This window comes from Cannabis sativa, chromosome 3, assembly GCF_029168945.1.
Source record: "Cannabis sativa cultivar Pink pepper isolate KNU-18-1 chromosome 3, ASM2916894v1, whole genome shotgun sequence".
NCBI classification, from domain to species: Eukaryota; Viridiplantae; Streptophyta; class Magnoliopsida; order Rosales; family Cannabaceae; genus Cannabis; species Cannabis sativa.
Window position 1 is genome coordinate 40,561,806 of NC_083603.1, and position 114,789 is coordinate 40,676,594.

Here is a 114,789-nt window from a genome sequence, read left to right on the forward strand (position 1 = left end):
AAGAGACAGTTTTTTTACATGATAGAAATATGTCCATGATTATAGCATTTTATTTCTCTTATGTAATATCTAATCTATCATTTTCATCTATGTCGATTTATAATTGGTTTTAACATTTAATTTTAAGCTTATTTGAATTATATAATATTTTCAAGTGCAACTTATTTTTTTTTTTTTTAAAAAAAAAAGAAAATCTTACTTGTGTTCAAATTTTGATTCATTTTCATTTTCATGCTTTTAAGCATATTTTCACAATCACCTTAGTTCTCTCCCATCATCATCTCACTTTCTATCTTTGCTCTTTGTTTTGTCATTTGATCACTTTTCTTAATAATGTTTTGAAGTAGGGCGAGCAACCAGAGACATTTTTGGAGAGGTAGCGCGATGGCATTGAAGTTGGGTGTGACCGCGCCACTCTCTTTAAAAGTTGATTTTTAAGCGGTTGAAGGAATGTTAGTTTCATAGTTTCATGTTTCAATACACAAACGTCAGTTTTAACACGATTTTGTAGTGTTTATAATCACTCTTCAAAGCCTAAACTTGGATAGGAAGATTGGAGCACTTAAAGAAAATCAATGATGGGCGCACAATGTACCTCGAGTAGTGTTGGGCGGAGGATACCTGGGGTTGGGCGTTGTTGGCCAATAGGAACAGCTGGTTAGGAGGTGATGTTGACCAAGGGAGTAGCTGGTAGCCAAAAAGAGTAGTTGGTCATGAGGTGCTTAGCGTTGGGTACCTTGAGCAACAATCCATTTTATTCCCTTTGTTGTACTTTGAAGAATTGATTGCTTGAACTATTGTGAAGAGAAGTCAAAATTGAAGATCGTGGAAAGAGAAATGCTAAAAGGTATTAGTAGTGGTTAGCACTCTCCTACGTGTCAATATCTTGATGCAATTAAGTATCGAGTTTCATATAATTTAGTGTAATAATTTTTAGACAGTATCGTTAACCAATTGAAAGGTAACACATCTAAAGGATGTTAGACACCACTGATACCCAATAACAATAATTTCAAAAAAAAGTCTTATCAAGGCCCAATAGGGATCATCTCCTGGTGGGTCTTGCCTAGAAAGTTTTTTGGATCCAACGTCTTCTTAGCGTAATTCCATACCACATTTCGAAAATATTCCTCATCTCATCTTGTCAATTTTAGAGATAACATCTATTGAATTGAATTCTCATTACTTAATTTGCTCTTATATTTTGTTCTAGTATTTGTTATCTTTAAGATTTGAGAAAATAAAAAAGTGTTCACCCTCAAATCTCAACTACTACCCAAGAAGGTTAGAAATCATCTACGAATTATAATGACTACATATTTAAAATTGTGTTAGAATTTTAATATGAATATGTAATGTTAATTTTGAGTGTTTATAATTGTAACAGATTGCATATATATAATTTTTGATCGATGTGGGTAAAGATTAATACATGAAATAAATTTTTGGCTCTGAAAAAATATATTTAATTGCATTTTTAATTTATTGATCATTATACATACAATTATTTAAAAATAAATAGAAAGACAAAAGAAAACTAGTACATGTATAATTTGTACTTCAACTGGATATATTGTTCTATATCTCAATAATTGAGTACAATGCAGTGAAAATAATTAATCTATTAATTAACATGCCTAAATATATATATAATTTAATCTAGCTAGTTTTTTTAGAGCAATAATAATTAATATATAGAATTACATTGTTATATTGATCAGTTATTTTTCTTTTTTTTTTTTCTTTTTCTTCTCAATGATTCTTCTCTATCTTAACTAGCTTTCAATTCTTCTGTTTTTCTTGTTTCTTTCTTCCATAGTATTTTTTTTCTCCATGAAACTGCATAATTGAAATCATGACATGTTAGTGTCAATAAATTAATTAAAAAAATATAACTTAAATTTGTATATAGTAGGCATTATGTTTGAAATTTCAAATAATTTACAGTATCAAAAATAATATATAAATAGTTAGTTTCATGCATACAGGTATTTTTTAAAATACCAATGTAGTTTATTATTTTCAACTTTATTTTTAATAATTAAAAAATTATAACTTAAATTTGTATATAGTAGGCATTATGTTTGAAATTTCAAATAATTTACAGTATCAAAAATAATATATAAATAGTTAGTTTCATGCATACAGGTATTTTTTTAAATACCAATGTAGTTTATTATTTTCAACTTTATTTTTAATAATAATACAATATACAAATGTCGTTTTAATGCTCTAAATTATTTGAGATTTTTCGGAAAAACAAGTGAATATTATAATCTACAATAAATATACAATGTCATGTGTAAATAAAATTTGGATAAAAAATATGCAAGTAGTAGATTAAAAAAAAAACAAACAAACAAAAAAATCTATTTAGTAAAAATAAAAGTAATTTCTATACCCTAATATTAAAAAAAAATGAATACATAAGAATAATATTATTAATTAATATACCTAATTAATTTGCGACCACAACCATACTTTTTATGATATATTATTATTTTGCTCTAATTTAAGTCTCCTCATCTCATCTTCCATAGATTTCTGCAACACATAATTAAAACATTATAACACATATTATTAATTTAATTTTTTGAAATTATGATCCTCCTTTAACCTTACAATTAATTTAGGATCCACAACACTATATAGTAATTATTATATAAGTATTTCATGTTTTTGATATTTAGAACGTTTTAATCTTAATGTTTTATATAGTGGTATATACTGTAGTTATTTAAAATATTTTATAATTTTTTTTAGAAAAATTAAAATAATTTAATATACTGAAAATAATGTTCAAACAATTTGTTAGAACTATATTGTAAATTATTCAGATATCAAAAACACAAACAAAATACATCAGTGTATCAATTTTTAGGGACACCGAAACACCTTATTATATATATTATTTGTAATGAAAAATAATAAATTAATAAATTCTTACTAGTCTGTGTGTTAAGAGAAGTGGTGTGCAACGACGTCGACGAGCCTTACACGCAAGAACCGAAGAGAATTTATCGAGAAAACTATCATCGAGTGGCGGTAGTGAACAAGTTGACTTACTCGAGTACGAGTTAATTTTAATATTAAAGTCTGATGAGAATGAGTTGAACATGGTTACTACTTTACTACTACTTGTAGTACTCATTTGTGATGAGCTTACAAAACTCACATCTGACTCTGCTACTGATACAATCTCATCATGTGAATTAATATCACCACTAGATCTCCTCACCAACCTACATACATTGTATATAAAATGTTAATTTTGGAAAATTAGGAGTCATTTTTGTATGGGTCGGGTTCATTAAGTGGGGGTCTTAGGTACAGGCCTGTGCACGCCTATACAGGTTACAAGCCCGTCGCAAGCCAATTGAGAGGGGGCATTCATGGGAGTAGTAACAGGTCCCATATATCTCAATTTAAATTTTTTAAATTTAATACATGTGATTTAATATTAATTATTTATACTAATAACGATGTATAATGTTGGACATTATTGAAATAGAATAAGATAGGGCTTACATGTCATGAGGAAGATGACCGAGACAAGGATGATGAGTTTGACGATGATGGCCTTGATTATGTCTCGGAATAATTGGAAGAGGACAACGCGCGTTTCTTACGCCGCTCAACTTTCCTTGTCTAGAGATTATGTACACATTACAGAAATCAGGTACCCATTTTAGCACTGTGTTTGGAGTACAACAACTACTCTTCTTGAATAGCCTGCACATAAAAATTTATTAAGTCATTGTATAGTTGTGTCCCCTATTTTCATTATAAATTGAATTGTAATTACCACCAAATTACACTCTCTAATTTCAAACAACAAATCTGATAGTAATAATATGGTTCAAAAAAGATAATATATCGATTTGGTATTAGGGATGACAATTTTACCCGAAAACTTGTTTACTTGCATGGATAAGATATTACCAAATTAGTATGTAGTAACAATAGTTTTGAATAAAAATTGTATTGTGATTAATGTATAGGCTAATTTGAATTAATAACATATATCAAATCATGCCCTTAAATTTTTTTAGCTTTTAAATTTTTTCTCTAAATTATTAAGATTATTAGATTCGAGAACTTTTGTCAATTTCATTCATATTAGATTTCTGTTAGTAAATTTAGAAAAAAAAATCCTTGAATCTAACAATTTTAATAGTTCTGAGAGAATGTTTAATGGCATGAAAAGTTTAAGAGATATGATTTGATACATATCAAATTTCGAGAATCAAAAATCTTAAATTAGCCTAATATATATATTACATGACGAGTGTTAATTATAACCTCTTAATTAACTTTTACACCCGAAATCACATGTTAGAATATTTTTTTTCAATTTTTTTTGTTAGCAATATAATATCATCCCTATAAATTTATAAAAAATTTCGAATAGTTTACAATACTAAAAATAGAGTTTCTGATATTCCAGTCGACCACTTGTGCTCAAAAAATTTCAAATCTATAAACTATTCGAAAATTTTAAAAAAAATTATAAGAATCATGTTATAAGTATAACGAACACTCTCGTAAAAATAATTTTAAAAAATATTTCTATTTTCAAATACAAAAATTAACTAAGATATTATAATAAGACATTCATAGTACTCCTCATATTACATTTTACAAGTATAGATTTTATTACCTAGAGAAGCCATTGGATGATGATGAGGTGGCACCAAGAAACAAATTCTCAACTCGATGGTGTATGGTATAATCAATCAATGCTTGTGCCACATCAAAATCCTCTACTACAACTATCTCAAATTTTATCTGCATTAATTATAATACAAATTAATTATCTAAAGCTAGCTATAATTAATTAAATTAATTAATGATGAGATTAATGAATAATTACATACTTGTCTACGGGCACAAAAGTATCTAAATGGACTTAACATTTCCAACTCCCAATCATTTGCTTCTCTTTCAACAAAATTGCTTGAAGTGCTCTCCCCTAATCATCATCATCACCCCAATTAATTTATATATAAAATATTTTTTATTATATGAATATTATTAACTATACATAATTTTGTTTTGAACATATAAATCAATTATATTGCTCATGGATATATAAATAATAATTATTATCTGTATAAATGAAAAAGAATAATATTTCAAATCACATGAATTATAAGATTGGTCGAGAGAGCTGCATAGCTGCTGACTTGACCAATCTCATAGTGTCATGTGATTTGTTAAAATCCCTCCATGATCGGACTAGGCACAAGCCTAAGGTCCACCATGCCCAAAGGTCTAAAACAAGTCACTTTAAAAATATATATTTTTTTTTAATAATTTTTTAAAATACTATATTTTTTGTTTGAAAATAACTAAACAATTTTGTTACTACATTATAGGCCCAATTAATCTCAGGATCGACTCTGGATCCTTGAGAGAGTATAATATCATAATACATAATATATATTATGTATTCTGATAGTACTCTTTCGAGTCACATGACATCACAGAATTAGTTAGAGGTTTTACAAAGTTGCTAACTAATCTTGTGGTATCACATGACTAGAAAAGATTTTTTCGAAAATATTTTTTCGCAATTTATATTATGTATTGTTTATAAAGCAAATTACAAATTTTATGAATTTTTAAATGTAATTAGATATTCTTATGGTAACTAAAAGAGTAACTAGTTATCATAAAAGGGTAATCAGGTAATTTATGCTATTTGTTCAATATTTTTTAACTTTTTTTTTTTAAGTTTTCTCGTACAATATTTTTTGTTTGAACAAAAAAAAAAACTATAAATTTTTGTAAGCTTATACTTTAAAAATCATAAAAAAGAGAATTCTCCATGCTTATACATTTATAAATGAATGAAAGAGAATGAAAGATGTATACTTACTTGATGATAGATCATGAAAATGAGATAGAGGAAAGGTTGGATTGTGAAGACGAACATGGAGAAGAATGAGACTAATATCATCATCATTATTATTATTATTTATAGTATTATTAATATTTCTTCTGATTTTTCTATTTGTTGAGATTAAAAAACGATCAATAGCAAATTTCAAAGCATGTCGACTTGCCTTATTGTCTTTCTCAACACCAACTACTAACACCTTCTTCTTCTCATTATAATTATTACTATCACATCCTTCATCAACATAATCATAATTATTAGTATTATTTCCTAATTGCAACCCTTTCTTCTTAATCACCACATAATCATCATCTTCATTACTATTAACATTAACATTAATAATGTTGTAATCATCATCAGATGACATTATTATTAATATTATATAATATGTGTCTATATACACTCAAATCTGAGAAAGATCTTTCTCTTGACTTAATTAACTTTTAAATACTAATTAATGATTTTGATTATGATTATGAAGAGAGAAGAGTATTAAATTATTAGTTAAGTTGTTTGGAAGATGTGCATGAGTGTGACCATTCAACTCAAACAAAAATACTTGTAATTAGTAATTATTATTATTAGAATATTGGTTATGATAATATTTTACTAATTATGTAGATAAATCTAGCTTGTTATGTACATTATCTAACTATTTTTTAACAAAGTTTTAATTCTTAATTAATTATTACCTTACTTTCAACATATATATTCATAAAATTTCTATTCTTAATTATTATTAATGATCATTTAATTGATATGATTGAATAAAAAGTTCTCATATGCATTAATTAGACTAATTAAAAAATTTTCCATCTGAAAGTTTAAGGAGTACGATTTAGTACTGATAATTAGTTACAATCATCGTGTTAGTGAAATTGAATGGGCATAGACAAAAAATTTTAAATCTAATAATTTCAAAAGTTTCTAGAGGAATTTTTTAACAAATCAATGCAAAAATTATAATTTCTTATCCAAGATTGTCTTCATGCTATATAATATAAGTGAAGTAATATATAAAGAATGAAATTCATTTAAAATTTTATTAAAAAAAATGAACTTTAGACATGGAAATCAAAAGTAAAAACTGAGCAATAAAAATGAAATTCACAATTACATATAGTTTTTAATAGCTAACCCTAAAAACTTTTTATGTAATCAACTTTGTAAATTTTTTTGTTTTGTAACTTTTCGTTTATTTCTTGTTGTTGTAATTTTGCTGTCTATAATGTGGCTAGACGGGCTTTCGCCCAAAACATTTCAGGTCTTGAGCCCTCCTCGATACCCTTTGTAAGGATCGAAAAGTCTAATTTTCCTATTTATAAAACACTTTATTTTCAAAAAAAAATTAATAGCTAACCCTAACAACAAGACAAAATTATTCTTTAATAGAATCATATACAAAACATAACTTTTATCCAATTAAAATTATTATATGAATTATAAAGTACTCTACATATCGCTCACATATGAGTAATATGAAACAAAACACGCACACAAATTTTTCATTTTTTCGTTGATAAAAACTTGAAAATTCACTTCAAATTATGTTCCATTTTTCCTCTAGCGACTGGCAAATCATATTTGTACAGCGTGCAGCGCTCAACGAGTAATTAGAAACTAAAAACAAATAACAAAAACAAAATTAGTTAAAAGAAAAATAATAAAAAGAAATTAATAATTTATGTTTAAAAAAAGATTAAGACGAAATTAGAGTTTAATTAATTACCAGATACAAAATCATCAATATGGTAATCTGGTTCAATTTTCCCATGAGCCATTACACCAACCTGATCAAAATCCATGCATAATTATATGAATCAAATAACAATTTTTAATAATATTTAGGGATATGATTTTGTCCCATGATGTACTTTTACAGAATGTATTCCGTGGTACATTAAATGGGTCTCAGGGTACGTTTTTACTTTTTAACCCTGATTACCTCTAGATTAATCTCAGCCGTCAGATCAAATAACTCCCTCATCTGACGACTGCCGTACATCACGGATTACAATCCGTGAAAGTACAATAACAGGACAAAATCATATCCCATAATATTTATACTAAAATTAAATTAAAATATATATATATAATACATTTTATAACATACCACAAAAACTATGTCTCTATCACTTTCAAAGTTATGGACATAATCATTCATTTTTATCAACTTGTTTGAGCTAGAAGAGAATCCTGTCATTCAAACATAAAATAAATAGGGGTTAATTATTATGATTCTTATAGAATTTTGCTCTTCATTTTTTCTTTCCAAAAATTCTTTATAAATATTTCCTTCACTTACTTTCTGTTAACCTTTTTTTCAAAAAAAAATTACTTTATGTGGCCATAATTTAAAGGTATCATTACAGAACAAGTCTATTTATTAACAACTCTAAACTATTCACAAATTTTTTTCATTCTCAAACATATATGTTTATATTAATTAAAAAAATCTAGTTAATGTAAATACTATATGATAATACCTATTAAAAAAAACAAGAGTTGAAAAGCTCACCAATTCTATGAGAATTAACAGGCAAATACTGAGTTACAGGATTTTTGATTACTCGCAAAAGTTTCGTGTGAGTTTTTTCATCCTTTATACTTAGCTTTTGTAGCAATTGCGCTGCAAAAATAAAAATAAAATAAACTGTGAATATATTTATAAACACAAAAATAAAGAAGTCTATAAATAAGGCAACTAATTATTTGGCTCGTGCTGCTTGTTCTTTTTCAGATAATCGATTCAATTGAGAGTTTGTCCTGACCGATCTTCATACTATTTTGTTAGCAGGTTAACAAAGAAATAAGTAACACTAAATTAAAGAAAAGTGAAGTTATATGATAGTGAATTAGTAGTTAATTAATGATTACTTACAAATGAGACCATAAAAACGTTTGGATGTTCTTGGCAAATGAGTTTGAGGTTTGAGTTGAATTAGAACCCTTTTCTCAGTTCTTATGTATAATCCTTTTACTCTTCCTGCTTTGTTAAGTGTACTATCTAATATGGCCAAAAGAGCCTATACATATACACACACATTTTCCAAATTAATCAATTAACTACAATAATAATCATAATAATTAATCTCAATTAATTAATATATATATATACATATGAAAGAATAAACAAACCTGATGGACAATATCAGGTCGATAATCACTTTCACTTTTTTTATGTTTGTTTAAGAAATCTTTGTGATCTGAGGTTAAAAGCTGGTAGCTCTGTTGTCAAAAATATAGAAAGACAATTTGTTAAATATATATATATATAAAAAAAAAAAAAAGTGTTAATTTCAATCTCTCGTTACGATCTCTTAGTCAACTTCTACGATCAAAAATCACATGTTAGAATATTTTTAATTTTTTTTCATAACTGTATTCAGTTGTATATTATAGTCTATTAAGTGTGTTCAAAAAACTCCTGTAAATGATATAACTATTTAAATAAAATATTCCAGTATTAGATTATAATAAGAAGTTGACTGTAACCGTTCTTATATTAAAAATGTATATATATATATATATATACTAGCAGAACTAATAAAATACACATACATAAGAACAACATTAGAATTAAAAAATAATGAAGAGTGCTACTGTTAACCTCTTATTAATTAAAACCTTTTAATTAATTTTCGTGTTTGAAACTACAAGCTGAAGATTTTTTTCATGGTGTTGTTCACTATGCTTATAAGTTATAATATCATACTGTAAATTTTTAAAAATTTTCGAATAATTTACTGTGTTAAAAATACGTTTGAAATTTTTCGAACACATGTTTATTTTTTGTATTGTAAACCATTTAGAATTTTTCATCAAAAATTTACAAGGATGGTACACTAACTATAACAAATATATACCATTATAAAAAAAAATATTTCTGCATATGATTTCGAGTATGGAGGTTAATTAAGAAATTGTAATAGAAGGTTATAATTGGCACTCCTAAAAAAAATAGTAAAAAAATTATAAACCTAATTTTCCAATCTAACAAAAACAGAGAGTTTACAATATATAATCAAATAATATATATATATATGTATACCTTTCCAACTTTGGCAACTTCCAAAGAAGCTTTTTCAAGAACAAATATAACACCAGGTTGTGATGATTTGAGGGTTGTTGTTGTTTGTAATTGATGATGAGGATTACTAATTGGAATTCCATCATAGTCAACTTCTTCTTCTTCTTCTTCTTCTTTCTCATCATCATGAGATTTCTTCATCTTATAACCCTTCATAGCATAATAAGTTCGTACCATATTCTAATTTTTGATTTGATTCTCTGTTTAAATTTTAATCGATTACAGATACAAAATATTGGAGAAGAGAAAGATCTATAGATGATATTTTAAATGATATAAAAGAAACCCTAGATTACTATACCTATTTTTCCTTTTTTATATATATATAAATATATAATGTACCGAAATACTCGTATTAAAATAATTTTTTTTATAAAGATTAATTCCACCTAATTATAATTATTAATTTTAAAAGGGAAACCGATCGAGTATGTTTAAATATATACCATTTTATCTTATTTTATTGCCTTATTTATAGATTATGCCTTTATTTCAAAAAGTCTCTATTTTTTGTCCCCAAAAAAAATCTCTGTTTTCATTTTTCATAATTATATTAAAAGGCTTCATAAGAAGGGAAAAAAAAACATCTAAGCTACATAATCACTCTTATGTTCTCGTATTTTTTGATACAATTGTGTAATTTTTATTGTGAATTACAACTAACAATGTTGTATTATTTACTCCATCTTATTGATTTTTTTTTTATATTGCCTTACATTACGCAACAATATTTAACTCGAAACTAATTGGCAATCAAACAGAATGATTTTAGATAATGAGTGGAGATTTGATATGATTCAAAGGGTAAAGAAGAGAATGTGACATTTGGACAGTTAGAATGAATATCAAAAGATTAGAGCATTATTACACTTTATGGTACTCAACACTATATTGGTATAGTGCGTTATGAGTGGTGAACGGTTTTCTATATTAATTGTTAAATCAAAATGTGTGAGATCTAATATTAATTTGTATCAATAGTAGGCATGGCAAAAAGATCCATTCATTCGGATCGGATTAGTGATCCGATCCAACGGATCATTACTGATCCGAAACATTCGGATAGTTATTGGATCTTGGATCAGATCCGACCCGCCCCGCTTAATTTTTTTACGGATCGGATCTGACCCGATCCGTTTTAAATATATATTTTTTTAAAAAAAAAATTTACTTTGTAATATATTTTTTTAAGGTGTAAGGCCAGTTTTATACCACCATTAGACATATATGATCTGCCCATAGACCACATTATATATTATTATTTTAATTAATTACTCTCTCAACTTAATTCTCATATATATGAGTACATATATATAGATAAAAATAAAAATATATATACATACTGGCCACTCTATATTTTAATTATTTGATTATAATAATTATTATTATTTGTAAAATTCCCTACCTTCTGCTTTAAGAAAAATCTTAAATATAAGGTTATAATAAGAAAGTAAAGTAACAAATGTTATACACAATAGATCGATTTTATGTATAGGCACTATTTAATTTGTACAATAATTTACACTTTTATATTATAGCACTTTTATATATGTATGCAACAATAATTTACATTTAATATAAACATATTATTAATTAATAAGAATAATATTTAATTTTTGTTTATCAAATAAAAATACTAATTAATTAAATATTATAATAATGAGTAATTAATACTATTATTTGACTCTTAAATATTTGATTATTTAAGGGCATTTGCTAATATTTTTAATTTTTTTAATTTTTTTAATTTTTTAATCATAAAAATAAAAGTAATTTTTTGTTTTTAAAAAATATGTGTTCTATAACCATTTTTTTTAAAAAAATTTTTTTTAAAGATTGATAAGAAAAATATCACTACAAAAAGTCTTATTTTTAATCACAACAAAATTTGTGACTAAAAGTAAAAAAGTTGTAACTAATTATAAATCATCATTCTTATGTTGTGACTAAAATAGGTCCATCACTAAAAGTATTAGTTACAAAAATTACAATTTGTTGTGACCCAGTATAAAAAATCTTACTTTTATTATTAACATATTTATCAGTAAACCTTGAAGACTAGAAGAACAACATATAAAAAGTTTATAGTTAATTTCATGTATTTTTTTAGAGGAGATTTATTTCATGTAATCATCATACTACATTATTATTGATGATTATATTAGTGGAATTTCTAAAATTTGGTAAATTAATTTTTCAATAGTAAAATTACATTTTTATGTGATAAGAATTTGATATATTTTTTTTTATTGATTTTGACAAATAAAATAAAAATATATAAGAAAAAAATAATGCATTATTAGTTCTTAAACAAATAAATTTTGGAAAAAAAATATAAATTTAGAGATAAAATATATTTTTTTATTTTTAAAAAAAAAAGTTGGGTCGGATCAGATCCGATCCGTATAAGGCGGGTCGGATCAGATCCGATCCGAGTATCTGATCCAGCGGGGCGGGGCGGGGCAGATCCGTATATGATCTGGATCAGGTCGGATCAGAGTCGGATCAGATCCGACCCGCCCCATTGACATTACTGATCAATAGTAATATATCATCTCATTCAGTGCTTACTGCTTAGCACCATAAGGTGCCTCTTAGCATTTTTTCATAAGATTATCACATTAGTTCATGATTTTAGTTCTGTTCATTGAAAAAATTACATTTTAGTTGAATCCATTATCTTACTTTTTTGTTGTTTTAATTGGTATAGGTTATTGGTACTAGTGCCAGAGTATCAAGGCCCTTACTAAATTCCAATAATACTCCTAAAGTTTCAAAGCAAATTTCAAGTTCTTACTCATCTAAGGTGTCAAAGCCAATACAACAACACAAAGTTCCAAGTTCAACTACACCTAATAAGGTGTCAATGCCAACACCATATTCAAGAATCTCTAAGATATCAAAGGCTACTGAGTGAGTGGTCTAGTGGCAAAGTACTCACTTCCAAGTGGTTTCCCGCGCTAGAGGTCATCTAGGTAACTCCTTTAGGAATCTTAAATTCGAGGACAATATTTGCCAGTCTAGCCACCCTTGATATCCATCTCAAGGGCATTCATGCACCTAGTGTTTTAGCAAGAGCAACCCGCCTCAAAGAGTCTTGGCGAATATTCGTGAGTGGGGTTGGAGCTCTATTGGTTACACCCAGAGAGAAGAGCCACACCCCAACTCCCCTCTTATCCAAAAAAATATAATAAAATAAAAAAGTTATCTAAGGCCACAATAAGTTCCATCATTGCATAACACAATGGGGAATAAGGATTTACCTATCATGATCTTTGTTTGAATTCATAAACTAGTATAATTACTTAATTTGGATCTTCTCTTTAATATGTTTACTATAATAATCAGAGTGCACTTTTTTGACTTCAAGAAAAGAGAATGGAAGGAATGGCAACCATAAAACTCAAAGTTTATCCCAAATGATATTATGTGTTGAGAATCATGGGGTTCCATCTCAAAACCAATTGACAATGAGTGGAGTAGCCCATGTTCTTATATATGACTCAATTCTCTACCATTTATTCCATGTGGGACATTGTCCACAATATTATGTATTGACAATTTCAATTAGACATTATCACATTCATTTGCCCTTAATATTATTGTGTACGAAAGTAATAAATACGTAACAACTAATTTACTTCACACGAGACAACTGATATTATTAAATTGAGTAAGAAATATACAAAATGCATATACAAATATTTCTCACTAATAATATCTCTCAATGTATTTTCCCGAAGTGTTTCTCTAAACTCACTAAAACACTCACTCAGTGAGTATTTTCTCCCTAAAGTTCGTCTATGCAAATGCTCTTACTCACTGAATTTTTCTCTGCCTAAACTGATGCTCTTCGCTGGACTGATGAATTTTTCTTGACTAATGTGGCAAAGAAAATGTTCCATATTACAAGAATTTTGAGGCATATTATCTCACAATTGTTTGAATTATTTCAAACCAAATTAGGGGCTTGACTTTTGAGTTTTGAGCCAAAACTAACAAATATATCACATAAAGTAAAACAAAATAACTTTAGTTCTAGAATTGAATTGATTGTCTTTGAATAATCATTTTGTATAAGTCATCAGTCAGTCAGTCACTGCTACCAATTAAGAATTTGATAATATATGGTTTCCTTTTCATCTTTACGAAATTTTTATAAATATTTTATTATCTTATCACTAAATTTGATAATATATAAATGCATTTGAAATGATTTTTTTCTATTTTAAAATGAAATAGAAATAATACATTAAATATAACTAAACAAAAGAATAAAATAAAAATTTAATTCATTATTTTATTTGACTACTTTCAACCAAACACAACTTAAGTGGTTCAGTTCTAATTCAAGAGCCTAATCCATAGTAGGAACGACCAACAAAAGCTTCGATCAATCGCCTTACAATGATTTTCAGCACTCTAATACAGAAACAAAAACAATCTCTAAATCGAGTTCTCGCACAAGATTCTCTCCAAGAATGCCTATTCTAATTTTTGGTATCCAAACTATGTAGGACTTGGAGTAATAGAAATAACAGAATGTTGGGTAGGAACCAATCATGAGTTGCCATTTGTCAATCGAGATTAAGTGACTGGACAACTTCATAACATAACCTTCCTATAATTTTGATGAAATAAAATGAAGTCCCTTAATATGCTTTTGTTTGGATTCAAAAAACTGTAACAAAAACTTTATATCTAAGTTTGGAAGAATTAAAATGATCACAAAATGCTTGACAGAGTAAAAAGTTTCAAAGAATTTTCTATAAATAGAAAAATATTTGTGTATAAAATCCATAATTCAAACATACTCTAAAAGTGCGTCTAAAAGATGTTGTGTAATTATTAGAGTAGTAATTACATATGAGAATAAATATATTATTTTAAAATACCATATGTATTTAGGTATAAAATCATAATTGCATATGAGTTATTAATATCATGTTTGACAAATAAGTTAGTAATTAAACAGTTTAAGAATATTATAATTTAAAAATAGTAATATTATGTAATTACACTCAATTTTCATAGAACTATGAGAAGAATTGAAAAGTGTAACTGAGACCACTGAATTACCTCCAATTACGTAACTACTGTGTAATTACTTGGTTGAACAAACATGCCAGCCAAATCCCGTAATTACTCTAAATTACACTCAATTTCAATCACACAGTGACTTTCAAAGCGTGCCTTAAAAGTAAATCCTTAATCTAATCCAATTTTAGCTTATAATTATTGTTATGGATTGTAATTAAGTCTTTTTACTCATGTGTAAACTATATATGATAGTGATTTGCAACATTGATGAGGAAGAAAAAAGTCAACCAAGAATTAATTGATTGCTTTGTTGATATGTGTAAATCATTGACAAGCTAGAGATATGATTTTACACCTGGAATCTGTGTTCAATGGCCAATAAAAAAACAGGGCACATCCTTGGACAGTTGGTCTTCTTGTGTTGATTTTTCCTTTCTAGTGGGGAAACAAAAGTGTTGTGTATAAGTAAGTAGTTGGTGTGACTTGTGTGATCTTTTAATTAATGCTATTCATATTTGCATCTTTCACATAGTGTGATATTCTTGGTGAGAACTCCTTCAATTTTGGTAAAATGCATGTTTTTATTATTGGGAAAAAATAAAAAATAAAAGAGTCAATGGATTAGGAATGATTCCACAACTCAAAGAAAACTTTTAACAAAATTTAAATTTACTTTGTACATAAAAAAGTTGAGCATGATAAAATATAGTATTTGGTTTAGGGGGCCAAAAGAAGTAAAGGTGTATTCTAGCATAGTCATTAGTAGTGTTGTTTAATTTATAGGTGATGTATTTTATAATTAGATAGCGATATTCTATAATAGCTACTAAATTAAATTAGAAAATGTTGTACATTACGAAAATTTATCATGAATAATATAGCATGATTTTATTAATTTATGTTTCATTTTTTTGGATTATTTTTTAATATTGCCACATTACTCAATATGCTAATTCATGACAATTTGTTAAGACATGTAGTATTGCTCAATTAAATTATGTAGTGTTCGATACTTAATTATACCAATAATTTACACTAAACACTACTTTGTTATATTTTCTTATTATTTAATATTTTATTTATAGACTGATATTTTTTTCATAATTTCGAAGCCCTGAGCATGCGGGGGCTTGAGGGGTATGCCTCGCCTCATCTCAGGGTCGATCATGTAATAGTGATATCACACCTTAAATAATGCTAAGAAACTACATGTGCCTTTTGCATTTTTCTTCTTCTTTGTATTGCATTGATTGTGTCATAGGTTGGATTGGAGTTGTTGGCTTTGACTAAGGACGTACTCAACTACTTTTGATAATTTGAAGTTGGGACAATCCTCAACCATTTTATGTTGAACCCAACAAAGTCAATTAAAGCTTTAGTAATATTATATAATTTGATTTTATGAAATGGACTTGGTTTGAATTTGAAGCATCAAATGAGATTAAGCTCAATGGAAGATACAATTAGTTAGTTGTTACAATGTCTAATTGGCCTAAAATTGGTAACCATCCAATTGGCTGTGAAATTGTCAATGCCATCATTTTCTTTCTTATGATTTTTGTATTGTTAATTTGTTATTAAGGCTTTAACAAAATTTTATTGTACATCAATGCCAGTGGTTAATAACAACTACATTACATTAATTTTTTTTTAAAAAAAATAGTCTCACTAAAATCTCAAGAGTAAATTCAAAAAAAAAAAAAAAAAAAAATCTCAACAAGGAAAAAGAATATTAGGAGAATTTCATTAATCAATAATAGTGTGACCGAGATATAATCTGAGTAGCGAGACCGCTAAACATAATGATCAGACATAGACAAAGTTAATTTTGCCATTAATTAATAACTACATTTAATTAATTAATTGTAAAAACAACTTGTGAGTACTATATAAGGATTATGAAAGACTTGTTGTGACAACAAAAATAAAATGAACTCATTTCTTCTTAAAACGATGATCAATATAAAACATAACAAATTAATGGATAATTTGGTATCAAAACAAAGAAAAAGATTGAAACAATGTATAGTAATAATAATAATGAAAAAAAGAAGAAAAAAATCACCCTCATTATCAACTCTTTTCCTCTTTTTTTTTTTCACTCTTTTTTGCCTTATCCTAGTCTAATCATCCTACATATTTCTTTTGATTTTCTATGTACAAGAAATGAAGAAAAAAAAAATGAAAACTTATATACTCGAAAAAAATTAATCATCATCTGAATCACTAGACTTGTCAGACATGAAATTGTCTGGCAAGTTAGGGAACTTTACCGTCGGCCTATTGACATGAGCCGACGGAGATGTAGTAGTACTAATCATGCTCGAAAGTTGTGTCGATCGTGGACTTTCAGCCGCCACTCTCTTCTTCTTCTTTTGCAAATCCCTGGCAATTTCAACACAAACAAGATCAACCATGACCAAGAAATCCTTTACAATAACAAAGAGCTGAAATGGGTGAGCTCCTTTCTCCTTCGAAGTTCCCGCTTGATAATACTCCGTCGTCTTCCTCACGAGCTCCATTACCCTCAATTGTTCTCTCTCAACAACCTTAACTTCCTCTTCTGCAGCGTCGAGAAATGTCTCCATCTCTCTCGCGAATCCACCTTTAATGGATTGTGACACGATAAGTTTTCGAACATCCTCTGCTCTTTTCAAGACAGCAGAGGATGTCGTTGAAAAAGTGTCGTAATCTATGGCTGCGGCTTTTTTTACATTAGAGAATTCGGAACTTAGACCTCCCACTACCGGTAACCCCAACATTACATATTCCTTCTCTTTTTCGTGACTTGCTAAACTCGTCGTCTTACTTGAGCTACTGCTGCTGCTGCTATTACTACTCTGTCGCGAGTATGAGCGACTCGTGCTGCGATTTCTATTCAAAACACACCGTTTTCCCTCAGACCGAACGACTTCTTCCACCACGAAATGAAGAAGAGTCGTCTTTCCATCGGTGCTTCTAACATCAGAAAGTTTCCTTAATGAATTGAGGTTAAAAGCTTGTGCATTCCCTCTAGAAGTGCCAGCATTCATACGATTCCCGGCCTTGAGAATCGCCTCCAATAGTTTCATGAACAGCCCGCGAGTCCTCAGCTCCTTGCAGGCCGAATCAAGCGTTCGAATAGACTCCTTTAGCTGCAAAATCTCGAAACTGTAGTTCGACCTGAACGACATGGCGTCAATGCGAGTAAAAGCCGACGGAACAACTTTCAAAATGTGGAACAGAAAGCTCTCGGCGTCTGCTAGCCTAGTGGGGTCTCCATGGAATTCGAGGATCTTCGATTGTTCTTCTTCGGTGGGAGCGATTCTCGAGAGCTTTTCGAGTGTCTCGGCATTCAAACCATGACCATCCATGAGAGAATCAATGATTTCTCTTCTGGAAATGTAGAGTGACTTGAGAATTATGGCTATGTTCTGTGATTTTCTGTTGTCTAGTATGAAAACTTGAGGTGGGGGAGCATTTATAGCTTTTGGTGCTTCGTTTCCTTTTGGGGATTTTCTATTTGTTGCAACACATCCAAAAAGAGCTTCCATTAAATCTCCATCAAACCTGTAAATAAACCAAACAAAAAGCCATTTTAGTACAAAAAAAATAGGTAATAGTGAAGCCAAAATACATCAAACCGAAGCCATTTTAGTACATAAAAAGTTAGTCCATTTTTAAGGTAGTCTTAAAAAGGGAAAATTTGCAAAAATAATAATGTAAAATACTAAAATTTGTAAAATAATCTTACTTATGCAACTACAATGATCATACAATACAACGTAAATTTATAGTCGTTTTGCGATCATAATAGTTGTTTATAGTTACAAAACCCTTTATACTAAAATGTTTAGTGTTTATGTTAAACTAACTATTGAATCAAATTAGAGTACATTTTATAATAAATCAAGAAATATAAATTTATTGATTAAACTTACCTAAATGAGCCATTGTCATTGACTTTATCCCAAACCATGGAATGTTCAGCATTCGTATTCACCTTATCCCAATGCAACGGCTTCAATTTCACCGGTGCTGTTGTAGACATTGTTGCCTCCTCCTTACCTCCTTTTGATCCCAATGGCGGTTTCGGAACCGAATGCAAATTATGCCTCTTAGGCGGCGGAGGAGGCGGAGGAGCAGGAGCAGAAGTATTTTTCGGGGGTGGTGGCGGTGGAGGTGGAGGCGTAGGAGGAGCCGAAGGCGGTGGAGCCGACGAAGACGACGACGACGATCGAGTTTCGGGTTCTTCTTCTTCTACCGGAACAACAACTTTAACTACATGAGAACTTGATGATCTTCCCCTGAGTAAAGGAATCTCTTGAACAGCTTCATTCCTTCTCCGGCGACGATTATCATCATTACCATTTTCTTTTGAATTATTATTATTATTATTATTATTATTTTTCATCTCAAGTTTTCTCCAATACAAAACATCAAGACCATTTTCATCAACAATGAAACCCTTAAAACCACCATCATACCTCACAAACTCACTCCGACCAATCGTCTGCACAACCGGCCCTCCGCCGCCGCCGCCGCCAGCGGCGGCGCCGGCGACCGCGACGGCACCATTCTCTCTCTTTCTTTTAGCGACCATATATCGTTGAACGAAAAAGAGAGCTGCGGCAGTAACCACCACAGTACTAACCGCCGTAGCGGCTACCACCTTAGCTATCTTCCCTTTTGATGACGTGGAAGGACCCGTCGTCGCCGCTGGTTCGACCGGCGTCGGAAGTTGAGTGGGTGAATTTGAAGATGGGGGTTTTGATGGAAGGGGAGAAGAGGTTGGTGGAGATGGGTTTGGGTATGGGTAGGTGGTTTCTATGTTTTGAGGAGAGAAAGAGAGAACTGGGAGAGTGAGATTGATGGTGATCATGATGAAGGTGAAGGTGAGAATCCATGGCGGAAATTGTTGTGCCATGGATGAATTTTGAGTAGAGAATTTAGAGAAGAAGAAAGTAATTAGTGAAATGTAAGGAAAATCTGTTTTGGGAATATTTGTTGTTAGGCATATTATTATGGGGAGGTTTTTTTGGTTACATAATTAACAAAGTTCAAATTGTTGAAATGGTACAATATTAGAATTTTTTATATATATATATAATATAGTATTTGTGATTGTGGACCTTGTAAATGATAATTATAATAATATTTTTATGATACATATTAATTAATATGTAGTGTCATTAAAAAAAAATTATGTACTTAGGTTGTATTGACACAAAAATATATTGGAGGGATGTAATTCATTTTAAAATATAAGTTGATAAAATTATGGTTTTATTTTTTTAATTTGGGAAATTTTTAAAAAAATGTTTAAAAAATATATAAAAAATCACCCTAGAGTACTTAGTTATGTTTATTTAGTTTTTTATATTTTTTTAAACTTTTACACAAAATAGTATAATGGTCATTATATTGTGGAAGAACTATAATGTTGTTTTGAATAAAAATTTATTGTATAATTAATTAAGCAAATTATCTAACAAAATAAATACCCTACTAAACCGATGAATTGAAAAAAAAAAAATATATATATATAAATGTACGAAATAATTGATCGTCTTATTAGTAGATCGTTTAATAAATTTGTAAAACTAAATAATATTTTACTACAATATTTTTAAAACTAAATTTAACAACAAAATTTAATAGTATCTCAAAAAAAAAAAAAACAACAAAATTTAATAGTGATGCCCTATTAATTTTAATCTAATAAATAATATAAAAAAATTATTAAGTAAATGTGCATTTAAGTATAATATTAAATACTTTAAAGTGTTAAATAAGAATGCGGTTATAATTGGAATTGTTAATTAATACGTACTAGTGTCATATTAAAAAAAAAATATTGGTATTAAGTATTTATAGTGTTTAGTACTATTTAGAAGTGACATCTCACAATTGGTAAACGACACTCTACATAATTTAATAAAATTTGATATTTAATTGTACCAACAACAATAACACATGTTAAAAAATATTACTCATATCTTAACATTTCTAAAAAAAAAATGTGTACTTACCCTATATTGAAATTTGAAAGAAACAAAAACAAAGTCAAAATGGGACCTCATCAACAAAAAAAAAAAATGATTTTAATTAATCATTTGGAGATGTTGAAAGTTTCCTCCTTTAATGCAAAATCATAAGACTTTTTAAAAACATTAGTGTTGAAATGGACAACACAACAAATTAATGGGTCAACGACCTTCTTCTCTCTTTGGAAATTTTTTAATTAAAAAAACAAAATGGATAGAAGAAATAATCATAAATTAACCAATTTGGCAACAAAAATGGAATTAATTAATCCAACACGTAGTTTGTGGATTTCAAAGAAGAGTGGCTCACCAAATTAATTTTGGGGACAAGTTTAGGCATAAATAATGATGATGATGATGATGATGATGAGTTAAGCTATTTGCAATTTGTGTGTGTGTGTGTGTTTATGCAGTGGTTGAAGAAATCTCAAAATTTGGTTTAAATCTAATTAAGTTTGTCACCTAAGGATTTGGTAATTAACCACACTCTCTCATTAGGGTCCTACTATTTGTTTGGTTTGATCCAACTTTCTATTTTATTTTATTTTTCTTGATTCATTTTTGTTAGTTTGGAAAAAATGTTAAAACCCTTTTCTTTTGAACCAATTGAATTACAACCTTTTAATTTATATTATATTATTTTGGGTTAATAGAATTTTAGACCTTGTATTGTATAAAAATTATTAATCGAATTTTTTGTTTTGTTTTGTTAAATAATAAAATAAATTATATATATTTTAAAATAGTACTATAATCTTACATTTCAACAACTTTTTAGAATAATTTACGGTGTAAATACTTAAATTTAATCCCGAATACTTTAATTTTTAGCGGTAATAATAACTAAGTTATATTTTTGGAAGTGTCAAGTCAATATCCATCTGTTATTTTTTTATTGATATATTTAAATGAATTTATAAATAAAAAATAAAAAATTAATGACATGCACTAATCACTTGATACTTAAACTTTTAGAAATATATTTTAAGTATTATTACTATTAAAAATTAAAATTATGCATTTATTTAGTATTTTATACCGCTTTGAATATTGTAGGATCTAATTTATAATTTAACAAAATAAAAATTCAGTGAATAACCTTTGCAAAATATAAAATCTAAAATAGTAGTTAATCTTGACTAATTAGGATTTTTCCTCCCGAACTTTGACATGTATCAAATCATGCCCCTGAATTTTTAAGGTCGTTAAAAATAACCCCTGAACTATTGAGATTGTTGAATTTAAGAACTTTTGTCCAATTTTAGTAAAAAAATTCTAACATAGATGAAAGTTCAAGGAGCATGATTTAGTACATATCAAAGTTCGAAAGATATGATTTGGTAGATATGAAAATCTAAGGATCATGGTTTAGTACATAAACAATCACTGAAACAGTAAAATTGAATGAAATTAGACAAAAGTCCTTAAATCTAACAATCTCAATAGTTCATGGGGAATTTTTAACAGCTAAAAAAGTTTCGGAAGCATAATTTGGTACATGTCAAAGTTCGGGAGAAAAAAAATACTAATTAACCTTTAATCTTTGATTTCTTTAGCTTTTGAGAAAATTGAATCTCTCTTAGTAACCTTTGGGACTAAGTAAATGCCCTTTTAATAGATGGAGAGTAAAAGAAAAACATACATTTCTCAAAGCAATAAATATTTGTTTTTGTAAATAAAGGAGACAGCTTCAACATTGTATTGTGTATGAAAAGGGAAAGAGTGTTGGAAAAGTAATTGTTAGTATTATCTTATTTTATTAAAATGCTAACTCTAATGCTTAATTTGTCAATGCATTAATTTGTTAATGAATGATTCTCTTAATTGTGCTATTAAACTAATATTGAAGCAATAAGAAAAGAAAAACTTGCGGATCTTCTAACACATAATCACACCTTATTGGGCTTTTACACTCAATAAGCCCAAGATAAAGTTGTAATTCAAATATTAATTAGGGTTATTTACAAAATATCTTAGAGCATGGATATGTAAATAAGTGGTGAAAAGTTAAATATAGTTCATTTGATAAAAAGTGTACTCTGGTGTGCCAAAAGGTGATGTAAATTTGGCACATAATAAATTTTGTGCTAAATTTGGCACAATATTTGTTATGATGTAAAATTTACACCACAATTAATGCACTACTTTTTCATTTACATTTATGTTATTTCTATTATTTTATTAGTATATTTAACTATCACATTAAATTATGAAACATTTATATTTTTTTTTATTGTCTTACATATTAAAATAATAATAAAATTGATTATAAAGTTATTAGGTTTTATTTTTTTAATAAAACATTAATTAGATATTAAATTTTGCATCAAAATTTTGTAATTATGCATTGGAACACAAAACTAAAATTTGGTGTACATTTACCACAAAACTATTTTTTATGCTAAATATAGCACAATTTTTATATCTCTCATTATAAATGGTCTTATCTACTGTCTATCTTTAATAGTGTGATATTTTTTGTCACTATTTTTAGTGGCTCATTCATGTGATAAATGTTGATACCCACCATGCTTACTATTAAGAATACAAAATGTATGTTGTTTGACCCTTTGGTTATTAAAGTTTTTACCTCTTCATCAATGAAATTATTCTTCTTATTTTCAAAAAAAAAATGATCAAAAGGTAATGTGTTTAGAAAAATCGGATACTTGTTGAGCTTTTCTTGCTATTGTACTTCTAGAAAGTCATCTTCATCTTGTCCTCTAAAAACAAAAACAAAATTGTTTTTTTGGTTCTTGTAGGAAATTTAGACAACAACTTATATGAAACAAAAACAAATGAAGACTTAAGCATTTCTATTATCTAAAAGAAACGTTTGTTGGCACATATATATAGTGTTACTTATAAATACATGTCATGTGTGTACAATGTGAGTAATGTATATGAGGAAAAATTCAACCTTTGAAGTTGATATTGATAAATTCATCAGACATTGCTCTTGAAGATCTCATATCAACATCACTAGCACAAGATGAGTAAAAATCTTCATCATTTAAATCATGCATAGCTGTACTATTTCTAGCACTAGTAGTAGTAATCTCATGGTGATTTTGATGATCACTACTTGTACTAACAACTTCTTTCAATTCTTCAATTTTCTCGCTTGCTTCTTTGATATCCAATCTCTTCTCCAAATCGCCGGCGCAACACTTCATTCCTATCTTCAATAGCTTCACCATCTCTTCTTCCTCCCAACCTTCATGCTTTTCGATCACTAACTCGTCCGGTGGGATATTTGAGCTCTTCACCAATTCCTCTACTTCTTCTCTTCCGGTCACTATTTGGAGTATCAATATGCCGAGGCTCCACACGTCTGTTTTCTTGGTGATTCGCCCGTGTTGGAGGTACTCTGGCGATTTGTAAGCCGACATTAATTGATGGGCGTCTTCTTGATTCATCAATGGGATTAGGCCATAGTCACAAAGTATTGGCTCAAAATCTTCTTTGAGAAGAATGTTTGAGGTGTTGAGGTGTCCGTGACTCGAGATTAGGCTTGGAAGCTCGTTGTGGAGATGTAAAATGCCTCTAGCTATCCCTTTTACAATCTTTAACCGCGTTTTCCAATCAAGTGGACGATGATCAACTGTTGTTACAATCATATCAGTATATAGAATGGAATGGAATAAAATAACTAAAATTTATGGTAAGACGACATGTTTACTTCTTATGTGCATTGTTTCAATATTTACCATGTAATGAAATTTCTCTTCTCTTAATGTCATTTTGTCAAAAGATTTTAACTTTACCAACAAACTCAATACTAGTAGTTGGTAAAAAAAAAATGATCAATTGTGTGTACATTGAATGAATTTCTCTTCTTCTAATGTCATTTTGTCAAAAGATTCAAACTTTCCCAACAAACTCAATATTAATTGGTAAAAAAATTAATGATCAATTGTTGTGTGTACCTTGAAGGTGAAAAGCCAAGGTTGTAGTATTGTCAATGTAGTCAAAAAGCAAGAGCTTTTCATCCTTGTTATAGTAATAAGCCACAAGAGGAAGCAAATTAGGGTGTCTCAACCTTCCTAATCTCCTCATATGTTGTTGAAACTCCTCTCTTCCTACATTGTTCATTTGCTTAAACCTCTTCACAACCATAACAGGACCACTCAACAGAGCAGCCTTATAGGCAGAACCGAATTGCCCGCCACCCAACATCTCCGCCGAAGCTCTAAGCAAGTCTTGCATGTCAAACTTCTCCCTATCATCTCTCACAAATGTCACCTTAAACTTGTCTGCTACTTTCTTCTTGCTACTCGCGCTACTTCCAAGCGGCGATGAACTCTGATGCAGTTCATCGCCGCCTGCTTGATCTTCCACACAAGCATTTAAACTATTACTAGGCCCTGCTTTCGCCTGCACTGATATTGGTGCAGGCGAAGGCGGGGCCTCTATAGAGGTAGCTGGCTCACGACGGCTGATGCTGTTGCTGCGCCGGCTTAGGATGATAATGACAAGAACTATTGCAGCTAGTGCAATTACAACCACTACAATTACCACCACTATGCTTAGTAATGATGGTTTTCCAAAACCACATGGTTTCAAAGGTTGCCCACATAAATCATCATTCCCTATTCATCATCATCAAAATCATATACATCAAAAAATAGGATTATACATAAAATAATAGACAAAAAAGAAATGCTCTTTTTGTGTATAAAGCTCTTACCTTGAAATGAGGATGGATCCAAATTACTAAGTGTTGGTGGGATTTCACCACTCAATTCATTATTAGAGACATTAAAAGAAGCCCATTTGATGTTTGGGAAAAGTGGTATTTGGCCTTGAAAATGATTACCCTCAAGCCTAAGCAAAACAAGCTTAGGCAAAAGTGTCAATCCAGAAGGAATAACACCCACAAAATGATTGTTAGAAAGATCTGCTTTTTTCAAAGAAAGCATTTTTGAGAACATAACAGAGTCAATCTCACCAAAGAAATGATTATTAGATAAGTAAACTGATTTAAGAGCACTAAGTTCACCAAGATTAGGCATTGGTCCATCAAAACCATTGTTCATAAAACTAATGGTTCTCAAATCAACCAATTGTTTAAGAGCATTAACATCAATAACACCCTTTAGTCCCATATTCTCAAGCTTCAAACCCCATACATTACCATGTTGGCTACAAAGAATGCCTTCCCAATTAGCATCGCGCCCCGAGCAGGGCGCGGTTGAGGCACTCCAAGTGGCCAAAAATTTGGAATTGTTCTCTAAATGTAAAGATTCCTTGAATGTTAAAAGAGGGTCGATTTCCGAATAGGCGAAAACAACAAGGAAAAAGAAATGTAAGAAAAACATTAGCCTAATCATATGATAATGTTGATGAGGTTGTGCCATTGCCATTGCCATTGCCATTGGCAATGGTTGTAGTGGTAGTGGCCGTACACTGTTGCTTATGGTGCTGAAACTGAGGAGAGAAATGAGTGAAAAAAAAAAAACAAAAGCTTTGAAGAAAAGAGAAGAAGAAGGGTTGTGATGATGGTGATGAACAAAAGTTTTGATGGCATTGGAAAAAACAAAGAAAAAAAAAAAAAACAAGCCTAACTGCCAAAACATTCTATGTTGTAACTGTTATAGCTAATAATAGTAACATTGAAAGCTGTTTTACAAAAAAGTAACACCAAAAGAAAAAAAAATGAACCCTTTTCTTACGTTTTGACATGGTCCATTTATTTCTTTTGCATCAGATATTTAAGCCAAGCCTTTCATTTTTTTCACTTCCCCACTTGTCCATTTTTATATATATATTATGTAAATATATCTTTATATATATTAAAAGCTACTTATCTAACTAAGATTTTCGGTTTAACAGAATATACTTAAAAAATAAAAGAATATTCTGTTAAATTTAACGATTACGTTTGATCTCCTGTTAATAAATAAACCCAATAATTAAACCCAAAAAATTAAACAATCTTTTAAATATTAATAATCTCTTTTTAAATTAAAAAAATCATCTTACCACATCTCTCTCTAACAAACCTATCTTGGGAGAATATTAATAATTTTTTTTATTTATCTTTTAAAAAAGAAAAATATAGATAAAAAATCTAGAAAAGATAATATAAATATGAGACTGTATATGAGTATTTACCTTATATGTTTGTGCTTATTTTTAGTTTTATTTTTAATTTTACCACCAAGAAGAGAAGGTTGAAAAATATTAGAATATGAAAATATTATTGGTGCTTATTAGTAATTTGCAAAGAATGTGAAAGTCTATAAATATATAGTTGTGTAGCTATTATTAGATATGAAATGAGATAATAGAACTTTTTTCAATTAGAAGATTAATGTACATTTTACTATTAATAACATACATTATTATAACAGAACTATGTTTTACTTACTAAATATACTGACACATATTTTATTTTTATAAAACAAATTGTTCAAATAATTATACTATTTTAATTATTAATTAAAATAAAAAACTAAAATATTAAATAAAACTAACACTACGTGGCTTGGCACGTAACAATCACCTAGTATATATATATATACCTTACAATTATGTTCTTTTCCTTTTTGATTTCTTGTTAGTTGTTGTCATTTCTCTCTGTTTTTACTCCATAAAAAAAATGAATATATAAATAAAATAAAATAAATCAGTTTCTCTTGTTTATAGTGTTTTGGATTATGGGCTATAGCTGCCATGAGGGATGAGGCTTTGTTTATATATTTTTTGAGAAATCTCAAAAGAAACCAGTGGTGTCTAGTATTTTTTTTTGGTGTCATACTGTAATTGATGAAATTAAGTATCGAGTCTCGATTTATGAAAATAATTTTTTTTAAAATATCATTAAATAATCGTAAAGCGCCACCTATAAAAGGTACTAGACACTATTGGTCTCCGATAGCAGTGCTCATATTTTTAGATAGAAAATTTCAGCATAATCTCCAACTATATAGAACGAATTCCATAACAATATGAAACATTGGTGCTGAAACAATTTGAAATTTGAAATTTGTTGATTTGCTTTGTAGATGTTATAATAAAGATGAGACATAATTTTATAGTTTTAAAGTAATGCAATGGTTTGAAAAGCTGTCATTTAGTTTTTATAATATTATATTAGTATATATTGTTTCAATTGTTTTACTAAATGGATATATTGGTTTTTAGTTTAAAAATATGAGTTGAGAAGTTAACAGAATATACTAAATTTAATTATTTCAAAAAAAAAAAAATTGTTTAAAACACAATAAAATCTATTAAATAAGCATTTATATAATAAGTAAGATAATATATACATTTATATCAAGTTATTTAGTTTGGATGATTTATAAAAATATATGTACAGCTGAAGATAGCATGAAGTTTTCAATTATATTGATTTTTTCATTAAATTGGATTTTTTTTTTTCTAAAAAAATACAACCTGTTAGGTTTCGTAAAAATATAAATAAAAAAAATTATAAAAATGTGAAACAAAGTCCGTAAAAATATTAGTATTTGTTTTGTTAGACGATCAGCTAACCGAGTCGCCCGTTTCGTTGCTAGGCGTGCTCAATTTTTCTCTGATCGTAGCATTCATTGGGGTGTTGTCCCTAATGATCTTCAAACTCTTTTGTATGATGAATGCTAAATTTCAATGAAGTAGACATTTCATTTTCAAAAAAAAAAAAAAGTCCGTAAAAATGTAAAAAAATAAATAAATAAATACAACAATGTTAAGTACTGTGTAAAATTGCAAGATTTTTACATTCCTGAAAGTGAAACAATGGATTTGTGGGAACAATCTCACTCACTAAACTAATTCACTCATTTTTTTTCTTTCCTGAACAAGACAAATTCGAGAATCGAACTCGGTATACCCTACATCCACAAGACTCAAGCCATCAGGGGGTGCTGGAGGAGCAGTGGCGCGTCTGCATGTGGCATCCATAAGCTTTATCAACGCGTCTTCTTCTGCGCCTGCTGCAGCTTCTCTTATCGACGTTGCCACAAGAACCCGAACCATCTGTTAAACAACACTATTTTAGATTGTCATGTCACCCCCCCAAGTTACTCAAATTCTGAATAACCGAAAAGTATTGTAGAACCACCAACCTTCCTTAAGAACCGATTAGCTACCAATTCGATACACATAACTCTTGTTCCTTCTGTGCAATCCTATAAAATATGAATCATGTTAGGTTCTTGCATTATATAACATGAAATTGCAATGAAGAACATCACTCAATGGTGAGAAAATATTAACTGAAGATGGCAATCTGGTTTCGGTGGCTCTAGCATGGTAGAGAAAACACTCCGTCGGTGGACCTCTGGCATACATACATAGGCAGATTTAGCATCTACAAGATCAAATCAAAGCATAGGAAATCGCATAGAAAAATGACGTTTTTGTATGTTCTTACTCATTTCGAGAAGCTTTTGTATCACGGGCAAACATCCTATATGATAGTAACTTTCCTTCTAGTTGCTGTAAAAGCTGGTTCACCCGGTTCACACTAAACGTCTGTGGTTTCTTCCCACTTTCTAACTCTTCCTTCTCATCATTACCTGCCCCGTCGCTGCAATTTTCATTGCTTCCATGATCTTCGACGATCTCTCCATTCCCGTTACTTAATTGACTCTCGTCCTCATTGCTTAAGGGGAAAATATATAGGTACCGCCTCCATTTGGCAGAGAAATTTGGATGGAAGGCACGAGATACCTGCATTGAGTTTGATTAAGCAAAGTATAGATAGAAAGGCAAGTAAAGAATATCAGAAGATCTACACTACCTCAGAAACAGATTTGACTTTGAGTTTTCCTGGTGCCATACTATTGATTGCGTCTTCAATATCTTTACATTTATTATCCTTTCTCCAAGTATCTAGAGACATGAAAAAAGATGAGGTTAGATCAAATATTTCTTGATGTCTGAATAATAGGAAGCTTTATTGACAAAAGAAAAATGTAAACACATGAAACTTGTTCCGAGAAAATGAATTGCACAAAGCGAAATTCCCAATGAATTTTAGGCTTTTGTACAAGACTTTAACATACAAAAAGAACAAACTTGTTGAAGGGCTGTGACTCCTTTGTCAGTGCGTCCGGCAACAGTGACACAGCCTTCTACTGGTAAAGATTTGTCTCTGAGCAGCTGCGCTTTATCCTCATCGATAAAATTTCCAATAGATTTTTCTACCAAACTGTCAAAAGTGAATAGATTCAAGTACAAATCAGATGTTATTTAACAGATAAAATAAGTTAATGCTTCAGTTATACAAGTGAGTCATGAACATAAGGACTGTTTAATGATTACTTCTTAGAACTAGAATATAAGCAAAAATCACACAAGTGAAGAGGTTCAAGTACCTAAATTCAACTAGGCCTATGTTTCACAACTATACCAAAGTTGATAGCTTCAGTCAAGTAAGTGAACAAATATTGAGCATTGCTATTGGGCACCAGTGGTACTTAGCACCACTTAAGAGGTTACGTCTTGCAATTAGTTAAGGATACTCCCAAAAAATTATCACAATATGGGACCCGATGCTTAATTGCGCCTATAGCGATATAAGAATTAAGAGTGTGCTTAGCATTAATCAAACACATAAGTGGGGGAAATTTTGGAAAAATGAGGATGCTTGTTATTGATCACTTCTGAGAAATTAACACCTACAAGGAACTTGATCTTAAGGCCAATAATAAATGACAAAATCTGAAGCACCAATCCCTTTACTACTACAAATGAAAATGCATGTACTCCAAATTAACCAATAAAATCCCAGCTCTCTTAATATTATATTTGACATAAAGTAAAAGAGACACAAGAACTTGCAACAATGCCTTTAGTACTATTAATGAAAATCATCCCAAATCTCATAATATTATCTATGACATCAAGTAAAAGAGACATGTTTCAATCACTCTTGGCTTGATCAAATTCAAACAATAGAACTCAATCAACAGGTACCAACAACTTACCCCTGAACTGTGTTTAATCCTGGTTGCTTTTGCCACCCATCAAATGAAGCACCATGATAAGCAACATCAACTTTGAATGTTACTCTTGCCCACCTACTAGACTTTTTAGCAAGCAAAACACGTTCTAATTCGGTTTTATTCGAAAAATCAGGAATCTCAGCATCAATGCCATCATCAACAACATCACATTTCTGCCAAACCAATAAAACAACAGCAATAAGAAAACATCAATACAATACAAAGTATTTAATTTCAGAAAAAAAGAAAAACCCACTTGTGTCCCAAACAATACTGATAAAGACACAGTTCCATTGACAAGTTGGGAATAAAAATCAAGAACTTGGTTCCATGGTCGATTGTACATGAACTCATGGCTTTCCCTACAAAAAACCCACGTTTCAATTACAATAAAGATTGAAACTTTAGAGCATTAGCTTTGATGGGTCAGCTCAAAAATAAAAGAGAAAGAGTAAAAACCTAGCATTCCATCGCAAAAATCTGCAGGGGTCAGTGTGGTCGTAATGAGCATATTCCTTCTTGGGTGGCTTGAGTTCCATTTTAAATTTGCGAATGAGTTGTTTGGGTGAGACCATGAGATTGGGATTGAGCTTCAGCTCATTATTTTGATGATGATGAGCTTGGGATTTAGAGATGAAAAGTGGTCTTTTCTGTGAGTGTGGACTCAGATTCCACAACTTATGATTTGAGCTCTGAAACATCGTCGTTATACTTTGTTCTATCGTTACAGATTCAACAGTTCTAAATCTGCTGGGTTGAAACGATATGTCGTATACAAACAACTACTGGTTTAGAAAACGACATGCCGTTTACATATGACTATTAGAAAACTAAGGGTGTGATTGGTTTAGGATTTGAAAACTATTTTATGTTTTTGAAAATTAAAATGGTGGGGGTCCACATAAGAATTCTTGATTGGTTGAGTGTTTTTAAAAACAAAATTTGAATACTATTTTGAGTTTTAGGCTAAAAAATGAAAACACTATTTTTATGTTTTTTGTGTTTTCAAATCATTGAATCCAAAAACTCTCTAATTATTCTCTTACTTTTTTATTTTGAGATTCCTAACCAATCACATATTCACTTTTTTAAAACTCAAAAACATTAAATCACACTACAACCAATCACATATTTAAAAACAAATTTTCACTTACAAAATTTAAATTTTTGTTTCCAAAACACATTTTTAAAAAACACAATTTTTGAATCACAAACCAATCAAACCCTAAATTACAACTAAATACTATTTTGGATCATGTTGTAAAAAGTTATAGGTTAGACGTTCTGTTTTCTTAAATAATAAATTAGACCTTGTGTTTTTCAAAATGGTATAAAATAGATTCTGAACTCAATTTTCGTTAATTTTTTTTACTATAACTAACTTAAAGGCTGAAAATAGTTTTTAGCACGAACAAATATAAAAAGAAATATAAATATTCTTGTCATAATACTTTTAAATCAGCCTATTATTAAATTTTAATTTGACAAAATTTAAACTCAGAATCTATTTTGTGCTATTTTGAAAAACATAGGATTTAAAATAATATATACTTTCCATGCAGAGCATTCATGTTGTATACCAATTTTTGTTTTGCATTAGACTAGACTAAAATTGTAGAATAATTTTATTATAGTTTTGAGCATTACAATAACTTGCATACATTTCTGATACTATAAGATAGTATCTTATAAATTGTCACTAAATTTTTTATAACATTAAATTAAAATAAGGTGAAACTCGATACTTATATACTAATAATAATGTGATACCTTAAAATAAAAATAGTAATTTGGGTCACGACATGTAGGTCGACATAATCACGGTGTATAATTTTGTAAGTTCGACACAAAATTATCAGAGTCATATTCGTGTTCATGTATGTGTTTTATCAATTTTTTGTGCTACGAATTGTGTTCATCGACAATTTTTTCAATAAATTTAAGAGCTTAAAGTACACTAACACTTACCACTCGTAAGTGTTGGGCACTAAAAGTGTCATTTAGCATAAATTGCTGAAGAAATTAGACACTTTACTTTTTTTATATTGTTCTCTTTTATTTTTACCCTTTTTTTTAAAGCCTATCATTTTTACTTCTTTTTTAAAATACTTTACCAATTTTACCCATATTACCTCAATATACTCTCCATGTGACTTCCTTATTTCAGAGTATTTTGGGTTCAATACATATAAAAAGAAAAGGTATGTTTCAACTAAATATAAAATTAGAGGTAGATTTAGTTAATTGATAAATAAAAGAGGTATTTTTCAATACACCCCTAAATTGCTCTTATCTAAATTGTAATTTGTTATGTTTAAAGCCCAAGCCCAAGCCCAAGCCCAAGCCCATTTGGTGGTTGCCTAAGATCTCAAAACGCCACCGTTTAGTAGATCAAAATGACAAAACCCTAAACCCTTGTCTTTCTGAATTGAAAGTTCAATGCTTTGCATAACAAACTCACAGAAGCTTTTAGCTTAGGAAAGAAGAAGACGAAGAAGAAGAACAGTGAAGTAAAATGGGAATCTTTGAGCCCTTTAGGGCTATTGGATACATTACCAGCGGTGTTCCTTTCTCTATTCAGCGATTAGGCACCGAAACCTTCGTCACCGTCAGTGTTGGCAAGGCTTTTCAGATTTACAATGTAATTTCATTCTCTACTTCTTCATTTTCTACGTTTGATTTATTTCTCAATATTAGTTACTGAGTAATTTTTCTTCTTCTTAATTTTCAGTGCGCAAAGCTCGCTTTGGTGCTTGTTGGTGAGTTAGTTTAGTTTTGTAAAAATGATTTTTTTTTTTTTTTGTTAAAAATCATATTTTGATGTAAACCCAGATTTCAAGTTTTCTCATTTGATGATGAAAAGTGAGTAATTTTCAATGGTGTTATGTTAGTTTAAGAAGCTGTGTTAGTAGTTTCAATTGGTAATTTTCTTCTACAAAGTGTTTGAGATTATTTTGATGTGCAACATATTCATGTAAATGAATTTCTGTTTAGGTCCACAACTGCCAAAGAAGATCAGAGCTCTTGCTTCACATAGAGAACTTACATTTGTTGCTTATGGGAATGAGATAGCTGTATTTAATCGTGCTCATCAGGTTTTTCATTTCCTCATTCTCTTTGTTGTTTCCCTATGCCTATATGGTTTTCACTGAATTTGGTTTCCTTTGTAAACTATATGGATGCGTTTGGTTAGCGGTAATTGAATGGAATGGAATAGAAAATAATCAATTTTCATTCCGGTTGCATTTTAAAGTATTAGAATGACTTTTTTATCATTTCAGGGGAATGTTCTACCATTTTGGTAGAATTACTATTCTATTTTGAAATAGAAGTAAAGATTATTCCAATGCAAGAATTTTTTTATTGTTTTTGTTTATGCATTTTAAATTTTACTTCATTCATATTCCCATTTCCTTCCTGTGTTTTCATTCCTTTCAACCAAACGTATCCTATATGTTTAGTTGCTCTGCTCCTCCTCCAAGTGTTATATTTGGTTACTTGAAGATCAATAAGTTTTTATTTTATTTAACAGATATCAACTTGGAGTAGGCATCCAGCAAAGATCAATTCTTTGCTATTGTTTGGAGACCACATTCTAAGTATTGATGTTGAAGGTAATATTTTCATATGGGCATTTAAGGAAATTGATCAGAATCCTGCACCAGTTGGACATATCGTCCTAGATGACAATTTTACTCCTAGCTGTATGATGCATCCTGATACTTACTTAAATAAGGTACTCTTTCTGTTCATATAGAAGTTTTGGTGCAATTCAGCAAGTATGGGAATCATTTTTCTGAGGGCAATGGTTTGTTTATCTATTTCATGAAAAAGAAATCATAATACAATCCTTTAAACAGATTCTTATTGGGAGTCAAGAAGGTTCTCTACAGCTTTGGAACATCAGTACGAAGAAAAAATTATTCGAGTTTAAGGGATGGAATTCTGCAATTACAAGTTGTGTTTCGTCTCCTGCTTTAGATGTAGTTGCTATTGGTTGTGCTGATGGAACTATTCATGTTTACAATATTCGTTATGATGAAGAATTAGTTATGTTTACTCATTCTACCCGAGGTGCTGTGACCACATTATCTTTTAGCACAGGTAAAAAAAATTGCCAATATTGGGGCACAATAAATTAACATGAAAAATCAAGTCTACTTGAAATTTTATGTGTTGTACTAGGGGGAGAAGTTCATGTGATGATTTGCTTTTCCACCAGTTATCTTAGTATTTAATTATGTAGGGCTGATGAAATAAAGTAGTTGCTGATTTCTGCTTTGTTTCATTTCTGATATTTTAGATGGACAGCCTCTTCTGGCATCCGGTGGTTCATCTGGTGTCATATCTGTATGGAATCTTGAGAAAAGAAGGCTCCAATCAGTTATAAGAGATGCTCATGATAGTTCAATTCTTTCACTCCACTTCTTCGCCAATGAGCCCGTATTAATGAGTTCATCAACTGACAATTCCATTAAAGTAAGATTTTTATTAATGATTCAGTGTGCTTAGTTAATTCTTTTACAGGTCTATTTATGGAACTTCTTTTTCCCTTTATAGACTCCAAGTTATAACCAATAGTGTGATATCTACTGGGTACTTAGCCCATTATGATTAAACAGTTAAATTTGTTCATTTTTCTGAAAATTTTACCTTAACTTGATGAGTTGAATTGTTCTTGTGACAATGCAATTGATATACTGATCACTTTTTTTTTCTTTCTTCTGCAGATGTGGATTTTCGACACAAGTGATGGAGATCCTCGTCTTCTACGTTTTAGAAGTGGCCACAGTGCTCCTCCAAAATGCATAAAGTAATACCACTTTTCCTTTTATTTGGCTTCTATATTGTTTAGGTTCTGTTTGTTTGTTTTTGCATTTTTCCTTTTTTGTACTAAATAAAATTCCACGTAGGTTGTACATTGTTCTCTCATTTCTCGGGTGCCTTTCTACCTTAAGTTGCACTCTCTTCTGTTGTTTCTTCTAATCATTTTTTCCTCACAATTTGTGCTATGAACTTTTGTTAGTCTAGTTGCATTCCACTTGGCATCCTTTTGTTAGTATATAAATGTTCTCTTCGTCTATTATAGGTTCTATTCCAATGGAAGACACATTTTATCTGCCGGACAGGATCGCGCCTTTCGCCTTTTCTCTGTGATCCAGGTTTGTCATCATACATGATATGTCAACAAAAAAAATTCCTTCTTATTATTTGATAAGAAACAGAAACTACTATTTCTTGAAAGTCTTACAAAACTACATAATTGGACATAACTTCTTAATCAAATGTAAACTTGGGAGACTAAAAGAATTTTATGATAAAAATAAAATGTTATATTTATTATGTATTGTAGCTATGTTGTCCTAGGAAATGTATCTTATCAAGAAAATATTGTAGTAATTTTTTGTTTTCTGCCAAAAGTTGCCTGGACTTTTTGTGTATTTTGGCTATAAATATAAGATCAGCCACCTCGAAAAAGAGTTGATTGAAAATTTACATAATGGAATTTTTCATTTTTTGGAACTTTGGTTCTATGAACTCAAATCTTTTCTTAGCTTATTAATAAAATTATGTGTTTTATGTTTTGGTAAATCATATATATTTGGAATTTATGATACATTCAGGATCAACAAAGTAGAGAGCTCTCCCAACGCCATGTGGCGAAACGGGCCAAGAAACTGAAGATGAAGGTATGAATGTGGCAACAGCAGTATATGTTTATGGTTTTTTTTTTTTTCCTTTCCAATGTTAAAGATTACCGATTGATTTCTTCGGCTAATAAAAGACATTTCTATGTTTTATTTACTTACTTTCAGGTAGAAGAGATTAAACTGAAGCCTGTTATCGGGTTTGACTGTGGTAGGCTTCTTATCTTACTTTCTTATTGTCTTTTATGAACTAAAGAAAGGAAAAAGAAAAACTATTTGGATTTTGGTCCATGAATTTTAATTGTGTCTTCCCATGTATTTGATGAAAACCATATAGCTGAAATTAGAGAGCGAGATTGGTGTAATGTGGTTACATGTCACATGGATACTCCACAGGCCTATGTGTGGAGACTTCAAAACTTTGTTCTCGGTGAGCATATTCTAAAACCTAGCGCCGAAAGTCCAACACCGGTTAAGGTTAGAATTTTGATCTATTTCAATGCCCATTTGATTTTGAAATAGATGAGGAACTTTTCTTCTGATTAGCAGCAAACCCGAAAAAAAGTTTCTTCCTTTTAGATTTGATTTAGTGTCTAATATTTTCTTATTACAAGTCCTTTCGCCAAACCACCATGGTTTATTATTTTGGCGATCGTTACCTTATGGTGAAGTTTATTTGTTGTAATTAGAATGTGGAAAGCATGTAAACTTATAAGATGCAGCGATTTCTTGATTATTTTTAATCATTTATGTGCATATTTCTCTTGCAACAGGCCTGTGCCATTAGTGCATGTGGAAATTTCGCGGTACTAGGAACTGCAGGTGGTTGGATTGAACGATTTAACCTTCAGTCAGGAATCAGCCGAGGCAGTTACCGTGATACTTCAGAGAAAAGAAGCTGTGCCCACGATGGGGAAGTGGTTGGAATCGCTTGTGATTCAACAAATACTTTAATGATAAGTGCTGGATATCAAGGAGACATAAAGGTTCGAATTTCCAACTTAGAAGTTGTATTCATTTGTTTACTTTTACCTTTGGATGACACATGATAATTTTGCAGGCTACATTGAGCTCAAAGTTTCACTTTCTAACAATGCTTTTGTATGCAGGTCTGGGATTTCAAACGATATGAACTAAAATCCCGATGGGAAGTTGGTTGTTCTGTTGTTAAAATAGTTTTCAATCGTCTCAATGGTAAGTTGTGTTTCAATTTATTCTAATAGTTATTTGATATTACTTTTAGGACATTGTTATTCATTCAAACTAAATTTCAGGTCTTTTGGCTACCGTATCCGATGATCTAGTCATTCGATTATTTGATGTTGTGGCATTGAGATTAGTTCGTAAGTTTGAAGGCCATACAGACCGTATCACCGATATGTGTTTTAGTGAGGATGGGAAATGGCTTTTATCGTCGAGTATGGATGGAACTCTTCGAATTTGGGACGTTGTTTTGGCTCGACAAATAGACGCAATACATGTTGATGTGGCTATCACAGCATTGGCTCTATCACCAAATATGGATATTTTTGCAACAACCCATGTTGATCAAAATGGGGTTTATCTATGGTAAGCTTTTTGCCTGTGTCTAGTAACAAAAACAATATTGTTAATTATAGTTCAATTTCTTATAGTTTATTTTTCTGAGAATTTTTTTCAGGGTAAATCAATCAATGTTCTCTGGTGCTACCAATGTTGATTCCTATGCCAGTGGGAAGGAGATTGTGAGAGTTAAGTTACCATCTGTCTCTTCAGCAAAAGAATCTGAAGATGATGATGATTCTGAAAAGCCAACAGTGAATGCCCCGCAAACTAAGGATTCGATCGCCCCCTTTCGGATTCTCGATCATCAAATCCCAGATCTTGTTACTCTTTCTCTTTTGCCTAAAAGTCAGTGGCAGAGTTTGATTAATTTAGACATTATTAAGGTAGTTACTCACATCATTCAACATTGTCACATATTTCGAATATTGAATTCATCAAGTTTGGTTTCTTATTTTTTTCCTTCTATAATTTTCAGGTGAGAAACAAACCAATCGAACCACCAAAGAAACCCGAAAAGGCTCCGTTCTTTATGCCTTCAATTCCATCTCTTTCTGGAGAAATATTGTTTAAACCTAGTGACTTATCAAACGAGGAGACGAAGAACAACGAACAAGTGGAAAAACACGGTGGAAAATCTGACATGCCTTTATCCGAATTCTTGCGAGCTCTACACTCAGCTGCCAAAAATAAAGATTGTAAGTACAGTTGTAACATTTCATCATCATTTGTCAAAACAAGTTAGAAGAAGTTTGAAGCGAGTTCTTACATTGTTGTTTCCATGCACAGTTTCAACATTCACTGATCATATTAAAAGCCTATCTCCTTCAACCTTGGATATGGAGCTTCGAATGCTTGAGATCATAGACGAAGTTGATGATGCTGACGACGACAACAATGATGAGGAAAGACCCGAGTTGTTATCGATCGAAATGCTTTTGGATTATTTTATAGAGGAGATCTCATGCAGGAACAATTTTGAGTTTGTACAAGCTGTGATGAGATTGTTTCTAAAGGTAAATGTTAAATATGCACAAGTATTAATATATAATTATCGATTGAATCTTCCGTTTTATTAAATGATAAAAAGGACCTTGTATTTTTTAAAACAATACAAATAGGACTCTGAATTTAATTTTTGATAATTTATTTTTTGATATAACCGACTTGAAGATCATTTTTAGTACCAGAACGTAAACAGTTTTGTTATAACACCTGTATATTAGTTCAAGGTACTATTTAGTACTATTTTGGAAAGATAAGGTCCAATTTGTAGGTTCAATAGTAATTTTTGCACAGAGTTTAAAATGGTATTTATCATGTATATTGTAAGTGAGGATTGAGATGTTGATTTTGATATTGGTGTTTGACAGATTCATGGGGAGACAATAAGGTGCAAATCAGGATTACAAGAGAAGGCAAAGAAGCTTTTGGAGATACAAAGCAAAGTATGGGAAGGAGTTGACAAATTGTTCCAAAGTAGTAGATGTGTTTTAAGTTTCCTAACCAACTCACATATCATCATCTAATCAAATCAAATCAAATCCACACTACACTATTCAATATCCCATTTTTGCCAAACCCCTCCTTTTACATTGTAACATACTCTACTTGTTATTATTCATTATATTACAAATTTTGAGAATTTTTTCTTTATTCAAAAATATTGCATAGTACAATTGGTAAATAAAGCCCAACAATTAGTCAAACTTTGAATTAGAAGGCCTAAAAAGAGCACATGAAAAAGCAAATTTTAAATCAAGTACTTTAAGATGTTGGGAATGATGCTTCTCATATATATTGCAAACAAAATCAAGTGGTTCATAGAAATTTATCAAATTAACCATTTTAAATACTAAAATTTATAAAATAATTTAGACAAATGAAAATCTATAATCATTTTGGAACCATAATAATCGTTTATAGTTACAGTACAGTATATTTATGATCATTTTTGCTGACTATAAAAATTTATTTTACTAATAAATTTTTTTGTAAATACGATTTCAATTACAAAACATTTCAATTTCTTACTATTTTTAATGGCATAACTCTATAAGACATACAATATAAAAAAGATAACTTCAAATGACTATAATAACACTACCCAAAGAAAAAAAACTTATTTTCTATTAACCCAAAAAAAAGTATAATAAACTAACACTATTTCTCAATTTACAATCATCAAAACCCAAAAGCCCAAGCCCAAGCCCAAACACAACAACAACTTTAATGGGCCTTCAAGCCCATTCTACAAATCTTCTCCGGCAAAGGAGCATCCCAAACCACAGTCCGATTAATCATCACCTCAAAATCATCGACACACTTTTTCAAACTCAAACCCTCAACTCTCTTCCTTTCACCACTAAATTTCTCCCCAACAACACCATCAAAAACCTTCTCCCAACCTTTCTCCCACTCCTCACTAGCATTACAAAGCTCAAGTGTCCCATTCCCCCACTCAGTCCAACTCCACCCTTTATAAAGTCTCCCCATAACCTCCGCCACACAACCGCCGCGGCACGCCGCCGTACACGGCCGACACTTGGCTCCACTAAGTGGACCACGACTCGACAGCGCCGCCACCGGCACACCGAACCCCACCGGAGGAAAATCGTACTTACGATCCGATACGACACAGAAAGGGAGTCGTTTTGTTAAGAAGGGAACTCGTTGGGTTGTGAGTTGGGCTTTGAATGAAGTTTCCGAGTTGAGTTGGTGTAACCCGGCCGAGTCGAGTTTTGGGATGAGTGAGAGACGTGAGAGAGCTATAACGGAAGTGTTTAGGTCTCCTAATCCGAAACGGTCGTTAAGTCCGCCGTAACTTGACCCGGGTGGGACCGTGTAATGACCCGGTATGAAGTTTTTTGGGTGGAGCGGACCGTTCCAGTACCCGTCAACTCGGGTTCGGATTATCCAATCGTATGTGAAGTTTTGTTGGTTTTGGTAGTTTTGGATGAGTGTTAAACATCCTTCTACCAAGTTGAAATACTGTAAGAGACCCTGTTTGGATTTTTCGAAATTTCAAATTAGGAAAATGACAAAATTCAAATCATTTTAAAAATTTAACCAAACAAGATAAGAATTAAATAAATTTTGAGTACTTAATAGATGGAATAATAATTCAAGTAAACTCGTATTAAAAGAGTAATGATAGGTTAACATATAATTTCAACTAATAAATTATTTGTAGTTAAGATAATATATTTGTGTGTAAATTATGTATGCAGAGTAATTAAGTTGAAATTTGAAATTTTCAATCATAAATTAAATGGTGTATTTTAAAATTGTATAAAATAATTTAATTTAAAGGTGTGATGACAAGATTATATTTTTTTATCTGTTTGTATTAAAAATTATATTTAAATTAATTATATTAAAAAAAATTATCATAAAATTAAACTAAGAGTGTTATTTTATACTAATTTAAAAAAAAAAAATTAATTTATTATTTAATAAAATAGCTGATCTAATAGTAGCTTTTAACAATAATAACAATAATGTAATTTAAGAATAAAAAAATTAAAATAAGAGTAAATACCATTTTTGGACCTTGTATTTTTGCAAAGTTACGATTGACCTTGTGTTTTGCTAAATGACAAATGGGACTTGTATTTTCTAAAATAGTAAAAATAGGGCCTTCAGCCTTAATTTTTTGACAACTTTTTTTTAATACAACCAACTTGAAGACAATGCTTAATACGAACGAGATACAAAAAATGTAAACGGTTTGTCATAAAGACTTTTAGATCGGATTATAATTAAACTTTATTTTGACAAAAAATCAATTCAGGGTCCTATTTGTACTATTTTAGAAAATACAGGATCCATTTTGTCATTTAACAAAACACAGAATTCAATTGGTATCTTTTGTAAAATCTAAAATGATATTTACCCTTAAAATAATAATAAAGAAGAACAATAACATGTGGTGAACATTCAAATATTTCATTTAAAATCAAATCCTCGTGTATTTTATGAGCCAACAGCCTTACGGAACATGAATATTATATTTTAGAATACACAAACAAAGACTTTTGACTTTTCTAATATTAAATGAACTGTCCAAATATGACCATTTTTTTTTTTTTTGCTTAAAATTTATTTATTTATAAACCAGTCACTAACCTTATAATAGTGTTTTATGATGTGGTCCATGTGGATTAGAAACTAAAAAATATAAATAAAAAAAAAAAACAACTAGTGCACTCTCGAATGCATATAATTTATATTATACTTTTTAATATTAAGAAATTAAATTATATAAAATATAAAAAAAATTAAATAATCTAATTTACACACATATAAAATAAAATTTACAAAATATAAATAACTATAGTTAGAAAACTATTTTTTTTATGTTTTAATTTTTTACACTTTATTATTATTTTTTTGAAAAAACCATTTTTTTTTATATAAATTTAAAATATTAGCTAAATATCAATGTCTTTAAATACTAACTGATTTTTTAAGGTAAATACTATTTTAGACTCTGTATTTTGCAAAAGTTACAGATTGGACCTTGTATTTTGTTAAATGACAAAATGGACCCTGTATTTTTTAAAATAGTAAAAATAGGATTCTGAGCTTAACTTTTAACAATTTTTTTTTAAAAAAGACAATGCTTAATACGAATAGATACAAAAAATGTAAACAGTTTTGTCATAGCACTTTTAGATCGGATTATAATTAAACTTTATTTTGACAAAAAATCAATTCAGGGTACTATTTGTACTATTTTAGAAAATAGAGGGTTCATTTTGTCATTTAACAAAACACAGGGTCCAATTAGTAACTTTTGTAAAACAAAGGGTCTAAAATAGTATTTATCCTTTTTTTTTTTATAATTTCACTCCCAAATATGTAAACTGAACAAATATATGAAGATGTACGGGTGTACCTAATTTTAGAGTTCACTTTTAATTTTTTATTTTCTCAGGAGAAAAAAAAATAAATTTATTTAAGAGTTTTTTTCTACCAAACAAAACATTTATTTTAGAGTGAATAGGCCAACAAGAAATAGCATATAGGGGCAGTTCAAAAGTTGGTAAAAAGGTCACTTTCAGTTTTGCCTAAAATTATTTATTTCAAATAAAAATAAAATTAAATTAATAAATCGAAGAACAGAAGACATAAAACAAATTTCTTTGACTATAATCAAAAGACTCACCCCAAAACGGCAATATACTACGAATAAAACGACAGTAAATTAAGACACAGATAGAGATAGTTCAAACAAAATTAATTAACTAATTAATTAATTAATAATTAAATTAATTAACCTGGATTCCATTAGGCGAGTTATGAGCGGTGAGAACTCGAGCTTCGGTCTCAGTCTCCGGTATGGGTTTCGGTTCGAAGATTCGAACGGAAGCGAGCTTCGGCGCGGTTTTGAGGAGAGAGAATTTGAATGCGTTCTTATCCAATGGACTGTGAAGAAACAGATCGGAATTTGGATACTGTTTCAGAATATTTTCTACAATAGAAGGTCCGGTTAGCTCGAATCTTCTAGCGCCGCCGACTAAACAAACCGCTATTCTCGATCTAAGCAACTCATCTTTTTTCATCCTAGTCCTGCTTCGCCGCCGAATCTCAACCGTTTCGTTTCGCATCGGTAGAAAGATTGTTGCGTTGGCGGTGGAAGAGACATTGTTGTTTAGGATTGAGTTTGAGCGACCGAGAAGGAAGGATCGAATTGGAGCGAAAGAGGAGAATGGATTTGTTGATGGTGAAAAAAAAGAGATGGAGATGAAGATGAGAATGGAAAGTGGTGGAATTAGAATGAGAAAGTTACGACGGTCGAGATTAGAAAGCTTTTTGGTGAAATTCATGGCTAGATTATGATGAAAAACACTTGTTCATCAGATTCAACTTCATCTTCTTCTTCGATTCGTCTCGGATCTTGAATTTTCAGTTTGATAATTGAATTTAATAAAAAGCAGAGTTGAGAAAAGTAAAATAAAATGAAAATGAAAATGAAAAATATGATTTTTTTATTTTTTATTTTTTTAATTAAGGAATATTAGCTAAAAGTTTGGGCGAGAATATAGTTTGTATGATTATAAATTAAGCTATCTTAGTTGGTTGGATGGTAATTATGAGCTTTTCTTAGGGGTATTTAAGTAAAAAGAGTATATAAAAGGGAAGCTTTATTTAAAACTTATAAATGCACTTTACTTTAGTAATTTTATATAGATGATTTTACAATACACCTCTTAAAATAAAAAAGTCATCTGTATAAATAATTTAAATTATGTGTTTAGTATGTTAAATTTTTTTGAATTTTATAAAAATTAAGATGTCTTAAATAACTACAACGTATACAATCATAATAAAAATTAGACTAAAAATTTACTTTGGATGATAAAAAGATAGCGATATACCGATGCACCTATTTTAAAATAGTACATCACTATATTGTAGAATTTTTCATTTTTATTTTACATTAATATATAAGGGTTTTTTAAAAGTAGATTTCTTTTTCATTTATACAAAAATACATGGAACAACTAACGGAGAAACTTAAATTGTATTTTTTATTTATGTATGTGTTTACCGAAATTTTTAGAAACTAAATACTTGAAAGCTTAAGAAATTAAATAATAATTAAGTAAACGAGATGGAAAATTTTAATGTAGTTCGGGCGTTATCTATCCCTAATCCACAAGTTCGTATATTGGTCTCTTAGACTTTAGAAATGTGATACAAAATAACTTTTTCAATAATAATCATAACTCTAGCTATATGGTAAACTCTCTAGGTTTCCCCAAAAGAAGATGAAAGCTTATAAAGTATTTTATGTCCCAGTTTTTTTTAGGTTTTTTCCCATAATTCCCTTATGTGAAGGGGTTAAGAGGTTTATATAGGCTATAATTCAGGTCCGAACATACCTGTGACCCGTTTAGATTTTATGTAAAAGCTGATCCACTATTAGGGCAAAAATACACAATATACTTGACCATAGGGCCCATTCAAAGGTTTTTCCTTGTGGTTTGACAGTTCCGTATAGTAGTACCACTTTTAGCGTAGAGCACATGTCGAGCAAAAATCACGCCTAGCAAACAAAGTGGTTAGAGGGGTCGTGGGACAAAATGAGTGTATGCAGAGGAGGTGCACGCAGTACCATGCTCTGACATAGGGAAGAGAGTCTGATCCTATGTCTAAGGAGCAAGCACGTCAGGGGTGACATCTGGCTCTTATTCTTCGTTAAGCTTCCGCATGCCCGTTGGTATGCCTGGAGGGCTCCGTCCCTTATGAGATCCAAAAGGCTTAGTAGGCTTTCGACCCTTTGAATATCGTTTTAAATCGAAGTAAGGCTCTGATCTCTTATTGGGCTTCTACCCATTTCAGATCTAGTTTGGCCTTTCGTGACTAGGAAAGCTTGGTCCCACATTAATACAATAATTGCATTCAACTTTGTGCCACGTGTCCTCCTTCCACAGATGTGAATAATAGTACTATGTATAATAGAAAAAAAAAATCAAAAATAGGTCTTTTCTTAAAAACTTAGAAAATGAGGAACCTTGTACAATGGCACAAGCTGCCCAATACTAGGTAGGCCTTGCCTTGAGCTGGGTAGACCGTGCTGACTTAGTCCGTTTCAACCCAAAATTGATCCTGCTTTCAACAAAAAAAACTCAAGCATTGTTGCCCAAGAAAAGCAACTTTCCAACCTATTTTTTTTCTTTTGAGATTTCATTTAAAACATGAAAAGTAGAGTCAGACAAACAATGTTCAAGCACTCTCTTTTGGTGCTTGTTAGACCTTACAAATTACTTTTTACTCAAATAAAAAAAAATGATTTGCCACAAGTGTCAATAGTGGATATTTTTTCTTTTATGAGTATTTTTTTAACCTCATTCATTATTGTTAGAGAGTCTTACATTGCTAGTGTGTGGAAATATTAGAACATATATAAGATTCATATGCTACTTCTCTCATAGCCAATTGGTTTCGAGATGGAACTCTATTCATCTTAGCTTCTTTCATCCCAAATTCTAAGGTATCAGAGCCAAATTAAAACTCTATCGAATAACCGATCCAAATCTAAAAATCGATCCAAAAAAATGAGCCAAAATGAACTGCTTGTGATTCGAGAATACTGAGCAAAAGAGCCACTGTGATTCTGTGAACCAAAAAGAGCCACTTAAGACTGAGTCGTGCAAGATTGGTGAGAAAAAAAATAGCCACCATCTTGAGGAGAATGTTAGAAAGTCTCACATTGTTAATGTGTGTGAATAGTAAAACATATATAAGATCCATGAGTTACTCCTCTCATTGTCAATTAGTTTTGAGATGAAATTCCATTCATCTTATCCCAAATTCTAACTATCTTATCCCAAATTTTAATAACTATCAAACATTAATATAGACACCTCCATTCTAGTTGGCATTATCCACTAATAGATGAGTAGTCATCGTCATGATACTATTTGATTGCATTAATTAGATTTAGTTACTTAACTTAAAGGGTATTTATATTTATGTGGATATGAAACAAAACGATGAGTACTAGTTATGAATAGTTAATATCTTCTATTGAGTACTGCATTAATTAAGATACTCAAAAGACTATTCCCAATATAATAAATTGCTCTGTTTTCAATAAATGTGTAAATTATGCTAACTCGATTTATTGGCTACTTTTTGAAAATTTATAGTCTAATTAATTTTGAAGTATAAATTGAAAACATGCAGAAGCTAAGAGTAAATAGAGAATGTTGTTAATGCATTTTCTAATTATGATCTCTAAACATATTTTTTAGTTAAAATACTAAGTGAGATTTAAAAAAGTAAGTTCCAACCATAAAAAAAAAAAAAAAAAAAAAAAAAAAAAAAATGACTCTCTATAATAGAAAATAGATACTCTAAAACATATCCAATCATGCATGTTCTAAACGAATTTTTTAACTAAAATAGAGAGTGAGACTTAAAAAAATAAGCTTCAACCATATAAAAAATGACTCTCTATATTAGCGAAAAAATAGGAAACTTTATAAATATAAATATAAAGAGCTTCTTACTTTTTTACTAAATTTTTTTAATAGTATTTTAATCAAAATTATTATTATTTTTTTCATTATTGTATAAAATTAATTTATTTTTAACAAATTTAAATTATAAAATATTATTAAAATAATTAAATACTAATTAAAATAGGGAGCATAATTGGAACAATAATAATAAAAGTAACTCTCTATTTTAACTTTCTAGCTATTTTAGCTAAAAAAAACAAGAAAGAGAGAGTATCATTGTAGATGCTTTAAATATAGGGAGCTCCTTAATCTTTTGCTATATTTTTTTAATAGTATTTTAATTAAAAGTATTATTTTTTTTTTATTATTTTATAAAGTTAATATATATTTGACAAATTTAAATTATAAAATATTATTAAAATAATTATATATAAACTAAAGTAGGGAGCCTGATTAAAGTAACAACAATAAAAATGACTCTCTATTTTAATTTTTTAGCTAAAATATAAATTAATTTTATAAAATAATGAATTTGTCAAATATAAATTATTTGGAGATGCTCACTTCAATCATTCTTCCCACTTTAGTTAGTAATTGATTATTTTAATAATATTAATTTGAATTTGTCAAGTATAAATTAATTTTATAAAATAATGAAAAAATAATAGTATTTTTTATTAAAATGCTATTAAAAAAGTTTAGAAAAAAAGTAGAGAGTTCTCTATCAATTCTCACTCTTTATTTTAGTTAAGAATTATGCTTAAAGAGCATAGTTAGAGATGCTCTAATAATTTTAAGAGCATTGTTATAAAATACCAATTGTATCTAACACTACTTAGAGGTAGAGTTTTGTAATTAATTAACGATATTTCATAAAAATTAATACATTAAATTATATAAAACTTAATATTTAATTATATCAATAATAATATAACGCAAATACTAAATATTATTGGTACCATTTAGCATCTCTTAATTTTAAGTGCCAGCCCACTAAGTTATATTTAATTTGATTATCAATTCTTTGGAAGGCTTAAACAAATGAATAAAATTCAGTTTGATTGAAACAAAAGGTCAAATTCGCACAACTTTTTGTGCAATAAAAGAGTAGTTTGAATGGTAGGATAAAGAAGTCATTTTATATATAAATGTACTTTTCTTTATTTATTGTAGTCAATCATCAATTTCATTATCTTTCTTAATTATTGTCCCATGAAGGCATGTTGAATATTTTTTTAAGAGTAATTTATGATATAAATATTTAAGTTTAATTTTTAGTTACTAATAAATATTTAAGTTTAATTTTTAGTGTTAATAATACTTAAGTTATAATTTTAAAATTTTTATAAGTACTTAATTATTAAATGTTAAGTAAGTTGCCACGTGGCGATTCCTAATTGGTCCAAGTCACTAAATTTATATTTTTTTTAGAAAAAGTTAATTTAAATATACTAATAAAAAAATAATATGTAGATAATAACTTAACATTTAACGGTCTGATACCTACAGAGTTCTAAAAATATAACTTAGATACTATTACTGCCAAAAATTAAACTTATATATTTATTTACAATTGAGAGTTACTTAAATATTTATACCGTAAATTATTTATCTTTTAATGGAGATTTATATTGTAGTTACAATCTATATTGTAAATTTTTAAGGAATTATAATTAATTTATAGTAATAACAACAAAAATTTTAATATTTTAATTTATTATAGGTGTTCAAAAAAAATTCAAACTTAACTTTATCACAATAAATTATTAAAAAACTTACATAAAATATGTTATAACTACAACAAACATTCAAATAAGAAGATGTAGGTATCACTCATTTGTATAGTGCAGATTTGTGATTCAAGCCACATGACTAGATAGATATACAATTAATGGCCCCATAACAAGTCACAACCAATTATAGGGAGTGTCATGTAGTGGGGAACTGTCAAAATGATTCAAGTCTACCTACTTGAATTTGCTCCAAATTTTAGCCCCATCTCACTACATTATGGGCTACACTACACCATTGGTAAGAAGAAATGAAATTTGAACTTTTGAAGGGATGGAGAAATTTAGAAGGAAAGAAAAGAAAATAATTTTCTTTTATGTTGTTTGTGGTAAACTAGAATGAGAGAAAAGTTGACTATTTGTTTAATTTTAATATTTGGAGAAATTTTATTTGTACTCCTATTAAATTATAAGTACACTCTAATATTTAAAAATAAGGTAATTACTAGGGTTGTACATAAATTTTTTTTAACCGCCCAACTCCAACAATCTGCCCAAACCAAATCGAGATAACCCGATAAAAAATGCAAACTGAAAAATCCGACGAAAATATAACCGACCCAATCTGTATATTGGGCGGGTTGAAAATAATATCAACCCGCCCAATCAACCCGAACTAACCCGACCAACTTGATTAAGAGAGTTTTTATATATAGATATATGTGTGTTTTTATTATATATAATTTATATACATATTTATAAAAATTGAAAATTCAAACTACTATTTTTTTTATGAAGATGATTTAAACTTGAAATTCAATCTTTATATCTATCTCATTATTACAATAACTAAAATATAAAAATTGAATATGAAAAAAAAAATATTAGTGTTCGGTTTGGACGGATTAACTCGACTAAACTGACCAATTTATTGGGCGGGTTGAAACTTTTTTTTCTTAATTGGACGGGTTACACTTAAATTTTTGTAACCCGATCTTTACATTGAGTTAAATAAATGTAACGTAAACCGATCAAACCGACCGATGGACACCCCTAGTAATTACCCCGTGTACTTTAAGTGACACTTTTTTCTTTTTTAATTTTACATTTTTTTTAACTTGGGTTACGATTTGGGTTGTTATGTGGGTTGCAATGTGAATTGTGAATTGAGTTGGATTGTTGCGTGTATAAATGAACAAAATTTTAAAAAATAATTAACTTAAATTAATTTTGATATTTTTTAGATTTCTTTTTCACATCATTTTATTTTAATATCAATATTTAGTTTTATTTTATTATCACATTTTTTGTAAAATCATATATATATATTTATTTTTCTAATAAAATTTCATATAATTTTTTATTTTATTTTTTAATCTTAATATTTAACATATATTTTATTTTTATTTTATAAGTATATTTTTTGAGAATATCACAAGGAAGAAAAAAATTAAAAAAAAAATAGTAAAAATTAAAGATATATATTTTAAATAAAACAAAAATTATTAAAATTTAGTGTAATTATAACCTTATGAAGTGTAAATAAAACTATATTTGTCTTCTTTCATTTTCTCTCCATTTTTTTTTATAGATAAATTTTGGTAGGTGCCATTCCTATCTTTTCAATCTATTTTTTTTTTCTACATATTTTTCTCTCATTCTAAGCACACACTCATTTTTATCTTCTCCACTTTTCTTTTCTTCCCATTTTATCACCATACCAAACAAGCTCTTGCAGATTGTGATGGAAAAAATGAGAAAATACTATCATATTTTGATTAATTTATAAGGACAAGTTTAAAAGGGTGGCTAGCCAAGATTGCTTGTGAGGTTGTACAAATTACAAGGAGCAATGGTGCCAAACTAAGCAAATAAAAACAAATAAGAAAATTACTTTATATACTATTTTTTAATTTACGGTTTGGATTGCTTTGGTGGTTTCTCCAATAGTTTCTATGTGAGTTGCTATACAGATTTTTGTTGCGATTTAGGTTGCTCTGTTAGTTGCTATATGAATTTCTGCGTATAATTCTATAAAAATGAAGAAAAAAAATTGTTTTAAAGTGTAAAAATAAAAAAATCCAAACAAATATTTAGTTTAAATTAAGCCTTGATTGGGTCTTCTATTGCAATTGTTAAAGAAACCCTAATTGAGTCACATATTTTATATATTGTTTAAAGTTAAAATTATATATTTTTTGAGCTTTTATGTAATTTGTGTAAAAATATTGTTTTTCTTAAAAAAAAAAAAAGTTATTTTCTGTAAAAATTTAATTAAAAATATGAATAAAATAATATAAATAACTAATTACCCAAAAGAGGTAATTGGTTACCTAATCTAAAGTGATTATTTATATATATATATATATATATATTTAGTTTTCTCATAAAATGATATATTTTTTTTAAAGGAAAATTATATTTTTGTAACTTTACCAAAAACAAACATTAAAAATGAAAATATTCTTTTTTTTTTAATTAATATAGGTAAATACCATTTTAAACTCTGTGTTTTGCAAAAATTACTGATTGAACCCTCTGTTTTAATAAATGACAAATTGGACTATTTCGAGTCGTGTTTATACTATTTTAAAAAATACATAGTTTATTTTGTCATTTAACAAAATAAAGAGTAATCAATAATTTTTACAAAATACAAAGTCTGAAATGGTATTAATCCTTATATAGGGTGTCTATATATTTGGTACTTTATGTTTTATCTAAATACAAATTCGGTACACTGTATTTTTAATAATGCTTATTTGACATCCTGTATTTTAAAATCATACATATTTAATACTTTAAATTTAAATTTATTTAATAAAATTGTATCAATATAATTTAACTGTCTTTAATTTTATGAATTTAAATTTAATTATTTAATTACTTAAAAATGAAATTATTTGGTCAAATTAATAAAATTGCATTGATCAAATTTTATTTTAAGGTACTATGTATAATTTCAAAATATAAAATAGCAAATAAGTGTTATTAAAAATACAATATACTAAATATATTTTTTTGAAAAAAATATAAGGTATTATATAAGTATATTCTCTAAAATATATAAGTCTTTTTGTAAAATTCTATCAATATTGCTCCATCATGTTTCATGGGGATTTCGTTGGACTTTTTACTCATAGTCATAGAGAAAGACAAGACACATCTTCTAGAAGATGCATGCTTCACTTTTTTTTATGATCAAATACCTTTCTCATTTATTTTGTACATTAATTTTGTCATAAGATTTTGTCTTAATTAACTTTATTTTTTTTATTTAAATGTTTATATATTATAATACATAATTTGTGATTCAAATTTAAAACCTTTTACGAGCACTTGAGCTAAATTCAAAAAAATTACACTTTAAATATTTTTTCTTAATTTTAAAGATTAGTGAAATATAAGATTTTTAATAAATTATTAGTAATTTTATACTTTAAAATATGTCTACGATTATATTTTACCCCAAACTTATACTATTACTAAATGTATTTGTTTTGATAAAAATTACAATTTGGTTTGTTAAAAAAAAAATTACAATTTGGTAGTAATTAAAATTGAGAAGGTAAAATTAATAACGGTAATAGTTTATAAAGGATATTTAATATTGATAATAATTTAGAAGATATGGTTCTTTTCAGCTAAAATTTAAAGGAAAAATACCTTTTTATATTCTCAAATAAAACATGTAAATTAATGATAAAAACAATTTGGGTTACTATGCACATTTAACTACAATACTAAAGATTTTTTTTTTTTTTTTTTGTAATTTAAAAAATATATAACATAATTCGTGTATTGTATAGTCCGCCCATGCTTTATATAGTCTCAATTGTATTGTTATTTATATCACCCATATTTGTCTTCATTATTCCACGTGTCTCTTATACTCGTAATAATTAATAGTCGCAATTAATAACAAGATAAGATGAATGATAGCCATGTAATATTTAATAGCATTGTTATGGTTATTATAGTGTTTAAGATTTTTTTCTCCTTGGTTAGCGATATTTTTTAAAAATTATTTTATTAAGTTATATAAAATTCAGATTGATTCCCATTATTAAATTTTAGAATAGGAAAAACTTGTGGGGTCCATACAAATGGAGAAAACAAAGAAAAAATAAATAGAAAAATTTACATGGTATACTAACTTTTATTATTTTTTTACAAAAATACTGCCAGGCAGTATTTTTTACTTTTTTACTGTGTTTTTTTATAAGTTTCATACTGCAGTATACTGTGTTAAGTTTTCACTGATGTTCTACTGGTGTTCTACTGTTGTTTTGAGCTATTCTGCTTTGTGTTTTACCGGTGTCTTATAAAAACACAGTATTTTTGTAAAAATTTCCCTGTGACAGTATTTTTGTAAAAGTTAACCTAAATTCCAGTATTTTTGTAAGTTTTCCAAATAAATATATGCCCTCATTTTTATAACGAATACTTTTCTCTTTCCTTAACTTACTCTATATTAGTTATATTTTTATTAATTAAAAACAAAAAGACAAATACACCTTTCAAAAATATATAAATAAAAAATAATTACATGTTCTAACAATAGCAATTCAATCAAATTAAATCATTCCGATTACCTTTCGTGATTATGTAAATAAAATAAAATGATTTTGATTTTCTTTTCGGTCAATTTAGTAAACAACAAAATAAAATATTGTTTTCGATTATTTTATATTTTAACCCAATTTATTTCTTCTATTAATTATTCGGAATTTAATTATAGTTTAGTAAACGTACCATAATAGCTGTATGATACCGAGAAGAATGCTAGATATTAATAATTTTTTTTAATAATTCTCAATTTAGCAGTCCATGGCTTGGCAAAGCATGCTCTGCAGTTAGACGATGAGTTATCCTGATTCGAGGAGGATCTAGCGCTGGTGGCGAACGTTTGCGTCGTAAATTCATGAGTGATTCCAATCACTTTGTCAAAAAAATAAATAAATAAATAAATAATAAGAGTAAATTACAGCAAAATCTTTAATAGCTTTAGTTTGCTAACAAAATTTAAATTTTAACGCTAAAACTCCATTATTTGCCCGAGATAGACCAAGTGTTAGGGCAACCCTTTATTGCCATCTCACTTAAAATGTAATTATGTGGTATTTTCAAAACTAGAATATGAGTAAAAAAATTTTGTTTAGTTAAAATTTTTTAAAACAAAATAAAAATTAAAAGGCCTCATTAAATATTTCTTCTTCTCTCTCACCTAACCCTAACTCCCTCTAGCACCACACGAAAAGAGCCAAAGCCAACTCATTGTCCAAATTCAAATATTAATAAATGAAAAGAAAAAAGCTTCAAACTCAAATAGAATAATGTACACGGAATCTACTAAAATTCAAATACTCACTCTGATATAATTAATATAAAATTCTTAAAGTCTTATGTAGGCACTTCATTTAATATTATTTTTCTATATAAAATGTATATATATATTTTAAATTTTACATTTTATATACTTTAATTTTAAGACAAAGAAATACAAAAAACTTTAAGGACAGCTTAGATTAGTATATGATTTAGAATTGTTTTATTATATTTTAAACTTATAATATTGGGGTGAGGTAAATTTTAGCGGTAAAACTTTCTAAATTATTGAACTCTTAACAAATTTAATGTGTCATCTCTAACATAGACGGCTTATGTACACTTTTATACAAGTGACATGTTTATATTAATACATCTAATATTATTATTTCAAAACTTATTTTAAAATAAAAGAAAAGTATAAAAATAAAAAAAATATTTTAAAAAATAAAAAAATATTATAAATTTTAAAATAATTTTTTATAATTTTTAAATAATATTATTAGGTGTATCAATATAAACGTCTCACGTGTACAAGAATGTACACATAATCAGTGTTAACTGTAAAAAATAGATGATACCTTAAATTTGTTAACAATTTAATAATTTTGAGAGTTTTACTACCAAAATTTAAAATTAGAAGGTTAAGTGCAAATAGAATGATATTTGAGAGGGTTTAATAGCAAAAAAAAAAAAAAAAAAAAAAAAAAAAAAAAAAACTCTTTTATTAATAGCAATCAGCTAAAATAATAACATACAACTCAAGGACAAATATCATTTTAGACCCTGTGTTTTGCAAAAGTTACCAATTGGACCTTCTGTTTTGTTAAATGATAAAATGGACCATGTATTTTACAAAATTGTACAAATAGGACCATGAACTAATTTCTTGTTAAAATAAAATTTAATAATAATCTGATCTAAATGTGTTATGACAAAACTGTTTATATTTTTTGTATCTGTTCGTGTTAAGAATTATCTTTAAGTTTGTTATATTAGAAAAAAAATTATCGAAAATTAACCTTATGGTCATATTTTTACCATTTTAAAAAATACATGGTTCATTTTGTCATTTAACAAAATAGAGAGTCCAATTTGTAACTTTTATAAAACACATGGTCCAATATGGTATTTACCCACAATTCAATCGGGACATCCCCCATTAGAGGCACGACCAGGATTAAAATTAGAACAATAAGCCAAATAATCAGCTGCCTAATTCTCAAATTGTTTGACAAAAAAAACTAAAAATAAAATAAGATGAAAAAGACTGTAGCATCACAATTAATCTTAAGAACACCTATATTCAATTCCATCTACCACTTAGAAGACACAATAGTAGAAACTGTTGTAGTAGGTTCATTCAACCTCGTAGCTTGAGCACTCAACTATTGTGCAAGGTAAGTAACTGCACTACTAACAACCTCTTTAGTAGTAAAGAATTTGTTATTCTAAACCACTAGCAATAATTTGATGGCAAACCATCGAAGAATAAATAAGAATCAACAACAAAATAAAACAAAACTATGTCACAGAGGCAAGAATAAAACACTCAAAACCATGCTATAGAGACAAGATTAAAACACTCAAAACCATGTCACATAAACAAGACTAAAACACTCAAAATCATGTCATAGAGATAGGACTAATCACAGTAGCAAATATCGAAACGCAATAACAAAACACAATCCCGACCAAGTTCCACATGCCTAAGGAAAGTTGGCAGGCCTGACCGAAGAAAGAAGATAATCTTCTATAGCTATAAATTTAAGAACAAAAAACCCTAATTTTTTTTTTTATGTAGAGTTAATAGTTAACAAACTTATTTGATAATATTTTTTGGTAAAATATTTGATTAGTTGACTCTTCTTAAAAAAAAATCCAAATAAACTTAAGTTTTAACCTAAAATGAATTTATTATATCATCACAATTTTCAAATCTTTATTTCTAAAAGTTCCCTAAATATTTGCATACTCTTTCATTTAGAATTACCAACTAATTACAAATTCAATTATTTTGAAACTAATATGTGACAGTCAGTAGTCCCGTGATCCGTAAGGGGAAATACCGGGTAAGCTGTACAATCCCACACCGCCTGGGGAAGGTCAAGTGAGATGATTCAGAGACTGTGTAGGTATGGGACTACACAGTTGAAGAGAGCTTAAATGGATTGATTGGTACTACCTATATCAACAAGGTGCATCTTGTTTTTCGGTAGCCCATCTCGAAAGAACTCCACAGTTAAGCGTGCTTGGCCTGGAGCAATTTCAAGGATGGGTGACCTCCTGGGAAGTTTGCCCAGGAAGCGTGTGAGTAAGGACAAAGCACGCTGGAAACACTCGTGTTGGTCTGTAGGGTCAGTCATCAGTCCATGAAGCAGCCAGAGTGGCGTACTCGTGTATAAGAGCCATTCATTCCGTGGGTGTAAGGACCCAATGGAGGCTTGAAGCGGGGACGTTACATAATAAGAACAAATGACATTATAATTAATCACCTTTTGAAAAATTAATTTTCACAAATTATATTTAAATTTTTATTTCACATTCACTCTTTTACAAAATACAATTTTATAAGCACAAACCAATCAACCTCTAAAATTAAAAAGATATATTATTAAAAAAAATAATTAAACCTTATTTATTAAAAGAAAATAAAAATACCATTAAAATATTATTAATATAAAAGAGTAAATTAAAAAATTGGTGTGTATGAAATTCAATATCAAGTCGCACAACTATTTCTTTTTGTAAATCAAAAAGAGATTAATCTTAAATAATCTCAAAAATCCACTTCACTAAAAGATCCATAAATTGCCACTAGCCACAATAAGCTATTTTTCAATATATATTACAAAATTACATATAAAAACAACTTTAAAATTATCGTCCAATTAATATTTACACATATATATAATTTAAATTTTTTTTATTTATATTTTATAATTAACTTTTTATTCATGTATAAAAATAAAAACAATATAACTTCGAAGTAGAAACAACATAATAACTTCTAAATAGAAACAACATAATCTCAAAATAAAAATAATTAATATTGTAAAAAAATAATATAATCTCAAAATGAAAATAATTTTTATAAAATAAAAACAACATAACCTCGAAATAAAAACAACTATAGCGTACATGACAATTCACCTTTAAAATTTTTATAAAACAACTACAAGCGAAATGCCATATATTTACTATGTAACATACTGTTATTGGTGCAATTCAATATTAAATATAATGAATAATATTAAAAATCACTAATTACTCACGATATATTATTAGGCACCTTAATATACAAAATATTTAATCTAGAGTATAAATTTAAGAATAATTTGTGGCATTAAACTTAAGTTTAATTATCGGTTACGAATAAATACTTAAGTTTAATTTTTTACGATAATAATATCGAAGTTACATTTTTGGAACTTCCGTAGATACTTGACCATTAAGTATCAAATTAATAGTGACGCGTCAATTTCTAATTTGTTCATGTCATTAAATTTTTATTTTTATTCAAAAATTATTTTTAGATATACTAATAAGAAAATAATATGTGGATAATGACTTGCGACCTAACGACCGAGTACCTATGAAAATTTTAAAAATATAATTTAGATATTATTACCGTCAAAAATTGAACTTAAATATTTATCTGAGTTAAACTTAAATATTTTTGCCACAAATTACTCTAAATTTAAATAAAAGATAAATTATTTTAGGTAAATACCATTTTAGATCCTTTGTTTATTAAAAGTTACCGACTGGACCATCTATTTTGTAGAATGATAAATTGGACCATGTTATTTTCATAATAGTACAAAATAGTATTTGAGCTCAATTTTAATAATTTTTTTAATATAACCTACTTGAAGACAATTTTTAGCACCAATAAAAGCAAAAAATATACTCAATTTTATCATAACAACTCTAGACCCAATTATTATTAACTTTTCTTTTAACCAAAAATATCAACCCAAGGTACTAATTTGTACAATTTTAATAAATACATGGTCTATAATATTATTTAACAAAATATATTGTGTAACCGATAACTTTTACAATACAGAGAATCAAAAATAATATTTTTTTTAGAAATATTAAAAGACATCACTGATGCTTAACACCTTCGTCAGTAAGTATCGTATCGTTAACGGTATAATTAAGTATCGAGTTTTATATAATTTAAAATAATAATTTAAATTGGTGGGATAATAATTTAAATGATACTTGACACTACTGGTATTTGTTGAGAATCATGGGGTTCCATCTCAAAACTAATTGGCAATGAGTAGAGTAGCACATGTTCTTATATATGGCTCAATTCTCTACCATTTATTCTATGTGGGATAATGTCCACAACATTCCCCTCAAGATGACATGTCACTATCTGTATAAGTGCGGATGGGATAGGATCATTTGCCCGCAAGGGATATATGGCTCTGATACCATGTTGAGAATCATGGATTCTATCTCAAAACCAATTGGCAATTGAGTGGGATAACAATTTTTTTTTTCTTCTTCCTTCCTTAAATTGGTGGGACCATATTATTATATGAATTTAATTCAATTCAATATGTTTCTTCCATTCTTTATAATAACCCCCAAAAACAAGAAATAGAGAAAAAGGACAGAGTTGCAGAGATAGAGCTATAGAGAGAGCTATAGAGAGAGAGAGAGAGAGAGTCTTCCTTGGATTTGGGAGAAGACGAAGTACCAATGTGGAAGCTTAAGATCGCCGATGGCGGAACCAATTCATGGCTAAGCTCTCTCAACAACCATGTCGGAAGACAAACATGGGAGTTCGATTCCACATTCACCGATTCCCAACACCTCGACGCTATCGAAACTGCTCGCCAAGTCTTCCACGCCGATCGCTTTAACAAGAAACACAGCTCCGATCTACTCATGCGCATTCAGGTAAAACAAAAATTACATGATCAAACATTTTCACTGCCATTTCAAATTCAAGTCTTAATACTCGAAATGCTCGATTATGTTTTTGTAGCTTTCGAAGGAGAATCCGTGTGCGAAAGAGATGCCGGCGCAGGTTAAAGTGAAAGATAACGAAGAGGTTACTGAAGAGATGGTTACTAATACTTTGATTAGGTCTTTGAATTTTTATTCTTCCATACAAGCTCATGATGGTCATTGGCCTGGTGATTATGGAGGTCCGATGTTTCTTTTGCCTGGTTTGGTACGTTATCTTCTTCTTCTTCTATCTCAAATTTTAATTTAAATTCAACTTCATTGTAATTACTTATTGAACTGTGCATTTCTTGATTGAGTCAGATAATTGCTTTGTCTATCACTGGGGCACTTAATGCTGTCTTATCCGAAGAGCATAAGAAAGAGATGTGCCGTTACCTTTACAATCACCAGGCAAGTTGAATCTCATTTTCATAATCCTGTCACTTTCGTTATGATGTGCAAAATTCACAAGAAACCTCACTTAAGTAGTTAACTGGCTCATTTCATCTACAGTTTGTTTTTCAAATGATCCTGTTGACTCGTTTTGGTGGTTGGTAAGTTAGTTGAGTGTAAATATCTAATTTCTAACTAGCTAATTACATCATCTGTTGATATCATAGAAACTTGGTAAAATTAGCTTTATTCTGCACACTAATTCATTTTTATACTATTTTAGTAATATATTGGTATCTTGGACTATTATAGATAAAAATAAGGATTTGGATTGGATGATGGATTATTGAAAAAGTATTGAACTTGAGCCAATGAACACACTTATTCTTTAGCTTTTCTACCCTTTGCGATAGTTTGTTGTACAAAGTTCTGAAATTTTGTTGATTCAAATGAAATTGCAGAACAAAGATGGTGGTTGGGGTTTGCACATTGAAGGGTCAAGCACTATGTTTGGTTCCGTTTTGAGCTATGTTACTTTAAGATTGCTTGGTGAAGAGCCTAATGATGGGCAAGGGGCAATGGAGAATGGGCGTAAATGGATTCTTGACCATGGGGGTGCTACTGCAATTACATCATGGGGGAAAATGTGGTTATCAGTTGAGAAATGAACTCCAACCTCTTTGTACTTGAATATGTAGCTTGATCTAAACAGTGGTCTCTTTTGGATGTGCTCTCGCGTTTTCATTTAATTATATCACGATGCTTATATGAATTGATTATAGGTACTTGGTGTCTTTGAATGGTCTGGCAATAATCCCCTGCCTCCAGAGATATGGCTTCTTCCGTACATCCTTCCTATTCATCCAGGTCTTATATCTTTGAAATCATTCTATTCCGAGTTCTGTCTATAGGATTTAGGATTTCTAATATTCTCCTATTGTTGAGAATCTCTTCGCTCCTTTTCATAAAGTCCAAATTTGTTGCAATTGTGTTTTTTTTTTGGTCTTTCCCCAATGTGGCATTACATAGTGATGCCGAATGACTTCACATATGTTGAGTGAAAATTTTCTTTTCTTGTTTGTGAAATGGAATTTTCCTCATCCTGCCAAAATAGAAATGCTTAAAGTTTTCTTTTTATTGTACAGGAAGGATGTGGTGTCACTGTCGGATGGTATACTTACCAATGTCCTACTTGTACGGGAAGAGGTTTGTTGGTCCAATCACACCAACGGTTTTGTCTTTGAGGAAGGAGCTCTTCACTGTTCCGTATCATGAAATAGACTGGAACGAGGCACGAAATCTATGTGCAAAGGTTGGCCATACTCAGAAAGATACTGTTTTTCAAGTCTAGCTCATGCCTCTAACTAGAGATATACCATTTATGCTCTTATTTGTATCATAGTGCATATTCAACATGTTGGAGATATTGGGAGCAAATTTGTTCGAGTCTTGATCATAGTATATCTATATATAATTTCCTTAGATTGGAGCCACAACAAACAGTTTCCTCTTGCATACACAACATTAGCATGAGTCAATCAGAAAAACGCATATCCGATTCTAATAACCAAAATGATTTCATGGTTGTCATAAAGTACCAATTTTAGTTGCTCGGAGTTCAGAATTAGTGATAGAATTTTTTTGGCTCTCTCTTATCAAAAAGTGAAACGTTTGTTTTTACAGGAAGATTTGTATTACCCCCATCCGCTCATTCAAGATATCCTTTGGGCATCTCTTCACAAGGCTGTTGAGCCAGTTCTGATGAATTGGCCGGGGAAAAAATTGAGAGAAAAGGCACTCTGCGCAGCAATGGAGCATATACACTATGAAGATGAGAATACTCGTTATATTTGCATTGGACCTGTGAATAAGGTATTGACGATGTTTTCTATTGGTAATATTTTTCTGTTAAAACTTGCTACTGTTAAGAAGGGAACACATAAACCATTTACTTATTTTAATGAAGGAATATAATTATTACTGTGATTTACAGGTATTAAACATGCTTTGCTGTTGGGTTGAAGATCCAAATTCAGAGGCTTTCAAGTTGCACCTTCCAAGAATCAATGATTATCTATGGATTGCTGAAGATGGCATGAAAATGCAGGTCGAAATGTTTCATCTTTTTTCTAGCACTTATATTTATGTTACACATTTTTCTTTTGGTTTGGTGAATTCATGTTTGTGCTGAGTACTAAACAGCTTTGAGTTGTATAGAAGTGAAGAACAAATGCGGAAATTAACTTTTAGATAGTACATTGCTTATGTAGCTATTGTAAATCAAAGCGTGATACCTGCATATTATTTGCTGTAGAATGATACCTGCATATTATTTGCTGTAGAATGATACCTGCATATTATTTGCTGTAGAATTTTACACCTTACAAGGAAATTGATATTTGTTTGTTTTGTTATCACATCTTGTTGGAAGATGCCAATAACTTGGTCTATTTAGGTGTTCTTAATAAGATTATTATGTGATAGAGTGAGACTCCAAGTTACTTGTGGCCATTAGCCTAAGTCACTACCGGTTTTTGTGATTTTGGCTTTTTGTAATTTTAGCTCCTTCTAATAACATTTGATAGTTGCTTCAAAGACGACGAGTTTTGCAACTAACAATGTGAATACCATGTTAACTTTATTTAAATACATGACATTATTGCAGGGGTATAATGGGAGTCAATTATGGGACACTTCTTTTGCTGCTCAGGCAATCATGTCAACCAATCTTGTCCAAGAATACAGCACAACTTTAAGAAAGGCACATGATTTCATTAAAAACTCGCAGGTCAATGCTTTTCTGTGGTCTAAATTCAACTAATGCTTCCAAATCCAATTTGACGCCTTTTTCCCCACCTCTCCTTAGCTGACTATTTACTAATATGTATTTATCTTTCTTTCTTTCTTTCTTTCTCTCTCTCTTTTATTTTTTTTATTTTTATTATAGGTTTTAGAAGATTGCCCAGGTAATCTTGATTATTGGTATCGCCACATTTCAAAAGGTGCTTGGCCTTTCTCCACCCGTGATCATGGTTGGCCCATCTCAGATTGTACAGCAGAAGGCTTAAAAGTGATTGCACTCAACATACCATGTGATTCATTTATTTTATTTACTGGTTTATAATTTCTCTGTCTCACTTCTCAGGCTGCTCTTCTATTATCAAAACTTCCATCAGATATTGTTGGTGAACCTGTACAGCCAAATCGTTTATATGATGCTGTCAATGTCATTCTCTCATTACAGGTTGGTGATTCAAGATTTTCACTATTATCTTGTTAGATTTTTTTACTGTTCAATCAGTAAAGACTCTCATTTGAGATAATTGTCAAGGGTGCTGTAATTTACTAAGAAGACTTTTCTTTTCATTGTGATGATCAATAGCAGCCTGTGTTAGAAATACTTTGTAATGATGTCATATGAGATTGGAGAGTTAGTAATAAATATCGACAAGGCAAATCACAACAATGTCTGTATTTAAGTCTCTCGTGTAATGATATCTAGTACATGATGCTCTAATAATTCAGCTCTGTAAATGTATTAAAAGGGACATATTTTAGCTGACAAAGCTGTTCTTTCTCTTACACTGTTCTCGTATTAATAGCTACAATTCCTATGGTTTATGATTTGAAAGGAGAAATATCATATTGGTGATAGGATGTTTTTTTTTTCCCAAACATAATGTTACAGAATGGAGATGGTGGCTTTGCAACATATGAGCTCACGAGATCCTACCAATGGTTGGAGGTACTCCCATATTACTGTGCAATATATTATTAAAATCCAATGTTTCTCCTTCACATATAAGCTCTCTACCAACTCATGTTAGTAGGATACTGTTTAATATCTGGATCTGCATAATGGTATTCATGTGTTGTTATGTTGCTCATATGTGTGGAACCCATCTTTCTTTTTGGACCGCATATTTCCCATAAAACACACATATAGAAGGTGTCTGTTTGAGCTCTTTTGCCACCTTCTGTAATACATAGATGATAACTTAATTGTTTTGTTGTTTCTTTTGTATTTCAGTTGATCAACCCTGCTGAAACCTTTGGTGACATTGTCATTGATTATCCGTGAGAGCCAAAAAAATCCTTCTGCTACATCAGTTTTATGTTTCTATGGTTTTCTGCTCACCGTTTATTACTAACTACAATGACTCTTTAGATATGTGGAATGCACCTCAGCTGCTATTCAGGCTTTGATATCATTTAGAAATTTGTACCCTGAGCACCGGCAAGAAGAAATAGAGCATTGTATCAAGAAAGCAACTGCGTACATTGAAAAGATTCAAGCTAAAGATGGTTCATGGTTTGTCCTGTTTTACAATTCATAAGCTCTGACTTTTGTAATCCTCCCAACAAATCAGTTTTGTGCACTACTTGATGAATCTGTACATACTTTGTTTGAATAAAAAACTTTTTTGTCTCCCCTTGGAATAACTTCTCTTAAGAGTTCGAATTTGCTTTTAATTTTTGGAATTGCTGAACAGGTATGGTTCTTGGGGTGTTTGTTTCACTTACGGTACATGGTTTGGGATTAAAGGGCTGGTTGCTGCTGGAAAGAACTACAATAATTGCTCTAGCATCCGCAAAGCATGCGACTTTTTGTTATCAAAACAGGTTGAGTCTGGTGGATGGGGAGAGAGCTATCTTTCATGCCAAGACAAGGTTAATTTTGTTAAGATTTTTACATGCTCCAAGTTTTATCCTAAGCATGACATCTAGTTTATAAGCTTAGTCTGATTTGGATAGAACCATTTCACACTTTTCTTATTATGAGATGCACAATATAATTATCTTTTTACATTTGTCAACATATAATCCATTAAACATATAATAGTGAAACAGAAATGATTCCAGATGATAAATTGAGCTTAAATAGGTTTTGGTTGATTTTGTTATTTAATTCTCTCGGCAGTAACCTCTTTTGGATTTTCCATACAGGTCTACTCAAATCTTGATGGAAATAGGTCACATTTGGTCAACACTGGATGGGCTATGATGTCTCTCATTGAAGCTGGACAGGTATACATCAGAATTTGACTAATCAAATCAATATGAATTGTTTCAAACTTCTGATGTTGTTAAGAACAGTTGAGCCCAATTGGTATATTAAGTGTAATGCTTGTGTGTATGCAGGCTGAGAGAGACGCCAACCCCTTGCATCACGCAGCTAGATATTTGATAAACTCACAAATGGAGAATGGAGACTTTCCTCAACAGGTAATTTTTATATATTTCTCTGTATATGTCTGAAAAATCATGATTCTTTTAAGTAATGATGAGCATGTTAAATGAGTGGTTTTGATCGCAGGAAATAATGGGTGTGTTCAATAGGAATTGTATGATCACTTATGCGGCATATAGAAACATATTCCCAATATGGGCATTGGGAGAATACCGCTGCCGGGTGTTGAAGCAGGCTCCATCATGAGCTCGCCCTTACCAAATTCGGTCATTCCTTTCCTTACTTAAAATCCAACTAGTCTCTTAATTCTCCATGTTATCATGTTGCTTATTTCCTTTTTCTTGACCAAATATCCCTTTGTACCTTTGGCAAGCATAATAATTAGTGGACGTGATAACAGATCTATTACCCAATAACATAAAAAGATGGGTTTTAACCCAAAAATTAGAGTAAATTTGTTATTTGTTAATCATCAAATTATGTCTTATTATTATTATTCAATAAATAGAAAGCCTTGGGAGTGTGGATAGCACTGGCAATTAAGAACTTTTTAAGAGGGCCTTTCTCTGATTTTTGTCCTTGTGAAGAATTGTCCATCACTTTTATGGATTTTTCTTTTGCTGTATTTCAACATCCGATTTTTTCGGATAGTTTGAACAAGTAGTTGGTGTCCTCCAATATCCCCCGGGCTCGAGTTGAATGTAGATACTTCCATGGTGGTGGGGAGAGATTTGAGATTTCGTTACACTTGTGGAGTCGTTGTGTACCTGAGTGAGTCTTCAATTAGCTTTGAAAGTTTATTACCTTGGTTATAAAACCATAAAAAATAATAATAATTATAAAGCAGCTAATCCTCTTATTCATTGGAACAAGGGGACTTCGATTTTTATGCTCTTAATTAATAATAGATTTTGAAAAAGTTACATTAAAAAATTATGATTTTGATTTCGAACTCTTTTGTGTTGTTATAGGAATTTGCTATTTGAATTTATAAATTGACTCTATTCAATTTGGTCAGCTATTTGTGGATTGTGATCATTACTACTTTGCTCTATAGAATGAAAGTATTTGGTCAATTGATGCAAAGAGGACTGTTGTTGTCAATTAATTTCTGTGTTGAAAATATGTGTCGGAATATTTTTTTATGGTGGTGTTTGTTATACTTACAACATTATTTTTGTAAATTTTTTAAAATTTTTGAATAGTTTATAGTGTCGAAAATACATTTGAAGTTTTTTGAACGCGTATGGTAAATTAGAATATCAAAAATTCTATTTTCGGTATTGTTAATTATTTGAATTTTTTTAAAAATCTACAGGGATGATTTTGTAATTATAATAAACACTGCTATAAAAAAAATATTTCAGTATGTATTTTCAAGCACAGAAGTTGTAATAGAAGGTTGACATAATATTTTTTAACTAAGAAATCGTAATAAGAGGTTGACAGTTGACTGAAAAATGGTAATAAGAGATTGACAATAGTATTCTTCTGCAAATTCAAATTCTTAGAAAAAGGTTTTATAGATGATATTTTGGACTTCCATTCCAGATGTTATATCCATTCCTGTTTACATTTTTGAAATTGAGGAGCTTTGATATATAATTTCAAAAAAAAAAAATATTATTCTTATTATTTTTTAAAAAAAATAAAAAATGAGAACAAAAAATACATGTAACAAAGAAAGCTGCAAAAGATGAGGTATAGTACAGAAACCGTTAAAGATGCACAAAGACAAAAATCTTCTATCTAATAATGACCTGGGACATGAGACATTTCCTTTCTTAACTGGTCTAAAATTTGATAAAGTAAATAAATAAATTTTAATAAAAACATATCTTCCAAAATATTTAGATAAATAGAAAGAATTTAAATTGAAAATTAATAATTACAACTTTTTATTATAATTTCTTAATTAATTTTTACTTTCGAAATCACATGTTGGAATACTTTTTTCATGTTATAGTTACAATATTGTTTTTGTAAATTTTTTAAAAATTCTTTATATTTCAGTCTATCACGTGTGCTCAAAAAATTTTAAATCTATTTTTGATATTGTAAATTATTTATTTTTTTTTTAAAATTTACAGGGATGATATTGTAATTGTAACGAATACCGCTATAATTTTTTTTTTCTTTTTTAAAAAAAGAATTCTACATATGTGTTTGAGCACAAAAACTAATTAAGAAATTGTAATAAAAGACAGACATTATAAATTCACTAAATTGAATAGCCAAAGTGAAGAGAGTATCTTTCTATTGTTCATAACTGGCAGTTATACAAACTTTTTTAGTTTTTGTGATAATGGTTTCAATAATCCATACAATGTCTTTCTTTCACATGTCATTTTGAGTTATAATAGTATATAAATAACATTGGGAAATTCTATAATGTACCCTCTTAAAAGTGATATGCCGATACATATCTATCTGTTTTAGTATCTGAAATAATTTTTTAGTCAAATTTTTTCTAATGATCATGTAAATTAGACATTTTGCAAAATTTTAAGAAATTCGGAAAAGTTTAACACGCCGAAAATTACGTTCAAACAGTGTGTTGCACGCGTGACTATTTTATTTTATACGCGTGTAAAATAGACTGTTTGAACATTATTTTCTATATTGTAAATTATTTCGAATTTTTTAAAATTTTGTAGGATATCTTAAATAGCTATAACGTACATCAATATGAAAAAAAAAATAGACTAAATTTTTTTTCTGAATGTCGAAACAAGTAAAAGGTGTATCAATACATCCATTTTAAGGGAGTGCATTGTAGAATCAACCTATAACATTTAATAATTTTTATTAGTATTATTATGATATTTAGTACGATATAAATTAAAAAAAATTATTTTATTTTAGTTTCTAAATTATGAAGATTTTTTTTAGAACTTTCTAAATTGTGAAAAGAGGAATGTTAATCATAATATTTTAGTTAATCTCTATGTCCGAAATTATATGTTGGAATATTTTTTTTAATTTTATTTCATAGGTATTTGTTATAGTTATAGTTATAGTATCATTCCTGTAAATGGTAAATTTTTTTGATTAGTTTAGAATACTAAAAATAGAGTTTTTAATATTCTAATTTACCACGCGTGTTTAAAAAAAAATTAAATCTATTTTCGACACGGTAAATTATTTAAAATCTTTTAAAAATTTACAAGAATGATGTTATAAACATAACGAACACCATCATGAATTTTTTTTTTTAAAAAATATAATCACGTGTATTTTCTAGTACGAAGATTAACTGAAAAATTATAATAGAAAGTTAACGGTATCACTTCTCAAACAAATGAATACATTAAAGAATTTGAAAACTGAAGGAAAAAATGTGACTTCTAATTTACAAAAAAAAAAAGTAGTAAATAGTGAATAGAGTTTTAAAAGAGCCAAAAGATGATGTTTAAAAGGTACCCAAAAGAAAAAAATTTGAAGTTGTTTGCCAAAAATGTCACTTTACAGAAAAAAAGATAAGAAAAGGGTCACACTAAGAATAATATGAATTTTGTGAATTTCATTAAATCACTCACTCCATGCATATGAAAATTAAAAATCTTTTTTGAGAAAAAAAAACCAACCCAAATTAATAAAGATGTGATTTTTAAGGAATAGGAGGATGAAACAATGAGTTAGGAAAAGGAAAGTTTGAAACTTGTAACTTATAGAGTCCAAAGCCACGTGGCACCATGGCAGAGCTGCTCATAGAAAACTGATCCCACCACTACCAACGCTCCTCTCTTCCTCTCCTTAATTCGAAATCTCAGCACAAAGCGCGAAATTTGAAGCAAAAAAAAGTAAAAGAAAATAAAAAACAAATCTTTAACTATTATTATTATTATTATATTACTTGTTTGAATTCTTTGTTAATCTCCAAGTCTTCTTCTTTCTCTGCTCAGAGAGAGAGAGAGAGAGAGATTCAGATATGAAGAAGGGTAGTAGTAGTAGTAATGGTGGTAATAGGAGAAATGCCCAACAAGTGCTTTTCGATCTGAAACACAGAGTGGTAGTTGCATTGAACAAGGTTGGTGATAGAGATACTTACCAACTTGGTGTAGATGAGCTTGAAAAGACTGCTCATTCACTAACCCCAGATGGGATTTTTCCATTTCTGTCTTGTATTCTTGATACTGATTCAGAACACAAGATTTCTGTTCGTAAAGAATGTGTTAGACTCATGGGGAGTTTGCTTAGATACCATCCTCCACAACTTATTTCACCCCATCTTCCTAAAATGGTTAATACCCTTTTGAAGAGGCTTAAGGATCCTGATTCTGTTGTTAGAGATGCTTGTGTTCAGACTGTTGCTCTTATGGCTTCTAAGTTTAGTGATATTGATAGTGATGGTGATGGTGATGTGGATGGGAGACTCTTTGTTACTCTTGTTAGACCTCTTTTTGAAGCTCTTGGTGAACAGAATAGACAGGTGCAATGTGGGAGTGCTTTGTGTTTGGCTGCTGTTATTGACAACACTCATAATCCACCTGTTTCGCTTTTGCATAGGATGTTGCTTAGAACCACTAAGTTGCTTAAGAATCCTCATTTTATGGCTAAACCTTCCATTATTGAGTTGAATAGGAGCATTATACTGGTGAGTTGTTCTTCTATTGTTGTGATTGTGATTTAAAATTATGAGGTAGCTGAGGCATAAGGCCAATAGGCCGATTTATGTTGTTTTTAATGCTCCCCATTTTGCAGTATTTGTGTTTGTTTTTTAATCTTGATTCAATGGTTTGGTTTGGTTGTTGTTGTTGTTGTGTTTTGCTTATGAATATTGCTATTGTTGTCATTGTGATCTGAATTAACTTAACTTTCACATTTTATAGTGATTTGAAATTATGGGAAATTTTGGGCTCTCTAGTGGGACCAGGCCAATAGGCCTCATTTATATTGTTTGTAATGCTTCCATTTTCACTGTTTGAGTGTAAATTTGTGTTTTTCTAACAAATATCTTTGATTCAATGATTTGGGTTGGTTTGATTTGATCTCCACCTAATGGAGTCTATAATAACAAAACTGAATGACAATTACAGTTTTACTAACATACATTAGGTACTTATGCTGTTAAAAAAATTATTGAATTTATGCCGATTACAACTCAAAATTTTGAATACTTATGCCGCAAATGTCCCTTAAAATTATCGGAAATTTTGGACTCTCTGGTGATAGCTGAGGGATGAGGCCAATAGACCTGATTTGTATTGTCTGTAATGCTCCCATTTGCACTGTTAGACTGAAAATTTGTGTTTTTTTTCTTAACAAAAAGTTTGATTCAATGGTTTGGTTTTGTTTTGTTTTGATCTGATCTGAATATGTATCTATGTGCTTAGGCTGGAGGTGCCCCAACACAAAACATATTAGTAAGTGCAATGGGCAGCATTCAAGAATCTCTGAAAAGCAATGATTGGTCAACAAGAAAAGCTGCTTCTTTAGCACTAGCAGAGATAGCTTCAAGTGGAGCTTCTTTCTTAGGATCCCTTAAGCCTTCATGTGTAAGATCTTTGGAGTCATGTCGTTTCGATAAGGTCAAGCCTGTTAGGGACACTGTCTTACATGCCCTTCAGTGTTGGAAAACTCTTCCAGGTTCTCATACTCCTCAACCTTCTGAAACTGGTTCTTCAATTAAAGGTCAATACTTTTCTTCATTACACAATGTTTTTTATGTTTTTATTGTATTAAACTCTTCTGATCTTATAATGGGGTGTCTGCTTTTTTTTTTTTTTACAGAAAATTATTGTGGTGATGAGTACAGTGATCTAACAAGTGGTGGAGAATTGGGTTGGAAAGATGTTGCTCCTAAGAAAGTAAATAGTTCAGGTTCAAGCTCTACCAAGGCAAGGATTCCTTTGTCTATTAGAAAGAAATGTAATCAAACTTATGTTCAAAATTCACTCAAATCCAACAGTAATAACAATGATGATGATGATGATGATTGGCGTATCGAAATTGCTGTCCCGAAGACAACAACACACCAGCAGCATAATCTTTCTTTGGCTGATCTTAACAATGAAGAATCTGAGGGTAGCTCGGTTACGAAAAATTATGAGAGATTGAGTACTGATGTGACAAGCTTGCAGGATATTGGATATGAATATGTTCATATGGATGACAAACAGGAAGAATGTTCCTCTTCAATCTCCAATGTTCTTTCTCATGATTTTGAAACCAAAATTGTCAAAGTTTGTCATGAAGGTGGTGGTTTGCCTAAGGCCAAGGCAACAGAAAGAGATCAGAAATTTGCACCTGAAAGCAATTGTTGTGATGAGGAACAGATGTATCCTATTCCTACCAAGATTCGGGACCGTGCTAGTCTTGATTCAACTGTGACTGAGTCTGCTCCAAGTTCACATTGCTGTTTGCAAATGGTGAATGAGATGAATTGTATACGAAATCAACTTGTGCAGATTGAAGACAAACAATCAAGTTTAATGGATCTTTTACAGGTAAAAATTAATAAAGTTCAAGTCTTTTTGTGTTCATTGATTCAACATTATGGTTCATTAAGCTTAAAGGTTCTTGCTTTAGTAGTGTCATGTATTGACCAAGTATGGGATTGGTTAGCAGTATATAACTATTTCGACACCCTCCTTTCTTAGGCTAACTTTTTCGAGTGAGTTCTACCCAAGTAGTTGTATCAAGTAGTATTAGAGTGGGACCGACATTATGGAGGGGGCGACCTGTGGATTAGGCCCAGAGTAGGCCATCATGGATGTCGGCTCCAAAGGTGGGTATGTTGTTAGGATCTCACATTGACCAAGTATGAGATTGGTTAGTAGTATATAATTGCTTGGACACCCTTCTCTCTTAGGTTGGTATTTGGAAGTGAGTTCCAAACTCAAGTGGGTTGTATCAGAAGAACACTATGTTGTTTTTTTCTCATACACTAATGGTTTCTAAATCTAACTATTTCTTCTTTATTTGCAGGTGTTTTCAACTGGGATAATGGATAGTTTGTCCATGTTACAATCAAGAGTGGTTGGTTTGGAAGATGTAGTGGATAGGCTAGCTCAAAATATTGTACAACGAGAAAGGGAAGAACTTTCCAATTTAACAACCTCAAAGCTGATAAAACAAAGCCATGTCTTGCATTCTCCAAGACTCTCTACCTCATGCACTCCTAGGCCATCAGTAGATAGTCAAAGCAGACAGCCTTCATTGCTGTCAGCGAAAAGCAACGAAAACTGGGGCGAAAATGTATTTGAAAGTAACCTTAGAAACACTTCAACTAAACGAGGAACAGAAATGCGGGCTAATAGTACTAAGGTAAATTTCAGTAGGAATCCTACTGGTATGGACACCCAAAGATGTCTTAGGCAAGGGACAGGGAGAATGGGATATGGTCAAGTGAGAAGTGATCCTATTTTCGGTCCAACTTCTAGTATTACATCTAGAAGAACTGGTTTGGAGAATAAAAATAGCCTCTGGAAACGTGTGAAAGGCCTTCTGTGTGAAGGAGACCTTGAATCTGCATACGAGGAAGCTCTTTCTTCTCGCGACGAGCAAATTGTAATGGAGCTTTTTGACATAACTGGTCCTGTGCTGGAATGTTTATCCTCGAAAATGGTCAGTGATGTGCTCAGTACTTTGGGATCATTTCTCCAAGAACAGAAGTTTACAACTACATTGGTTCCTTGGTTACAGCAGGCAAGTCTGATCTAAATTAACAATGAGTTTCAACCTTGAATTAACTTTTGGAAATGGTTGAAAGTCTAACACTTTGTTTTGTAGGTTGTTGACTTGAGTACTGTTCATGGACCGAATTACCTCATGTCGACGGTAAAAGCAAGGCAAAAGCTGTTATCTGCGGTTCAGGAGGCTTTAAGAATGGAATTCTCTAATCCTTTGGAGAAAAGATCCATGAATCAGGTAGCAGCTAAGCTACACCATGTATGGGGTAAGTTTCTTGGTTTTGGTTTGAAGCAAAATTGTATATTGAATGGTATGAAGTATTTATGATCTTCTCTTATTCTGTAGGAAAATGCTCTTGATAGATTAATCAAACTCAAGGTTATGATGATGAACTTGCTTCTTCTTCCGCCGGAGATGTTATATTATGGGGACCGAATCGATTGGATGAGTGAAAATAGTGAAGCAAGATGCTGTGCAAATCTGTATTTTTCACACTTTATTATGAGGGGTTCTGAGACACCTCTTTTTGTAATTTTGTGGATTATTATTAATGTTATTTTGTCCAAACAAAGATGGGGGAACATTAAAAGCTTTTTAATTTCATTAATTATGCCTTTGTTTTAAGGCTTGTTCTACAAGAGCAACTAGCTTAAAAAGAATCTCAAATTCTCATTTTAGAGAATCTACAAAAAGAAAAAGAAAAAGTAGCAAACATACAACAACAAATGGATAGAGCAGCTGAGGAGGGATCTTATACAATTCAACTTTCTATCCATAGCTCATCAACGTCTTGTGGAAGCCGATTTCTCATCACCAGGACCACAATCCATCAAAGGGGATTGGTTATGACGCTCAAAAAAGTCGCTCGGTGGCTCACTCTTGCTCCTTCCATTTCCTGGCTTGCTCTTAGGATACGCTTCTGTTGTCTTTACACCGTTACTTCTATACACACTTTTCTTCTCTTCGAAAGATGAAGGAGCAGCAACCTTGGGAGCTTCATAAAGAGTTATACCGTTTCCTCCATTTTGAAGCAATTCTTCTTCTTGGTTTTCCTCGTTCGTCTGAAATGCCTCTAAGATTTCTACCACTTGGCTCATTAGAGGCCTGCCTTTCGGGTTTTGACTAAGGCATAGGTATGCCAGATGGGCTACCTTCATTGCAGTTTTAGCTGAATACTGTCCTTCTATCCTCGGGTCTAAAATCCGAAGAAGCTTCTTGTTGTGGTTTAAAAGTGGACGCGCCCACTCAACAAGGTTGTGTTCTCGGCTAGGTCTGCTCTTGTCCATTGCTCTTCTTCCAATTAGCATCTCGAGTAGCACTACTCCAAATCCATAAATATCGCTACGCGCTGTTAAATGTCCTGCAAATGATCAACACAACTACTCAGTTTTTGAGACACAAAAACACCAAAATCACTAAACCCTTCAACATGTAGTTATCAATGCATATCTCATAACATGTGTTTTAAGTCTTCAAAGGAGAAAAAATGTGAAAGCTTCAAATTTGATTGATTCAACTCACCTGTCATAACATACTCAGGAGCAGCATATCCATAAGTACCCATCACACGTGTCGAAACATGGGTTTGATCTCCCATAGGACCTTCCTTTGCAAGACCAAAATCTGAAAGTTTCGCATTAAAATCCTGCACAATTTTTTCCAACCAAACTCTCACTTTCAACACATGATTCAAGCTTGTTTTAATTATAGTACTCAACTAGTCCCAACCCCATATCCCAAAATCCAAAAAGAATCATGAGAAAAGTAACAAACCCCATCCAACAAGATGTTTGAGGTCTTGAAATCGCGGTATATGATAGGTCTTTCAGCCCCATGAAGAAAAGCAAGTCCTTTAGCAGCATCTAAAGCAATCTTCATTCTCCTTGACCAAGTTAGAGTGCATCCCACTCCTATGACCCCAAAAAGACAAACAAGACACAAATAAAAACAAATCATGGCCCATATCTTACTCCAAGTACATACATATACATATATTTATATAATATACTTGTAAAGGAATTGTGTGGATGCTGAATTCTCAAGTAAGTTCTGTAAAAACCAAATTGCATAAAACACCAAAAACTTACTACGGAAAAGATGTTTTTCTAAGCTTCCACTTGCCATGTATTCATACACCAATAATCTATGTTCATCTTCACAACAATAACCAATAAGCTTTACAAGATTATCATGTCTCAACTGACCAAGATAGTTAACTTCAGCCTACAAAAGCAAAACAAACAATGAAAACCAAAACAACACAAAAGATAAATGAAAAGAAAGAGAATAGTGAAATAGTGATATAGTTAATAATATATATATATATATATGTATATGTACCAGCCATTCTCTGTCACCTTGGTAGCCTTCTCTATTAAGTTCTTTAATAGCAACTTGAGTAGTTATGTAACCAGAACGAACAGAATCATCAACAAGTCCTTTATAAACAACACCAAAACCACCCTCACCAAGAATCAAATCAGGGCGAAATCTCTTAGTGGCAAGTCTCATCTCCTCATAACTAAATATGTCAACATTGCTGTAACCAGGATTTTGGCGTAGATCTTTGACATCCCTTGGAGCCAAGGGAGTGCTACTACTACTATTACTTCTATCTGCTTCACAAGGGTTTCTCACAGATGATGCTGCAAGTCCCACTTCAAAAATTTTACAAAGAAAAAAAAGATAGTTAGTTAGTTCATAATTCTCTTAAGCATTAATGATTCAAAAGGTCAGTTATGGAATCAAAGGTGGGGGCTTTAATGTCAAAAAAAATTCAGTTATGGGATCAAATGTGTTGCATTTAATGCAAATTAATTAAAAAAGCAAACTTTTTGGTGTTATCTATGTTTAAATAGTTGGAAATGAAGTGATTAACGAAAATAATATAAAGGGCAGTTATTTTCGATCAAACCCAGAAAAAAGAAGAGAAAAAGTTTGAAATTTGATTGAAAATTTGAAGAATCAAAGTTTGGTTTTTTATTTTTTATGACATAAAATGTGAATTACCTGGAATCCTCTTAATGGACTGGTGAGGATCATCTTCAATACTGAAACAAATCCCCATGAGATTTTTGAAACTCAAAAGATGTCACATTTCATAGTCTCCGATCGAGAATGTGTTTCCTTCATTCGCTGGATTTCGATCTGGGTCACTGGCCAACCACAAAGATTGGAGAGAGAAACAGACAAGAGTTGAAAATGGGGTCAGTCAATGGGTCATACACCAAACAAATCATTTGGGCTTTGATTTTCTTTTAGGCCCATCTTGTCTATGTTTAGAATATTATTTTTATTTTAGTGATTTTTTGTTAGAATTTCAACAATTATGACATTTTTCTTTTAACCATATTATTATTAAACTGAAATGATTCATGATATTGTTTATAATCAGTTTCAGTAAAAATAAGAAGAAAAGGTTTTCATAATCAACTAACCTAACAATAATAAGTATTGTTATATTTTTGAAGATATTATAAAATGTTATTAGTAGCAATTAGTTAAAATAACAGTGTACAACTTAATTAGGATATTTTTTCATTTGGAAATACTACCGGGATTAGAATTAGAATAACGAGTCAACCAATCGGTGGCTTGATTCTTCGATCGTTTGACAAAATAAAATAAAAGGAAAAATATTGCAGCATTACTGTTAACCTTAAAAATATTTATATTGAGTTGCTTCCACCGCTTAAAAAACACAACATAATAGTTGTATCAGATTTATTCAACCCCTTAATTTGAACACTCAACTATTATACAAGGTACATAACTCCACCACTAGCTAATCGTAGTAGTAAAAACTTAATCGCAGTAGCAAAAACCTAATTATTAAAACTGTTAATATCATTATTCTGTTATGTTAGTTAGGAGATTTAGTCGGTGGTTGTGTACTCTGTACACAGTATATATAATTGTATCTTTCCTTGCCATTGTATCATTCAATATTCACAATCAATAAAGATTCTCTGTTTTCTATATTGTAATATGGTATCAGATGCAACACAATAAAGCTCCAAGAAGTTCCTTGAAGCTTTTAAGAACTCAACAATGGTGAGAACTAGAGCCACCACGTCAGCTACCACCAGTGTTCTCGTGGTCGATGCCACCATAGCTCATCCACCATCCCACACTTTCGCCAATACACAAACACATATTGATCCGTCTCATGCTTCTGCCGATCCTCCTCCTCGATCTGTTCCTATCCAGGTTCCTCGCGTTCCTCCAGCTGATCAACCGGCATATGAAGATGTCAGATCTCCATACTATCTCAGTAATGCCAATCATCCAGGCTTGGCCCTCACGACCCCTGTCCTCACAGATCGAAACTTCTAGCCATGGAAACGCGACTTCAAGCTCTCCATTGGCGCCAGGAACAAAACACCATTTCTTGAAGGTACTCTTCCTCACCCCCCTCCTAATGATAATCTCTACAGTTCTTAGGTTAGATGTAATCAAATGGTGATGTTATGGATCCTCCACTCTATGTCACCTGAAATTAAAAGCAGTATCATGTATGTTGATACTGACTCTTAGATGTGGACTGTCTTAAACAATAGATTCAACCAAGGAAACAGTCCAAGAATCTTTGAATTAAATGAAACTCTCACCTATCTTACCTAAGGTGATGATTCAGGCAGTGCCTATTTTACTAAACTAACAACGATATGGGATGAAATCAATCAAATTCGCCCTCGAATTCCATGTACTTGTGCAGCTGCAACACAGAACCATGCCCATCTCAATCATGACCAAGTTCTTCAATTCTTAAAATGACTCAATGAATCTTTTCATGTTGTCCGTGATCAGATTCTACTTATTGACCCTTGTCCTTCTCTCAATAAGGTCTTTTCCATGGTCATTCACCAATAGAGGCAAAGAACATTGGGTAATAGAAATATTACCACCATTGCAGCTGCTGCTACTGTCCCTCCCCCCAGCTGTTAATCCAAATCCCATGGCCAATTAGGCATTCAAGAATAAAAGGCCTCCACCCCACTGCACACATTGCCAAAAATCAGGCCATTATAAAGACAAATGCTATTTCTTGCATGGTTTTCCTCCTAGCTATGGAAAACCAAGAACCAGTGACACACCTAATACAAATAATCGAAAACTAGACATATCACAAACCTCATGCCAAGCCATGCCTAATCCCAGGGAGGGCTGACGGGTGTGGCTGAAAAAAAAAAAAAAGATAACTTTCAGCGGCTAAAGATTTAAGAACAAGAAATCTTAGCAGACGATATAAAATATTTGGAGTTTTTAATTATTAATATAATTATATTAATGTGATTTGCTCTTATTTAGTTTGTGTCAAATTGAGTATTTGATGATAAGTTTATTTTTTATGGAGGTTGATTTGTATTTTCGAAATTGAAAATTTCAATATGATTTATATTATTAATAAATAACTTTGATAAATATATGCTAGGAAAAAAAAAAAAAAGCTCAAAAATAACTCACCAAATGGTTAGAAGTATTGCTATATTAATTTGCTAAACACATTGCAAAATTTGTTTGGTATGGTTTGGTTGGTTGGAAACATAAAAATTGATGATTACATTAACAAATCGACACAACACTATTTGATAATAATAATAATAATAATAATAATAATAATAATAATAATAATAATAATAATAATAATAATAATAATAATAATACTTAAAATTCCGTAGTATTTTTTTGTTATTTTTGTATATTTGTGAAATAATTGAAATTGGGCTTTGTAGTGGGTCAGAAATTTGAAAGCCCATAAAAGTCGAACTGGGCCGGCCTGGTCCAATCCATTTCCACCGATTACAAATAGAGATGAGAAGGGTTACTAGGGTTTCACCCTTCACTTTTAAAGAGGTCTCTCAAAACCCTAGTTTCTCCCATTACTCACTCAGAAGCGCCTCTGCTACATTCTCTTCGGCGGTACGATTCCCTCATTTCTCTTTAATCTCTGCTTTCATTTCCATTGCTAAAATCCATTGATTTACTTCGTTGGTTCTAAATTTTGTTGTGTTTTGGATTTTTTTTTTTGACATTGATACTGTTAGAACCTTAATTTGGGTTTCGATCTCAAATACTGTTATTGTTATCTTCTATGCGTGATTAGGTGAAATTAAAGTTTAGATCTTACTTGTGATTTCTGGTTTTTCTTCGTATGAGTAGAAAAAAATGGACTTTGGGTTATTACCAGTTTGGTTAATTTGATTAAAAGTTTCACTTTCTATGATTTGATTTTTTAGTTGTGAATTTTTGATTGTTATGAAGCTTTAGCTTTATTAAGTTTAGTGGGTTTGTCTGTAGAGATGGGTGAAGTCAAGGCTTTGGTTCCAGAGTCCGTCTTGAAAAAGCAAAAGAGAGAAGAAGAGTGGGCTTTGGCTAAAACACAAGAACTTCAGACTTTGAAGGTGAAGAATGCTGAGAACAGAAAGCTCATTTACAACAGAGCCAAACAGTACGCTCATGAATATTCAGAGCAGGTAGTTAGTTTACCCTATTCTATGGTAGATTAGGGTTATTTATTATTGATTATTTATTTTAATTATTAATTGTTTGCTATTTTATAATGGTTTTTTAGGAGAAGGAGTTGATTCAACTTAAGCGTGAAGCCAAGTTGAAGGGAGGTTTCTATGTTGAACCAGAGGCCAAGCTCTTGTTCATCATTCGTATCCGTGGGTATGTATTGTGGCTTATTGATATTGATACATAAGTTTTTTCTGTTCTGGGTATTGATTCTGTGGAATGATTTTGGTTTTTCCAGTATTAATGCCATGCACCCAAAGACAAGGACTATCTTGCAGCTCTTGCGATTGAGACAGGTAAAGCATTATTTGTGTTGTGAACTATATAGATGCCATTGGAAATTTGTCTTTGTTATAGATGTTTGTTTGTGTTAGCTTGTTTCTTTTAGAAGTGGAGAAACATGGCTTTTCACTTCATATTTCGGGCATAAGTTGGAAGTTTGCCATACTGTTTTTGTTATGTTTAATTTACAGATTGTCATGTAAATTTGTAGGTATAATCCACTGTTCACCTTACAATAATATGATACATTTTCCATTTTAAGTGCATTTCTATAAACTAATTTTGTTTTGGTTTTCCATTTGCTTTGAATGCCATTAAAATTTTCAGTATGATGATTGATTTTCTGTCTTTCTTGAACAGATTTTCAACGGTGTGTTCCTTAAAGTTAACAAAGCCACCATGAACATGCTTCACAGGGTTGAACCATATGTTACATACGGGTATGTATGAGTGCACTGTTTCTTAGTTTTGTTGTTATTATTGCATTCTTCTGCTTCAAGTGGTCTGATTAGTTACTTTTGCTTTATTTTAGATACCCCAATTTGAAGAGTGTTAAGGAATTGATCTACAAGAGAGGACATGGCAAGCTCAACAAGCAAAGAGTTGCATTGACCGACAACTCTGTTGTTGAACAGGTTTGTGGATATTTTCTCGAGTTCTGTCTCTATTTGTCTTATTTTTGAGTTCTTGGCAATTATTCTAACTCCCTCGTTATTACAACAGGCTCTTGGAAAGTACGGAATCATTTGTACCGAAGATCTTATCCACGAGATCACCACTGTTGGACCTCACTTTAAGGAAGCCAACAACTTCTTATGGCCCTTCAAGCTGAAGGCACCATTGGGTGGCATGAAGAAGAAGAGGAATCACTACGTTGAAGGAGGAGATGCTGGAAACCGTGAGAACTTCATCAACGAGCTGATCCGAAGAATGAATTAGGTTTGGCAGTATTTTATTGCTCAAACAGATTTATGAGTCTTTTGGTTTATTATGTTAGAACAAATCTAAACTCAAATTTTGTTTTATCGTTTAAGTTGGACGAATTTGTCACTTTTTTATTTTTGGTATTTAAAGGTTTGAATGTCAGAATATTTTGTAGGCTTGCGAGTGTTAAATGCATTTGTTATAAATTTTATTATTGGATGATCGATCTATATCCCAATTTTACTTGACCATATAATTATATTTAGGCAAATTTAGTGGCTGCAAGTAACTTCCCTATTCATATGCTTTGATTTTCTTATTACTAATATATTTCTTTTGCTAAAAATCTGAGTTTTTTTTTTTAAAAAAATCCATGTTTATTTCAAAGGTTTTTATTTTTACTCCTAAATAAAGCTAGATTCAAATGCAACAAGTCATAGCCTTTTGAAGTAATTGGGAAATCTAAAGTTTTGATAAAAACAATCCAAATAATGGCCCAATCCTTATTTTGGTCAACCTAGTTTTGAAGTAAGTTCAATTATTTTGGTGAGAATAAAAGATTGAATTTAAAGTTAGTTTTATAAGAATTAGAGATGATTCAATTTACTTTTAAACATATTCTTCAAAATACTTTGAAATATAATTTAGCATAATATATTGTCCAAATACGTATTTAACCAAAAATAACATTGTCCTTTATTCATAAGAATTACACAGCCAAACTACCTCACATGTTGTTAGTATTGAGCAAAGAGGGTTAGAAGTACAACCAAACCTCTAAATTTTAACAATTATGATATCTTCAAGGAAATGTTTTCTATTTATTGTTATTAGTGTTATTAATTATCGGATCTTCTATTGATAAGGTACAAATAATGCTAATAGAGTTACAATACAAAATAATTAAAGTTGGAGACCGGGAGGGAAATTAGGCCACTAAACTTGAGAGAAATCTAAAAACAAAGTAATATGATGTAGAGAATTGAGTCATAACATTATGTTTAATGTCATGTACAATTGTACCAAATTCAGTAGACCTCTTATTATTATTTGAGATAACTTGCACCAATCGGAAGCAATTAAGCCTCATATAACCAAGCTTGAGACAAAGAAGTAGGCCCTGCAAGCAGCGCCTCCGCTGCATGAGGAGCAAACCCAACTGTTGTTGGGGAAGTCGCCGAGCAAAGGAACTTCCTAGCGCAATGCATCACCACCTCCCTAAGGCTAATCTTCCAGTCTTGATCTTTAATGCTAGCACCCACAAATAAATTCACATCACCCAACGCCTAATATATTTTAATTTAATAATTATGTTGTACTATTTTTTCTTTATTATTATTAAATAAATAAAATAATAATAATAAATATGAAAAAAAAACCGGTGAGAAAGAATTAAAAAAAATTGAAGTCTATAAAGAAAAAAATATCAAACTAACAATGGGAGGACAAGGGTCAGACACTTTGGAAATAAAAAAATGAAGATATAAAAAAATTACTCTTATTGTTGTTCTTCCCTTTTTTCAGTTTTCAAGGATAAGTATTCATAGATTGCTCTCATTCTCCCCTCTCTTTTACTTTGTATTTCATTCTTCTCTTATTCACTACTCATCTATGGGAATGTCCTGACTCTACCTAATATAAACTTATGGAATGCTCTCGTTCCATTAAATTTATAGATGTCCTCATCCGAGGAATGTACTCATTCCATAAAATATAAATTTATGAATACCCTTACTCCATAAATAAAAAAAGATGTCCTCATTTATAGAATGCTTTCATTTAGAGATGGTAATTCGTGTTTGTGGGTCGTGTTCATGTTGTGTCGAGGCTTAAGTATTACAAGAAAATATCAAACCCAAACTCGATTCATTTATTAATCGTGTCAAAAATTAAAACCTAAACCCACCGGGTTGATCTGACCCGACCCGTTTATATAAAGAATCATGTTAAATTTTGGTAACTTATCAACTCATTAACATATTTACAATCTTGTTATGACACATTTATGAGCAATTTAATATGGTTATGTCTTATTTAACTAAAATGTAACCACTAACCACAACCTCAAACACACAAACAAAACAAGAGAACAACTGATCAAACATCAGTTGTTACATAGAATGGTTTTTCAAGTGAGTATTTGGCTAGACACCACTCTAGTCCATGGTCAAACTAGCTACAAGGGCAATGTTTTCTCTTTATTAACACGAGTTCTCAAATCTGTACAACGATGGAGTCTTGCTTCGAGATATCTCTCTCAACAGTGGACATAAGTTCTCTCGAAGGCTCTCTCTCTAGATAATCTCTCTATTTACCGTTGTGAGGGAATAGAATGAATGAAATGAGAAGTAATTAGAGCCTTATATACATAGTGAATATAACTAATTCAGCTCCCTAGATTTTGTGTCCCAACTGTCATAACAAAAATTCTGTTATTTCTTCTGTTATGAGATTTAATAATACCTAATTGTAATAAATAAAATTATTATTTTTTTGGCTATATCAAGAAATCGACTATTTCAGAATTTTAAATGGATTGTTTTAATAAAATATTCATAACACCTAAGTTCTTATACACGAGTACGCCACTCTGGCTGCTTCTTGGATTGATGGCTGACCCTACATACCAACACGAGTGTTTCCAGCGTCCTTTGTCCTCACTCCCACGCTTCCTGGGAAAACTTCCGAGGAGGTGACCCATTTTGAAATTGCGCCAGGTCAAGTACGCTTAATTGAGGAGTTCTCTCGTGATGGGCTACCGAAAAATAAGATGCATCTTGTTGATATAGGTAGTACCAATCAATCCATTTAAGCTCTCTTCAACTTGTAGTCCCATACCTACACAACCTCAGAATTATCTTACTTGACCTTCCCCAAGCGGTGTGGGATTGTGCAACTTACCCGGTATTTCCCCTTACAGATTACGGGACTAGTGACTATTACAATCATAGTGTAAAAATTGTTTTTTTAGAAAGGTGTAATACTTTTAAAACAAATGTCATATTCTATATATTTTGTCAAAAATTATATAATTTATTTGATAAAAATTATATATTTTAGATTTTTATAATTATATACTAAATATATAAATATATATATTTTAAAGAGCACATATAATACTCACTCAAGTAGAGAAACCAATTATGCACAACTCTATATTCCACATTGACAAATGAAGTACTACTATAACCACACTTACTACTACTAGCAAAAATTACGTGCCTCGCACGTATACTAAATTTTATGCTAGTTTTTTTCTATGTTATTTGAAAATGATACAATTAAAAATTAAAGAAAAAATATTATTAGTTATTAGGTGAGATTATTATTATGTGTATTTAAATATTATAGTTTATAATGCTGCCAATTAAAAGTGAATACCGAATGTAATATATATGAATAGGAATGGGAATGGGAATGGGAATAGGAATAGGAATGGAATGGAATAAAATTTAAAATGCATAAAAAAAATTATAAAAAAATCATTAATTTTTTTTTTCTTGTTACATTGGAATGATCATTCCTTTCTTTTTAAAATGGAATAACCATTCCACCAATACTTTAAAATGCAACCAAACAAAGGAATAGAATGAAAATTATTTCCTTCCCATTCCATTCCATTTCATTACCTCCAACCAAACGCCACCTTAGTGTTTAAGAAAGCTTGATGATTTAAATATGTTCTTAAGTTAATCCAAAAATAAATTAAAAGGTGATGTTCCAATACTTAAAGAAACATTACTTAAATGGGTGTAAGATAGAAAAAAAATTAAAAATCAATCTCTAAATTGTTGATAATTGAAGATAGCATTTGTCTAAAAATTGTAGATAAGAAAACTAATGATAGTTGGTGAATTTCAATCATCATTCGCTTCGATAGAGACAATAGTGTAATTTTTGTATTTTGCACTTTTCATTCTAGCCGAGTCCGCATATATCTGGAATGCCCATTTTTTCATTGATAAATTAAATATGGTAGTGTCGACAAAGCGGCGGTGTTCCTACAAATCGTGATGTATTTTTATTTAAAATGATTAGACACGGTGTGCATAGCTTATTTAATTAAAAAAATCAACTTATGAAAGGCATGTAAAACTATTTTATTTTTTTAAAATTACACCTTTGCGGTATATTTCATTAGTTGGGCAGCAGTACACGAAAATATTTTTTCCACAATATCTGCGAACATGACAGCAGATAGACTCTTTGTATTGTCATCAAGTTCAACATATGCTATAGCACTGTAAAATGCATAATAAGATTGTTAGTATCTTTTTTTTTTATTATTATTTTAACTTAATTTCAATAACATCATATGTTTTTTGTAATATACCGTGGTGTAAGAAATCCTTCCTGGCTGCATGATGGCTTGTCACATATAATTTTTTCATTGCGATTGTATAAATCTATTTTTTTATGACATGCGTCACATAACATGTAATAAAAACTCTGGACAGTATCAATTATTTTTATTGCCGCCTCAATCCAAAAATATTTTTTCTACATCCAAATTAAATGGTGTTAATAATAGTAAGATATTGAAACAAAAGTTTTATAAAGTAAATATTGTAGTAGTCTTTACCTCATTTAGTTGCAGATGTTTCATCAACTCTGAAATTTGGATGTTAGTCACTATTTCGCTAATTTATTTAATTGTGCTTCTAATTTATGAGCACGTGGTAAAAAAAAAATGCTGTAATGTACTCTCTGATTTGTTTTTTTTTTTTTTGCATCTAATGCCTCAAGTTTAATTATGATAAGTTTTGGTGGGTTTAAGTAAATGTTTTTCTTTTTCTGGTTTGCATTAATAGCTAGAACATGGAGAAATTAATAAGATTGACATTCCTTTTTGTCGCAGCATGTACAAAGCAGCATAATTATAATAATGCTTCAAGTTGCAATTATTTTTATTTAACAGAAGACGAAATTATAAATTTTATGACTTCTTAGTTATACTGTATGTGCTAAAATATAACTTTTTCTTTTAATGAGTGTTTTTATAGGAAAATGGTAATTCTAGAAGAGAAGAAGAGAAGAAGAAGAGAAAAATCATAAATGTACAACAGCAAAATTTTTTTTAGATTTAATGGGATTTATTTTATTTATTTTATTATATATAAATAAAAAGTGATTCATGAATTTCTCATAAACTATTTTATTTTTAATATAAATAAAAAGTGACCCATGAATTTCTCATAAATTATTTTATTTTTAATAATAAATCATTTTATTTTTAATATAAATAAAAAGTCTTCCACGAATTTCTCATAAACCAAGAATTCGGTTATATAGACACACTTTATATAAAATAGATATACTTATCAGAAATCTTTGCCAAACATTAAAAATCAAGTAATATATGAAAAAGAAAAAAAAAACACAAATATACATTCTATATTGTACTATTCATACTTTAGATATTGTATTATGTTTTGTTTTGATAAGTACAAATATTTTAATTTTATATAGAATGTTATTGGGTTATTGTATCTATAGATGCAGTTAGATCTTAAGAAATCCATCGCGAAATACATGTGGTGGTCTTTGTTCAACATTTCGTTGATCTTGCACCTCGATCTAGAGCGTTTTACAGTTACTTCGGCATAATATCATATAAGAGATAAAAGGTTATACATGAAGAATATTACTCTTTTAAAGGTTCTTTCCATATCGACAAGACATAATAACTAAAATGATATAATTCTTGTTTTGATTATTAATATTTAAAATTAAAATCTACCTTTCAATTTCTCAATCATTATTGTATGTATTATTCTTTATTAATTTTATAATATTATTATGTGTATTTAAATATTTTATATAAAAAAATTTAATTTAATTATATCTTTATATATTAAAAGTGTCTATCAATTATTAGTTTAACAATGTTGTTTTGTTTCCTCCGTTAACTTTAACAGAATATTCCTAATTAATTTATATTATTTTTTTTAACAAAAATTTATTCAAAAAAAAAATACACATTCCGTTAACATAACATTATTTTTTTTTTAAAAAAAACACACATTCTGTTAACATCCTAAAAATAACCAGTTATGCTAAAAATTAAGAGACTGAACACATTGTGGGGTTAGGCCCGAAATAGAATGTCCATTACGAGACAAGAGAATGGCTTTTCGGTAATATTACGAAAACTTTACATGAGCTTACCACATACGAATATAATTATGGTAAAGAATTATATACTTTTACAATAATATTTTTTTTACTATATGGGACATTATTTATTATAATTATTAAAAATAATTATATATTATATTTGAAAATAAATTAAATTAAATAATAAATTAACTATATGTGATAATATTTTTTACCATTTGAATATATTATATGTGACATTATTTATTATAATTATTAAAAATAATAATATATTATATTTGAGATAAATCCTAATTTTTTTTCTTTATATTGCTTACTTGATAGTGGTATTAATAATTGTGGGGTTAGTGGAGAGATTCTTTCTTTATATTGCTTATTTTCTTTTTTTTTTTTATAACTTGTGTAGATGGGCATTAGATATTAGACTTACAGGCAAGATACCTGATTTAATTTCATAGGAAGATGGTCAAATCTTACTACCTTGTAAGGCAAGATGAACAAATATCTGTATTTTGATAATGTTACAATATCTATATCCTTATTAACAATAGCTAACTACTTGTTTGTTTGCAATATCGGTTATATTTTTAGTTAAATCTAAGACATTTACTTCTGGTGACATTTTCAGTAACTTTCCCGACGACGATAACTTTTCTGCCGACATTAATTTTGCTAGTGACTATTCCAACCACACTAACTTTTCGGCGATTTTTCCATACTAACAACTTTTCCGGTAACTTTTCCAGTAAAAATTTATTGTTATTTAATAAATACGAGATTTCTATTTTTTTTTTTTTACAAAAATATAGAATAAAAAAACCTAATTAACTCCCTCAATTCCCATATTTATAAAATTCCACCAAACCTAATTAACACACTCTCTCTCTCTCTCTCTCTGAAGCCTGAAACTGAAATCCATTGAAGCGTGGTTGGCTCACCTCCTCGCCTTTCCTCTCTCTCTTGGTCACTGGTTCGCCGGAGCTACCTCCTCGCCTTTCCTCTCTCTCTCTCTCTCTCTCTCTCTCAGCTGTCCTGTTCCTGTTCCTGTTCGCATTGGTAAGTTCTTTCGACTTTTGTCTCAGTTGGTCTTTTGAGTCTCACTGTTATACCGATTTGATTCTTAATGATGTAATCATCTTTTATTGACAAGAATTTCTTATTTTGACATTTACATGAAATTGATGCAATTGTTCACTATTGTTTGAGTAGCAATTTGTTATATTTAAAAATAAATAACCATCCCTCTCCACTAAATAGTTTTCTATACTCTGTTAAAGTTGAAGCCTAAGCCGTAGCCGCCCTACTCGCTGTCGACGACGATCGAAGTAGACGGAAAACTAATGATATGAATTTGGTTATGATGAATGGATATTGAAAACTAAGAAAACGGTGTTCTCTATTCTATTTTCATATTTGAAAACTGAAAATAATGCCTAAAAGGCCCTTACTTGTCTGAGAAAGCATATTGAAAAGCACCATCTTAAGTAGTATATAAGCTCAGAACTTAGTGCCCTATTAAAATGATGTATATGAATATTAAAATCTCTTTTCTGCGTTGCTGGTATATTTTTTCCCAGAATAAGTGAACATGCAAGTTTTGATTTTTTTATGTCTTTAAGATTATATCATTTGGGATTAATTTTTCCTGTCTAGTGAGTAGAAAAAACATGAATTATATCATTTGGGATATTTTTTTTTAAAATTATTGATGGTGAAAATTGCAATGTTGAATGTGTTTTTGAGTTTCATTCCTTAGCAAAAAGCTGAATATTTTGTGTAGTTATGGACTTCTATCATAATAGTGATTTATGTTGGAAGCATTCTTATGAGAATGGTAGACATAGTATCTATTATAGCCAATCTTGCACAAGATCTAAAGTCATATTTGCTTTTTAATTCCTTATCAAGCATATTATGAGATTTAATGCTCTTCTTTAATATTATATGGTTTACAGTTGCCTAAAACTGAAGGATGGGTGAGATCCTTCTAGGTATGCCTGGACCTTGGGCTGATAATTATTGTGAATCATCTGATCATTATACAACAAAAGTTGGTGGAATTCCTGTGAGTGTTACACTTCATCTATTAGCTGCATATTTTTGTGTGTAACTGCAAGATATACTTTTTAATTCGTTTCACTTGTTTCTGACATAACAGGATTGGCCTCTTCCTAAGGATGCCCTAAATTATACACTTCTTGAGTGTAGTGTGTGTGGAAGAAAACTCAGTCTTGTTGCACAGGTTTCACCTTCTAAACTATGTCTTTGTAATTGCGATCAAAATGTAAGCTGCAGGCGCTAAAGTTCTTTTTTTTTAATCATTTAGGTTTATGCTCCAATTTTGAGTAAAAGCTTGAAGGTAGAAGAGCGCACTATTTTTATTCTTGGTTGTTTGATGCCAAAGTGTGGGAGCAATCCTCTTAGGTTTTGTGCAAATTCATTTTCAATGTTACCAACAAGGAAAATCCTACTGTTATGGTTTTGCAATTTCTTGTTATAATTATTGTCTCTTGTTTTGTACAGCTGGCGAGCGCTTCGTATTCAGAGATTAAGTAAAGAGGAGGATTCAAATATCATGTCTCGAGAAAAGGTCGAGCAAGGTGAATCTGTTACAAAGATGAACTTATGGGAGGATTTGGATGATGAAAATGACGAAGAGTTGGATCTAGAAGAGTTGGGTAAAGCACTTTCTGATGCTGCAGCTAAGGCTTCTTATGCCAAGAAACCTCATTGTGATGGGCATCCAAAGACCAAGAAGCCCTCACCATTAAGCACAACATCGCACGTTGAAGATACTAACATACCAGGTTTAGTTGGAAGCATTAAATAAGTTTCGTCATTATTTCTCATTATGATGTTTCTTCTTTGCACTTTGGAGTCATGCACAATCGACATCCATCAACTATGATTCTTATGGTTTATTTGTTGCAGTTTTACCTTGCTTTTACATATACACGCAAGAGGAGCCACTATCAAAAGATGTTAATTCAATTTGTTCAAACTATTCATCACTTTCCATTAAGGCGAATGGAACTAATGATGAAGATAATGTACCGGAAGAATCGTGGGCAGATGAAAAGTATGAATACGATAGAGCGTTAACAGCTGACAGGACTTATTTGAAGTTTAAGAAACGATTGGATGCATACCCAGAACAATGTTTCAGGTATTAATTAATGAAAATTTAAGCACTTCTGCCGGTCGACGAATGCGTGCTCCGGTTGTAGCAGTGTTGAATGAACGGCAGGTTTGGAACCAGACCGGGTCGAGATATTTTCTTCCGAAAGTTTTGTTATCGAATATCACAACTTATTCTACCCATCTTATATATTGTCCTTTTCGTTTTTTGTTATAATAGTTGAATTGTCTCTTTGTCTTATCTCTATGGATAGAGCAATAAGGAATGCATTAAAAGAGGCTCGAGAGACCTTTCCTGTACTTGTAGTTGATTAAGGAAGGATTCGATTCTAGTTTTCACGTGCATCGTTGAATTAGGTTGATAGGGCTCTTACCTAAGACTCTGAAACATGTTTTACAGTAGACATAACTCTCCTATGCTGTCTGATTAGTCTATATTAGCTTCCCAAAATATGCAAGTATGGATGAACTTTTCTGCATATGTAGTTGTTATTTCAAACTTGAGATTTTTCTAGCACTTGTATTTTTCTTTCTTACTTAAGCTAAGTGAGCTTATTTGGATAATATTCACTATTAGTGTTCTTACCTTTTCAAAACTAATTTATCTAGAAAGGCTCTTTTCCAAAAAATTCATTTGAAATTTGTTTGTTGGTTGTGCATTTGTGTATTTCGCTCTACTGTTTCTAATTTTTGATAAAATCTACTTGTGAGCTGTAAAAAGATCTTAATCTTTTGTTATAATGTTTTCTTAGGTACTCATTAGGTGGAAAGCCGCTTGTATCTGAAAAAGTGGAAGCGGACCCTAGGAAGTGTAGGTTGTGTGGCAGTTCAAGACACTTTGAAATGCAACTAATGCCGCCGTTATTGTATTTTCTACAAGAAGCGGCTGATGATCTTCAAAGACAATCACTGGAAAACTGGAACTGGATGACACTGTCAATATACACTTGTTCTGCCGTGAGTACAATTACTCTATTTGAATTGAATCATAAAATTATTTGCTTCCTTTTCCTATTCTAAAACTGAAATTTCTTTGTGGGGTCTTCTGAGACATCCCAATTTTCAAGGAGAAATAATTACACCCTTTTGTACTGGTCCTAGCAATATCTATGATTTTTACCATACCGAAAGAATCGTTTTAGTCTGGTCCTTATACATATTTGTAAAAGAATAGTTTTCACTGTACTAATATTCATGTTACATTCCATTCTCCAGAGCTGTTCGCTTTCTTCTGATGAAGAGAATATTAGCTGGAGTGAGGGTTGGACTGTGGCGGAAGAAGCTGTAACAGTAGAATCTGAGAAATCTTTACATGAGTTGGCAGAACCTGGTTATTTCATTTCGTCTCATCATGAGCAGTAGGGGAGGGGCATACAAATAGTTATCAACCAATACGTGTAAGTATGAGCGAGTATTTTTGTGGATAGATCTATGTTTACGCACTTTGCCTGCTGTCTTTGTTTACCATGAGAATTATGTTCCTTGGTATTCCTAATGTTGTTTCTAACAGGGGGTGCAGGAAATGCCTAGAGCTTTTGAGATGGAGAATTCTGGGGTTGGTCCTCTGGTTTGCCCCCGAATACAACAGCAAGTGTTTCGATTTTCACTGATGTAGCCTGCCGTCGAGGAGTTTAATAGTCTGATAGTGGAAGCTTCAGTTCTCCAGCATGCTTGAGGCTGAGACACTGGCTTTGCTCCATGCAGCTGCGTCCTGCAGGTCGAGCGAGGGGTTGGAACAATCCTGTTTTTGTTATGGATTGTAAAACCGAGGTGGAGGGATAGTTCAGTTTTTATGCTTTTATTTGATGTTTTGGATATGTTGTCTAAATCCCAGGTTTGTCGGGTTAATTGCTGACTGACTGGACTTTTCTTTGTGGAGAGGAGGTATTAAACTCCTTTTCGAGGAATGGAAAGAGTTAATCATTTAAAAATCTTAAATTTGCTCAGAAATAATTGTTGCAGTTACTATGATATGTAAATAATTTTAACTGAAGATGCTTATATACAAGCCAAAATAAAGCTGAAAGACTTTCTTGAGACAATCTCTCCTTTAAAGATGTGTTTTGAATTTGTACTAACTTCTTAGTTTTCTTTTTCTTTTACCCTATATAATATAGCACAATCTTCATTGTATTTTAGATGCTCCTCATATGGAATAAATATCAGATGCTAACATGAAAAGTTTTAGCCGAATAGGGCTGGTACATATAAAAATATTGATATTTTTTTGTATGGAATTTAAATAAAATTTTAAATTTTTTGAGAAATGTTCAATACCTCTAGTTTAGGAGCCCTGACTGGTGCTCCTGCTACTCAGCCAAGAGCCTTGAGCATTGTTCAAGGACGCGCTGTAGGAATAGCCCATTAGATTGTATTATATTAAATTGTATTTTATGTAATATTTTTATGTAAAGCTATCCTTTATTGGTACTAAATTTATAATATTTTAGTATAAGTTAAAATTTAACATAGTATTATATAAAAATATAATATATGATCTAATATAATACAATACAATACAACTTAATACATTGTACCAAACAAGTCCTAATAAATTTTTGGCTTCCTATCCAACTCAAACTTATGTTAAAGCTAAAGAGAAGATTGATACATCTCTCTTTAATTCTTTTGATTCATACATATACATATATTATATCTTTTGGGTGATACTTTCACACTAATGATTATACTAATGTTGTATAAACTCTCATGATGATATTAGCAGATTCAGCAAAAATTACTGTAATAACATCAGTAGCTCATACTCTGCAATAACATTTCATATGGTAAAATTGAATGAAGTTGAGAAAGTCTTTGATGTTTCTTCTCCTTTAGTTAAAAACTTGATGACCAGTGAATTTGCAACAAGGCGAGAGTGTACCCACAGTTGCCCAATACATTGTTGTGTTCCCCACCATTAGAGAAAACAAGTGGGTGGCTGTCAGCTTGGAGTTTCCAAATGAAAAAAAATGAAAGGAATAGTTGACAATTTATTCACCCATACTCATTATTCTTTTTAGTATAAACACAAATGTAATCTCATAAAGAAGTGATATGCTTATGCAATGTTTTTTATTTATTTATTTTCTTAAAAACACGTCAATACTTTGAGACCCTGATACAAACCTAACCTCGACCTAACCCAAACCAGCGACTTCAACCTAGACCTCGGAGCTGAATCTTGACACTGGCCATGGCTCGACCCAGACATAGACCGGGACTCTTACCTCAGTTCCGACCTGCACCCGATCCATACCCTTGACCAGGCCTCGACCTGAATCCCTTACCTAGACTTAGCCCTACTCCTTGAACCCGAGCCAAAACCTGGACTACCACCCCGACTCTAGACCCAAACCCCAGAACTGGACTCGAGCTTAGATTTGAACTCGGGGTACCCCAGAACCGGAACCCACTCCCGAACTAGACCTCGAGCTAGGACCACGACACTGCACCTCGACCTTGACCTTGACCCAAACCGAAATCCAAACCTAAATCCCAGGACTCGACCCTGATCCAGACTTGAACCCAGACATCGAGCCTAAATTCGTGTTGGTTTAATGGTACTAAATTAGGTACATAGTGTTAGGCTATTTTTAGTCTAAGTTCTGGGTTGATTTTATAGTTGTTTTCTTTGTCAATGTTATCTTTTGGAATAGTTTTACGCTTGATTTTCCTTGTTTCAAATCCCCGAGGCATTAGAGTTCAAATTCTATCAATTGTTGAAAAGACGGGGCAAACTGGAGAAAAATCTGTTGAAGCTGACAAAAGTGCTTCAGTAGTCGCGACCACCACAATCCATGATCGCGACTACGAGGTTTGGCAGAAAGCATGATGTTTGGTTTTTGCCTATGGTCGCGACTAGGCTTTATGTAGTCGCGACTATGGGCTAAACACGGGAATTTTAGGCAGTTTTGGACTTTCGCCATTCAGAGATAGCAACCCTAATTTCTATTTAAGCGGCTCGTGTTTTAGAAGGAAAATGATCAGAAATTCGACCCAAAAAGTGAAAAAAAAAAAGAGGAGAGGAAGCAATTGTGACAATTCGGAGCGCAATCAGCAACTAGTTCTTTCTTAAACTGTTTTAGATTTGATTATGGATGTTTTTATGGATTTTATGAACTAAACTCCAATTTGGGTAGATGATAAATGTTGATTGACTTTATCTTTAGTTAATGATAATTGCTATTTCTCCTTTATTGATTGTGAAATTTATCCATATTTGTGTTTAATTACATGTTTAAGATTGATCACATTTTGCATGCTTTATGATCCCAATTCAAAATTTGAAAAGTGAGAATTGAGGATCCTAAAATTAGATATACTAGATTTTGATGTGAAACGAAAATATTTACATAGCTTTTGTAACATTTAGATTATTGCTTAATGCTGATTACATGCTAGTCTAATTCAGAGATGATTAGATAACATGTGATTTATGGCCTAAAAGATCTGAAAAGAGTTAGGTTAATTGTTATAATCTATCATTCACATTAACAAAGAGAGTAGTAATTAGCATTAACAATTTGGTAATTAAATCAACAAGATTCTTTTCTCTAATTTACCATCTTTGATTAAATCTTTTTATTGCTGAATTTTATTTGTTTTTTCATATTTATTTTCACGGGGGTGTTCGTTATGCTTACAACATCATCTCTGTAAATTTTTGAAAATTTTCGAATAGTTTACAGTGCCGAAAATACGTTTGAAGTTTTTTGAACACCCGTGGTAAACTGGAATATCAGGAACTCTGTTTTCGGTACTGTAAACTATTCAGAATTTTTCAAAATTTTACAGGGATGATACTGTAACTATAACAAATACCGCTATGAAAAAAGATTTAAAAAAAATATTTCGGCATACAATTTCGAACGTAAAAGTTGACTAAGAGATTGTAATTAGCATTTCCCATATTTAATAAATACATTATATTTAAAATTTATAATGAAATAATATATATTAGACTTGCAAGTTTTCCAACACTAGATCTGCCAGCCGACCGGCGCCAGCTTTAGTGGACATATTGGCTTATTTGACTACTAATTTATCTTACATAAATTATTTAAAAATTCACCATTTAATTTTTTTTATGGTTGTCTAATTTATTTAAATATTTTATAAAATTTTAAAAAAATTCAAAAAAATTAACAAACAGAAAATAAGCTTCAAACAATCTATTTCACACGCATATAAAATAAAAGACTCTCACGTGTAACAGACTGTTTAACTTTATTTTTAGCGTGTTAAATTTGTTTGAATCTCTCAAAATTTTGTAAAATATCTTTAATAATAACTATAACATAAACGATTATAAAAAAATTAAATTAAAAAATTATTTCAGATACCGAAACAGATAGTAGGTACATTAGTAAACCCCCTGTAAAAGTATCCTTATATTATATCATATTATATGCATATGTGCATATATATAGATATATATCTATTCTATATATATATATCTATTCTATATAAAATGTGTCTATGTAACAAAATTCTTAGTTTAACGATACTTTTTTGAATTTCTACGTTAACTTTAACATAATCTTCTTTATTAATTTTATAATATTATTATATATATTTAAAAATAAAAATTATATAGATATTTTATATAGAGAAATGTAAATTTAAATTTAAAATACATGTTATAGATATTTTTATTCATATTTTTAAATTTATTAGTTTAACTTTGAATTAAAAGAAAAAAATTATGTAAATATTTTATGTAAAGAAATTTAAATTTAAAATTATTATAAATATTTTTAACCATATTTTTAATTTTATTATTATTTATTTATATTTTAAATTGAAATGGTTGTACTAAGGAATTGCTTGCTTTCCATTTTAGTTATGATAAACTGATTTACACACCATATTTTTCGTAAAGTTTAGGAATTAATTGCATCTATTTTATTCGTTCTTAATTTCTTTTAATTGTTTGACCATCAATTAATTATTTATGATATCGATACAAAATTTGAAAAGTGAGTGTTGATTATGATATAGTAAAATTGGGACAAATTTTGACATAGGACGAAAGTACCTATGTGGTTTGGATATCATTTAGGATTTCTTTACTTAATACGTCTTATATGTTTAAATTTATCAGAAGAGTAAGAATTTGCATGTAGGTTGAGACTTATATATTCTAGTGTGAATATGAGTTACTTTAGTAAATTCGCTATTGTATAGAAATTAGTATTTAGAAATTAATTATATTAAGCCATATAAGATAGATACAATTGAGTTAATAACCTTAAACTCTAATCATTGTTAATTTTCATTCTAAATTAGTTGCTTTTTTTTTTTTTTAGATTTTAATATTCTTCCTTAAATTTTATTGCGAATTTAATTTATTAGTACTTAACTATAATTTTTGCGAAATCGACCTCACTCTTCTAGATATTGATCAAATGGATGTTATAATATTTTGAACTGTTAGTAGGTAGAAGTTTAAACTTTTGTAATTTGGTGGTGGATTGCTAATGTGGTCCTTCCAAGGAACTAACTAAACCCTTTCCATTAATAAGCTTGGGTCTCTCTCTACCTTATCATTTTGGGTACTTTAAATTTAATTATATAACTTTATATACTTATTTGAAGGGTGCAACATAAATAGAAAGTGAAAAAAAAATTATGAGAAAAATAAAAAGAAACAAAAAAAAAAAAGAAAAAACAATAAATATAAGAAATGGGAGAAAAAGAAAAGAAAAGAATAAGTAGAAAATCATAAAGAAATAAAAAATATTTAAGAAAATAAAATAAAAGAAATAATGACAGAAATAAAAAGTAAATTATAAATATTAATTATAACAAATTAAATATTTTAATTAAAAATCAATTTATTTTAATTATATAGTAAATTATAATTAATTTAAATCTAAAAATAAAATTTTATCACTTAATAATATGTTATAACAAGTTATAAAAAAAAATATAATTATCATAATTACACATTTTAATGTAATTATTTAATAGTCACCATAAAATATATAATTGAAAGAGGTAACATTTTTTGATTATGACAAATTAATCTTCTTCTTAGATACTTGACCAAAAAGATATATCAATGAGTTAAATTAGAAGTAATTAATTACACAAATATGCATCTATATATGTGTCCCTTCTAATAATATTAATTAATATAATATATATCTATTGAAAAAATAATATAATATAGATAAATAAATTAAATTACACATCTCGTCTCTATGTTTAACTACTTATACTAATTTGACAAACTAATCAACATCAACTACAATAATAAAAATTATATATATTTTTGAATAATTTAAAGTACTCTATTAATAAATTATATATAGCATTTGTAATTTTGTGGCTATTGATTCCATTTTGGAGTTTTATTTTTATTCGAACAAACTTGCAATTGTACTTATATATGCACGGCATGCAGGAATAAATTATAAAATTAGATGTTGTATTTGTTTAATAATTACATAATACATTATTATATATCAATTATACATTTAGGGCCAGTTTGTTACAGTAGTGCTGTGGGAAAAAGTAATTGCAGCTGTACTGTGAGAAAAAGCAGTTGTAGCAGAACTGTGGAAAAAAACTGAGCTTAGTGTTTGGTAAATTATAAATTTCAAAGTACTGTGAATTATTGAGATCTATTATAATGATAATGATAATATTATAATCTAGTTTATTATAATCACAAATATATGTAAAAAAATTATTTTATATAATATTTTTTATATATATTTAATTTTTGTTAAAAATATAAATTTATATGCATATTTGATAAAAATAATTTATAGTATTTTTTATTATGTTTTATCAAATGTAAAAAAAAAATTAAAAACTCAAGTATATAAGAAAACTTCTAGGTTGATGTTGTTTATTAATATTAAAATAAAATATAAATTATTTTTTTAAAAAAAATAAGAGATTTAATTATTATTTATTTTATTATAATTAGTTTATTTTAATTTTTTTTATTTTTTTTAATGTATAATAAATAAGTAAATATGATTTTAGTATAAAAAAATTTATTATAATCTTTTAATCAAAATAGTTTTTTGTAAAAATTAGGTTAGAGCAGCTTTAGCTTTTAGCTGTAGCTTCTCTAAAAATTCTTCAAAAAGCTAGAGCCAAGGACATTTGGTACGAGGTGTTCAAAATAATTTAATTATAAGGAATATTATGAAGAAAAATATGATTTATAGGAAAATGTGTAAACTGCGTTTGGCTGTGTAGGGTAATATGTAATCATATTCTTGTTAATTAAATTATATTGTTTGGTTAAGTACAATAATCTTATATATTATTTTAAAAAATAAAAATAAAAATATTTTTTTTATTATATCTATTTAATGTTAATTATATATAAGAATAAAATAATTATTCATTAAAAAATATATTTATTAATTAGTAAATATTAAATTTTATTGTATTTTTATTAATTCAAATGAATATTTCTATATATTTTATCACTATGTACATTATCCGCATAAAATTTATGTATAATGAATGTTATTGTTAATAATATAAAAATAACTCAGTTAAAAAAATTAATCTTACAGACTAAATATATATCGTAATATTTTGTTTATAATAAATGATAATATTATTGGTATTTAAATTTATTTATTAATTTAAAAATGATATTCAAATTAATATAATGGAAGGTAATAATTTAATACTACCTCTTTTTTAAAGGTATTAACATTACCCTCTTTAAGGATAGTTATATTACTAAGGGAATAACATTCCAAAGACTAGATCTTCTCAAAACAAACAAGGTAATGTTTCACATTATCATTCCCTTGCCAGCATTAATACATTCTAAACAGTTGAAATAGATTGTTTGGGACCCCAAACAATTCTCATTTTTATTATGAAATATATTTGATTAAATAGTTCTATATATTTTACGATTTGGAATGTTTTTATTCAACTTTATAAGAGAAGATGTCAATTTGCTTTTATATTTAATCCATATATATTAAAATTTCTTTAATTTGTAAAACTCCTATTTTTCAACAATAGGCTAATAAAATCGTTTACATTAGAATAAAAGTCCTCACAACAATGATTTATAAGTCGCCAATTGTGAATTGCATCAAAAGAATACAAAGAATTTTAAATTTTTATCCCGAATAAATACGTAACAGATCATACTTATCAAATATTAATAAAAAAAATTCTAATAAAAATTAAATAGAGACATCCTAATATTATTCAAACTAGAATAAAAGAAAATAACGTAACCAATCATATTCCCGATATTAAATATCTATGAATCATTGTAAATCAATGGATTACATGAAACTCGTTTTATTATAAGTTTGAATATGTGTGGGGCATTGAAAAAGTTGATAAGAGTAGAAATGAGAAAGTGTATTAAGTCTTGATGATGAAGCTTTTTATAAAATTGAACTAAACAAAACTCTTCAAGCTTAACAAAGTGATATGGTCAAATCAAAATAAAGTTGACTACTTTTATTTTGCTTTTTTGGTTTTCTCTCTTTTTCATCTACTTGTATATATGTATATACGCGTGGTAGACTTTGGCTTTTTTAAAAATTGCAAGAAACTTCGATTATATTTCTATAAAAAAGATAATCAAAAAGAAAAGATAGATATATGAGAAATATTATTAAATTAGGTGATGTTAAGTTGGAGGTATTGAAATAGAATGAAATAATTTTAATTTTTTTTTTTGTTTAGTTACTATTTAAAGTATTGGAATGTCATTCTAATGGAATGATTTTTTCTTTATTTTGATAGAATGACTATTCTAATTTTAAAATTGAAGGAATGATCTTTAAAAATAAAATTAATAATTTTTTGGGAAACACTACAACAAATATGAGTATTACGTATGGAGAAGACTTATGTCTTCAATTATTTGAAAATAACCGAGGACATAGGTTTATAATTTTTTTTTTCTTTTTTTTTTTTGGGTAAACACCATTTTGAATTCTGTGTTTTGCAAAAGTTACTAATTGGACGCTCTGTTTTGTTAAATGATAAAATAGACCCTGTATTTTTTAAAATTGTACAAATATGACCCTGAACTGATTTTTCGTCAAAATAAAACTTAATAGTAACCTGATCTAAAAATGTTATGACAAAACATGTTATATTTTCTGTATCTGTTCATTTTAGAAATTGTCTTAAAATTGGTTATGTTAAAAAATATTTTTTTGAAAATTAGCTTAAGATCCTATTTTTACTATTTTAAAAAATATAGAGTCTATTTTGTCATTTAAGAAAAGAGAGGATCCTATTAATAACTTTTACAAAACACAAGGTCCAAGATAGTATTTACTTTTTTTTTTTTACCTTAGTCCTTACTTTTGTTTTGGGGTTTTATGTTTTCTCTTGTAAAAAAATGAAGTTATACACTATTTTTCTAGTAGTGTTATTTGATGTAGGAGGAATATATTATATATGAACAACCAGCATTTTGTTTAAAACAAAACTCATCTATGATTTTACTATAATTAGAATGAGCATATCCATTTGTATATATGTACAAGTAATTATAGTAGGGTCTAGAGAACTTATTTATATATAAATAACCCAATTATTATTATTATTTATAATATAGGTATACTTGGTATTTTATTTGTTTTTTCAAATTAATTAATAATTTTACAATACTAAAAATAAAATTTTAAATAGTTAATTACACATAAAAAAAACAAATATGCATGTTAATTAAATGTTGAACTTTGTTTACAACATAGTATATCATTCTAAATCTTCCAAAAATAGGCATTGCGATATTAGGCACCATAGTGCTCCCTAGCACCAACTTACACCAATTAGCAATTTTTTATAATAAATATTAATGTAAAGTAAGTGAAAATCCAATATTAAATTGTATCAGTAGCGATATAATATCTCATAAGTATACTAATACTAACACTACAAAATTTTTTATTTTTAGCCACAATAAAATTTGTGACTAAAAATAAAAAAATTGTGACTAATTATAAATTATCATTCCTATGTTGTGACTAGAAGGTCTGTGACTAAAAGTATTAGTTATAAAAATTACAATTTGTTGTGACTAAATGTATTTTTAGTCACAATACTTGTTGTGACTAAAACTAAGGTGCCGTTTGGTAACACTTTTGTTTTTTAATTTTTTAATCACAAAATAAAAGTAAAATTTTTGTTTTTAAAAAATTTATTTTTGAAAAAAAAAATGCGTTCTGTAACCACTTTTGTTTTTCAATTTTAAAAATAGAAAACAAAAGTGTGTTCTGTAAAATTTATTTTTATTTTTATTTTTTGATTTTATTTAAGTCGGGTCTAGGTCCGGTGTCGGATTCGGGTTCAAGTCAAAAGCCGAGTTCAGCGCCAGGGCTGTGGGGAGGGGATTTGGGTCCGGGTTTGGTCGTAATCCAAAAGATTGATTAAGAAAAAAAAACAGTTTAAAAAAATATTGAAAGTGATTTTTTTTTTGTTTTTAAAATTTTGATTTCTAATTATAAAATTGAAAAGTAAAAACAATTTTATAGAACATGCTTTTGAAAAAAAAAATTACTTTTCTACTTTTAAAAACAAAAAACTGATTAAAAAAGTGTTACCAAACGCCACCTAAATTAATGACAATTTGTATCTAAGTACTATATTTTAGTTACAGGTAAATTTTTGTTGTGACCACAAGTCACATTTAGTCACAAAAAGATTATATACGTTGTGACTAAAAAATTATCAATAAAGATGACATTTTTTTTTTGTACTGCAAGATATGTTGTTATGAAGATCATTACTTGTGGTGCCCTTTAAATGGCTAATGATTTTCTTTAAAGATATGACATCTTATAAGGGTGCTACACATTATGGTGCACCCTTATGAATAGCATTAATATTGGAAAATTTACAAAAATACTGGAATTTAAGTTAATTTTTATAAAAATACTGTCACATGGAAATATTTTCAAAAATACTGTGTTTTTATAAAACACCAGTAGAACACAGAACAGAATAACTCAAAACAACAGTAGAACAACCATAAAACACCAATAGAATAATAGTGAAAACTTAACACAGTATACTGCAGTATGAAACTTATAAAAAAACACAGTAAAAAAGTAAAAAAATACCGTCTGGGAGTATTTTTGTAAAAAAAAATGACAAAAGTTAGTATACCATGTAAATTTCCCTTAATATTAGGTATCGCGGTGGGCTTTAACACCACTATAAGGTGACTCCCTATAAATTGCTAACGGTTTTTTATATTAAAATAAAATAGATGAGATTCAATATTAAATTATATTAGTAGTAATATAATAATTTATAAAAGTACTAGACTTTTACTTTTAGCATTAATTTCTCTAAAAAAAATTGAGATTCCAATTTCCAAGTACTAAAACTAAAAACGTTCCTACCAAGAAATTTTCCAATATATGTATAGGGAATCCATTTATCCAAGACTTTGGTAGGTAAGTGTGTAATGTATATTGAGTTTGGCCATAAATCACTAATATAATCAACCTAAGCTGAAAGATCCACACTCATCTCATTCTCATTTGATCATCTCATTCTTTGGTTTAATTTGTTAATAATAATTATAATTATGATATTAATTATTAATAAAATCCACTTTACATTATAAAAAAATTATGAATAAATATATTTTCTTATAAAAGTTAGTTAATTACACACATATAGACTAAGAAATTAATTAAGTCAACTTTTATTATTACATATCATGGTATATATTGGTATTGGTCGTATACATATATATATAAACCAAACTATAAAATAATATTTGGGTGATTTTTATTGATTAATTTTAATTAACTAAATACATAATTAAACGTATATTATGAAGATTATTAATTTAATATTGTATGAATGTGAATTTCATCACGTACTAATTATTAGTTATTTAATAATAATAGTTAAATATTATGTTCATTAATTATTAATAAAAGAAGATCATTATAACAATTTTTTACTGAATAATAATTAATTAATTACATTGTTATAATCATTTAACTTAATTTAATTTTGGCTTATTTTTTTTCCTTAAGTAAATATAAATTCCATTACTCATAATCTACATTATTAAATTAATGGTCTTATTTAGGGTGCATATATAAATAAATATATTCATAATGTTATTATAACTAATTAATGAAAGTTGATATATATATAGACTTAATTATATATCAATTAGTTCCAATCACACTTATTAATTTTAATAATTATAACAACTAGACTTTGATCAGTACCAGCTCACCCATGACTGTTGACTAATTACTCATATTATAATAATTATATATATTAATTCATAATTTTATTTTAATTATAATTTTTATGGTTAAAAATGTGTTTATTGAAAAAGTGTGTATTTGCGTGGAAGAAGGAAAAGGGAAATACTTACCTAATTTTAGATTCACGGCTTGTCTATATATATTAATTCAACACTTATATGTATTAATTAATTAATTAACACAATTAATCTCATCATCATATCATATTATATTATTAATTAATTAATATGTACACCAAAATATTTTGGTGTAAGAAAGAAAATTAGTCACCCATATATTATAGGATAATGGTTTTTTTTGACGTATTAAAAAGGGTAGAGTTATTTTTTTTAATATTTTAGGTTAATAATTAATGTTATTTTTTTATTTATATATTTTGTTTATAATTATTTGTTAATAACACTATTATATCCAAAAAAGAAGAAAAAAATTGGTGGATATATATGAATATGATATAAGAGGAGAGAGATGTACAATTTCTTTTTTTTAAATTGTTCTTTGATTTCGTCATTAAATCAAATTTCTGAGTGGATCTTAACCTCTATTTTTCTTTTTAAAAAAATATCAAAGCCCATTGTTTTTGTTACAATTTTGGACTTTTTGAGGAGAGACTTTTAAAAACTTTTAGAGAGAGAAAGAAGAAAAAAAAAGAGAAATGACAAAAAAAATGATAATATTTTTAATAAATAATTATATAAAAAATAATAATAAATATCGACATAAAATAAAATAATAACACATTATTAAAAAATAACTACATAAAATTATTTTTAATATCTCTATTGAAATATTATTATCTAATATTATATAGGGAAATTTTATTTACACCCCAAAAATTCCTAAGTACACCCCATTTTAATAATTTTTATTTTATATAAAATTTATATCTTTAATTGTACTAAGTATTTTTAACTTTTTTCTTTCAATTTATATTCTTAAAAAATATACCTATAAAAAAAAATTAAATTATATTTTAAAAATTATGACAAAAAAATTAAAATAAAAAATTATATGAAATTTTCTCAGAAAAAAATAAATAAATATTTACATGAGTTAGAAAAAATTATGAAAATGAAATCAAAATAAGTATTAAAATTAACATAAAATAATGTGAGGAAAAAAATTTAAAAAAATATTAAGAATAATTTTTAAAAATTATTTAAGTTTATATTTTTTTTAATAATGGGGTGTATTTATAATTTTATGGGGTGCAAATATAACTACCCTATTATATAATGTGAATAATTTTTTAAACCATATGAATCTCGATGTAATTAATAATTTAAAAATATTGTTTAGTAGTAGCATTAATTACTCAAACTTAAATTATACACTTAATTTGATTAAATTATTTTGTTTAATTAAACACGTATATATATCGATTCAATAACAAATTTAATTTGAGCATTAAGTTGAGATACTATAAGATATCGATCTTCATCCCTTGATTTGCATATCAAAATAAACAAATGAGAATATCATTAATTCATTAATAATAATCTTATTATTTCATATATTTACAAATAATATATATAATTAATTTATATATGTGTGGCATGTGGGAAAAGAAAATATATAGGGTAGGCTAATATGCAATATATATTACTGTTCCTCTTACCAACTTAATTGACTATTAATACATATATATAATTGGCTGGCCAAATCATGAATAACTACAAATTAAAACAAGTCAATATAATTAATATACATATATATATTTATATATATATATATGGAAAGTTGAGATGATGAGGCTTCTAAAGTTGACTTATATGTATGGCTGTTTAGCTTGCTTATTTTTCTTTTGCCTATAAATATAACCTTGTTCACAATTTAACTACAAATCATCTCATCTCTCTCTCTCTCTCTCTCTCTCTCTCTCTATATATATATATATATAAGAACTATAATAAGAAAGAGTATATTGAGAAAGAAAGTGAAGTATTAACTAAACAAAGTTTTTTAATTATGGAGCACTTGTTTCTCTCCCTATTACTAGGCTTTATGACATTGGTATCTCTTGGCTTTTTTGTTTTGTTTTACAAGCACAAATCTCTCTTTGTTGGTACCAACTTACCTCCGGGGAAAGTTGGTTACCCGATACTGGGAGAAACTATAGAGTTTCTCTCCACAGGATGGAAAGGTCATCCGGAGAAATTCATTTTTGACCGGATGACCAGATTCTCATCTGATATCTTCAAGACCTCTTTATTGGGCGAGCCGGCTGCAGTTTTCTGCGGTTCGACTTGTAACAAGTTTCTTTTCTCAAATGAGAATAAGCTCGTCACTGCATGGTGGCCGAGCTCAGTCAACAAAGTCTTCCCTACCTCAGAACAGACTTCCTCTCAGGAGGAAGCCAAGAAAATGCGAAAGCTCCTCCCTCAATTCATGAAACCCGAGGCTCTCCGTGGCTACATTGGGCTAATGGACAACATAGCCCAACGCCATTTCGCAACAGATTGGGATAACAACAAGGAGATTCTTACATTCCCGCTAGCCAAAAGATACACCTTCTGGCTAGCGGCCAGGGTCTTCGTCAGTCTCGACGACCCTAATGAGATTAAGAAGTTCGAGGAGCCATTCCAGCTCCTCGCTTCTGGAATCATCTCGATGCCAATCGATCTCCCGGGAACCCCGTTCCACCGAGCTATCAAAGCCTCTAAATACATAAGAAAAGAGCTTGTTAAGATCATAAAACAAAGGAAAGTTGACTTAGTTGAAGGGAAAGCAAGTCGTTCACAAGACATATTGTCTCACATGCTTCACACGTGCACAGATGACGGCGTTTACATGACGGAGTTAGACATTGCTGATAAGATTCTTGGCTTACTCATCGGTGGTCATGACACAGCCAGTGCTGCCTGTACTTTTATCGTTAAGTATTTGGCTGAGCTTCCTCATGTGTATGATGCCGTCTATGAAGGTAATCAATACATAAAACTCTCACACCTTTTTATTTATTTATTATTTCATTATATATTCTCTGTCTTGTAGTGAATCAATCAATATCATAATCATAAAACGAGCATTGTTATAAGCGCATACCGCAGGTTTCAAGACCTTTCGATACATGTCGCGTCATGGCTAGCGATACTCCTTAAAAATTATTATATTAAATTACATGAAACCCGATACTTAATTAGATTAATAGCGATATTATCACATAGGAGGGTGCTAAGCACTATTGGTACCCTTTAGCATTTCTCTTATAAAACCACGTAAAGTGTTTTTTTTATTAAAAGAGAAATTTGTGTAATGGTGCCAACTCTTATTGATGCATTTTAATATTAAGCTTGTACATTTTAATTTAATAAATAATTTGAAAATTTTATTTGTATGTGACTTAGCATCATAATTTTAATAATTAAGGAAATATTATATTTAGTGTGATTTAATTTATTAGGAAAAAAATAAAAAAATTATGTGTGCCTTATGCCGGCCAGAAAACTTTTTTTCAGGAAAAAGTAAAAGAAAGATACCTTTATCAGAAAAAAAAAAGACAAAAAACAAAAAAAAAGATACCATGTTAAGATTTTTATCACTATTTATCATAATAATACTATTATTATTTTTTAAATGGCCCAATTTGTTTTCTAAAAAGGTTATTATTATTATTACTATTATTTTCTCAAGACCCATTGATTTAGGATGGGATATGGTATATGTGATTTGTAAGATTTATTTATATTATACTTTTCTTTATATCTATAAGTTAAGTATATAAGTTTGTTGGTGGGTAGACACATAGTACTAAAACTTAGATAGTAAGTTATTAATTTAATGCATACAAATTAAGTAGTGTTAATTTTTACGTGTGAAATTAAACAAAAATATGTTATTATTACTTGACGTGATTATGATGCTAATTATAATAATCAATGAACAGAGCAAATGGAAATTGCAAAATCAAAGAAAGAAGGAGAAATGTTGAATTGGGATGACTTGCAAAAGATGAAGTACTCATGGAATGTGGCTCAAGAAGTGTTGCGCCTTGCGCCGCCACTTCAAGGGGCTTTTCGGGAAGCTATGACCGATTTCGTTTTCAATGGATTTACTATTCCAAAAGGGTGGAAGCTTTATTGGAGTGCTAACTCGACACACAAGAATGCTGATTACTTCCCTGAACCGGAGAAGTTTGACCCTAGCCGGTTCGAGGGTAATGGGCCTGCCCCTTACACGTTTGTACCATTCGGGGGTGGGCCCAGGATGTGCCCTGGGAAAGAGTATGCTAGGCTTGAGATTTTAGTGTTCATGCATCACTTGGTGAAGCGTTATAGGTGGGAAAAGATTCTTCCTGAGGAGAACATTGTGGTTGATCCCATGCCCATTCCAGCTAAAGGACTTCCTATTCGCCTATTTTCTCACAATTATTGATATGATTATGATTATGATTATATTAATTTATTGCTATCAAATGTATCACTACCTTAAATTGGTTGGTTTTTTTTGGTTATATTTTTTGTTTGTTGTTAACTCTTTTTTTTTGGGGTATTGTTTGGAGTGGGCCTAAATGGTATGTACTATGGGTCTATTTATAACTAATGTATATGATGATCTATTGGATTAAAGAGAGAGAGATCCAAGAAAAATTGAATAGAAAAATATTTTATTTCAATATTAATTAATGCCCATTTCATTACAAAAAGATTATACAAATACTTAAAAGTTAAAACGATAGCGTTTGGATCCAGTAAATAACCTACGTTTTGACTATTAAAAGCTTAAACGACACTAAACAAAGACAAACGACAGCTAAATTAAAATACCAACAACGACTAAAACAAATTAGTCTTTATTACTAATTATCATATATACTAGATTAAAGTTACGTGACAAGTCACGTATGTTAGTGTTATTTTAGTTTTTAGTTATTTTTTAAAATTATAATTTTAAAATTAATAATGTTCAACACAGTGATAATTGTTAAAATTTTAAAGCATAATAGTGATTTGAATAAAGACAAAAATTATTATTATACTTTGTAATAGTAATTTGAAAAGAAAAAAAAAGTTATTATTCGTCCTAAATTAATTTTTCAGCAATTAATGACCATGCCCATCAGGTTAAATTATAAAAAATATTCAAATTTAATTTAAAATAATATTTAAAATTTAACTAATTCCAAATATCAAAATTTGAAAATAATTTTTAATAAAAAAATAAACAACATGAGCAAATCTGTTTTAATAATTAATGACAATACCCATCAAGTTAAACTATCAAAAAATTTAAATTTAATTTAAAATAATATTTAAAATTTAACTTACTCCAAATATCAAAATTTAAAAATATTTTTTAATAAAAAATATACAATATGAACAAATCTGTTATTTTTAAATAGTTTTTTTTAAAAAAAAAATGAGATATCTCAATTGTTCCATGTGCATCACTACCATATCATAGCTAAATAAGAATATTAATTGATACATCTACAAGTTTTTTGCTTAAATGATTTCATCTGCATATATTCATTTAAATAAATCTTTTATTTGTACAAAAGAAATAAACCAAGAGAAAAATATTGTTTTATATGTTACCCAAATGTCCTTTTTATAGGGCTAATTGAATGATGAGTTTATTGCGATATAGCCCATTTTGCTAGTCCAAAATCATAAAAAACAAAAAAAAAAATAATAATAATTATAATAATGAAATCGCAATTGAAAAGAAGATGAAAAATTTACCAATACTTCAAATTCACCAAAGAGTTTATTGTAATTATTAATGACAGAGTAGTAGAATCAAGAACCAAGGCTTTATTCAGTAATAAAATTATCATGTGGATGATCATCAACATAAGTGGACTCACACTTGTATAAAAATTCATGACTGCCTGCATACATATTTCACCTTGATGATCAGCTTTTCCTATTTATATATCACAAGATATATTCAATAAAATTTTAATGTCTCTTTCTAGCTAAAAAGAAACAAAAAGAAAAAAATCCAATAACAATCTAAAAGAAAAACAATTCAATTGTTAATGTATAATTCTCTTTCTATTCAGAACTTAGATTTATATATGTATCACTCAATTGAAGATGTAGATATATAGGAAAAAGGAAAAGTCATAACTAAAATCTTGTACAACAATTATAGAATATTTGGAAACTTAAAAACATTGTGCTTAAATATTACCTTTGTAGAAATCAGTGAAAAACCATAGAAAAAAAAAAAGATGAAGAATTGCAGTATAGATAGAGGTATAAGACCATCTAAGCGATTGAATAGTAATTTATATTTTAGGGTTTAATATATTGCGATTGAATGGGTTAATTTATACTTAAGTGTTTAATTTATTATTTTTTTTTTCAAAATGTTAACGGAGAGTTAATTATCTCTGTTAAATTTAACAGAATATTCTTATATTCTTAAAATATTCTGTTAAACCAAGAAATGACGTTAGATAGAGACTTTTAATATATAAAGATATACAATTAGAATAATAATTACAATACATTAAGATGGCGTTTGGTAATATTTTTTTAATCAATTTTATATTTTTAAAATTAGAAAAGTGCAAATATTTTTCAAAATCATGTTTTATAAAATTGTTTTCACTTTTCAATTTTTTAATTGAGAATTAAAATTTTAAAAACAAAAATAAAGTTACTTTCAATTTTTTTTTAAACATTTGTTTTAATTAATATTTTGGACTCCGACTAGACCTGGACTGGATCCAAATCCAACCCCACCCTTGACACCGAACTAGGCCCCTAACCTGGACTCGGACTCGACCCCAGACTTAGACCCAACATAAATAAAATCAAAAAATAAATATGAAAATAAACTTTACAGAGCACACTTTTGTTTTCTACCTCTCTTGTGTGTAGCGTGTTGGCCAGCCACCCAGGGGTTTTTCGACCACACCAGGCCAAACAGACCACAAAACCGAACCCCACGACCCAAAAATTCCCTACCCTGATCCACCCTCTTCACACACTCTCTTTCCCGATTTTTATCTCTCTCTCTTTCTTGTGTACAGCGCCGGCCAACCACCCAAGCCAAACGGGCCACGGAACCGAACCCCACAATCAAAAAAACCCCAACCCTAATCCCCCCTCTTCTCCCTCCCCTTTGATCTATCTCTCTCGCCCTTGCGACTCTCAACTCGACACCAATGAGCCACCTCTGGTGGCGATTGGCCAAAATGAAGGCCACCTTCTGATTTCCCTGAATTGCCCAAAACCAAAACCCCCATTAGGTGTTGTTTATTTTGTCCTTTTTTCTCTCCCTTTAGTTGGTAGTGTTTTGTTATGAAGAAAATGAGACTGTGGTTTGTCAAAATGGGTAACTAAGAAACAAAATTTGGATGGAAAGATGGTGGTAGTGTGGTGGTTGGTGATAATGGTGGTGGTTGTTAAATATGGGAGTAAGCAATTCAATAGTGCTTAGGAGTATCAAAGAGGGAGTAGGAAGTGGATGTGTATTGGGATTATTCTTCCCATGCTTATTGTTGTTGTGATTGTTCTGATTGCTACTAGTTTTAGTTCTTCTTAGGGGTTTTGAGGAAGAAGATGAAGATGAAGTTCTTACTTAACTAGTTTGGATGAGTAGAGAAGATGAAGTTTGGGGGTAATTATGGTTTTGAAATTCTTTGTTTTTTTTTAAGTGTTTTACTATTTTTTTTCACTTCAGAAGATGAAGAAAAATAAAAGAGAAAAAAGAAAAGAAAAAAGAAAAAGGAAAGGAAAAAAGAAAAGAATAAAATAAAATATTTTTTATAATTTTTAAATTATTTTTATAATATTTTTATAATTAATATTACGGGATTACTAAAAATTTGACACATGTACATTTGTGTATTCGCGGACAGACCACTGTGGCACTTAATTTAAATTTTTGGACAGAAGTGTAAGAATGAGCCAAACATAATGAAAGTTCAATAGATTTTGCCATCAAACTTTTAATTTATGTGGTTAAGTCTTAAAAAAAATAAAATTCAAATAGTTTTATCGCCAATATCTCAAATAAATATAATTGATTTAAGAAACTCATAATATTAAAATAAATAAAACTTTACTATATATATTTTGAGTACACGAATCATTATTTCTAAAGTAAACAAATTTTATTTTAATTAAATATAATTATGAGTAATTTACAGCATAAATACTTAACTTTAACTCCCAATTGTAAATAAATACCTAAGTTTAATTTTTTACGGTAATAATACTTAAGTTATAATTTTAGAACTTCCTTAAGTATCTGATTGTTAAGTGTTAAATAAATTGTTACGTGGTAATCTCTAATTGGTCCAAGTTATTTTTAAAAAAATAAATAGTTTAAATATACCAACAAAAAATGACACGTACACTTAACATTTAACGGTCACGTACCTATAAAGTTTTAAAAATCTAACTTAGGTATTATTGCCGCTAAAAATTAAACTTAAGTATTTATACCAAAAATTACTCCATAATTATTTATAGTTGGCCACACTTACAAACGCACGCATGCTCAACTCCATCATCATCACAAGGCAACTACTCATGAATATTGTCATTGGTTGGATGTTGTTTGTGAGTCAAGTAAAGTCAATATACATTTATATATATAGATGTTTGTGTTTTGATGGTGTGTGGTTTGGTTTGGTATTATTATTAATGATGGTAGTAGAGTTAGAGGTGGTGGAGCTCAAGGTGCATATACACTGCAAGGCTTGCGAGAAAGATGTTCGCAAAGCCCTTTGCAAGATCAAAGGTAACATCTAATCCTCTCATTCTCTCTTTAAATAATATGCAAATAATTTTTTGATGCACAAATGATACACAACTATAAAAATCGTTACAAATTAATATCTTTTAATTTCGGTTACAAGTTACTTATTTTTTAATAAAAAAACTTGCTTATGTAGCTATTAATTATAGGTATAGTTGCATACAAAAATCTATATACAGCCATTAACTTTAAGAATGTATATGTATATACGTTATAGTTATTTAAGATTATTTGTATATTTTAGAAAATTTTAAGTAGTTTATAATATCGAAAATAAGATTTTAATATTTTATTTCACGCTCGACTATTTTTTTTTTTATACGTGTGATAAATAACTGTTTAAAACTTATTTTCAGTATTGTAAATTATTTTTAATTTTTTTAAAAAATTTCAAGTAGTACATAATTATAAAAATAAAAAATTAAGCTATAAAACTTTTGTGAATGTTAAAACAAATAAAGATCTACCTAAATAAGACTTTCAGGGTGAAATACCAAAATTTCCCACTTTTTATGACTATAAATTATGATATATATATAGGTATATTTTTAATGGGTATTATCCATAAATGAGTAATATTAAAAAAATTCGAGTTTTTATGTTTAATTTTTATATTTAATTAGAAAAAAAAATTATTTTTACACTGAAGTTAGAAAAAAATAAAAACAAAATTAAAAAAAAAATGATAATAAAAATTGAAATTCACTCAAAAATGTCTTATATAAACATATTTTTTATTTAGTGTAATAAAAGATAAATTTAAATTTTTTAGTACTCAAAATCTAATTGTTTAATACTCATCAATGGTGATATTTATATATACATACGATATGATATCATTGTGAGTTGAATTAGAATGAGAAATTTTGAATGGACAGGAGTAAGGTGTGTGGACATAAATGTAAGATTGAACAAGATCACAGTTTTGGGTTATTTCCATAATAATCCCAAACACATTCTCAAAGCTCTGCATAAAACTGGAAGAAGAGCTTATCTATGGCCACCACCACCACAAACACCAATTCCAACTCCAATTCCTAAGCCTTTTTCTGGGTTTCGTTCCTTTCTTCCCACTTGTCATCTTGGCTTCTCAGACTGAATAAATAAATCATGACCCACTTTTTATATCACTCTAATAACCATTTTAACTTACAAAAATGTTGTCTTTACTTTGATTATGTCTTTCTTCTACCTTCCCTCATTAAGGCCTCACATTATGATCCTCTTCAGCTTCATTGCATTGCTATCAAGTCAGGTTCAGTTTCAGACTCGGTGGTTTCTAATTCACTCATTTCAATGTATGCAAAATCTTCTAATCTTTGTGCAGCTCGCCAAGTGTTTGATACAATGCCTTATAGAGATACCATCTCTTGGAATTCAATTATTAACTGTTTTATACAAAATGGGCATTCCTCTAATGCCTTGCAAATGCTCAAGAGAATGTATTTGTGTGGTTTTGTACCTAAGCCGGAGTTACTTGCAGGCGTTTTATCGGTTTGTGCTCGGTTGCAACGGTTGAGATTAGGAAGGGAAATTCATGCTGTTGTTGTTACTGATGGAAGGATTAATGAGATTGAGGAGTCTGTGTTCTTGTCAACAGCTTTGCTTGATTTGTATTTCAAGTGTCATTGTTCTACTATGGCTTTACATGTTTTTAATCGAATGGCTATGAAGAATGAAGTTACTTGGACCTCTATGATTTCGGGTTGTGTTGCCAATGGTGACTATGATATGGCAATGTGTTGTCTCAGGGCAATGCAGGTTGAAGGGATGAAACCGAACCGAGTAACGTTGATAGCCATTCTACCTGTTTGTGCTCACTTAGGCTGCTTAAAATATGGGAAAGAGATTCATGGGCACGCCTTTCGCCATGGATTTGATTCAGATCCTCACTGCTCAGCAGCTCTTATGCACATGTATTGTATGAGCAGAGAAGCATCATCCCCTGCTGCTCAACTCATTTTTGAGAGATCAACTGTTAGAGATGTTGTAATGTGGAGTTTAATCATTGGTAGCTATGCTAAGCAGCATGGTCATGAAGCCAAAGCTATAAAGCTCTTCAACCAAATGCAGGAACACGGGATTGAACCAAACTCAGTAACTCTATTGGCAGTGATTTCTTCCTGCACTTCTCTGTCTTCACTAGACTTAGCTAGTTTAATCCATGGCTATGCCTTAAAATCTGGAGTAACACTTGACATTTCGATAGGGAATGCTCTTACAAACATGTATGCAAAGTGCAGTGGCCTTGAGGCTGCTCATCGAGTTTTCGTGGAGATGCCAACGAAAGACTCAATTTCATGGAGCACACTAATAGATGGATATGGACTACACGGGGGTGGCGAACAAGCTCTCGAATTGTTTCATGAGATGGAAGAAACAGGAGTGAAAACAGACGAAATAACATTCCTTTCGGTTTTATCTGCTTGCAACCACGCAGGCCTTGTCGAAGAGGGACGGGAAATCTTCCACCGTTTGATGAAAAACAGCGACGAAATAAGATTGACAATGGAGCACTACGCTTGCTACATCGATCTTCTTGGACGATCAGGGAAGATTGAAGATGCTTGTGAGGTATTGAAAGCAATACCAATGAAAGCAAGTACTAGAATTTGGACTTCTTTGATATCAAACTGTAAACTCCATGGAAGAATGGAAGTAGCTGAGATGTTAGCACATCAGATTGTTGAATCAGAGGCTGAAGATGGTGCTGCTAATCACACCTTGTTGAGTATGGTTTATGCTGAAAGTGGCAATTGGTGTGGTGTAGAAGAGGTGAGAAAAGCCATGGTTGTGAAAAGACTAAAGAAATGTCAAGGCTTGAGTCAAATTCAGGTTTAAAAATATGAACTTTTTGTTGTGACAATATGTACTGCTTTTGTCTTGATGTTGTTTCTGGGTCAGCAAACAACAAAGGAAAGATCTTTAGAGATAATTAGTTTGACCAATAATGTGTAACCACATCACTTACAAAATCCCAAAATACTAACTACATACAAAGTACAAACTCTTGTTAGAAATGACCAATAAAAATGATTGGATTTTTCTTTTATGGAAAATATCTATTCTTATCTAAAGAAATAAATATATATTTACACATCTAAAATATTTTAATAACTTTAGAAAGCAAAATGAGATTTTTTTTATTTTATTTTTTGTAAAATGATCTCATTAAAATCTCGAGAGTAATGTGAAAAATTTCAAGAGAAAAAAAAAAGTGGCAGATTGATTAAATAGTCAGTAATATAATAAAGTCAATTTAAAAAGGATAATAAATTTTGTTATTTCATCCTTATCTAATAAATATATGTAGATTTTATATAGCCATAATTTGTAACAAAATGTCAAAGTTAGACTTTTTTTTTTTTTTGAAGTAACTAGACTTTTTTTTTTTTT

At 29.7% G+C, this 114,789-nt stretch overlaps 14 protein-coding genes across 18 annotated transcripts; 7 read left to right on the forward strand and 7 right to left on the reverse strand.

Moving 5' to 3' along the window:
- Positions 1–2,484: 2,484 nt before the first annotated feature.
- Positions 2,485–6,269, reverse strand: LOC133036069 (uncharacterized). The gene is made up of 5 exons (XM_061112536.1): positions 6,069–6,269; positions 4,661–4,788; positions 3,529–3,732; positions 2,948–3,242; positions 2,485–2,544 (listed from the first exon to the last, which is right to left on the reverse strand). The coding sequence occupies exons 1-5, from the start codon at positions 6,267–6,269 to the stop codon at positions 2,485–2,487; spliced, it is 888 nt and encodes a 295-aa protein (XP_060968519.1).
- Positions 6,270–7,301: 1,032 nt separating this feature from the next.
- On the reverse strand, positions 7,302–10,320 carry LOC115711464 (uncharacterized). The gene is made up of 7 exons (XM_030639806.2): positions 9,954–10,320; positions 9,041–9,130; positions 8,784–8,928; positions 8,421–8,531; positions 8,016–8,098; positions 7,632–7,692; positions 7,302–7,522 (listed from the first exon to the last, which is right to left on the reverse strand). The coding sequence occupies exons 1-7, from the start codon at positions 10,167–10,169 to the stop codon at positions 7,443–7,445; spliced, it is 786 nt and encodes a 261-aa protein (XP_030495666.2). The 5' UTR covers positions 10,170–10,320; the 3' UTR covers positions 7,302–7,442.
- Positions 10,321–17,042: 6,722 nt separating this feature from the next.
- LOC115708916 (formin-like protein 4) lies at positions 17,043–20,111 on the reverse strand. Its single transcript, XM_030636943.2, has 2 exons — positions 18,953–20,111; positions 17,043–18,581 (listed from the first exon to the last, which is right to left on the reverse strand). Exons 1-2 carry the CDS (start codon positions 19,936–19,938, stop codon positions 17,240–17,242), a joined length of 2,328 nt encoding a protein of 775 aa, XP_030492803.2. The 5' UTR covers positions 19,939–20,111; the 3' UTR covers positions 17,043–17,239.
- A 3,746-nt stretch (positions 20,112–23,857) lies between these two features.
- Positions 23,858–26,848, reverse strand: LOC115709528 (pollen receptor-like kinase 2). The gene is made up of 3 exons (XM_061111880.1): positions 25,749–26,848; positions 24,988–25,650; positions 23,858–24,662 (listed from the first exon to the last, which is right to left on the reverse strand). The coding sequence occupies exons 1-3, from the start codon at positions 26,635–26,637 to the stop codon at positions 23,974–23,976; spliced, it is 2,241 nt and encodes a 746-aa protein (XP_060967863.1). The 5' UTR covers positions 26,638–26,848; the 3' UTR covers positions 23,858–23,973.
- Positions 26,849–28,724: 1,876 nt separating this feature from the next.
- LOC115711398 (uncharacterized) lies at positions 28,725–31,754 on the reverse strand. Of its 2 annotated transcripts, none has more exons than XM_061111881.1 (9): positions 31,477–31,754; positions 31,274–31,379; positions 31,000–31,190; positions 30,076–30,221; positions 29,811–29,902; positions 29,442–29,740; positions 29,285–29,348; positions 29,134–29,196; positions 28,725–29,057 (listed from the first exon to the last, which is right to left on the reverse strand). In XM_061111881.1, exons 1-9 carry the CDS (start codon positions 31,716–31,718, stop codon positions 28,923–28,925), a joined length of 1,338 nt encoding a protein of 445 aa, XP_060967864.1. In that variant the 5' UTR covers positions 31,719–31,754; the 3' UTR covers positions 28,725–28,922. The 2 variants fall into 2 exon arrangements, with proteins under 2 accessions (XP_060967864.1, XP_030495589.2); XM_030639729.2 differs by having other exon boundaries at positions 28,725–29,044; positions 31,477–31,746.
- A 1,670-nt stretch (positions 31,755–33,424) lies between these two features.
- On the forward strand, positions 33,425–39,871 carry LOC115711598 (U3 small nucleolar RNA-associated protein 21 homolog). Its single transcript, XM_030639964.2, has 18 exons — positions 33,425–33,658; positions 33,749–33,776; positions 34,012–34,112; positions 34,550–34,753; positions 34,878–35,121; positions 35,321–35,496; positions 35,748–35,830; positions 36,107–36,179; positions 36,642–36,707; positions 36,834–36,876; positions 37,003–37,142; positions 37,439–37,651; positions 37,775–37,859; positions 37,940–38,234; positions 38,326–38,593; positions 38,686–38,905; positions 38,997–39,223; positions 39,581–39,871. The coding sequence occupies exons 1-18, from the start codon at positions 33,533–33,535 to the stop codon at positions 39,734–39,736; spliced, it is 2,748 nt and encodes a 915-aa protein (XP_030495824.2). The 5' UTR covers positions 33,425–33,532; the 3' UTR covers positions 39,737–39,871.
- Positions 39,872–40,177: 306 nt separating this feature from the next.
- LOC115711599 (uncharacterized) lies at positions 40,178–44,247 on the reverse strand. The gene is made up of 2 exons (XM_030639965.2): positions 43,490–44,247; positions 40,178–41,210 (listed from the first exon to the last, which is right to left on the reverse strand). Exons 1-2 carry the CDS (start codon positions 44,036–44,038, stop codon positions 40,437–40,439), a joined length of 1,323 nt encoding a protein of 440 aa, XP_030495825.2. The 5' UTR covers positions 44,039–44,247; the 3' UTR covers positions 40,178–40,436.
- A 14,553-nt stretch (positions 44,248–58,800) lies between these two features.
- LOC115708751 (cycloartenol synthase 2) lies at positions 58,801–65,267 on the forward strand. Its single transcript, XM_030636759.2, has 18 exons — positions 58,801–59,163; positions 59,252–59,440; positions 59,536–59,625; positions 60,069–60,263; positions 60,390–60,474; positions 60,753–60,919; positions 61,291–61,479; positions 61,601–61,714; positions 62,273–62,395; positions 62,555–62,677; positions 62,753–62,851; positions 63,296–63,352; positions 63,638–63,684; positions 63,776–63,919; positions 64,101–64,278; positions 64,555–64,635; positions 64,750–64,833; positions 64,925–65,267. Exons 1-18 carry the CDS (start codon positions 58,963–58,965, stop codon positions 65,042–65,044), a joined length of 2,286 nt encoding a protein of 761 aa, XP_030492619.2. The 5' UTR covers positions 58,801–58,962; the 3' UTR covers positions 65,045–65,267.
- A 2,381-nt stretch (positions 65,268–67,648) lies between these two features.
- On the forward strand, positions 67,649–73,071 carry LOC115709235 (TORTIFOLIA1-like protein 2). Its single transcript, XM_030637282.2, has 6 exons — positions 67,649–69,395; positions 70,135–70,432; positions 70,532–71,247; positions 71,729–72,448; positions 72,533–72,698; positions 72,779–73,071. The coding sequence occupies exons 1-6, from the start codon at positions 68,730–68,732 to the stop codon at positions 72,790–72,792; spliced, it is 2,580 nt and encodes an 859-aa protein (XP_030493142.2). The 5' UTR covers positions 67,649–68,729; the 3' UTR covers positions 72,793–73,071.
- Positions 73,012–75,790, reverse strand: LOC115709236 (probable serine/threonine-protein kinase PBL17). The gene is made up of 6 exons (XM_030637284.2): positions 75,443–75,790; positions 74,774–75,090; positions 74,521–74,656; positions 74,207–74,343; positions 73,955–74,078; positions 73,012–73,793 (listed from the first exon to the last, which is right to left on the reverse strand). The coding sequence occupies exons 1-6, from the start codon at positions 75,498–75,500 to the stop codon at positions 73,216–73,218; spliced, it is 1,350 nt and encodes a 449-aa protein (XP_030493144.2). The 5' UTR covers positions 75,501–75,790; the 3' UTR covers positions 73,012–73,215.
- A 584-nt stretch (positions 75,791–76,374) lies between these two features.
- Positions 76,375–80,382, forward strand: LOC115709617 (large ribosomal subunit protein uL30y). The gene is made up of 8 exons (XM_030637756.2): positions 76,375–76,829; positions 78,169–78,355; positions 78,734–78,909; positions 79,008–79,105; positions 79,191–79,248; positions 79,595–79,674; positions 79,767–79,869; positions 79,958–80,382. Exons 3-8 carry the CDS (start codon positions 78,736–78,738, stop codon positions 80,171–80,173), a joined length of 729 nt encoding a protein of 242 aa, XP_030493616.1. The 5' UTR covers positions 76,375–76,829; positions 78,169–78,355; positions 78,734–78,735; the 3' UTR covers positions 80,174–80,382.
- A 6,733-nt stretch (positions 80,383–87,115) lies between these two features.
- On the forward strand, positions 87,116–91,455 carry LOC115710229 (uncharacterized). 3 transcript variants are annotated; one of them, XM_061111883.1, is made up of 10 exons: positions 87,181–87,226; positions 87,292–87,331; positions 88,231–88,340; positions 88,434–88,517; positions 88,602–88,699; positions 88,799–89,082; positions 89,207–89,441; positions 90,166–90,370; positions 90,629–90,810; positions 90,924–91,455. In XM_061111883.1, the coding sequence occupies exons 3-9, from the start codon at positions 88,248–88,250 to the stop codon at positions 90,773–90,775; spliced, it is 1,146 nt and encodes a 381-aa protein (XP_060967866.1). In that variant the 5' UTR covers positions 87,181–87,226; positions 87,292–87,331; positions 88,231–88,247; the 3' UTR covers positions 90,776–90,810; positions 90,924–91,455. The 3 variants fall into 3 exon arrangements, with proteins under 3 accessions (XP_060967865.1, XP_030494437.2, XP_060967866.1); XM_061111882.1 differs by having other exon boundaries at positions 87,116–87,331; positions 90,629–90,808; XM_030638577.2 differs by having other exon boundaries at positions 87,119–87,331; positions 90,933–91,455.
- Positions 91,456–104,517: 13,062 nt separating this feature from the next.
- Positions 104,518–107,145, forward strand: LOC115709530 (beta-amyrin 28-monooxygenase). Its single transcript, XM_030637652.2, has 2 exons — positions 104,518–105,595; positions 106,559–107,145. Exons 1-2 carry the CDS (start codon positions 104,641–104,643, stop codon positions 107,044–107,046), a joined length of 1,443 nt encoding a protein of 480 aa, XP_030493512.2. The 5' UTR covers positions 104,518–104,640; the 3' UTR covers positions 107,047–107,145.
- Positions 107,146–111,204: 4,059 nt separating this feature from the next.
- On the forward strand, positions 111,205–114,452 carry LOC115709253 (pentatricopeptide repeat-containing protein At4g31070, mitochondrial). Of its 2 annotated transcripts, XM_061111884.1 has the most exons (3): positions 111,205–111,375; positions 112,272–112,648; positions 112,877–114,452. In XM_061111884.1, the coding sequence occupies exons 2-3, from the start codon at positions 112,504–112,506 to the stop codon at positions 114,232–114,234; spliced, it is 1,503 nt and encodes a 500-aa protein (XP_060967867.1). In that variant the 5' UTR covers positions 111,205–111,375; positions 112,272–112,503; the 3' UTR covers positions 114,235–114,452. The 2 variants fall into 2 exon arrangements, with proteins under 2 accessions (XP_060967867.1, XP_030493168.2); XM_030637308.2 differs by having other exon boundaries at positions 112,272–114,452.
- Positions 114,453–114,789: the final 337 nt, after the last annotated feature.

Coding starts and splice junctions, on each gene's coding strand:
- LOC115711464 (XM_030639806.2), bottom strand. CDS start 10,169: ATGGTACGAACTTATTATGCTATGAAGGGTTATAAGATGAAGAAATCT. Junction 8,099..8,420: donor TGTTAATTCTCATAGAATTG/GTGAGCTTTTCA, acceptor TTTGAATGACAG/GATTCTCTTCTAGCTCAAAC. Junction 7,523..7,631: donor TATTGATGATTTTGTATCTG/GTAATTAATTAA, acceptor ATTTGTTTTTAG/TTTCTAATTACTCGTTGAGC.
- LOC115709236 (XM_030637284.2), bottom strand. CDS start 75,500: ATGGGGATTTGTTTCAGTATTGAAGATGATCCTCACCAGTCCATTAAG. Junction 75,091..75,442: donor GTCCATTAAGAGGATTCCAG/GTAATTCACATT, acceptor AAATTTTTGAAG/TGGGACTTGCAGCATCATCT. Junction 74,079..74,206: donor CAAACATCTTGTTGGATGGG/GTTTGTTACTTT, acceptor AAAATTGTGCAG/GATTTTAATGCGAAACTTTC.
- LOC115711599 (XM_030639965.2), bottom strand. CDS start 44,038: ATGAATTTCACCAAAAAGCTTTCTAATCTCGACCGTCGTAACTTTCTC. Junction 41,211..43,489: donor ACTCGCCTAATGGAATCCAG/GTTAATTAATTT, acceptor AAATCCAAACAG/GGTCTCTTACAGTATTTCAA.
- LOC115709253 (XM_030637308.2), top strand. CDS start 112,504: ATGACCCACTTTTTATATCACTCTAATAACCATTTTAACTTACAAAAA.
- LOC115709617 (XM_030637756.2), top strand. CDS start 78,736: ATGGGTGAAGTCAAGGCTTTGGTTCCAGAGTCCGTCTTGAAAAAGCAA. Junction 79,106..79,190: donor TTCATCATTCGTATCCGTGG/GTATGTATTGTG, acceptor TGGTTTTTCCAG/TATTAATGCCATGCACCCAA. Junction 79,249..79,594: donor AGCTCTTGCGATTGAGACAG/GTAAAGCATTAT, acceptor TTTCTTGAACAG/ATTTTCAACGGTGTGTTCCT.
- LOC115711398 (XM_030639729.2), bottom strand. CDS start 31,718: ATGTTTCAGAGCTCAAATCATAAGTTGTGGAATCTGAGTCCACACTCA. Junction 29,903..30,075: donor TCAACAAGTTTGTTCTTTTT/GTATGTTAAAGT, acceptor TCATGTCTCTAG/ATACTTGGAGAAAGGATAAT. Junction 29,741..29,810: donor AAGTCAAATCTGTTTCTGAG/GTAGTGTAGATC, acceptor AACTCAATGCAG/GTATCTCGTGCCTTCCATCC.
- LOC115709235 (XM_030637282.2), top strand. CDS start 68,730: ATGAAGAAGGGTAGTAGTAGTAGTAATGGTGGTAATAGGAGAAATGCC. Junction 69,396..70,134: donor TGAATAGGAGCATTATACTG/GTGAGTTGTTCT, acceptor CTATGTGCTTAG/GCTGGAGGTGCCCCAACACA. Junction 72,449..72,532: donor TGGTTCCTTGGTTACAGCAG/GCAAGTCTGATC, acceptor TTTGTTTTGTAG/GTTGTTGACTTGAGTACTGT.
- LOC115709530 (XM_030637652.2), top strand. CDS start 104,641: ATGGAGCACTTGTTTCTCTCCCTATTACTAGGCTTTATGACATTGGTA. Junction 105,596..106,558: donor GTATGATGCCGTCTATGAAG/GTAATCAATACA, acceptor ATCAATGAACAG/AGCAAATGGAAATTGCAAAA.
- LOC133036069 (XM_061112536.1), bottom strand. CDS start 6,269: ATGTCATCTGATGATGATTACAACATTATTAATGTTAATGTTAATAGT. Junction 4,789..6,068: donor GTGTTGAGAAAGACAATAAG/GCAAGTCGACAT, acceptor TAATTAATGCAG/ATAAAATTTGAGATAGTTGT. Junction 3,243..3,528: donor GGTCATCTTCCTCATGACAT/GTAAGCCCTATC, acceptor CAATGTATGTAG/GTTGGTGAGGAGATCTAGTG.
- LOC115709528 (XM_061111880.1), bottom strand. CDS start 26,637: ATGTTTTGGCAGTTAGGCTTGTTTTTTTTTTTTTTCTTTGTTTTTTCC. Junction 25,651..25,748: donor GGATCCATCCTCATTTCAAG/GTAAGAGCTTTA, acceptor GATGATGAATAG/GGAATGATGATTTATGTGGG. Junction 24,663..24,987: donor CTTGGCTTTTCACCTTCAAG/GTACACACAACA, acceptor TTGTAACAACAG/TTGATCATCGTCCACTTGAT.
- LOC115708916 (XM_030636943.2), bottom strand. CDS start 19,938: ATGGCACAACAATTTCCGCCATGGATTCTCACCTTCACCTTCATCATG. Junction 18,582..18,952: donor AATGACAATGGCTCATTTAG/GTAAGTTTAATC, acceptor GTTTATTTACAG/GTTTGATGGAGATTTAATGG.
- LOC115710229 (XM_061111882.1), top strand. CDS start 88,248: ATGGGTGAGATCCTTCTAGGTATGCCTGGACCTTGGGCTGATAATTAT. Junction 89,442..90,165: donor TACCCAGAACAATGTTTCAG/GTATTAATTAAT, acceptor ATGTTTTCTTAG/GTACTCATTAGGTGGAAAGC. Junction 90,371..90,628: donor CAATATACACTTGTTCTGCC/GTGAGTACAATT, acceptor TCCATTCTCCAG/AGCTGTTCGCTTTCTTCTGA.
- LOC115708751 (XM_030636759.2), top strand. CDS start 58,963: ATGTGGAAGCTTAAGATCGCCGATGGCGGAACCAATTCATGGCTAAGC. Junction 59,164..59,251: donor ATCTACTCATGCGCATTCAG/GTAAAACAAAAA, acceptor ATGTTTTTGTAG/CTTTCGAAGGAGAATCCGTG. Junction 63,685..63,775: donor GACATTGTCATTGATTATCC/GTGAGAGCCAAA, acceptor ATGACTCTTTAG/ATATGTGGAATGCACCTCAG.
- LOC115711598 (XM_030639964.2), top strand. CDS start 33,533: ATGGGAATCTTTGAGCCCTTTAGGGCTATTGGATACATTACCAGCGGT. Junction 36,877..37,002: donor TGTTATCGGGTTTGACTGTG/GTAGGCTTCTTA, acceptor AAAACCATATAG/CTGAAATTAGAGAGCGAGAT. Junction 39,224..39,580: donor TGATGAGATTGTTTCTAAAG/GTAAATGTTAAA, acceptor GGTGTTTGACAG/ATTCATGGGGAGACAATAAG.